Source organism: Heloderma suspectum, chromosome 6 (assembly GCF_057233095.1).
Source record: "Heloderma suspectum isolate Gila_16-S chromosome 6, 16-S_ref, whole genome shotgun sequence".
NCBI lineage: Eukaryota > Metazoa > Chordata > Lepidosauria > Squamata > Helodermatidae > Heloderma > Heloderma suspectum.
Window position 1 is genome coordinate 73,761,554 of NC_139463.1, and position 114,919 is coordinate 73,876,472.

The 114,919-nt window shown below is 46.4% G+C and overlaps 1 protein-coding gene across 1 annotated transcript; it reads right to left on the bottom strand.

The window, feature by feature from the left end:
* Positions 1-7,023: 7,023 nt before the first annotated feature.
* On the bottom strand, positions 7,024-98,517 carry MPP3 (MAGUK p55 scaffold protein 3). Its single transcript, XM_084808290.1, has 18 exons — positions 98,319-98,517; positions 96,427-96,548; positions 91,062-91,180; positions 83,534-83,611; positions 78,214-78,294; positions 71,175-71,312; positions 69,964-70,045; positions 69,486-69,571; positions 59,917-59,991; positions 54,148-54,344; positions 46,048-46,112; positions 38,234-38,272; positions 36,484-36,648; positions 32,486-32,566; positions 19,848-19,941; positions 13,947-14,055; positions 8,773-8,895; positions 7,024-7,652 (listed from the first exon to the last, which is right to left on the bottom strand). The coding sequence occupies exons 2-18, from the start codon at positions 96,449-96,451 to the stop codon at positions 7,473-7,475; spliced, it is 1,737 nt and encodes a 578-aa protein (XP_084664416.1). The 5' UTR covers positions 96,452-96,548; positions 98,319-98,517; the 3' UTR covers positions 7,024-7,472.
* Between the last annotated feature and the right edge of the window lie 16,402 nt (positions 98,518-114,919).

Genomic DNA, 114,919 nt, shown 5'->3' on the forward strand with positions numbered 1-114,919 from the left:
CCCTAAGCAAGATGCCTCCACGGAAATCCACATTTCCCATGTGAAAACCCCGATTTGGCTGCGAAGTGGCGACTGCATCGTATGTCCTGAAGGTCCTTGGACCACAGCAGCCCCAAAGTAAATGGCTCACGTAGATCCCAGGTCCCAGGTGAGACTGTGGGGGGGATGGGCTGTAGCTTGGCCACAGTAATGGACTGGATGAGGGCTAAGAAACTGAAGTTCAGTCCAGATGAGACAGAGGCACTGCTAATGGCTGGTTCCTTGACTGGATGAGTGGGATTCAACGTGTTCTAGAAGGGGTTGCACTCCCCCTGAAAGTTCAGGTGCATAGTTTGGAGGTACTCCTGGATCCAGCACTGTCATTCAAGGCTCAAGTGGTCTCTGTGGTTCGGAGCACCTTTTACGAGCTTCAACTGGTATCCCAACTATGACCCTATGAAGAGGTGGAGAGCTTAGCAATTCATGCCCTGGTAACCTCCCATTTGGATTACTGTAATCTGTTGTATGTGGGGCTGCCTTTGAAGACAGTCTGGAAACTTCAGCTAATGCAAAATATGGCTGTGAGAATTCTAACTGGGACCCGGTGCTATGGTCATATTTAACTGGTCATCTCTCGTCTGCACTGGCTCCCAATTAATTTCCAGGCCTAACTGGAAGTGCTGGTTTTGACTTATAAAGCAATACATAGCTTGGGACCCCACTACCTGATGGAATGCCTCCTCCCATATGTACCTGCCCATATTTTAGGGTCATCCACAGAAGTCCTCTTTCAAATGCCCCCTCATTCTGAGGCTCAAGAGGGTGGGAACAAAAGAAGACTTTTTCGGTGGTGGCCTCCCAGATCTGGAATGCTCTCCCAAAAGAACCTCACCTGGCATCCACACTGCTCTTTTTGGCTCCAAGCTAAGACTTTCCTGTTCTCCCAGACTTTTAAAATCTTTGATGCTGTTTAGGCTGCAATCCTATGCGCACTTTCCTGGATTTAAGCCCCACTGAACACAATGGGGCTTACTTCTGAGTAGACATGCATAGGATTACACCGTTCAATGTTTTACAACATTTTTTTCGTATTTTTGTGTTATTATCCTAGTTCCTGCAATCTGGATTTACCTCGTATACCTGATATTGTATTTTTTGCTGTGTTCGTTTTATATTGTTGATTTTATCTGTAGTATTAATATTATTGTAAAATACCTAGGGACATTTATTTTTATGCGGCATTTAATAAATCTGAAAATGGCCTGTGAGCATAACAGTCACACAGGCCAAAGTCATGTGGTCAATCCTCTGCAAAAAAAAAATCCAGAAACTGACCATGCGATATTGGGGAATGCATGTTCAATTTTATGTGCAGAGCACACCCTGCATGCATGTGCTAGGAAGACAGAGATGTGGGGCAGGCGTGCCAGGGTAGGTGACTAAAGTGTAAGAGGCAAAAGACTCATGCGGAGTCTGACCAAACATGACCTAGAGCCTTTTTGATGCCATGGCATTGGTGGTAGTGAACCCTGTTTTTCTTCTCCAGCATTGTATCCAAATATCATCAAGCCCAGGAGTAGGCAACTAGTGGCCCTCCAGATATTTGGGCCTACAACTGCCATCAGCCCTAGCCAGCATAGCCAATGGTGAGGGATGATGAGAGTTGTAGGCCAAAACATCTGGACACCATAAGTTGCCCACCCCTGATATAGCTGAATTATTTTAAGTTATTGGAGAGCTTCTGCAAGGTTCTGCTCAACTTGGGATGAGAATTCTGCAGTTTGCTGTCGTGCATTTGCCAGATTCTTTGCATAAAATTATTCCTATCCAGCCTGAATTGGATGCCACAGCTGCAATGGTCTAGGTCAGAAATGGCCTTCCCACCCTCTTAACCAGCCTTCCCCAATGTGGTGTCTTCCAGATGTGCTAGACTGCAACTCCTATCAACGCCAGACAGCATAAACTTACTGAAATATGGAACAAGGATGGAAGAAGGATGTCATTTCACTGTACAGAGTGTGGGTGGGTGGGGTGGGGAAGAGGATGATATTAAAGTGAAGCAAGCCAAGATGGCTCAAGCAAAATGAGCTTTACTGGTGGTATTTCAGAGAAGAAAAAAACATGCACACAAGCTCATTGCTAGCAGCCAGCAAAATTGCCTTAGGATGCAATCTTATACACACTTATCTGAGAGGAAGCTCATTGAATTCAGTGGGACTTGCTGCCAAGTAGACACATACAGGGTTACACTGCACTTATTAAAGCAGTTCAGCACAGCAACTGGAAAGTATAAGGTTTGTTCCTTGCTCTCCACAGACTGCATTAGGGCAGTGTGAACTGTGGACATGTTCATGTTCCACTTAAGGCCCAGACCCTAGTTTTCTCACAGAAAATGTGCCAATTCTCCTTTCCATTACATTGCACCATGGGTAAGAACTGAAAGCACAGAACTTTACACAAATGTTTATATGACCATCTGTCTGCATACCGGGTAGCTCAATAATCATTTGTGTTTTAAGCATATATGGCTGAATATGGCACATTCCCCATGTTGGAATAGTCCTTTTTCACTGTTAAATCCTTCACAGGTTGTTCTGCCTTCTTCTCCAGTGGCAGCCCTCTTTGCCTAAAGCATGCACAGTCTGGTCTCGGAGAACACTCCTACTACGGAGAAATAAAGAGTGAGTGTTTTCACAGAAGGCAGCCAATGTGCACGAGGAAGCGAATACTGAAAGAGCTCCCACTATATAGCAGCACCTACCAAGCGATGGAACACAAGCAGGTCAACAAACACCAACCAAAGGAATGGGGGAAGCATTCATGGGTACTAAACCAGAGAGAAACAGGAACTGAAATATGGAGCAACAGTTGGGAAAGGATTGTCAGAAAGGACGCATAAATATAGCTCTGCAGCTCTCATCCAGATAGTCTGCCACAGAAAAACAACCATATACATTGAGAGCATAAACTCAAATAGACGCTATGTATTGCTCCATTTATATCACAAAGCAAATCATTCACGAAAGGAATACAGCAGTGATTTAATTTTCCAGCTTTCTGCCTTCAAAGAGCCTTTTCTGGATCAATTTGTCTATTGAGTAACACCTTGAGCCCCTGCTGTAAAATCCCTATGTGCTTCCAAGGACCTTTGGACACATTCTAAGGGCCAAACTACACATTCACTTGATATGCAGCATGCAGTTACATATCTTGTTTTCCCTCAATGAATTACAACAGGGGTTTGGGGTGAATTTTACTTGCAATACAGCACAAGGCGAAGGGAGACTTATCTCTTCCCTCCCTGGCCCAATCAAAATGACACCCACCCACCCACCCCCTGCACGTGGCTAGAATGCGTAGATCAGCCTTCCCCAAAATGGAGCCCTTCAGATGTTTTGGATGACAATTTCCATCAGGCCCAGCCAGCAGGGCTGATGCTCAGTAATAATGGGAGTTGTAGCTCAAAACATCTGGTGGGCACCAGGTTGGAGAAGACTAGCTCACATTAGAAAGTCATCATTGGTGCCAATGGGGACTTTTTATCTAAGTCAGGCGTGGGCAACTTGTTGCCCTCCAGATGTTGCTGAACTGCACCTCCCATCAGTCACAGCCAGTCAGTCAAATTTATTTGCTAAAAAACACTGGTCATCACAATCATACAACATAATCAAATTGAAAGATACATTTTAAGACAGAGGAGTCCCACCATATCGAACCCCATTTTGTATAATGAATTTGAATCTAATCTGTTGGGTTGCAAAGACAGAGACCTCAGACGTAATAATTTATCCCTGTCACCCAAGAAAGAACAAATCTTCTCCCTACTGTTTAAAAAAGGAATTCTCACAAGAATCCCCTTCAGAAACCTATTCCTAGGGGAATTATACTGATCAGAATACAATACATAATGGACATTGTCTGTCACCTCTTTCTGGCCACAAATACATGCACAGCAGCTTAGCTGGCACAGCCAGTACTGAGGGATGATGGGAGTTGCAATCCAACAACATCTGGAGAGCCACACGTTGCCCACCCTTGATCTAAGCAGTGGGAGAGTTCACTCCAATCAAGCAGGGTAAAGAAGTCTTCCCCCATCATGTGCCTGTAATTAATGCAGGGAAAACAAGATACATTGTTTGTATGTAGCTACAACGTAGCTACAAGCTACATTATCAAGCGACTAACTAATTTGGCCCTAAGACACACCCTCAATTTATGCAGGGTTCTGGCCAGGCCTGTCAGGCTTCACCATCTGCCCCCATCAAGAGAGAGCATATCCTACAACACAGCCCAATCTCCCCTGCTGAAGATTGGCAAAGGTGGGCTTTCAGGAAGGCTTGTCTGCTATTATCGACCTTCTCACTGAGGAGCCCCTGATAAACTTCAAGTGGAGCCCAGAGTTCCCCCAAACACAATTTTAAAACCACTGGACTAAATAACAAGAACACGAAGAGCTCCAGTTTTAAAATGGCAGGGTTGCGATCTAGGCTTTGGCTGAGACACCTAACAGCCCCAGGAAGACTTGGTGTAAAGTCTTCCTCAGTGGGAATTATTTTTAAAGAGAAATACACACAGAAAAATATTAACATTGGAACATAAAATTAGTGTGGATTTTCTAGGAGGAAAACAACCACAAACAGGGTACGTGCAGGGCTGCGTGTCCTCACATGACCCACACTCCCAGCAACCACCACCCCCAACCATCCCCAAAGCAACTTTGACCAGGTTCACACAACCCAACAACACAGAGTACGGGCCGAGTATGGGTTGTCACTGAATTGTGGCTTGTTGTTGAATTGTGGCTTGTTGTTATTGTGTGAAGCCAACCATCCTAACAACCCAAGACTTGTTAAACATGAACAACCCAGCATTCACTACCTAACAATAAACCATGGGTTCTCTTCTGTGCCAACCCCTCCCCAACCCCACATTCTGCAATGACAATTAGGCAAATCCAGATAATTCGCTTGTATATGTTTATGTTACATACATTAGTTTGCTTCTAGGATCCTTTTTTTTTTTTAAAAAAAAGTGGAATTACAATGATGCTGGTTACTAGTTCCCAGGTTCCTTATTTGCGTGAAACTCTCCTGAATCTCTGTGTCTGTACGATTTAGGGTGGCCCAAAACTCAGTTTGTGGTGCACAGGACCAGGTCCTGCTTTTTTTTCTACTTGTTTTGGCTATTATTGGCACGGTGTGCCATGCATGACAGTATCCTGCACATACAGAAAGCTTTGGGCTGGACTGAATTCAACACCATATTGTATAGGACATTCTGCTGGACATGTGGGTGTATGATTTGGGGTGGCTTAAAGCTTAATTTGGGGTGCAAAGGACCTTATTTGTCATCGTCACCTGAGGTCAACACACATTAATGTGTTTTGCATAAAAATGACTGGTTTGATTTGAGAGAATTGTTGTTTATCTTCAAGGGGAAAATCCTCCGGTCATGGAGATACAGGATATGAAAGAGCCCTAAGCTTATTTTGGGGTGCAAGAACATTGACATTTTAGGTCCTTATTCAGTTTACTGATTGAGCTTTCTTTCAAAGTTTTGCACAATTTAAAAGCTGGAAACTAGTAACCAAGTTCAGCGTCATGGAATTACATGGCAAACACTGGAGATATAGAAAGACTGGGAAGAGTATGGAGATTGGTAATAGGTTGATTGTAGAGCTCAGGGGCTGTGGGATTTCAGATGCACCCTCTCCTCAATCTCTAGAATAGCCATGTGCACTTTTAACTTGATCTACCCAGGCCAGGGGTAGGCAGCTAGTGGCCCACCAGATGTTTTGGCCTACAGCTCCCATCAGCCCTAGCCAGCATCGCCAGTGGTGAGGGATGATGAGGGTTGTAGGCCAAACCATCTGGAGGGCCACTAGCTGCCCACCCTTGACCCATTCCAACCCAAAAGTCCCAAATATTTTCTATAACCCTAAGAACTAGAAACTTGTTTGTATTTTCGTTTTTTAAATTAAAGGCTATGAATTTCCAGATCCTGAACTCTGTACCTAATTCTACGTTGCATAGTAAATTCATGGATGTGCCAGATGGCCAAAGGCCTGGATGCTGGATTTGTGCTCCCTACTGCCAAGAGATCTTTTCTGCAAAACCCACAGCTAATGCAGTCACACTTGAGCTGGGTTTTCTTGTCAATTCCCTCTCAGTATCCCTCATGTCAAGTCCCCCTAACCACTTCTAAAAATTCAGACCAATTACCTAAACAGAAATCGACCTGGAGTGGGTAATTGTCCTTCACAAACATCTCAAATGTTTTGGCCTTGTTCAAATCTTGTGCAAACAAAATAGAAAGAGCAGAGAATTGTAACAGATGCCTCCTGACCAGTGGAGGCTGGTGGCTCTGATTTTGGTGGGGCTGTGAATCTATTCTGGGTTTCAGTCAGAACCAGCCAGAACTCTAAAGGAGCTAAGGTGCTAAACTCATTTTGGGGATAGGGTTCAGCACTCTGGATGTTCCTTTGGAGTTCTGGCTGGTTTTGACTGAAACCCAAAATGGATTCATAGGCCCACCAAAATCAGAGCTACTAGCCTTCACTGCTCCTGGCCATTTGCTTATTTGACATTTGTGGCTTGGGGGGGTAGAATGAGGGAAAGTTTCCAATGCCTTGAGCACATGATTCAGCACATTATTTAGGGCAGCTTTCCCCAACCAGGCACCATCCAGATGTGTTGGACTACAACATCCCACCACCCATACTGGTTGGGGATAATGGGAGTTGAAGTGCAACACTTCTGGAGGGCACCAGGTTGGGGAAGGCAGATTTAGGGCAACTTGCAGATACAATAGGGCGGAAATTCCCGAAAGATCTTTGAAGACTCAAAATGTAGTTTGCTATATTTGTGGCTACACTGTGATTAACGTTCAGACGGAAAGTTAAAAGTCTTGCTGATTTGCCCCGAAAAGCTTCCCTTTTGCAAAAGTATGAACTATCACCATCTATATAAGGCTTCCCCTGATTCTGTCTGACCAACTAGTTAAAAAAAAAGAGTTTATTTTTCAACTTGGAAGTATAACTATGTACGTAACTAAATTTATCTTTCATTTATTGTTGATCGCTGGAATCTTGGAATTAGCGCATTTTGGTTATGCCATAAAGTTTGTGACATTTCCCCAAGTGCCTAGTCTTTGTCTGGATCATCACATTTTGAGCCTAAATTGCAAATTTCAAAAAAAGCTAAAGGCTTCCATCCAGATACCTGAATTCTGACATAAAACTATCGTCCAACGGCACATATGCCTCTGGATTGTATCCTGCATTGATTTTTCATTCCGCTGCAATGCTTTTCACTCCTGAGGAGGGAAATGGTTACATCAGAACATGTTCCCAGATGGAAAAACATTCTCTTTTCTGCTTTCCAAGCAACCTGGCTATTTCAGTGGAAATTTGTTCCCTTTTAACCGTCCATTCTATTTACAGCATATTATCAAACAGGTATACCCTCTCTCTCTCTTTGGCACAGCATAGCTGACTACAACCTGACCCAAGAGACTGGCACCCAAAAGGAGTCTGTATTCAGTTTCTCCAGTATGGTTCTCAACTGGTTGCAGGCACTATGGAGATCTCCCTTCACCAGCACAGTGTCAATCAGGTGGCCATATTCTTCTTCAATGAAGGCAGCGGAGTTAACCATTTCTTGCTGCTCCTCATCCTGCAAGAAAAAAGAGAGAGTGAAGGCAACACTCTGGGCCTGACTGTGCTCTTCTTAACAAAAAGGAGTTCCATTGGGGTGCAGTACCACTTGGCACTGGCCAAGAAAGAAAACCCCCCGGTTGGGGATTTCATTACTTATATGGTAAACCTGCAGATGACTCCAAATAAGGGAGCTGTGGTCATATCAACTACTCAAGTCACCTTTCCTGCCAATATATTTGTTTGCCAGTCACCTTAGAGTTCACCCTTCTTTACCAGTCACCTAAGAGTGCACAGCATGGGCTGGATCCCAGACCCAGTCATGCTTAGAAGAGACCCACTGAAATCAATGAGACATGTAAGACATGACCAACTCAAGTCCCATTGGTTTCAGTGGGTCTACTCAATGCATGCTTACACCTGGATCCAACCTCATGTGTTGGGGGTGATGGGAGCTGTAGTCCAAAACCATCTGGAGTGCACCGGGTTGCCTCCCTCTACATAGTGCAACAGGATTTTTTTTGTAGTTTGAAGGTTAAACTACAGAGTCACCTATTGCATTATGGCAGATGGAGGCAACCTGGTTTTGGACTACAACTCCCATCAGCCCCAGCCAGCATAGCCAATGGTCTGGGATTATGGGAGTTGTCATCCAAAACATCTAGGGAGCACCATGCCTCCTGTCCCTACCTATGGTTTAAATAACCTTGCGGAAAACAGCAATGTCGGATACTACAAGAACAAGGGTCTAAACAGACGATCCAAGGCAAAGGCAGCAGAAGCAATATCAGCCTGTCACAGCCCCATCCGCTGGGCCAATTGCCATTAATTTCATTAACAGAGCTTGAATCCGGGCAATCTTAGTCATGACTAACTTAAGCCCGATTCATTTCAATTGGACGAAAGCATGATTACCTTAGCCTGGATCCATCCCAATGGACTCTTGCATAGAGATGGCATAGAGCTTGTGACTGTGTCAGGGGTTTTATTGTATTTTATTATATATTTCTGAATTTAGTCTTGATTTTAACATGGCTTATATGTGTCATATAGTTTGTTAACAGTCCTGGGCTCTTTGTGCGAGTCCCGTTAGGGTGAGTCTCCCTTGTGTGAACCAGTGTTTAATGTGAAATACTTACAAGCGGGAGAAAGATGTCTTCTGTCAATAGAGATGCCGGAGCATTCTTTTTCTTTTCTAAGACGAGAGGCTTCACAAACACAACGAATGGCTTGAACTCCGCCGTCCTCAAGTGCTTCACGGCCTGCATATAGAAATTATAAAACGAGAAGCCTATTCACCAAGCTGTAACATGACACAGAGAGACATCTCATCAAAAAGTAGAGCCGGTATTGTTTCTCCCCATTTTGGCATTCACGTGATTTGGGGGTGGGGAGCGGAACTTTGAGTGAATGCCGAAATAGGGAGAACGGGGCAGCACAAATCACTTTGCATGTTTTGGGGAGGGAACTTAAAATGGTGGTTTACTACCCTTTTCATTTTCTTAAAAAAAAAACTTATAGTCCAGCTCTGCCAATGGATTTAGCAGCAGCACAGCTATGGGTTCCTCCACCACCTTCCTTCCCAGAAGCACTCTGGAAGGGAAGGATGGCAGGAGCGGCCAGAACTGCACTGCTACTATTGCACCACTACGCCAAAGCCTCTGGTAGAGCTGGTGGCTTTTAGATAGGGATTTGCAAACTCACCCCCGTCCAGGTTCTCTGTACGCCTGCCCAGCCCCTGCTTGCCGGTCCCTGGACTTCACTTGAACTCCTTCCACACTCAGTGAGCAGCCCGCACTCACCCCAGCGGCCTCGTCGAGCTCTGTGGTCACCAATTTTTTTGAAAAATAAAATGGCGATCACAAAAATGTGCATGTCTTTGAATGCGCAAAAATGTGCATTTTGTGAATGTTTATATTCTCATGTGTGAAATGCGCATTTTTGTGAAGGTGCATATTTGTGTCTGTGCAAAAATGCTCATTTTTTGAAAAAATGTGCTTTTTCGCACATCCGCAAATATCCGCATTTGCAAAAATGTGAGTGCAGGCCATTTGCCGAGTGCAGGCAAGGGGCGAGCAGGCGGGGCTCGGAGATGCGGGCAGGGATGGTTCCACTGGATTCCTGGACTGAATTGGGCGCCCGCACCATCCCTACTTTTAGAAGTTTTTTTTAAACAGGAAGAGAAAAGGATCAGAAGCCCCTCCACCATTGTAAGCCCCCTCCCTCATGAAACCATTTCAGAGATCAAATTCTTATGTTCTTTTGTGCCCATCCTGCTGGATCCATCTAGTCCAGCATTTTGTTCACACAGCAGCCAACCAGCTGCTCACAGGAAACCCACAAGCAGGACATGAGTGCAACAGCACCCTCCTGCCCATGTTCCCCAGCAACTGGTGTACATAGGCGTACTGCTTCTGATACTGGAGGTAGCACATAGTCATCAGGACTAGTAGCCACCAATAGCCTTATCCTCCATGAATTTGTCGAATCCCCTTTTAAAGCCATCCAAATTGGTGGCCATCACTATGTCTTGTGGTAGTGATGCCACAGTTTAACTATGTGCTGTGTGAAGAAGTACAGCCTCCCCCATCTTGCCACCTGCAAGTGGGGTGGCAAATTGGAGGCGGCCGTTGCAATCCACCCCTAAAAACTGAGCTGTCACCTGATCAAAGAAAGCTTAGCTGATTCATCATAGGAGTTTTAGTTGATTATTTATCAATTCACTGATCAAATTTTCATATTAGCAAAAACCACAGTACTGAAGCAAAATTTTAAAAAGCAAATCGCCTTGGCTTTTGGACAATGTCAGAGCAAAGCTCCATTGTAGAACAAACCCTCCCTTCTGTATGAAAGAGAAAGGGGGGGGGGATGCCACCTCTTAGATGATGCTTGCAGCTTTTTAAATATGTCCTTGTCTTAAAAATAACAATCTTATTAATTGCCAGTGATTAAAATTGGGGACTTTTTTATATATCAGAAGTGGTTTTTTAATTGATTAATCTAACCAACGGATTGATTAAACATTGCGGCTTGGATCCAGTCTGGTGCGAGAAGAAAAGCACCTTCTCTGGCACAAGGCAGGCCTGCCAAATTCCTCCGATTTCCCCATCCTGCTGCCATCTTGGTGTGCCTCACCCCATGCCATTCCAGAAGGCCCCGTGATGCTTTGGCTTGGGGGAGGGTCTGCAGGGGGCTGCAGTAGCAGGGGGTGTGGAGGAGCCAGGAAAGCCTTGCAGCGCGAGAGGGTAGGGGTGGGCAACTGGCAATGTTCGACCTCGTCAAGGTACTCCGAACATCAGCATGCTGCTTGTCTCTCCTTGATTTGCACTTGCTGATCGTTTTGCATAAATGGAAACACAGTGGAAATGAACAGCTATCAAACGTGAAGTTGTGCAAACAATTCCCCAATTGGCGCATATTTCCAGAATTGCGCAAATTTCCTCCATAGACCTAAGCGTGAATGATTTAAAATGTGTGCATTTTGAGATGTTATACATTTTGAGAACATTGCAAATTTTGAGAAAGTTGCAAATTTTGAAGAACACATTTTGCAAACATTAAGGCAATTTTCGGAATCTGCAAACATTTTAGAAGAAAATGCACTCCTGCTTGTGTCTGGGATTGCAAACAGGGCATTTCCGAGTGATTTGTGAACTGAAACGAAATTCTCATATATCCCTACAAGTAGCATTCCACTTGATTTTCTCAGGATCCAACCTGCATTCCTAATCAAATCCAAAAATTGTTAAAAGTGAAATAAGATCAACAGGGAAAGGGAGACAGAATTCAACCATGCCAGCTGAGCCTAGAAGAGAGTAACTCTTTATTATGGGCTTCTGAACATGTGTAGAGTGCAACTCAATATGCCACAGTTGTTATATTCATTATGTATATGATTCCAAGGCATATCAAGGAGTGGCATAACTTGTTTGAAAATGTATGTCTCTGCTGTCGCTGTAGTGTTGCTTTGTTTTGCACTGATAATTTCTTCCTAAATGGCCATGCATTGCCTTGAGTATTTTTAATAGAAAAAGAAATTAATATATTTTAAGATAAGTAAGAACTATGAACAATCAGAAGGTAAAAACTGATTAATAACATTGTGGAACAGCCCATCTGAAGTACAAGTAGGGATGGACAAGAAGATATCCAAGGAAGAGGAAAATAAAGACAACTTTATCTTCAACCCTATGTGTGTATATGTGGGAGAAGCAAACTGATGGGGAATTTAATTTGGACTGTGAATAGAGAGTTCCTTATGTTAGAAGAAAGGTGCAGTACTGGGTAGGCAATGTTGTATACTTTTTAGGAACAGCACAGCAGGCATCTTTTCTCCTTTTTTTGCACAACTCCTGATTTATTGCTAAACCGTGTTCAATGTGTTCTCTGCAGAAACAGCGCCCAAAGCGATGTACACAGCCATAAAACCCATCCATAAAACCATCGTAAAACAAACAAAACAGCAATCCTTTTAAAATGAAATCTGACCATCAATAAAATGCTAAAGCAAAAATTCAACAGCAAAATCCATTAGAAAATCACCATCCCAGTAGCAGCAGGGGCAAAGTTCAATAATGCAGCAGCCCACAAAATGGACTTCCTTAATACAAGATCTAGACAGAAAAGCAGAGATGTGGTCAGGCAGGGTTACCTAGAGCAGCCTTCCCCAATGTGGCACCCTTCAGATGTGTTGGACTACAACTCCTATAATCCCTAGCCAGCTCAGCTGATGGTGGGAGTTGTAGTCCAACGTGTCTGGAGGGTGCCAGGTTAGTGAAGGCTGCCCTTACAAAGCATGCAACCATTAGTCATGACTAACTTAAGTCCCACTAATTTCAATGGGTCCACTCTAAACATGACTAAGCCTGGATCCAAGCCACTGATTTCAAAGTGTAGGTACCGCTACAAAAAAGGCCCTGCCCAATGCCCTTAGTAGATCATCACCAAACAATCCAGAGCAGGGCCACTCCCTCTGAATAAAGTGACTGGGGAAGCACGTATTCTGAGAGATATGCAGGAGCCAGCCCATTTAGGGCAAGCGCAGGGCTGGGGAACCTTTTTCAGTACAAGAGCCGAATTCCAATCTGGGATATGTCCTGGGTGGGGGGAGGGACATTCCACATGTGGGTGTGGCCAAAGGCTAGGAAGGTGGGGCCAAATGGTGATTCTTACTGATTTTAAGCCTGTGCAGGACAAGCCTCACAAGTAAGCAGGGCTGAATCACTCAGCAGTTTCTTCCCCCAGTACCACCTCTCTCCTGTGCATGGAAAAGTTCTTATCTCTGATCAGTAGCTGATCAGATATAAGTGCAGCTCCCTGTTGAGCTCTGCTGGGAAAAGCTTCCCGCAGCCACATAAATAAAACCAGCAAAAACACTGGGCAAAATGGTTGTGGGGGAGGGAAGGACAGAAGGGCGCAGCTTTTTTTAAAGGAGGCATGCATATGCCCCGGCCATGGGCTGCTAAGGTTTGGAGGTGCCGAGACAGGGTTAAGCCAGATCCAGGTTTGCTTACAAGGAGACTTTACTGAGCACTTACAGTGCACAGGCGTACCCAATGGTTGGATCAAGCAGCTTCTCTGAACACAGAGCCAAGGGGTACAATGGGTCTTATACCATACATGTTAGCAGGGAGGCAGCATGACAGCAGCAAGCATTAATTAGCATTCATCTGCAACTTTCTCAACATTGGCTAACAGCCCCACATCAGAGGGGAGACAATCAGAACTTTCCCAGCACAGACACCTGTAAACACAGCATAAACAGAGCCTCACTTCTCAGGCACATCCTAGGCTCTGATAAGATAAACGGTAGCTCATTAGCATGGAATGTGCTGAGGTGGCGATATCAACCTTTGACTCATCTCACAAGCTCAAAGGCCCACTAGCAAGGAAATTGCACTTAATAATGAACCGAAGCAAAGCATTATGGATCTCTAGGCCCCTCTAAAACTACAGGCGAGTTGGTTACAGGCGTGGGGCCATTACAGCATGTCCACTGGCAAAGGTTTTAAGGGTCAAACTACCACCACACAGACACACAAATTACCAATGAAGAGGCCCAATCTAGCTTGAGGCCCTAGCATGGGGAGACAGGGGGACTCTATCCTTTTGCCCCCATTGCAGGCCTGATTTGGATTGGGGGCGGCGGAGAGAACATGACTTGCTTGTAATTTGCACTGCAAAAAAAAGAGACCCCATTCATTTAAAAGGGACCTTTTTTTACAATGGAAATTGTAGGTGCTGGCCCCCTGAACAGCAAATCTAGAAGAGAGATTTTTTTCTTCTTCAAAGAAATAAAAACTTGACAATTTACCTCAGGCACGACATCCACAAGGCAAATTTTATTTTTGGACATGACAGACTGTATTGCCTCCAGGCTTGTCCCGTAGAGATTCTCCTTGTACTCCCCATGTTCTACAAACCTGAAAACATTAAGGGAATTAACTGAAGAAGAAAAAAACAGCCACCTCATAACAGATAGCAGAAATGCACCAAATGCTTATTACAGTATACTACTGTTTCCATTTTTTTTTTTAAAGGTTGGCTACAAACAACATGATTAAAAGGGAGTACATTTTGGAAACCAGAGGAGAATAAAATGTTAGAAATTTGAACCCCTTCCAGAAAGAGACCCTGTTTGCACATCACAGTTGTTAATTAACCTACAATTTGCCAGGTCATGTGATGCACACGAGCTGCTACCGCTTTCCATAAGCAACCTCTGATCGGCCTGATCAGAAGTTGCTGTTTCACATGCAAACCCAGATGCTAAGGGTTATTCATAGGTTAAAGAACCCAAAGTTAACCTAAGAACTAACTGTAGGTTAACTTTGGGTTCTTTAACCCATGAATAACCCATCACGCCCAGGTTTGTATGTCATGCAACAACCTCCAATCAGGCCAATGGGAGATTGATTAAGGAAAGTAGCAGCGGCTCACACACAGCACACAACCCAGCAAATCATACGTTAATTAACCCACAATTTGCTGGCATGACATGCGAATGGGTCAAAGACATCAACCCAGCCTCAGAAAAGGACAGACACTTATTTTTGAGGTGGTAAAGTCACCATGGTGGCAAAGTTTCATGAAAACTTGAAATAAAGAAATCCTACCATGTCAGCAAGAACCCTTTAATATTCTCTCTCTCATGGTAAAGATTTGTCTTTCATGTGACCACTGTTTTACAGAAATGGGAGTATGTTAGGACCAGTTGTGAGGAAAAACATACAACCACGGTTCTGTATATGTGGGCGACGTAATAGAAAAAGCAGACGTTTACGCATTGCAACATATTGGATACAAGATAGTAAAAAGAGATAATTTGGTGAAAGCTATCTATAACAAGACATGCTGCTGAAATTGACAAAAGAAAAAGAATTAAGGGTCAAATATTACAATTGGAATAAATCTCATTGTTCAGCAAATCTGACGGCCATACAAAATCTGCCGTGCCTTCAGCAAATTCTTTCCATGTTCATCTTGAACTGGGCATATTTCACTGTTTCATGTTTATATCACATGCAATATTAAGTATTCTCAAAATAACTACATTCTTGGGTTGTTGATGTTAATTTCTATTAACAATGACAAATAAACAACAAATCAAATTTAAATCTAAGTGTTGACAGAGGGTAATACATTTAATGTTTCCCCCGTTTACTTTACAGACAAGAATAGATGCGGAATCCATTGGCTGCTTGGAGGTTTTCATTATGGTTCATAATAAAAATATATATTTAGGGCGCAATCCTATCGAGATAGACATCAGCCTTCAAACTCTGAGGCTGACGCCTATCCAATGCAGATCAGGTAAAGCACGGAGGGGATCCTCTCCTCTGCGCTCTATTGGCCCTGCATTCTTGGTTAGATGCACGTTTTTGTGTGTCAAGCTGCGGCTCTGGAGAGGGAAAGGGACCTGGAGACCTGATAGGAAGCTGTCTAAAGCAGCTTCCACGGTCTCCTCCCCTCCCTGCCCCCAGGACCACCTCCTTCTCACCCTCTCCATGCTCCATTTATGAGCACGGAGACGGTGGTGGAGCAGAAAGAACCACAACAGCTACGAGGGGGAAGGGGAGGGGTGCGGTTTCTGGAAACCAAGGTGGGACGACCTCGGTTTCCAGAAACCAAAACATCCTATGGCCATCCAGACAATGTCTAGTGGCCACAGGATTGTTGTCCTCATCTCTTTTCTATAATCTGAGGAAAGGCTTTGACTAATATTGCTGTGTATGTGATACAATAAAATCATGCCCTATTTTATAAAAATCAGATCCTTTGACTTTGCCTTTAGCTAATTTCAGTTGGTAAATCATTCTTCTCCCATGAAACAGGCATGCCACGGCTCCATGTACCAAGCTTTTAGCTATTAGCCTGCAAACTGCCATCAGCATGAACAAAATTAGTTCCTTAGATGTCCCTTTTGAATTTTGTTCTTCCTATATAGTTAATAGAGTGTATGCTGATGTAAGGAATATAGATTGATGTGTGATATTTGCCATTTCTGAGAATATCATGTTCCGAAACTGTCACACGACAGAACATGACCACCGCATGTGAAAATATAAACCTTGCTGGTTACAATTTTTCCAGTATTTCGTATTGTTTATGTTTGCCATTCTTGCCTGACACACTAGAGTAATACACCATCAGTGTAAAAATTTTAATGAATTCTCCTTAAGGATTATTGATACAGTTTTCTATGATTAAGTCATCCATAATTTATCCCACAGATTTTGCTCCATTTTTATCCCAATATCATCTTCCCATGTTATTTTCAATCCTTCTGACATATTTGTGTCTATTTCAATAAGAGGTTAATAAATTTTAGAGACTAATCCTGTTGTATTGACCATATGTTCCAATAATATCCCTTCAAATTTTGTCATACTTCTATTACTACTTTGTCTTACTAGAAGATTCATAATAAGATAATATATTTGCATTCCCTGAACCTTTTCTTCTAATTTTGCTGCAGTGAGAGGGGTTTTGTTTTCATAAAAAGCACTCAGTCTATAAAACTTTTGTTTCCACTTGGCATATTGCTCTTTTTTATCAACATGAGCAAAATCTGGATGTAACAAGGGATATTTCCGGGATTAATTTATTTTTCCATTTCTTCCACATTTTTTATGTGGTCTATAAAAAGGGATTATTTACCCATTTAAAATCTCGTATTTCCCCCCTTCCAAATAAATTTGTTCAGTTAGTAGTGAATCTTTCGCTATCGCTTCCATACCTACCCACAGCTTCTATGATGCTCCCTCCAAATATTCTGCTACTGATCTTAATTGATTTGCTTTGTAACATTTATTGATGCTTGGCTCTCCCAAGCCCACTTGATCCAATCACTTTTGCCTCAAGTTTTTTGCAAGCCTTGGTCTTTTCGCTTGATGAATAAAATGTACAAATACTCTTTGCCACTGGGCCAGATCTTTCAAATCAATTATTATGGGACGTTTTGGGGGGAAATAACTTAATTTTGGCAGTGCTACCATTTGTATAACACTAATCCTACCCATAATTGTTAAATGAACCTGACACCATCTTTTAATATCCTTTTTTATTTGCCTGATTACTGGATGTAGATTTAACTTCTGGAGTTTATTCAGACTTTTTGAAATAATTGCTCCTACGTCAGCCTTCCCCAACCTGGTGCCTTCCAGATGTTTTGGACTTCAACAGGAAGTCAAAGGGAAGCCCAAGCGTGCATAGATAATGATCAGGAATTCTGGGAATTGTAGTCCAAAAGATGTCCAACAAGTGCAACATGTGCTAATAGTTAACTTACCAATTGCTGCCAGAATTATTCTGGCCAGAGAATAGAAGAAAGAACACGTACCTTCCATTGATGATTGGATCAACAAATATGGCTTATGGTGGAAATGAATACAATGAACATCTATAAATCATTGCATAAACAATAAAAGAAATGTTCATGCTGCATGGATTTCATGTATCACTTACAGGAATAATATTTGGGATGTATACTCTGCATCCAACACACAGAGATGCAAGAATTCTGCTGCTGTTGTCCCCAAAGGTGCAGATATCTAGCCAGAATCCAGTGCCCTCAATGGGAAGCCAAACCACAGGGATGGGAACAATAGGTATAACTCAGCCTTCCCCAAACTGGTGTGCTCCAAATGTTTTGGACTATAATTCCCACCAAGGCTGTTATAACAGCTGGAATTGCAGAAATGGCTCAAACTATTAACAGAGCCTTCTCCAGGCTGGTGCCTTCCAGATGTGCTAGACTACAACTTCCATCATCCCCATGGGAGTTGTAGCCAACACATCTGGGCAGCACCAAGCTAGGGAAGCCTGCATGAACATCACCAGCTTGTAGCGGTGCTCAGACTAGACCACAGGTGTTAGACTCATAGAATAGTAGGGTTGGAGGGGGCCTACAAGGCCATCGAGTCCAACCCCCTGCTCAATGCAGGAATCCAAGTCAGAGCATCCCTGACAGATGGCTGTCCAGCCTCATCTTGAACGCCCCCAGTGTAGGAGAGCCAACAACCTCCCTAGGTAATTGGTTCCATTGTCGTATTGCTGATTTTCCTGATGTTTTTCCTGATGTTCAGCCGGAATCTGGCTTCCTGTAACTTGAGCCCATGATTCCATGTCCTGCACTCAGGGATGATCAAGAAGAGATCTCCTTCCTCTCTGTGACAACCTTTCAAGTCCTTGAAGAGCGCTATCATATCTCCCCTCAGTCTTCTCTTCTCAAGGCTAAACATGCCCAGTTCTTTCAGTCTCTCTTCACAGGGCTTTGTTTCCAGTCCCCTGATCATCTCTGTTGCCCTCCTCTGAACCTCTCTAGTTTGTCTGCATCCTTCATAAAATGTGGTGCCCAGAACTGGACACAGTACTCCAGATGAGGCCTAAACAGTGCTGAGTAGAGGGGAACTAGTACTTCCTAGGATTTAGAAGCTATGCTTCTATTAATGCAGCCCAAAATAGCATTTGCCTTTTTTGCAGCTACATCACATTGTTGGCTCATATTCAGCTTGTGATCTACAACAATTCCAAGAACCTTCCCGCTTGTAGTGCTGTTGAGCCACGTATCCACCATCTTGTAACTGTGCATTTGGTTTCTTTTTCCTAGGTGCAGAACTTGGCATTTATCCCTATTAAATTTCATTCTGTTGTTTTCTGCCCAGTGCGCCAGTCTATCAAGATCACTTTGAATTTTGTTTCTGTCTTCCAAAGCATTAGCTATCCCACCCAGGGAAAGAGGTCGAACCTCTTTCAGCCCAGGGCCAAATTCAATTTTGGAGAAGCTCTCAGGGGTCACATTCCAGTGGCGGGAGGGGCCCAAGGCCAAACAAGGTGGGGTCAAGATATCAAAAATATCCACATATTGCCTGTAACTAAGGCTTAGATGGGGCATTTCAACTTTTTAGAATGGAGGAAAAGCCATGCAAAAGTCAGGAAATGACCAAATGATTGGGGAAAGGGTGTGTGGCCATTTGGGGAACCCCAGAGGATCAGACAGGGACCCAGTAAGGCCAGATTTAGCCCACAGGCCTGAGGTTCCACGCCCCTGCTCTAAACCCAGGTCTAGCAGGGGCCACCTTTGGCTCCATCTTGAGATCTGAATGTCAGGAAAACAAACCTTTAGAGACACAGGTTTCCCTCTCAGCACAGCTCCATAGCAAGGAAGTATGCACCTGTCCATTTTGGGGGGGCCATTTGTTAACAGCACAGAAAAAAACCCATCAGCAAAGGATACAGCAGTTCTTCGGGAAGGACTAAAATGAGCTCAGATTTCTAAGAATCCGACCTAAGGAATCCACTGCAGAGCGAGCCCCTCAGGCCACGCTGAGTCCAGGGGCTTTTGGATTTTTTTTTTTTACTTCCGTGGAATTTATGCATATTTCTTTGTAGGAAAATACGCAAGTTTCAGCTGAGGAAAAGTGGAATGGGATGGGGGACAATACACTAAATGTTACATACAAAGGTAAGTTATGTAAATTTTTATGAAACCTCTTACATAATTATTTGCACATTTTCCTGCAAGACAAAAAAAAAATCGAATCCGTCTGTGAGTAGTCGACAGAACAAAAGGCACCTGACAATCCACAAAACACAGACGGGGTGAATTTTACACAGTCCATCCATCCCTAAAGGCATGTGACACGGTTCAGGCCTTTTCACCAGAAGAGACCTGACTTTCATTTCCTGCCACACACACCAAAGCAAACCCTACTTGTTATGCTGCACATCGGTCTCGAACGACTGCTTTGAAACGAAGTTGTACTCTACGCCCTCCTTTTCGTGGCTCTTCTTGGACCGTGTGGTATCTAGAGAAGGGACAGTAAGCTGAGATCAGACAACGCTCAACATACCACATATGGCGGCCTTCCCCAACCTGGCACCCTCCAGATGGTTTGGACTGCAACCCCCATCTGCCCCAGCCAGTATGGGAGTTGTTATCCAAAACATCTGGAAGGGTCCCAGGTTGAGGAAAGCTGAAATAAGGCCCCACTCTTTGCAAAGGAGCATTTGCTTTGGACGGCAGAGGAAGGAGCAGTCAGGGCCAGTTGCAGCACAGCTGAGAGAAAGGGGTGAATCGGAGCAGCGGCTCTGAAAGGATGAGGTCAGCCTCTCATGAAGAATATGGGTAGTTGTCAGACAGGTTTCTCCAGTCCTGCCCAATGTGTGTCTTGCCTGAGATGTGCCTCCCCTCAAGTAGCTACACAGCAATGGTGGGAGTTACAGTGTGTACCTTGGCAGAGGATGCTCAATTACAATGTGTACAGACACACACAAAAACAGGGCCCAGCAAGGGGGGGGGGGTGGCCCTACAGGATGAGCCCAGGTTCCCTATGCCTTTGCTATTTAAATGGACATATATATCTGCCTCCACGGTGATTACCAATTCCCTCATCAGTTTTGCTCTCCCCCAATCTCTCGACTGGCAGGCTATCTGCTTTGGTTGGTTGGTTGGTTGAAAGCACCATTTGTACACTTACACATTTAAAACAATCAACTGATTCTGGATAATTATTATTTTTTAAACCCAGCCCTCTGTTTTCAAGCTGAAAAACTGCTCCGGAGAGAAAGGGAAAGGTGTTCTGTGATGTCACAGAAGCTCAGCTAATCAGAGCTCCGCATGGGTGCTTCTGCTTCAAACTGGCCAAACCTGTTCCTTCCGGCGCTTGATCCTCTAAAGAAGAATGTACATGTGTAAACAATATAGAAAGGGTTTCCATGGCACAGCAGCTCCTGCATGTGCTTGTGTACACCAAGGCTCCTTTAGGTATAGCCATGTCACAATGATTGTCATGTTTCGATTAATTTACTGTGCTTCAATTGAGTTTGTGAGCTGCTTTGGGGACCTTTGGGCCAAAAAGCAGCATACAAATGCCAAAAGAAATAACTGCTGACCTCTGTGTGTCCTCCCAAAACCGCTGATTGGTGCCAGTGTAATTTTCTAACAAGGGGGGGGGGGTGCGTGTCCAGCAGCTAGATCAAAACTTTATAATGAAAACAAAATACTCAAAATCAACAACGCAACATCCATTGAAAATCAGACTTAACTCAGCCCACCGGCAGCACTTCAGAGGCTATAAGAGGCCTTTTCCGTGGTGGCGCCCCCATCTGTAAAATTCGCTCCCATGAGAGGTTCACCTGGTGCCTATGTTATGGTATTTTTGGCCCAAGGAAAATACCTTTTCATTCTCCTAGACATTTCAAGAACTTTTCAGTTCTTTTTGATCTTTGCAATGTTTTATTTTGCTGCTGGCTTTCCTTTGGTTTTACATGTTGCATTGTCTTTATCCTTATGGTGGTTTCATTATATGTTGTTTTTATCATGTTTTATATGTTATTTACTGTTGTGTAAGAAATAAGTTAAAAAAATTTACAATTTGCCAGTAAAAGACAGACAAGGATGGAGCACATACATTGCTCAGAATATCACATTATATTTAACTTCAGGAAGGGAAACTTCACAAGAATGAGTAAAGTTGATGGAAAATTGAAGGGGATGTTCAGGAGGGTTAAATCTCTTCATGAAGGTTGAAGATTACTTGAAGCCACCGTTAAAGAGCATTTAGTTTGAATGACTGGATTCTCATAAAATACTTGGTTGAACTATAAAATAAACATCAGTGATTTGGAGGGAGGATTAACTTGTGTTTTTTCTTCAAAACATTGAAACAACAATTAAACTGAAGGTCTAATTCAAAAATATCATTTGAAAAGAAAGGATCTTCTGACAAATGAAGGTATATGCTGGACACAAATTAAATTGACTGTGTATTGTAATAATATAGAGAATAGCTTGAAACACTCAAAAAGAGATGAAAGCAGATTAAAACCATTACATGGATGAAAGGAGCCTAGAAAAGAAAATAAGGACAGGAAAAACTATTGTATTATTTTAAAAAAGTATAGCACACTGGAAGTACAAAGAAATAGAATATAAATATAAATATGAAAGAGGGCCAGCCCAAGATATTTTGCTGCCTGAGGCGAGGGACGAGATGGTGCCTCCCTTTTCCACATACAGAAATCAACTGGACTGGCAGCTGACTTTTACTTTTACACGTTCCACTGCACCTGAGGGCAACTGACTAGCTAAGGGGGCACAGGGCAGGTTATGTGGCAGCCACCGCTCTGTTCTCCAACACCTCCCCACCACTTTGTTGTAAAAAGGGGCAATATATATTTTACAAATAACAATAAAATGAACATCGGTAACCCAGCATGCCCGGCCAGCCGCCCTCTGATAATAAAATATTTTTAAAGTTAAGTGATATTTTGTCGACCAGCATCAGCCCAGGTGCTGACACCAGGCTTGTTTGCTCATCGCCTGCTGCTCTCCAGGGGGTCATTTGGAGGGCCCCTGGGCTGCATGGCCCTGAACTTCAGTCCTGAAGTCCAGCCTGTAGCTGCACCATGGCTGGGAACAGATGACAGGAGAAGGCTGTTGCCTTCCCGGGCTTCTTGTTGCTTCTCAGATGCACTTGGCTGGCCTTGGAAACAGGATGCTAGGCTTAATGGACCTTGCTCTTCTCCAACAATGTAATGATTCTGTTCTAAAGCTATAACTCAGGGACAGAGAACTTTGTAGCTCTCCAAATGTGGTTGGGGTACAACTCCCATCACCCCAGACCACTGGCCATGCTGGATGGAGCTGATGGGAGTCAGCAACACCCGAAAGGCCACGGGTTCACCACTCCTGCTATAATAAACCCATACCTCCCAACCTTTGAATGACTGTAGGCTCTTTCCGCAGATCAAGTCTTCAGCACCCTTAGCCCTGCAACTTCACCCATAATAAAAGCAAAGACAACCACATATAATAAATGGTTGCATTAATCCAGTATGTAGTCCTAAATGTATTGGGGGGGGGGGGGAGACATTTAAGATGCTTCTTACTGCCAGGCTCCAAAGCTGCGTTTTTATCGCTCAGATTTAGTTACCTTAATTAACTTGCAAATGAGGTGCAAAGAGGAGTTGAGCTGGGTGACAACCACTTTGCTTCCATCTAGCAAGCTCAGCTGAACTTCTGGGGCAGAACTGACAAGAACATCGCTTAGGAAACTGCAAGGAAGGTGCAAGTACTAGAAGAACACAGCCAAAGTTAGGAAATCAATTTTCAAAGCAGGAGGGAGGGAAGCAGGTCAGCCTGAAAAACTGGCCGTCTCCAGCCCAAAGTGAGAAAATTGGCGGGTCAGTGACTTGTTCATTGGAACTCTGCCCAGAGGACACAGAGTTAATGAAGGGCGTGTGCTCGCCCCACCCTCCCATCCCCAACTCTCAGAGTCACTGAAATCCTTCAAACGTTGCATGTGAAGAGAACTCGGTCTTCAGAATCAAAGCCTACTCCATTTCGGACCACTAAACTTTCCTAATGCTACACTAATGGCTACCCTCATTCTCTGAGCACTGATCCAAAACCGCACCATCCATGCACAAGAGGGAGGTATTGGAAGGCTTGGGGAAACCCCAAAGATTGCAAAGGACACACACACACACACACACACACACACAAATCCCTAAGGAAAAAAGACACCCTAGAGAGTGGGACAAAGGAGCCCAATAATGACTGAGCAAGTTAAGCAGCCACAGACTGTGGAATGTCTGTTGTGGCAGATGAAATGGAGTATTCTGCCAAAGGGCACAAGTGGCTGGCTGGTACCCTGGACAGGAGCAATCGACGCTGCAACAATTTGTTGTAGGCCCTATTTGTTCTTCCTCTGTTTACCCTCGCTTCCATCTTCCTCCCATCCCTCTGTTGTTTCCCCATATCAACTTCCAGGTTGTCAGCTTCCTGGGGCAGAGGACTGCTACTGCTTTTATTGTTGTTGTTACTCTGTAACAAGTATGGTGTTTGCTACATAAACAACAAACCCGCAGCAGCAATGTCATGAGTTCCTTGTCTCTCTCCTGGTTTTGTCCTGCCTTTGTTCTTGTGCTACACTTTTGCAGAGCAGACGTGCAAAAATTGCAGAAGGACAGGAGAGAGACACACAGAGGGACCGATATAATGTAACTGACCAAGTGTTCCTGCTACGTTCTGGGGCAGCCTCTCCCAACCCGGTGCCCTTCAGATGTGTTGGACTACAACTCCCACTATCCCCAGCCAGAAGTGGTGGGGCTTCCTTCGCAGGAAGTATTTAACTGGGCAGTCATCTATCAGGGATGCTGAAGTTGCATCCTGCATCGTAGATCCTGAATTGAGCAGAACGCTGGATAAGCTCCAAAATATGACTCTACAACCCTGCAATTCTGCAACTCCTGCCTTGCTTGCCTAAGGCAGAACATATTCCTTCTGGCTGGGGAGAACATTATTTTGGCGCACTGCAGAGGAGGCTGGTGGCTCCAATGTCAATGGGGCAGTGAATCCGCTCTGGGTTTCAGTCAGAACCAGTCACAACTTTTTAGAGTTCCACTGGTGTGCTGTACAGCATCTGACACACTGATGGCACTGAATGACCATTAAATCTGTTCTGTAGTAACAAAAACTCTGTGAAAATATATGCACAACATTTTGACCCACTTCCCCCTGATGCTGACCTCTCTGAGGATGGCCTCAAGTCAGGGTCATTTGCTGACGGGTGGGAAGGTGTTTCACACACTCCAAATCTACCGAATGCAGGTTTGACACCAAAGATCACACTGTTGCATTCACATGTGGGGAGGAAGGGAGAAATCTGACTTCCCCCATTGTCCAGCCCGCCATCAAAAGGTGTTCTGGAGCCAGTTTTGGGAGGGACACAGAAGTGGTACATCTGTGAACACAAACACCCACACCCACAACTGAAAGTGCCTTCTGTCCGTGCACCTGACCTTTGGATCTAAGGCTCAGAACTGGTGTGTGGGGAGCTGCTTCCCAGAGGGTCGCTTCAGCACTGTAGTGGTAAATTCTGAAGAGCAGGCGCTCGTCATGACAGTCCCCACAGACACACCCCCAAGGAGAGTCCAAACAATCAGGCAGCGGTGTTGATCCATATCAATAAAACCAGTTCCATGGTTTTTCACCTCCACCGGGAGCAGGGCTTTGGTAGAGCTAGTGGGTCTTAATTGCCCATGCAAGACCAAGGCACCCCAAAATACTTGGCATTGCAACAGGGATCGCTCAGCACAATATACTGTTGTTGAAAAAAGAATCTATTTCCCAACCAGCTACTGCGAGGATTGCAGCAAAGCTCAGAGGGTACAGGGGAACGTCCAAGGAGGTTGGCAGATGCCATCATTGTCCCTGCTAATCATAAAGTCCTGGTGCATCGACCCCATGAGCCCTGGTTCCGCTACCCCACTGAGTTTCGGTGTTAGCACAAATGCGCAATAGATCCGGGGTACAGCATCAGACCTTGCTTGTGGCCTTTTGTCAGGTCAATTCCAGCTGCCCCTGGAAGCTGCCCCATGTCCTGCAGTGCCCTTGCCCCAATCAGCTCCATTAGCTATTTCTTGCTGATGCCATGTGTCACCATTTGCTTTCTGCTCCAGGTCAGTTGCCCCAGACCATGCCCAGAAATCCATGGATTCCCTCCTGGAATGGGACATAATCACGGCCTTTAGCCTTCCGTTGGCTGAGTATATCACGTCTTGCTGCAGAATTTCGATTTTCATTGGACAGTATACACACAGCTCTTTCCTCCCCCCATCATCCCCGAAACGCTTAACTCATTTAAGGCTATAATCTATGTTCTGGCCTTCAGCAACCATGTGTGTGTGTTCCCCCCTGCACCCTTTACTGATGCCAAAATGATATCCTACATCTGGCTCGACACCACAAGCATTTATATAATCTCCTCCTTAGCTCCCCAAACCAGTTTTCCCTTTCTGTAGACAAAGCTCCGCATTTTACAAAGGTTTCCATTATTCAATGGCAACAGTTTCTTCGCGCATTCTTGGTCTTTCTTATTCAATGCCAGCAATTCAAAAATTGTATTATGGAGTTCACATTGCCACCACCCTTATTCTCAGACCACTGCTGAAAACCAGATTTCGGTCCCCCTCCCCTCCTAATGCATTTAGGATCAAATCAAGCCATTCCACTCCACACACTCTGAGAAACTGTTTTGTTGATTTCATTTTTACTCCACCATCTCCCCAGCATTTTCTTTTTTCCGATCCTTTCTAAAGGTGGGGCTGATATAAAATGAAGAAAAACTTCCAAAGAGCAGATGCCCGGAAGGCAATAGATGGTGGGAAGGGGAAAAGTAATGGGGAAGAAGCAAAAATTAACAAGGGGAAGAACAGCTCCTCTCCCAGTCTCCAAACTCTTCTGCAGGCCAAGCTAGACACAACGTTAAATATGGGATGCATTTAATGTAGGAGGGGAGCAATTAGGTTCAGGACCACACACATACACACCTCTGTTTAAACCTCCCCTCCCTCTCCTCAGAGATCTAGAGATCAGTGGGGGTTGGGAGAGGCTTTCGCCCCCCATCTCCCAGTGATCTCCACCGAGATAGTTGTTTCTCTGCCACTTCTAGCAATGGGAAAACAGCAGATCTTAGACGCAGGATTGCTGAGGCTTAGGAAAGAAGCGGCAGTGGCAGAAGAGGGGTCATGGCTCCCATGGGGTCACGTGCAGCCTGTGGGCTGTGCACCCCTGGTTTAACTGTTTCCTTCCATGCCACAGTCCCAGAAAAAGAAAGAAAAATATCGTCACTACGCCAGCTGCTATGTGACAGTAGCAGGGTGGAGGAAGCTGCCATTGGCAAAGCAAACAGCAGCTTTGGGAGCAAAAGCAGGAGAGGGCAACTGCCCTTGTCTCCTGCTTGTGGGCTTCCCACTGGGGCAAGTGGCTTGCCGCTGTGGGAAACAGGATACTGGGCTAGATAAGCCTTGGGCCCGATCCAGCAGGGATGTTCTTATACTCAGCAGGACGACAGGGTGAAGCAAACACCTCCACCACCATGCCTGCCCATGGTCCTGATCCTGATCAGGGGGGTCTGCAATGGTTATTTCAGATAGTTTTAGAAGGCATATTAAATATATTTATGCATTTATATCATGCAGCCTTCCAGACACAATCCCCTCCTGTTCCCAATGCCTGCCCCATCTTCCCTCCCGCTCTGGAACACACCTGGACTCCTGCTCATTACAGCAATTAGGAGAGGAGAGCAGACATGTGTGGGTGGGCAGGGGAGGGGGGAGTGAACAAGTAGATTTCACACACAGATATATACACACACATAGGGTCTGACTTGCTAGGCTCTTAAAAGATTTGGGGCTAAGGCTCATAGGACACCAATCTGTATACGCTAATTTATATCTATATGTAAATTTAAAGTTTCTAAATTTAGAAACAATTACTTGGATTGATTTAAATTTCACGGAAGGCAAAGCCAGCCAATTAATTTCCCATCCAAATCACACCAAATAAAATAAATATTTTAATTTGCACCCCAATCCCAGATCACCCTAAATGAATCATTCCTCTTCGATTGAAATTAATTTACAGTGGCTGTAAAACATGCACGAAAAAGAGTGGCTAGTACGTTTTTTCATGAGCCCACAGACACACACACAATCATGCAACTGAGCTTAGGAAAAACACTTGCATTGGCATCAATGGACACTCAGAGCTCTGGGGAAAAGATTCGGGGCCCAGCTTAGCAATGCCCCTACTGTCTGATCCTCATGTCTGGAGGGAATTCTCCCCTAAACCACACTGGCTAGGACCCCTGGAGCTGCCATTCCTAGCACGGCTCACTTGCTTGAGTCTTTCAGATCTATTTTGCTCTGCCCTCGGCACTGTGCCTGGCAACAATCAGGGTGATGGAAAGTGATCTGTAGCCTACTTGTGAGTAGGGGAATCTGACTCTAAGAGCAGGGACAGAGCTAGATGGCCTTCTGCTAACTTTCAACTCCAATGGTCCCGATGGGAAAAGCAAGGCCCGCTGAGACAGCTGCCTGCCAACACTACCTTGTTTAAAAAGCCCTGGGGACCAGGGGAACTCTGATAAGTATGCCAAGAGCCATAGCAAACAGGCCAAATAGAATCCCATGGGCAGGCCTTTCCCGCACACTCTGCACACACAGACACACACTTGGCACAGGAGGTCCACTCAGCTCAGGTGTGTCAACAAGGTAGATGGCAGTATCTGCATGGATCATCCCGAAGGAGGAAAGGCCCATCTGCGGAGATCTCAAATCATCAGAAATGGACAGGGGACCGCGCTGGGAGACACATGGCTGCACACACAGCAGTTATCGAAGGCGCGCTGGGGCAATTATTTCTGCCGCATGCCACGGATGGGCAGCTTGTGAAGTCATCCATCATCCAAAGGCAGCAGCTCCTCTGGAGCGGTTTCAGGCTCCTGTCTCACAACCTGTGCAGCGAGTGGCCTGCAAACGCAATCAGCACAGCAGCAACAGAGGCTTCAAACTATCCATTTTTGCATCTGAAGAGCTTGTCGCTTGCTGCTTTCCCCAAATCTTGCCGCTTTTACAGTCCCACACCTCTCCTTAATGACTGGCTGTGGCTGTGCGGATAATCCATCCTCCTATTCTTTCAGAAACACACGAAGAGCTATCCAGCGGTGTAGCAGAGCCAGGCCTTGCGGGGACGCGGCGCTGACACTTTCTCATTAGCAGGGACTCTAATGTCATCTGCCAGCCCCCTCAGACTTCCCTGTTCCCTCTGAGCTTAGCTGCAGTCCTCAGAGTCGCTGGGCAGAAATGAATTTTCCCAGCAACACCATATTGTTCCCTGTTGCAATGCAGAGTGTTTTACTGTGGCTTCAGGCATCTCTACACCAGCCTAAAATCCTGCATTTAAAACGGGGCCTTCTGCTTCCATTTTAAATGCAGGATCACAATGCAGGATCACAAAGCACGTTTTCACGTGCTTCCTTTTCCCCCTCCCCTTTCCCCCTCCTTCTCCCCATACCTGAGTCTTCCATTATCTTTCACGGATCTCGCTCCTTGCCGCTTTTCCTCTTTTCACAGAGGAAACTGAAGCGGAACACAACAAGGTACTTTGATAGCTCATTATCTGCGATCTATTTAAAAATGGAACAAAGGGCATTTAGTGCAGGAGACGCCTTGGAGGGTCACGGCATCATGTAAAGAGCCCGCAAACTTCCGTGAAGGAGCCATCTCAACTGCAGGATAAAAGCTCAGTGTGAAGGAGGCCTTTCTCTTGAATGGGCAACTAAGGCCCATTCTCTTGACAAAAGACCTGCTCCTGATGGAGTTGACAACTGCTAGCAGGGGTTTGTTGATAAGGGTCAACACCACTGTCTGCATTTTTGGACTCTGTTTGGGGGTGTGACTATGGGAACTATCATGGAGAGCACCTGTACTTCAAAACGTAGCGTTACACTACTGGAGCTAACTGGAACATTTGTCCAGTTTCATACACTTTATTTTTTTTTAAGTAAAGCGGGAGGTATTTACAGGGCTTCATTGAGTCAGGGCTCAGACGCAACACTTGCTTTCAACACCAGAGCTGGGTTTGGGAATTTTGTAATTATACAGCAGCGGCAGCAAAGACAAGCAGTGACGGGGATACTGACTCTTACCAGCATGTCTTCCCACTAGGAAACACTTCCTCAGACATATTCAGTTGGGTATGAGCTGTGTGTGTGTGTGTGTGTGTGTGTGTGCACGTACATGCGCAACTTGAACCCACTGTTCCACTCAAAGGCTTTGGGAAGCAACAATTTGAGAACTGTTCTGAGTACCAGAACTGAAGGGAGTTCACAGTCCTTCCGTGCAAAAATCCTCACTCCTGGTTACCCCAAGCTTCCTTTATTTCAGCAGTATAATTTCTATTGTTATATTTTATGGTTTTATTATTTTTCTTAATCACTTTGATAGTTCACTGAAAAGCAGTATATATGTAACAAACAAACGAATAATAAATTTAGAGCTGGGGGGGTGTCATTTTGTTGTTGCTATTGTTAAACAATTGGGAGTTCGAAATCTTTGCTGATCTTCTACAAATCACCTAGAGATGTATCAGTAGATCTGGAATATTCTCCAAGAGTAGATCCTCATGTATCCAAATGAGCAGTATTCACACATAAGAGGACGGTTTACGGTATTAGCAGGCTTGGGGGAATCCCAAGTTTGCAGAAGTACAAAAAATATTTAGGCAAAGAAAACTTAAGAGGGACAGACCCAAAACTTCGCAATGAAAACTTCGCATGCTCAGTGGGCACAGAATGCTGACTGACTGGGGGGGGGGGGGGGATGAAAACCAGTAGGGATGGGGATTGAAATGGAGTATCCTGGGAAAGAGCATGGCTGGTTGGCTGGCACCTCAAATAGGGGCACTCCACACTGCAACATTTTGTTACAGATCCCACTTTTGTTACATATGATTATTATTTATTATCATTTAAGATGTTTTATGGTCTTTTTAAAAAAACCTCTCAATGCAGTTTAAAAAAATAACAAAAACATAGATAGATAGACAGACAGACAGACAGACACACACACACACACACACACACACACACACACACATTTATAAACTTCAGCCGTGGACCTTTAAACCCACAAAGGGCCATCTCTCCCCATATAAGCCCACTTGCCAGCTGAGATCTAGTCAACAGACATTACTGCCCACGCCACCTTTGCAGCAGGTTCAGTTCAGGACTGAAAAAATTCAGGACTGTACAGCAATTGCCCCATTATTTGTGAAACCTCCTTTCTAATGAGGTGAGAAAAGCCACCTCTGTTGATTGTTTTTTGGGAAGCGTTCAAAATATGGTTTTCTGTGGCTGTTGCTATGTTATTATAATGTTGGCTTTAAATGTATTTAAGACATAATCCTATGGCTGCTAGACAGTGGCTAGATGACCATAGAATCTTTTGGTTCATGGAAACCAACCCCAGAGCCAGCACTCTGAGGTCGGTTCTCAGAAAAGTGCTTCCCTGCCCCCACCACCTCGTAAGAGGTGCGGTTCGTCCCTGGCTCCACGCTCGTAAGAACAGCATGGAATTGGGGGAAAGGGGGCATTCCTGGGGTCGGGGAGGGGCAGGGGTGGCTGAAGTGTCATTATGACGCTTTCTAAGCGCCATCCGGCCTCCCCGCCACTGCTCTGCCCTGCCCCAGCTAGACAGCCAAAGTCGGCCATCTACCTGCTTATGCAGGGCGGCTGGGGTGCGGAGGAGAAGATCCCTCCACACTCGACCCGCCCTGCATTGGATAGTCGGTCACCTCTGACTTTGGAGGCAGCCGACTATCCCCATTGGATTGCGGCCTCCCTTATTTCATTTAAATCCTGCCTTTCCTCTAAGGCTTGTGCGCAGAACCTCTTTCAGCCTGAGGGCCAAATTCAATTTTGGAGCTCTTGGGGGCTGCATTCCAGTGATGGGTGGGGCCAAAGGCAAAACGGGAAGAGTCAAACTACAAACAACCCCAGCATATTTTAGCTTAACACTCTTACTACCCACAAGCGCCTCTCCCCAGTCGGTGGAAATGAAAATACCATGACAACAAATAAAATAACCTACTAGGATGACTGGGTACATTTTGTCCTTTCGCCCTAAAATAATGCTATTAGAGCTCTTTGAATCTCAGATCTCAAAAATTCACCAACCAATGAGATCTGCTTTGCTAACGGCAGTAAAAATAATTATTGCTACAAAGTGGAAAAATACAAAATCAATTACAGGTTCACTAAAATTTGGCAGTTACTGAAAATCAGTGAGGCGGTTAGACTGAGAGATGGTAGATATTAGGATCCAAAATTTATGGAGGAATAGAAATCCTATATTGAATATCGAAGAAATAATTATGGTATATACATTATTTATTTATTTATTTATATTCATATACCACGTATTTCTGCTTCACTATTTCCTAAATTATTGGTGTAAAGGCAAGTATTATTTTATGCTTTGTGCTATTTTGTACTTAATTAAATGATACATTTATAGATGTAGAGTTACGTTGATCCTCTTTTTGTTGTTGTATAGCTCCTATGGCTTATACAGTTTGTTATGAGAGATTGATAGTAATTTACTGTCTATCTCATTTGTAGATAATGTTTCACCTATATGATATGGATTGAATAAATACACGGAAAAAAAGTAAATAGCATTTTTCTGCTCTTTCATGACATCCAAAATGTGGCGCCTGAAGCATAGGAACGTAGGAAGCTGTCTTATACCGAGTCAGACCCTGGGTCCATCTAGCGCTGTATTGTCAACACTGACTGGCAGCAGCTTTCCAGGGTTTCAGGCAGGATTCTCTCCCAGCCCTTCCTGAAAAAGCCAGGGATCGAACCTGGGGCTTTCTGCATGCATAGCTGGTGCTCCACCACACTGAGCCACAGCCCCTTGACTAAAGTGAGCCACCTCCCTCTGCCAAAGGGTAGACGGATGGCGTGAGGTGAGAACTTGTTTTGCTCAAATGTTACTTACGTGGCACGGCGACCCCATACTCCTGTGGGTTCTCTGCCACCACCTTCTGCTTAAGTTCATTTAACCGGGACCCCAAAGAACCTGAGAGGTCAGAGGAAGAAGGTGTGTGAGCAGGCAGAACACAAGGCAGGTAGCTGCCCTAAGAAGAAACTTCAACAAAACAAAACAAGAAAGGGGGGGGGGGAACAGCCCAAGAATAGGTCTGTCCCAGCAGATCGCCTTGTTATACTCCAACCAGCCTTCTCCAACCCATTACCCTCCAGCTGTGTTGGACTACAATTACCAGCATGGCCAAGCCAGCATGGCTGTGTTGGACTACAATTACCAGCATGGCCAAGCCAGCGTGGCTGTGTTGGACTACAACTCCCAGCATGCTGGCTGGGGCATGCTGGGAGTTGTAGTCCAACACAACTGGAGGGCACCAGGTTGGGGAAGGAGCAAACTAGACAAGGTGCCATTCAACGCATTAGTGATTGTGTCAATGGCTTTTTAAAAGGAAAGTGCAGGCGCAAGCCCCCCACCCCCCGATCTGGATCAGGACCTTGTTGCAAGAGGGCAGTTCAGAGGACTTTAGCCCTTTGCCCCCTGCTGGGGTCCAGATCCAGGTGGGGGGGGCACTATTTGCATTGCGGGGGAAGGCTCCCACTCACACCAGTGGGAGTATGTTTCTCACTGCAAGCAAGAGGCACAGGGAGCCCGACGGGGCCACAGCATAGAGCAAAGGGTTTTAAAAAGCCCTTACAGCCTCCCCATGCCATGGTTGTGATCCAGATCCCACCATCACCACCACCACCACCACCACCACCTGTAATTTTCTTTTTAAAAAGCCACTGGCACTACATTTACTTGCAGGGGGTTAGGCAATCACATGCCCAAGGTGGAAAGACAGCCCCCTTGCAGGGCCAATCCAGCAAACCCCATGCCTCCCCTCTGGGCAACAAGAAGGTGCCAAATGCAGGAAAGGAAGGGTTGGGGGGCTTCAGATGCACAGAATTATGCTTACTGAGCCCCATGCATTCTGAATATATTGCATTTTTAAAAATCTATTTGTTACATTTGTATCTCACCTTTCCTCAAAGGAGTTCATGGCCCCTCTCCCCTTCATTTTATCCTCACAACAACCCTACAAGGTAGGAAACGCTGGCAGTTGGTGACAGGCCCAAAGTTACCCAAGGCACTTAATGGCTGAGCATGGACTGGAACCTGTGCCTCCCCAGCAGCAGTCCAATACTCTAACCACTACATCACACCAGCTGTCACATATTTGGAATATAAACTCTTCTTCAGGCAAAACTAGAGTCTTTGGTCTCAACCCCTGCTGCAAACACATCCGCTCTTCTGTGCATCAGGAAGTTTCCTCCCTTCCAAAGCCGGCATGCTCTCGAACACTGCTTCCTGCAGGGAAGGGTGGCAGGGGGATTCCTCCAGTGCCCCTCGGCAGGGGAACGGCAGGGGCAGAAACTTGGGGTAATATCCAATGTTAGTAGACCCACTGAAATGAATGGGACTTAACTTAGTTGCAATGGGTCTACTCTATGTAGGACTAACATTGGCTACTACCCTTGCAGACCACCGGTTTTGGCTACCAAAAACTGTGGACCTCTGGACATGACAGAAATGCATGCTGGGGGGAACAAGGAGCACACGGATGAACATAAGAACAGCCACGCTGGATCAGACCAAGGGTCCATCTCGTCCAGCGTTCTGTTCACACAGCGGCCACCCAGATGCTCCAATGAGAAAGCCACAAGTAGGACCTGAGGGCAGCAGCACCCTCTCCCGCCCATGTTCCCCAGCTACCGGTGTACACAGGCACACTGCCTCTGATGCTGGAGGAAGGAGGCCCCTTCTTCCTGTCTCTTCTCATGTCTCTCCTGGGGGTGGGGAGAGATGTGAATCTCACCATGCAAAGAGCATGTGCCCCTCTGCTCAGTTCTGTTTGGGAGTGGCAGAGGATCTCGAAGATAGGAAGCACGCATGGGTGCTCGTGTTTCTTAGGCTTCCTGCTCCTCCAGCACGGCATGCAAAGCCGCGTAGAGGTTTCAAGTCCAAGAGCATGGTGATATTACACTATTAATCATTTCTAAACCAGGTGTGCTGGTCTGCAAAGCAATGTAATTGCCAACGTAGATCATAGACCATAGAATCACAGGGTTGGAGAGGCCTACAAGACCATCGAGTCCAACCCCCTGCTCAATGCAGGAAGCCTGATTCCCAGGCGCTCTTCCGTCCAAGTACGAACCAGGGCTGACCCTGCTTAGCTTCCAAGATCAGACAAGATCGGGTGCATCCAGCCCTTTGCTCGACCTCATAGAATCACAGGGTTGGAGGGGCCTACAAGACCATCGAGTCCAACCCCCTGCTCAATGCAGGAAGCCTGATTCCCAGGCGCTCTTCCGTCCAAGTACGAACCAGGGCTGACCCTGCTTAGCTTCCAAGATCAGACAAGATCGGGTGCATCCAGCCCTTTGCTCGACCTCATAGAATCACAGGGTTGGAGAGGCCTACAAGACCATCGAGTCCAACCCCCTGCTCAATGCAGGAAGCCTGATTCCCAGGCAGCCTCCCGTCCAAGTACGAACCAGGGCTGGCCCTTAACAATACCACAGAGAAGTCTTGTCAGCAGAGTCAGGGGAGCAAAGCCATCACAGAAGAGTAGCCTTTCCCAACCTGATGCCCTCCAGGTGGGTTGGACTACAATCCCCATCATCCCATGGCTATGGGGATGATGGGAATTCCAGTCCAACCCATCTGGAGGGTGCCCAGTTGGGGAAGGCTGGCCTACAGGAACAAGAAAATGTTTCTCCAGGCCAGGCTAAAAGTCTCATATAAAACCTCAGTCCCAGTGAGGTGCTAGAGCTGAAAAAAAGGCCCCCATGGCTTTCAACTCGTGAAACTACGGAATTCAATTCCATGGGATGTGGCGGCAGCCACCAACTTGGATGGCTTTAAAAGGGGATAGACAAATTGATGATGGACAACTCTGTCAAGGGCTACTAGCCATGATGGCTCTATATGACCGCCAGTATCAGGCGCAGCAGTATGTCTCTGGTTGCCAGTTGCTTGGGAACACGAGCAGGAGGGTGTGATTGCCCTCATGTCCTTCTTGTGGGCTTCCCACGGGATTCTGGTTGGTTACTGTGGGAAACAGGACTAGAGAGGCCTAGAGAGGCCTTTGGTCTGATCCAGCAGGGCCTGTCTTGTGTTCTGGACTACAGAGGCCTTTGGACTAGAGAGGCCTGGACTAGAGAGGCCTTTGGACTAGGGAGGCCTGCCCTAGAGAGGCCTTTGGACCTGGACTAGAGAGGCCTTTGGTCTGATCCAGCAGGGCCCTTCTTGTGTTCTTAAAGTGTGGGCCTGGACCATGCTCCAACGGGACACCACATAGAACTCCATTTATACTTCTCCAAATGTCTTCACACAAGCGCAAAATGCAAACCCTATAAAATACACTGCTAACTGTGGAGAATGAAGGCTGAGAGAAAAATTACTAGCTCATAATCATCCAGCCTAAATACGACAGTCTGACACACACAATCCTCACCCAACACTTCAGCCACTGTTTCTCTGTCCAGTAGAAAACACGCTTGTTTGAAACAACCTGGACTCCAACGAAGGCTGATCCAAAATTCAGCCATCTTTGCACGCACTTCTCGAGACCGATCACAAAACCAGGCTTGTTTTGAGTGAATCTCCCACTATAATGCAACCTTCCCTGGTCTGGTGCCCTCCAGATGTTTTGAACAACTCCCAGCATTCCTGACACAGGCCATGCTGCCTGGGGCTGATAGGAGTTGAAGTCCAAAACAGCTTGAGAGCACCACATCGGAGAAGGCTGCTGTGGCACCTCACGCCTTGACAAGAAGTCAAGAAACCTGGGCATTTATCCTGTACTTCACAGAGGTTTGGAAAGGGTCGAGCTTGAGCTCCAGCGCCTCTTATGACAGAAATTGGCCCCTGGCAAAGCCACTGGGCCCTTTTTGCATGGAACAACTCACCAATTAGAACTACCAGCCTCTTTCTCTCTCCTGGATGCTGCTGGTATTTGGTGACTTCTTCATATGTGAGGAGTTCCAAGCTGTGGGTTTGTTCAACTGGCTTGGCTTCATTCTGGCCGTTCTGCTTCTCTTTTCGGCTGAGCCGGAAGCTCCGTCTCAAGCCGGCTACAAGGTCAAACACACAACATTATCGTGACCCAAGGAATAGGTCAGGAGGACAGATCCTTTTTCTGGTGGGAAGCTGGATTGCCACTGCCCCCTCCCCCCCCCCAGCCATGGGCTAGATGACCAATGGCCCATTTGCTCCCCAGTCAAGCAAGAAAATGGTAGCAGGTATGAGAAAGAGGGCAAGGAGCAACAGCAGCGGGGGGCAATGGCAGTGAGAATCATAGAATCACAGGGTTGGAAGGGACCTACAAGACCATCGAGTCCAACCCCCTGCTCAGTGCAGAAAGCCTGATTCCTAGGCGGTCTCCCACCCAAGTACTAACCAGGGCTGACCCTGCTTAGCTTCCAAGATCAGACGAGATCAGGCGGATCCAGCCCTCATCCTTGGTGGACTCACTGAGGGAGGGGCCCATTACCCGACAACTCCCCAAAATCTGTGCACCCAACTCCATACACACAACCCCACAAGGCTCTTGTACACACTTGCTCCCCGCCCCAATCTCTTCTTACCCATCCTAACAGAGCTGTCTGCTTCCAGGGCTTGTGAGCCCATTTTATGTCTTTTCAATGATCCACCTGGGGTTAAGCTCCAGGGTCACACTTATGATTCCATCGGGGTTGTAACCTACACTTGGAAGGCTTGAAGAAGGTAAAATGGGACAGCCGTTTGCCACGGGGCATGTTATTGCAGTGGGCAAAGAACCATGTTTGGAGGTGGTTGGTCACCAGACTGTAGTATCTGTCCATCTGATGGGAAGTTTTACCACACATCAGAACCCAATTAGAAATTTGAGGAAGCAGGAAAGTAACAACATGCATTTTTAAAAAACTCTGCTCTTCCTCTAAGGAAGGTGCATGGTCAATCCCCCCTTCTAGCCTCACAACAATCCTATGAGGTGAGTTAGGGTGAGGGATAGAGACTGGTCCGAGGTCACCCAGTGAGCTTCCTGCTTAGCAGGGTCTTGAAACTAGGCCACCCGACTAGCAGCAGGGAAACTGCGATCTGGATCAGGATCACTGGAGGAGGGGAAGATGTTTTACTCTCTCCCCCTGCCCCATGATCCTGCTTGCAGGGCTTACTGGGAGGGGGCAAGTTTAAAGCCTCTTTCCCCACCAATGACACTGAACAGGATCCGGGGGGGAGAACAGGCTTTAACTAACCTCATCCCAGCAATCATGATTGTTGCTTCCCTGCTGCCAGACAGTGATTTGCTCCCCATAGCCCAGCTGATGGCTGCAAGAAATAGGGGGCGGGGCTTTGCGAGCAGCAAAGGCTGCAAGTGGCCCATGGACCGGCCACATGTGCATTATTTTATTTCTCCATTCATTCCATTTCTGTACCGTTCAACAGTCGAAGCTCTGTGGGCAGCTCACAACAATTAAATTAGAATTATAGCGATCTGCAAATTCCCGACATGTGTGATTTACATGGGTTGCAGAATTCAGCTTTGCCAGGGTGGAATCTTGGAGTGATTTTTGAAGATCAGAATATGTACCTCCCCATTCCTATGTAAGCAGCAGATATTTAAGGGCAATACCCACAACCAAGACCGGAGTGGGTTCAAACGCACCAGTCTCTCACCTATATACTGTCCATTGAAGTACCCCTCGCAGTCACAGTCTTCTGTTTAAAAAGAAAAGAGAGCGGGGGTGGAAGGTAGTTTAGAAGGCAGGAGTTGTGTGACATATATATTGAAGGAGAAAGAGTTTCATACAGCATCTCTGGTACTTTAACATGAAACGGGGGTGGGGAGAGAACAACAACAAAAAGCAGGTACCCATGTGTTGCATGTAGTTGCAACAAGGGCATGAAAGAGGTTGGGAAGCACTGAAGCTGTCGTGTAGCACTAGGGATGTACGAAAGTCACTTACCTTTTCGCAGGGGTGATCTGCAGTGGGGGGGAGGCGCTTCGCTTCTCCCCCCGAAGTTCAGGCGAGGGGGGGGAGGCGTCCCGCCTCGCCCGGCCGAAATTCAGGCCGGGGGGGGAGGCGCCCCGCCTCGCCCGGCTGAAATTCAGGCCGGGGAGAAGCACCCCGTCTCCCCGGCTGCAAAAGAAAAAGTAAAAAAAACACAAAAACCCGTGATAGGCTACGTAACGATTAACGTAGCCTATCACGGCTAGATTTCCAAAGTGAGCCGTGATAGGCTACGTAAATCGTCACGTAGCCTATCACGGGTGACTTGGGGGGGGGAAAGCGCTTACGCAAATGGCAGCGCCCATGGGCCGCCACCATTTGCGTATGCGCTTTTTTTTTTCAAAAGTCACCCGTGATAGGCTATGTGACAATTTACGTAGCCTATCACGGCTGACTTTGGGAATCTAGCCGTGATAGGCTACGTTAATCGTCACATAGCCTATCACGGGTGTGTGTTTTTGGTTTTTTTTTTACTTTTTTATTTTGTAATGGTGGTGGCAGCCGGTCGGGAGACTGGCCGCCGCCCCCGCCCCCACCGGAACGCTGCCGGGACCCGCCGCCGAGAGGGACATTCGCTGAAGGTAAGTCCCACCCCGGGGGGGGGCAGGGAGCCGGCGGAGAATTTCCCCAACACTTTCAGGGGGCTGAATGCCTCGGCGCTCGGCCTCCCGAAGATTCGTGGAGAAATTCTCTGCCATCCCTATGTAGCACGCATGTCTTGCCTGCAGAAAGTCCCAGTTTCAATCCCTGGCATATCCAGGCAAAACTGGGAAAGACTACCGTCTGAAACCCCGGAGAGCTGCTGTGAGCAGACCAGGCGTGTTGAAACTCAGGCCCACAGGCCAAATCTGGCCCTCCACGCCTCCCTCTCCTGGGGCCACCCCTTTCCCCCAGCCACTGATTGTTCAGTGGTCTCCTAGCTTTTGTGCAGTTCCCCTCCCCCCCCACAAATCGAAAAGGTTATTTTGCCTTCAGCCCCACCCAGCCCTGGATGCGGCCCCCCCAACAGCTTCTCCAAAATGGAATTTGGTGGAAAGAGGTTCAGTACCCCTGGCGTAGAGTACTGAGCTCCATAGACCAAGAGCCTGACTTGTTATAAAGCAGTTTCCTTGTGTCTTCAAAATAACGAACAGTGATGAAAGACTGAACTGAGAGAAATGATGGTCTCCCGTTCAACATAACTCCTGGAATTGACTGGCAGAAAACACAGGGCAAACAAACAGAAAGTCTTTCTACACGTAAAGGATAATTAACTGACGGAATTTAGGGCCGGAAGATGTGGTGACAGCCATTAGCCAACAGGCAATTATTCAAAGCAGCAGAAACAGCACGCAGAGCAGTCCTTCGTGAGAGCCATATGACTGCTTGAATGCTACCCCAAGTTTAAAAAAAAACAACCCAAAATAAATTTGCAGCATATCGAAATCCGGTATTTCAAGGGAAAGGATTTTATTGAAGCCTTCACACATGAGGGTATGTTTTACTCAGGGAGCATTCCAAGATGTAAACTGCAACTAGGGATTTAGGAATCAGCAAAACTTCAGCTCTCTGAAGTTCTCTGAATTCCATCCCAAAACTTGTTCTGACTCAAGTCAGTATCAGCTTGTGCGTTTTTTCTTTTTGAATGAAAATTCATCCATATTTTCATGCATATTTTCCAAATGTATGCATCAACTGTGCACATCTTTGAAATGTATGCATTCTTCTCCCATTGATTAAGATGTATTTGTGCACATTTTTCGAAAGTATGTATTTTTCATGCACATTTCTACGTATGCTGCTGAATGCATTTTTCCTGGTCCATGAATCACATTGCAAGCTCAGAAATCAACAGACTTCAACTGCAGATTGTGTTGGACTCTGTGTTTGGGCCAAAAGGTATGAACTGGGTAAACCCTGATCAAAAATGACTGAAACTAATTTCTCATACATCCCTAACTCCAACCTCCAATCTGAGGGCAGAATGATACATTAGAAAGAAAACAATGCAGAATCCCAAACCCCATATTTGGATTGTAAAACAAATGCAGGAGATGCTAGAGGGGGAGGGGAGACTTACAGGTATGAATCAGGATGGGAATGTGGATACTTAACTCTTTCCTTGTCAATTCTGCCCCTTCAAACTGTTTCCCCCTCTTCCCCATACTCTTATTTTACATCATTTTTCCCCACAGGGGTACAAACTCAGGAGCCCTACAGGAGGGTTGGCTTGGGGCAGGGGGGGGGGGGCAAGTATCCTTCCCTCCTCTGCATCCACTTGATCTCAGCAAACATTGGTTGAAGCAGGGGACGCGTTTCCTGAGATAACATGGGCTTCTGTCCTGAGATGGTACAGGCCAGGAAGCACTGTGCCATGTGCTACTTCTGCAAATGTTAGTCAGCCAGCCAGAAGCTTTCAAAAGGGCCAAATGTACAGGAAGCAGGTCAGCCACTTTTTGTTATACCTTACTTAAAATGAAGCCTCTTTATCACAAGACAGTATACCTTGGATTGCCAAGAGAGTACAAACAACAGAGTGGAGTAACTTCCATTGGGCTTTACTTGCGTACCTCCCAGAGGCTTCTAACACTGCTGGAGACTGAGTGCTGGACTATGTGGAATTTCTGTCTTCTCCATCAAGGCAGTTCTGATATTTTCAGGGATGCTGTGCAATATTCTTCCAGGGAATATCAGGGGGTTAGAACAGATGGCAAGCAGCTTGCAGGGATCACATATGCTACACCTGAGGCATCTCAGAAAGCAAACCATCCCCAAACTCCAATTTTCGCCACAACCCCCCATCTTGCAAATGCTCAAATTTAGGACTGGACTGTGGGCTATGCAGTACCTTTCCAGGTGAAGGCAGCAGAGGGACGGCCAAAGGAGTGGAGACAGCCTGCCCCATTCTGTTGAGGGAGATTATACAGGACAGAAGCATGGAGCTAGCTGAGATGCAACACCTCCTGTTCAAACTGATCATCTTTCTACTCATCCCTGTCTCTGTCTCATTCACCCGTCTGAAAGTTTTATTTATTTATTTAAAGTTTTTTTCCCCATCTTTTAGCATTTAAATAAAACTCCCAGAGCAGCTTACATTCAATCAGTAAAAGAAGGGCATTCCAGTCCGCAGGCTTACCACGTAAAAAAGACGCAACACACACGGAAAAAGTGAAGGGGAGGGAAGAGGGGGAAAAATTAAGAGGCCTTTCAGCAGGGCTGCCTCCCCGCTCGTCTCCTTCTGTGGAATGGCTGCTGGTGAAGTTATCCCTAGGAGCATAGGAAATTGCCTTACACCGAGTCAGACCATTGATACATCGAACTCAGTGTTGTCTACATCAGAATAGGGACTGCAACCCCCATCATCCCTAGCCAAAATAACCAATGGCGATGGATGATGGGAGCTGGAGTACAACGACATCTGGAGGACCACATTTTCCCCACCCCTGATCTACATTGACTGACAGCAGCTCTCTGGGATTTCAGGGAGGGGCCTTTCCCAGTCCGACTGGAGATGCTGGGGATTGAACCTGGGACCTTCTGAATGCAAAGGATCTCCTTACCACTTGTTGAGCTGCTGTGATGTCACAGAATGTTAATGGATGTTACTGCTAGAAAACAAAAACAAAGAGTCTTGTGGCGCCTTGAAGACGATCAAATCTATTACAGCAGAAGCTTTCGTAGACTCATGTCCACTTCATCAGATGCATGAAGTGTAATCCTGAGCTGCAGGTGCGTGTGTGCAGATACACACACACATACATATTGTGTACACACATGTTGTGGAGGGAGGAGTAAACTGCCAGGTCAGAGGAAAATGAAATCCAGAAAGTCTAAGAAGTGACACTTACATCATTAAGGGTGGCCATTCGCAACACAATTGTTGCTGATAACAACATCCTGGCATTGCTAAGCTAATTAACATATGGGAGTGGGGATTAAAAAAATCCTTGATCCTGATTTAAGCTGCAGGAGATAGAATTTAGCCTCTTGGTGAGCAGTAAATCGAAAGTTCCTTGTTCTAATCTTCCTCTGAAGTTCCTTTGCACACGACTGGCCACTTTAGGGTCAGTAACAGAGTGTCCTGGGCAGCTAAAATGTTTCCCCACTGTTTTTTTAATGTTGCTATTTCCGCTGTCAGTTTTATGTCCATTTATTCTTTTGTGTAGAGACTGGCCTGCTTGTCCTATGCAGAAGGGCACTCCTGGCCAATAATGGCATATATCACATTGGAAGATGAGCAGGAGAATGATCTCACTAGCAACAATGGCCACATAACAACGAAGATACAAACATAGGAACCAGACCCGGCAACAAACCCAGATGCCAACTCTGTACCCATATTGACTCTGGAAACACTATTACAGGACCTGATGATGTCATCCAGAACTCCGGGGCTTCATCACCTACTCTTCTTCCAATGCACGATACGATATCAGATTGGAAGATGAGCGAGTGAATCACCTAACCGGGATTTCTACCCAGATCTTCCTGCCCCAGTCCAGCACTACACCTCTGGACCTCACACTGGAGAAATGTGCAGAGCCAAGCCCATTTAAGTTGATTTGGAAAGTGCAGTGTTTACTGCTGCAATCAAAGCTATTTCCTTCCCCCTCTCCCGACTGGAGTCGAGCTTTCTTCCTTAATGAGAGCCATGCCGGTAGCCACATGGAGACAGAAAGCAAGCTACACCATGAGCTAAACCCATGGAAATAAAATTTAACCTCCGAGCTCATAATAAAGTTATTGTTATTAATAACTTTATTATTATCATCAACAACAAAAATAATGGAATGCATTTATAAATCACCCCAAATGCTCAATGCTGTACAGTCGTTTTGTTAAAAAATAAAACACCCTGCCCTGTAGGCTGATAATCTAAAGGATTTTCTTGAAGGAGCAAGCCCAAATCAGAAAGTGGGGGAAGCAACACACTGTGGTTCAACAGGAAGTTACCTGCTGCGTTAACAAAAGCTTCAAGGAGCAGCACAATTGCTTTTAAGAAACAGCAGGTGCTTAATCCATGTGATTAGCACACAAAAAATTACATGGTAAAAAACCCAGAGCAAATTAATAGCTAAGGAAAATTAAACAAGATTGACGCACGAGGCCCCGAGGGTAAGAGAAAATGCAAAAATTCTCCCCTCTCATAGTGCTGTACAGGGGCAGATGGTGCTGCAGACGGAGGAAACCCAGTTCAGTGTAACGACTGCAAGTGAGTTGGATGGAGATACAAACGCATCCAGACATAGGCTGGAGCAGGTAAACAAAGTGAATGAGATTTAGGAGCAAATCGAACGAATCATTTAGCATGCTAGAGACATTATTCCCAAGATACGTTCCGAATCCAGCCCCTGTAGATAGGCTGTGTGCAGTTAGATTAGAATTTGCAGAGTCCCCACACCAAGCACAGACCTTGAACTTGCCTCTCTGTCACCCTCTCTCCTCTCCTCCAACTTGCTATTCTAGATCCAGTTCCTCTGCAGGCCCTCTCTTGCTTCTCTTCTCCCACACCTCCATTTCAGCTTGACTGAACTCAACCCCATCCATGTTAAGCGCCCAGCAATCCATCCTGCTCATCTACTCTACAATGGTGCTCTCCAGGTATTTTGGCCTACAACTCCTACAAGCCCCAGCCAGCATGGCCAATGGAGAAGAATTGTGGGAACTGTAGCTCTGACCCCTCCACATTGCATCTATGTGTTCTGTTTGCACTTTCAGCACTTAGAGGGTAAAAATAGAAGCAGTAACATCTGGAAGTGTGAGCATCTCAAGCGTACTCATTTGCGCATATTCTTTTTCCAACACAGAAACTTAAGTATGCACAGAATGCCTTACCTGGAAGCAAGCCCCACTTAATACCATGGAGCTTACCACTGAGTAGGTTTGTGTGGGATTAAACTGCAAAGCACCATATGAAACAAAGTAACATGTGAAGAAGCCCTTGGTTGTTTTCCTTTTATTAAAAAAAAAGTTGCTAGTCCTCATGGTTGCAACAGAACTCTGAAACATCTCCTGGCCCATCCTTTCCATAGCTGTCACCTCCTTCCTTTTCAAAATGTGACTAAGTTATGTGAAAAACCGGGATCATGGAAGCAAAATCAATTATAGAGAACTATGCAAATAAATGCACTGTATATTATTCTGATTCCTGACTTAAGAATCTGGATTTGCTTCACTTTGGTTTTGAACCAAGGGAACACATTTTATTTGGCAAGCTGCTTATGCACTGGGAAAAGACACTGCTTGTTCACTCCAGAATCAATGGAGAACCTACCTTTCTCAGAAGACTGATCATCTGCGGTTAGCATAAAAAGACAGAGGCAACATTGTTAAAAGGAGGCCAAGAAAACTGTGCCAAGGGGTTGGGGGCATCTGCTCAGATTCTGGCTCTCAATCTACAAGGATGGCATCCCCAATTATTTAGCAACTCGGATGGTTGCAAGGGGCAGTATAAGCCATTTTCTGAGCCTGCCCCCCCCCCCATTCTCTCCTGCCTTAGCCCTAATGGGTGAGAAGTTATGTACATGCAAAGACCAACATGGGCTGAATATAGCAAGAATATAGCTGGGGGGGGCACAGATTTGTTTGTTTTAAATTAATATCCCACCTTTCCACCAAAATGGTGCTCAAGATGGCCAGCTACTGTAAAACATGAAGTAAAATATGAAACAATAATGTTTCCTGAATTCAAAAATCAATAATTAAAATATGAAAATAATTGGCTGCTCAAATTAATCGGAGGTACTTTTTCTTTTACTTGATCAAAAGGTTTTAAGTATCTATTCGCCTAATCAATTAATAGATTAAAACAGCCTTCCTCAATCTGGTGCCCTCCAGATGTATTGCTGGCTGGGGTTGATGAGAGTTGTAGTCTGACACACTGGGCTGGAGAGGCCTGGACTGTAACACCGCAACCCTAACTGTAATGTTTATTTCCTTATGTGTGGTCTGCCATGCACCTGAGGTTAGGAATTAATTTACTGCTTATGTCAACCTTCCTCAACCTGATGCCCTCCAGATGTTTTGGAATACAATTCCCATCACCCATGACCACTGGCCATGCTGGATTGGACTGATGGGAGTTGTAGTCCAATACATCTGGAAGGTGCCATATTGGGGAAAGCTGGTTTACATGCTTAGCGGCCATTTCGAGGCCTTCCTTCCCGGGTTCCTCTCTCGCTATCCCTGGTTGCATGACCAATAACCAGTTTTATTACCTTACATTTGTACTCAGGCTGGACACAAAATGATTTCTTCACTGCAGAGCTACCATGCCTGAATTACTCCCACCTTCCCAGAATGTTATAAGGGCCTTGACGACCTGCTGTCAACTCCGAATGGCAGGACGCAGCAAACTGGCTGCAGGGTTTTTGTGGCCTTAGGATTACATCCCTCAAGGGGACACGTTAAAAACGACACACATGAAGCTGATGGAGAACCAGATGCAGTGAAAATGCAAGTGCCTCGGAAGAAATGAGACAAAGAGTTGCGGTGACTCACACAGTGGTTTTGTGACACTTCTGGAGTTGTGCAGAGCGCCAATTGTCCTTCTGTACATCAAGCGCCTAGATGCAAAAACAAGAGTTATAGTTGAGAAGCGGGGAAGGGGGAGAGGTAAGGAGAAACTGAGAGCCTTCAAACAAAAGACAATGGATTGGATCAAGATTAGGTGTTGAAGTCATATACTGTATTTATGCAGTGGAGGCTGGTGGCTCCGAGTCAGTGGGATGGTGCATCTGCTCTGGGTTTCAGTCAGAGCCAGCCAGAACTCCACAGGAGCTATCCAAGCTGCTGATGCACCTTGGATGGCTCCTTTAGGGTTCTGGCTGGTTCTGACTGAAACCCAGAGCGGATTCACCACCCCACTGACATCGGAGCCACCTATGATCACCTCCACCACCACCACCACCACCACAGTTTTTATTCCACCCTTCCTCCAAGGAGATCAGGATGGGATACATGGTTTCTCATGTCCCATGTCATCCTCACAACAACCCTGTGAGTTACGTCATGCTGAGAAGCACAGATAGTGACTGGCCCAAGGTCACCCAGTGAGCTTCATGGCTAACTGGGGATTTAAACCTGCATCTCCCTAGTCATAGGGGAGACACCACACGGACTCAGTTATCTTTACCTTTTGTTTCCTTCTTCTAGTTTTGTTTCCTTCCCTCCCTCCATAGAGCCAACCCTCAAGTCCAACTCCCACCATCTGTTGAAACGAGGCCCTTTGACCAGCCTCCCTTCTTCCCCCTGCCTTTTTTTCCCCTTAAGCAACTAGAGGAAGTTTGATTTGAGTCTTCTGTTTGCTGTTTTCCCTGGAAGATGCCCCTGTGTACCTTTGCAAGTGATGGTCACATAAGAAAAGTAGCATGCTGGCCAAGTAATCAATAGCTTTGATTCTCATTCCAATAAAATCATCTCGATGGTCATTGAAATGATGTTGTTCTAATCCTGCTCACAAAGAGTCCAGTAGCTCATTTATAAAAGGGGGTAACATAAATCTGGCATCCAGCTATATACTTCTTCGCAGAGAGAATATAAAGAGCAGTGGTCAAGCCTGCAGGGTCTCGTTTGTTTTTTTACGAGAACCTTGAGATGTACCAACCAGAGCCTGGTTCAGAAGACAGAATGAAAGAATTCTGAGCCCAGCAATTTGTTCTGAGAGTTTCCCTGAGTGGGCAGAGGTAAAACCCCTGATCTGCCTGCAGCCAATTTAAACCCTCAGCGGGCTCCAGGCATTTGCCAGAGCAACATCAAAGCCAGAAGCTGCCCTTGCATGCCTGTATCTAGCCCAAGAACCTGCTCAGCCCGGTTTGCAGCTGTCCATGGTCCTGATTTCCTCCCTGAACTCTTGCCTGCCTTCCCGGTCTTCCTTAAGGACTCCATCGTGAACATGAGCCGGTCCAGAAATTTAGATATGAGATCCAAATGGGCTGGAATTGAGTCATGAACACCCTGAGCATTCATGGGTCTGCAAGTCAGAGTTAAGGCAAGGGTTCTTCTTTGGAAGAAGACTTCCCACAGCCTCATCCAGAAGGAGATGGGGAAAGAATGTGTGGCTTCCTTTTCCTCTCCTCGTTTTTGCTACACCCCTCTGTATAGCATGCACAAAACAGAAGAAATTTCAAAGCCCTCTGCAGCACTGCAAAATGCTTTGCTCCTGGCTCTCCAGAGTTTTATTACTCCTATGTTGCTACAGGCCGAGGGAAGGAGGAGCTGTCCAAAGACAAATATTCAAAGGAAATGCCGTGATTAAAGGCGAAAGGCAGCCAGTTTACAACATGCATAACGTTTGTTTCTATTACCATCGATTTGTTCCCTCCTTTATTCTAAAAATCAATTATTAAGGAAAGAAAAATTCACAGTGGCAAGTTGCCTCTTGCCTTTTGCAGGAGATGAATTCTGTTGTCGGTGCGGTTGCAAAGGATTAAAACAGGGAAAAAATAATTGGTCCCAATGATAAAGAGTGTTAAGTTTGCCAGGGGCAGTGAGAAGATCACGCTCATCTGAGGTGGCTTCAACAGACCACATAAACCTATTTGCTTATATACAGGCACGGGATTTAGCACTTTGACTTACTTCCTTACAAGAAATTAAAACAAGGGTATTGGACTGCCCTTCATGGATCACTGCCTTGTTGTGGTGAAGGGGCTTGCGTAACTCAGTGAAGCCATAAGCTATGCCGTGCAGGGCCACCCAAGACGGACAGGTCATGGCAGAGAGTTCTGACAAAATGTGGTCCACTGGAGAAGGAAAGGGCAACCCACTCCAGTATTCTTGCCAAGAAAACCCCATGGAACGTATCACAAGGCTAAAAGAGATGACGCCGGAAGATGAGCCCCTCAGGTCGGAAGGTGTCCAATATACTACCGGGGAAGAGCAGAGGGTATTTCCAAGTAGCGCCAGAAAGAGTGAAGCGGCTGGGCCAAAGCCGAAAGGACACTCAGCTGTGGATGTGTCTGGCGGTGAAAAGAAAATCCGATGCTGTAAAGAACAATATTGTTTAGGAACCTGGAATGTCAGATCAATGAATCAAGGGAAGCTGGAGGTGGTCAAACATGAGATGGCAAGATTGAACATCGACATCTTGGGAATCAGCGAACTAAAATGGACAGGCATGGGCGAATTTAATTTAGGTGACCATCATATCTACTACTGTGGGCAAGAATCCCTTAGAAGAAATGGAGTAGCACTCATAGTCAACAAAAGGGTGGGAAAAGCAGTACTGGGGTACAATCTTAAAAACGATAGAATGATCTCAGTACAAATCCAAGGCAAACCATTCAACATCACAGTAATTCAAGTCTATGCCCCAACCACTGATGCCGAAGAAGCTGAGGTTGATCGGTTCTATGAAGACCTACAACACCTTCTAGAATTAACACCAAAAAAAGATGTCCTCTTCATCATAGGGGATTGGAATGCTAAAGTAAGAAGTCAAGAAATCACCGGGATAACAGGCAGGCATGGCCTTGGTGTACAAAATGAAGCAGGACAAAAGCTAATAGAGTTTTGCCAAGAGAACACGCTGATCATAGCAAACACGCTTTTCCAAAAGCACAAGAGGCGACTCTACACGCGGACATCACCAGATGGTCAATATCGAAATCAGATTGATTATGTACTTTGCAGCCAAAGATGGAGAAGCTCTATACAGTCAGTAAAAACAAGACCTGGAGCTGAGGAAGTGGAAATAGATTTCTATTCCTCACAGGAAGACCTGTGAGGAATAGAAATCTATTCCTCACAATGGAGGTGAGGAATAGATTTCAGGGATTAGACCTGATAGACAGAGTGCCTGAGGAACTATGGACGGAGGTCCGTAACACTGTTCAGGAGGCAGCAACTCAATCCATCCCAAAGAAAAAGAAATGCAAGAAAGCCAAGTGGCTGTCTGATGAGGCTTTACAAGTAGCTCACGAAAGAAGGGAAGCAAAAAGCAAGGGAGAAAGGGGAAGATATATCCAACTGAATGCAGAGTTCCAGAGAACAGCAAGGAGAGACAAGAAGGCCTTCTTAAATGAACAATGCAAAGAAATTGAGGAAAACAACAGAATGGGAAAGACTAGAGATCTTTTCAAGAAAATCGGAGATCTCAAGGGAACATTTTGTGCAAAGACGGGCATGATAAAGGACAAAGAAGACAAGGACCTAACAGAAGCAGATGAGATTAAGAAGAGGTGGAAAGAATACACAGAAGAACTATACAGGAAAGATCTGAACGTCCCTGATAGCCATGATAGCGCGGTCACTGAACCTGAGCTGGACATCCTCGAGAGTGAAGTCAAGTGGGCCTTAGGAAGCATTAGTAACAACAAAGCTAGCGGAGATGACAGTATTCCAGCTGAGCTATTTAAAATCCTAAAAGATGATGCTGTTAAAGTGCTGCATTCAATATGCCAACAAATCTGGAACACTCAACAGTGGCCACAAGACCGGAAAAGGTCAGTTTACATTCCAATTCCAAAGAAGGGCAACGCCAAAGAGTGTTCAAACTACTGCACAATTGTGCTCATTTCACATGCCAGCAAGGTGATGCTCAAAATCCTACAAGCTAGGCTTCAGCAGTATGCGAACTGAGAATTACCGGAAGTACAAGCTGGGTTTCAAAGAGGCAGAGGAACTAGAGATCAAATCGCCAACGTTCGCTGGATCATGGAGAAAGCAAGAGAATTCCAGAAAAACGTCTATTTCTGTTTCATTGACTATGCTAAAGCCTTTGATTGTGTGGATCACAACAAACTCTGGCAAATTCTGAAAGAGATGGGAGTACCAGACCACTTACCTGTCTCCTGAGAAACCTGTACCAGGGTCAAGAAGCAACAGTAAGAACCAGACATGGAACAACCGAGTGGTTCAAAACTGGGAAAGGAGTACGACAAGGCTGCATATTGTCACCCTGCTTATTTAACTTATATGCAGAGGATAACGCTGGGTTGGATGAATCACAGGTTGGAATTATGATTGCCGGGAGAATTATCAACAACCTCAGATATGCAGATGATACCACCCTAATGGCAGAAAGCGAAGAGGATCTAAAGAGCCTCTTGTTGAGGGTGAAAGAGGAGAGTGCAAAAGCTGGTTTGAAACTCAACATTAAAAAAACTAAGATCATGGCATCTGGCCCCATCACTTCCTGGCATATAGAAGGGGAAGAAATGGAAGCAGTGACAGATTTTATTTTCTTGGGCTCCAAGATCACCGCAGACGGTGACTGTAGCCATGAAATTAAAAGACGCTTGCTCCTTGGGAGGAAAGCTATGGCACACCTAGACAGCATCATAAGAAGCAGAGACATCACCTTGCCGACAAAGGTCCGTCTAATCAAAGCTATGGTTTTCCCAGTAGTAATGTATGGCTGTGAGAGCTGGACTATAAGGAAGGCTGAGCGCCGAAGAATTGATGCTTTCAAACTGTGGTGCTGGAGAAGACTCTTACGAGTCCCCTGGACTGCAAGGAGGTCAAATCAGTCCATCCTAAAGGAAATCAACCCTGAGTGCTCATTGGAAGGACAGATACTGAAGCTCAAATATTTTGGCCACCTAATGCGAAGAGAAAACTCTCTGGAAAAGACCCTGATGCTGGGAAAGACTGAAGGCAAACGGAGAAGGGGATGGCAGAGGATGAGATGGCTAGATAGCATCACCGATACAATGAATATGAACTTGAGCGCACTCCGGGAGAGAGTGCAGGACAGGAAGGCCTGGCGTGCTATGGTCCATGGGGTCACGAAGAGTCGGACACGACTGAACAATTGGACTGCCACAATATGAAAGAGCAGTACATAAGCAGTCAGTGGAATTAAAACAAACACAACGCAACATAGAAGCAATGTACAGAGGATTAAAAAGGTCTGGGGAAAATTTAAAAAACCCTTTACCTGGTGCCAAAATGACACCAAGGTAGGTTCCAGGTGAACCGCCCTGGAGAGAGCATTCCAGTGTCATGGTGCCACTACAACCAAGTAGGCCCTTTTTCAGATAGCCACCTGCCACACATCACATGGCAGGTGAGCCCAAAACAGGGCTCTGTTGAAGATCTCAGAGTGGGGGAAGCAACCTGGTGCCCTCCAGATGTTTTAGACTATGGGTCCCATCATCCCCGACTACAGGTCATGCTGGCTGGGGCTTATGGGGGTTGTGAGCCGCAAACATCTGGAGGGTACCAAGTGTCCTATCCCTGTCTTGGAGCAGGAGTGGGGAGATGGTAGATCTACTGGTAAATCAGTCTCTGGGTGATACGCCATAGATCAGCAAGGATTTCTGATTACCAGTTGTTTAGCAACAGTAGCAACAAAATGAATCCCCTCCCATCCTCAATTATACTCCTGAAATGAAGAAAGCTTGGGGTAGCTGGGGGAGGGGGGGAGTTGTATGCTATGACTGTGAGCTCTCTTCTGTTCTGCTCTCAAAACAAATTTCTGGGCTCAGAATTCTGAAACCCGTGTGAATTTTGCACCAGTCTTCAGTGAGATCTTGGGGTTCTAGTAAAAAAGAAAGCAGATCCCACAGGCCTCAAAACTGCCCACCTCTGTCTTAGAGCAGGTTCATGTAAAGATAAATGTTTCCAAGCCATGAAAGGCTTTTAATCAGGGGTGGGCAACATGTAGCCCCTGCAGCCTCACAGTGTGGCCCCCACCACCCCTGAGATTCAGGGGTACCCCCAAAACCCCTTTAAAAACAGGGTTTTGCAAACAAATGGCATCCGTAGCTGCTACAGATGGCCAAAAGCGTCAAAATTAGCTTTTTTGCAAGCTAATTTTGAGCCTCTTGGGGTTCTGTAGTAACTTTGGATGCCGTTTTGGTGCTATTTTTTTTCAATTCCCCTGCCACGTTTTCAGCACCCGGTGCCAAGGGAGTGAAAATAGCCCCCGGACCCCCCAAAGTTGCCCACCCCTGCTGTAAATAGCCAAAATCAGCACCTTGAATTGAGCCTGGAAATGAACGTGAAGGCAGCGTGGTTGGCGCAGCCAGTGGCAGCTGGTGACTACAGTTCTGAAGGGGCTGTGGTTCCATCCAGGATTTTAGTTATCACCAGCCAAAGCTCTAACAGTGCTACCCAAAGGTGCTGAAAGGCGCTAGCGAAGGCGCTCCAGAACTGAAGGTGCTCCAGAACTTTTAATACGTTAATGCAACTAGTTATAGATCTTAACTATGTTAAAGCAATTCAGGTAACATGGATATACTCCTATTAAGAGAAAATATTGTTGGCTAAATTACTGCCCATATAAAACATGCTGCAGACTGCAGTACAATTCATAAAATGCCAAGTATAACTTGTGACTAAAGTTGCTTAAAGGACCAGAGGGGTAAAAGTCTTGCCAGTCTTGCCCTTGTGCCTTTAGCAGCAGCCTGAAGTACAGAAGTCGGCAGGTGAAATGTTTCATAGCATGAAGGCAAGCATTATCAATTGATAATGTCTGTGGATGAAGTGGCTGTGAAAGGTATAGCTACAGAGGCTACTTTAAAAGTAGTACCCCACTCAAAGCACTGAAATTCCACTCTCAAAAATAGTCCCCTGGTGCTTTAGTAGTCTTTTCTATGGTAACATCCTGGCATTGCCCTAGCGGTCAGTTCTTCTCCAGTCCCAGACCAGTCAGTTGCAACACATCCTTGGTTGTGAAACCCAGAAGTGAGTTTAAGAGGGAAGCAAAGTGAATGCGAATTCTGAGAGTACTTATTTATGAATGGCCTCATCAAATACTATAGGAAGTGCTTGTTCTAAGTAATTTCAGGATCAAAGATTTCATAGAAGGCCACAGGGAAACATGGATTAAAATTAAATTAAATTTAGTTTCAGAAGTTTTGCTGATATTTGGTCCCAGGAAATAAGAGAGGTTCTGGGTGCACCTACTGGGTGCCACTCGAGCATAAAGAGGTGACCATCGCACTTGCTGGCCTTTGAAGGGTGTTTGGAAACTTCAGCTGGTTCAGCAAACTGCAGCCAGACTGTTGAAATTATAAAGAATATGTGTCTCCTCTTCTGCAGCAACTTCACTAGCTGCCGCTTTGTTTCTGGGCACAATTCAAAGCGCTGGTAATGATCTATAAAACTGTCAAGACCAAAGGACCCAGGTGCCTGAAGGCCCACATTCTGCCATACGAACCTGCCTCTCAGAGAGGCCCTTCACTCAATCCTGCCAGTAGGGAAAGTCAAGCTTAATCCAGAGCAAGTGTCAGCACATGTGGGCCCTTGGCAGCTGCTCAAAAATGCCACACAGGGGGAGCAGATTAGACATTTCCATTTCTAGGATGTGGCAAACCATCACTTGCAGCTTTATCCCAATGTGACAAGGCATAGTTTGTCCTCAAACCAGGGTCCCGAATCCTGGTTTGAGGACAAACTAAGGTGTGTGCAAACCATAGTTTACCACATTTGGAAGAAACAGCCAACTATGGCTTGCCACAAACTAGAAGAAGGAGCTTCTACACTCCTGCCCTCTCAGTTGAGCGGAAAGAAGTACAGGAGCCTGAGGCTCACTACCACTTGTTCTCATAACAGGTAGCCACAGTTTGATGTTGCATTGGAACTGAGCCACAGCCTTGTTCACATTCCTAGCCCAGGCCCGAGTACGACACCACTGCTCTCTCCCCAACTAACCTTTCTTGGAATTGCTTAGAAGGAATCAGCCCTGCCCGAAGGTTCGTGTCTCCCACTCGTTTGGCCTGCCACCATGTTGGGTCATCCTGGCTCACCACCTCCAAGACGTGCCTTCTCTGAAACGGCAGCCCAGCCTCCTGGCATGGGATAGCTTTATCCTCTTTCGGGTTGTAGGAGAAGAGGGCCCTCATGAACACCTGCAGTTGGGAAAGGAAGACAATTATGGCCCATGTGGTGGGTTTCCCGTGATTACATGCAAGTGCAGAAAGGTCATAGAATGCTATACAGACCACATTCTGAATTTCACAATAGCCTGAGCTTTACCTTAGGGATATGAATAAGCAAATGAAATAAAGTCAACAGCTGTCAAAATGGCAGGACAGTGTGTGTGTGTGTGTGTGTGTGAGTGTGTGTGGGAGAGAGAGAGAGAGAGAGAGAGGCCTGTGTCAGACACAGTTACGCCTGCTAACTGTACTTTGGTTTAGGCTTTATTTTTCATCCCTGCCACTCAAGGCACTTCTACCGAAGAGCTGGAGAATGGACTGCTGAGCAACACTAATGTGGCGGAGACCTCTTGGTAGAGTCCATATACATGAATGAAAAAATTAAAAAATTAAAAAAGACACACGCCTAGGACAAAACCCCCACATGCAAAGTCACCACCCTCACACACGCACAGTGAATCTGAGGGGCCATTTCAATTATTTTGAGCGGTGAGGGCTGAAACAGAGTGGTTTTAGCGAGACAGGGCCCTTACCAAGGCTGATGATGGAGGCTAACTCTTTTTTCTTTTCACATTAAAAAACAACAACACAGCAGTCATTAAGTTTTTAAAATAATTTAAATGCTGCCACATATAATTACTAACTAACATACTGCTGCCGTCATTTCAGGTGCATTGTTGGGGGGGGCATGGCAGCTGGAGCTCTGCTGACATTTATATGCAGTTAAAAAAAAAAGATGCCACCCACCAGCAGCAGCATTGTTTTAAACTGTAAAAGGAAAGGAAAAAAAAACAGCAGAAGAAACCCTCACCACCACCATGGTAATCACCTTCTTCCGACCCTCACCCCCCAAACCATTCAAACCATTTTGGCCTGTGCACTGCCTGAAACGGTGCCCCTGTTTTGAGAGAGACTAAATGCCCTCCCAATTGAACAAACCATCCATTTCAGGGTGGGGGTGGGGTGTCACAGCAGCCCTATTGCAAACACGGACACCCACACACCATGGTTTATATACCTACCCATCCCTGCAAAGACTGAAATACAACTGGAACAAGCTTTTACTGAATCTTTGAATAAGCCCTTGGCAAAGACGGTGGTATTACAAGGAACCCTTGTCTAATTCTAATTATCGGATTTGTATGATTTCCCTTAGGAAAGGGCAGACGCACTTTGCAACTGCAGCGGAAAAATGCATTTTCTGGGCAGGAACAAGAGCACGCCCCATCACCCCTGCCCACATTCAGTGAATGTGTGAGAGGGATAATGAGTGAACAGGGCTTCTGCTTTGACATAAATTAAGTCAACCACCTCGTCCTCCAGCTCCCTCCTCCTCTCTCCTCTCCATCATCAAAATCTACCATCATCAAAAATCAAACACATTTGTGCTTGAAATGAAAACTGGGTGCGGACCAGCCCAACTGACATGGCTTCCTCCTGGAAACTCCAGTTCTCTGAGGTGGACTAAGGATTTAAAAACAAAACAAAACCATAATTCTCAGTCCCCGCACAAAGCTCCAGATTTTAGATTTCCTTGAAAGAACGCCATAACAGTTAAAACTATCTGAGATCAGTTAATACTTATAGTGTAAATGGAGCCCTGAATGGAGAGCCAAGGGTATTCTCCACAGAGCCAACGGGCATATCGCAGTATTTTTACCAAGCCTGAAGCACTATCCAAACTTTTTTCTAAACATGCATCACCGGCTCACCCCCCACCCCCATGTAGGGATGCTGGAGAAATCTGCCACAGACTCAAATGAGGCTGGATTCCAAAGAATCTGATCTCCAGAGTCCACAGTGGACCGGCCACATTTACCTCCAGCTCCAGAGGAGTTCCCACAGGGCGGCTCTCTAGCTTCCTTAAAAATGCAATATGCTAATGGCGGCTGCAATTAGCTCATCGTAGGAAAGTTACAGCTGTAAACGGCATAGTGTACGTCATTTGTGGCTGTAAAGCACTTGTTGTTCAGTCGTTCAGTCGTGTCCGACTCTTCATGACCCCATGGACCATAGCACGCCAGGCCTTCCTGTCCTCCGCTGTCTCCCGGAGTGTGCTCAAGTTCATATTCATTGCATCGGTGATGCTATCTAGCCATCTCATCCTCTGTCGTCCCCTTCTCCTTTTGCCTTCAGTCTTTCCCAGCATCAGGGTCTTTTCCAGAGATTTTCTCTTCACATTAGGTGGCCAAAATATTTGAGCTTCAGCTTCAGTATCTGTCATTCCAATGAGCAGTCACGGTTGATTTCCTTTAGGATGGACTGATTTGACCTCCTTGCAGTCCAGGGGACTCGTAAGAGTCTTCTCCAGCACCACAGTTCGAAAGCATCAATTCTTCGGCGCTCAGCCTTCCTTATAGTCCAGCTCTCACAGCCATACATTACTACTGGGAAAACCATAGCTTTGATTAGACGGACCTTTGTCGGCAAGGTGATGTCTCTGCTTCTTACGATGCTGTCTAGGTTTGCCATAGCTTTCCTCCCAAGGAGCAAGCGTCTTTTAATTTCATGGCTACAGTCACCGTCTGCGGTGATCTTGGAGCCCAAGAAAGTAAAATCTGTCACTGCTTCCATTTCTTCCCCTTCTATATGCCAGGAAGTGATGGGGCCAGATGCCATGATCTTAGTTTTTTTAATGTTGAGTTTCAAACCAGCTTTTGCACTCTCCTCTTTCACCCTCAACAAGAGGCTCTTTAGATTCTCTTCGCTTTCTGCCATTAGGGTGGTATCGTCTGCATATCGGAGGTTGTTGATAATTCTCCCGGCAATCTTAATTCCGACCTGTGATTCATCCAACCCAGCGTTTCTCATGATGTACTCTGCATATAAGTTAAATAAGCAGGGTGACAATATGCAGCCTTGTCGTACTCCTTTCCCAATTTTGAACCACTCGGTTGTTCCATGCCCGGTTCTTACTGTTGCTTCTTGACCCTGGTGCAGGTTTCTCAGGAGACAGGTAAGGTGCTCTGGTACTCCCATCTCTTTCAGAATTTGCCAGAGTTTGTTGTGATCCACACAATCAAAGGCTTTAGCGTAGTCAATGAAGCAGAAATAGACGTTTTTCTGGAATTCTCTTGCTTTCTCCATGATCCAGCGAACATTGGCGATTTGATCTCTAGTTCCTCTGCCTCTTCGAAACCCAGCTTGTACTTCTGGTAGTTCTCGGTTTGCATACTGCTGAAGCCTAGCTTGTAGGATTTTGAGCATTACCTCGCTGGCATGTGAAATGAGCGCAATTGTGCGGTAGTTTGAACACTCTTTGGCGTTGCCCTTACTTTTACCTAAATACAGCCGTAAACAGCTGCAATTAATGTAAAAGTAAGTGCTTTACGACCACAAAAGGCGTAAAATACATCATCTACAGCTGTAACTTTCCCGTAATAGGCTAATGGCAGTTGCCATTAGCGTATCACATTTTTTGGAATGCTGGAGAGCCGCTCCACCAGCTCCAGCAGACGCGGCAGGGCTCTGAAGGACTTTGTGGGGCCCTAAGCAGCCCAAATTGCCCCACAGTGGGCCCTTCCTGGACCAAGTAGTGGGGTTCGTACATCTCTACCCCCATGTGCATTTGGCAGAAGGTCTGCAAGAGCCTCCACACGTACAACCCATCCACAGAACTGTGGATCTGGCCTGTTCGAGGGTCTGCAATTGCACTGACTGAATAGTTTGCATGTGCAGAGGCTCTTTCAGAACCTCCATCAAATATGCATGCAAGGGGTGGGGCCAGCAGCCACAATCCCACTCCCCCTTGCACACACATTCAGAACATAAGAAGAGCCCTGTGGGGTCAGACCCAAGGCCAATCTAGTCCACTATTCTGTTTCCACAGCTGCCAATCAGATGCTTCTGAGAAGCCCACGAGCAGGACAAGAGGTCGCTCTCGCTCGTGTTCCCCAGCAACTGGCGTACATGGGCATACTGCCTCCAATACTGGAGGGAGCATATAGCCATCAGCACTAGTCGCCATTGATAGCCTGCTCCTCCAGGAATTTCTCTAACCCTCTTTTCAAGCCATCCAAAATGGTGGCCGTAATGTAAGCCTATGATATTAATGTTTGTGTTTGCATTGTTAAATTTGACACGGGTAACATAGGGTTAATAGAGTTAGGGGTTAGAATCATAGAACAGTAGGGTTGGAAGGGGCCTACAAGACTATGAGGTCCAACCCCCTGCTCAATGCAGGAATCCAAGTCAGAGCATCCCTGACAGGTGGCTGTCTAGCTTTGTCTTGAATGCCTCCAGCATGGGAGAGCCCACCACCTCCCAAGGTAATTGGCTCCATTGTCATATTGCTCTAACAATCAGGAAGTTTTTCCTGATGTCCAGCCGGAATCTGGCTTCCTGTAACTTCAGCCCATTATTCCATATCCTGCACTCTGGGATGAGCGAGAAGAGATCCTAGCCTTCCTCTCTGTGACAACCTTTCAAGTACTTGAAGAGCGCTATCCTATCTCCCCTCAGTCTTCTCTTCTCAAGGCGAAACATGCCCAGTTCTTTCAGTCTTTCCTCATAGGGCTTTGTTTCCAGCCCCCTGATCATCTTTGTTGTGGTTGAGTGAAAGGTGGGAGGGGCTTGTATATGTGCGAGGATTCTGGAGTTATAAAAGGAATGAACTGACAGAAGTCAGACAGGGCCTTAGGGATTGAGGAAGCAACATCTAGTTAGTAAGGGAGGTTGTGTATCAGATTTTAGAAGGGGTAACGTGGGTAGGGAAGTTAGGACCAAGCATTAATGAACAAAGCATCTAACTTTTCTTGTGTTAAATAATTTGTTTTTAAATACAGACTTCCATGCGTTGATTGAATTGTTACACTACCATTATTAAATCTATTTCCTTATTTAAAAAGGTAAAGGTGTCCCCAACCAGTCGTGTCCGACTCTAGGGTGTGGTGCTCATCTCCATTTCTAAGCCGAAGAGCCAGAGCTGTCCGAAGACGCTTCCGTGGTTATGTGGCCGGCATGACTGAACACTGAGGTGCACAGAACGCTGTTACCTTTCCCGCCGAAGCGGTACCTATTTATCTACTTGCAATTTCTTGCTTTCGAACTGCTAGGTTGGCAGGAGCTGGGACTGAAGACGGGAGCTCACTCCGTCACACGGCACTCGGGTCTCGAACTGCTGTCCTGCCGACCTTCCGGTCTGCAGTTCAGCGTCTTAACCACTAAGCCACCACGGCCCCATATTTCCTTATTACTTCTCTCATAATGGGTTGAGAGAACCAATGGAGCATACTGAGTTTCTCTGGAACCCAGACAGAGTAAAAGGGCTGAAGCTTGGGTGTCAGTGGGAACAACTGATCCAGGTGAAAGCGGGCATTTCTGAGGGGTTTGTTTCTCAGTTTCAGAGGGAGAAGCTGGGGAAAAAGTGGAACCCAGGCAGGAACGTCACAGTGGCCATCACCACTTCGTATAGTAGCAAATTCCATGGCTTAACTATGTGCTGTGTGAAGAAGTCCTTCCTGTTATCTGTCCTGAATCTCCCACCACTCATCTTCAGTGTCTGAAGAGAGCCAGAACATTTGCATAAGCCAGCATGGTCTCTTACCTTGCTGTCCTTCAGGCGATCTTCTTCTTTGACGGCTGGAATTATTTTCAGCATTATCGATCCCTGGGACTGAGCCTAGGAGAAAAGAACTTTGTGTTGTTCTTTTTATGGGAAACCAGCCTGCATCCACAAAAACCATTTAGGTCAGTTTGACTCTCAATAGCGACATAGGAAGCTGCCTTATACCAAATCAGTATTTACTGCACCAGGATGAGGAATGTGTAGCCCTCTGGATGTTGTTGGACTGCAAGTCCCATCAGCCCTATCAACCTTAGCCAACGTCTACAGTGACTGGCAGAGAAGTTCAAGAGAGGGGCCCATTTTCCCAATCCTATGTGGAGATGCTGGGGATTGAACCTGGGACATTCTGAATGCAAAGCAAGTGCTCTACCATGGAGCCATAGCCCTCCCTGCAGGAAGCATTATATTCTTGCATTTCTAGATCTCATATGGTTGTGCTCAGTGGAGTGAAGAAAACAGAAGATGAGTCAGAGGCATACCTCTCTCCAGGAATCTTTAGTAAAAGCCAAAAGATTTGTGTAAGAGCTGATTACTCTGGGTACCAAGTATAGCCATCATTTTTAAGCTGGGGGCAAGACAAAATTATTATTTTTTACACACATAGTGAGTAGCATGCTGGAAATGGACGAGAGAATCCTGGGTTCAAATTCCTCGCTCAGCCACAAAGCTAATAATGGGCCAGTCACTCCCAAGCCAGCTAGCTGTCTTAGGGCTGTCAAAGGGATAGATCCATGATATGACACCTTGAGCTCCCTTGGAGGAAAAGTGGGGTACTAAATCTGATCAATAATTTACATAACATTTGTCCAGCCTTCCGCAACCTGGTGCCCTCCAAATGTTTTGGACTTCAGCTCCCATCAGCTCCAGACAGCATAGCCAATGGTCAGGAAAGCCAGGAATTGTAGTCCAAAACATCCGGAGTGCAATAGGTTGCATTTGTCTCAACATTCCACAGCTGAAAAAGGTGGAGCTTTGGTCTTGGAATTGCAACAACAGGTTTTCTAACCACTCAGTAATGTCCTCCGATTTGATTTCAATTGATTCTTTCCCTCGCATGCTTTCAAAGTCAATCTCCACCTTTGCCAGTATGATGATTATGAATACATTTGGGCTTTGGGGGGAGGGGGTCATCCGCCGCTTAATGTGAGATTCAAATGCTACTCTGTGTGTTACCCTGCAATTTGATTCTGCATTTTGTATTCTGAATTTTTCCTCTTTGGGGGAAGGCCATAGCTTCGCACACCGTTTGCATGCAAAAGGTCCCTCGTTCAATCTCTGACATCTCCAGCAAGAGTCCTGGGAAAAGACCCCCGTCTGACTCCCTGAAGAGCCACTGCCAGTCTGTGCAGAACAGCCCTCTCCAACCAGGTGCCCTCCAGACATTTTGGACTTCAGCTCCCATCAACCCCAGCCAGGATGGCCACCAGTCAGGGATTATGGGAGTTGTAGCCCAAAACATCTGCTCCAGGTTGGGGAAAGCTGGTGTAGTAGAGAATACTTAGCTAGATGGACCAATGATGTGCAGAATTAGGAAGCTGTCACAAACTCAGAATTTGGAACTGGGTGCAGAAAATAGCACCTTAAGAATCCCAGCTTTACATTTTTGTTTGCTTAAGACTGCAGTCCTATGCACACTCACCTGGGAATAAATTCCACTGAAGAGAGTGGGACCTACATCTGAGTAAACACATGCACAAGACTGCCGTACGCAGCACACTTCAAGGTCTTCATTTGACTTCAAAACATGTGCTGGTGTAACTGTGGACAGGGGCAGGGAGACTAAACAGAACATTTCAAGTGAGCAGAGCTCACTCACTGAGCCTCCTTATCACTAGCAAATGCAAGGGGGGATACACAAAATAATCCAACGTATGTTGTTTTCCTTAATTTGCATCCTGCATGCGGGATGCAGAAACCAGCTCTTCTGTGCGCAGAAGTTGGTGTTTTAAGCTCAGATACACATCCGTGGTCCTCCTTCGCGGGAGGTATTTAAGCAGAGGCTGGATGGCCATCTGTCAGGGATGCTATAGTTGCATCCTGTACTACTGATGCTGCATTGAGCAGGGGGTTGGACTACATGACCTCTAAGGTCCCCTCCAACTAAGAGTCTAAATGGCATTGGTGTTTTCAGACTTGTCTCACTTGCGGTTGTTCCACTCCAAAAGGGAACCACTATTTTGGGGGGGGGGGTCACTGCTCTCGTCCCTGGAGGGGCTTTTTCCTGTTCAGTCTTAAAAGTATTCAAGTACAAATTGCATCTTGCGTGCACCATACTGCCAGAGAGCCTACTAAACTATTTCAGTGTGCTACCAGCATTAAAGTCGAGAACCACAGAAGGGCCTCTTTGTAACCTGACTTCTCCACACCGATACTTAAATTATTTTTCAAGTGCCTAGATGGGAATCCTGACAGCTCTGGGTTCTTTTGTTGTGGAAGCTGCCATGACTAGTGGAAGAAAAAAGACACCCTCCTGCCCTTGCTCTGAACAAGGGTTCGGAATAATGGGGAACTTATGCCTTCAACACTTTAAACATTAATTGACCCATTCAAAGGGATTACTCCCCTTGCTTTCTTGTTCCCAAGCTAGGCAGTGAAAGATGAAAGGATGTTCCCCTCCCAATGAGGCACTTAGCTCATTTTCACTATTCACTAAGTGATGAACATTCAGAGGACCTATTTATGGCACTTTGCAAAGCATCAGATACATTATTGATGCAATATGAATAAATAACACATATAGATTTAGAGCATGCCACATTACAGAGTAATAACAATAATAATGAATGAGGGGTGCAACACTGAAGTGATCGATCACTTAATAATTTAAACAAAAAACCTTTTACACTGCAATCCTATACTCAGAAGTAAGCGCCACTGAATTTAATGGAACTTCCTCCCAGATAACTGTGTATAGCAAGAGTTGGGAGCATTTTTTTTTATGTTGGGGGCTACACTATCTCGGGGGTAATCAAGTCACAAGTGAATGGGGCCAAAGCCAGGTGTCGATGGGGCTACCTCTTCCTTTCTTTCTTTCTTTCTTTCTTTCTTTCTTTCTTTCTCTCTTTCTCTCTCTCTCTCTCTCTCTCTTTCTTTCTTTCTGCCAGCCCCTTTTCTTCCACCCCCTCACCTCCCTTCTCTTTCTCCCCTTCTCCCTCACTCATTGCTCTGAGCAAACCATTCGCCTTTACTGCAACAGCTGCTAAATCATGGGCCGGCAACCTCCGGCCTACAGAGGCTGCCTATGCAGCACCTGGAGGCTTGGGTTCCCTCCGCTGGGCCCCACTTGCTACCGTCCCCACTCCCCACTCCCCCGGCTCACAAGGCTACCAGGGTCTTTGGGGAAAGACAAAGAGTAAAATCCCCTTGTTATCTCCAATTACAGGTCCTTTGGGAGCAGGAGCACCATGCCAGGGAATGCCCTTGTTATCTCCAAACACAGATCAGAGATAACAAAGGGTTTCCCCTGGGGGAGTGGAAGTTGCACACTCGTCCAGTGGTGGCTGTGCACTCATCCCCTGGGGCGCGGTGGCTGCACACTCAGGCAAACGTGCCCTTGCCTTTCGCTAGTGGGGAAGGTGAACAACCAGTGAAGCCAGGCGACGCACTCATCAAGCACTTGTAGGAACTCCTGAAAGTGCCGGATGTCTGGATGTCACTTGTCCTAAAATCCATTCCTTCTGTTTTGTGGATTGTCATGCACCTTTCATTCTGCATTCTGCCCATCGCCAGAATCAGATTTTGTTTAGTTCCCAAATTTGGGCAAATGCACATTTGCACGAATTCACGCTTGCAAAAATGCACGAAGTCCCCCAAAATGTGCATTTTCATGCTTTAGCCTATGGGGAAATGTGCATTTTTGGCCATTTTGGCGTATTTTTCAATGACGAAATTCATGCAAAATCGGGAAAGTTAGAAAAACATTCCTCAGGTAAGCAGAACCCGCCGAACAGGAGAAAAGCCAGTCTGCTGAGGAATCCACCAGTCGCATTCATCAAAATCCAAACTCATTTGGTTTCGTTGTGGATTTCTCTGACATCCTTACACACAGGGAAGGCAAAAGACAAGCAAAGCTGGGCTGAGCAGCTTCACCTGCCCCATGTCCGCTCCCCAGTGGGAGAAGGCTTGGGGCAGGCAAAGTGGCTTCACCAAGCGCAGGGCTTCTCAAATGGGATGAGCTCCACATCCTGGAAGGCTGGTTCCTGGCAGACGCGCCGGGTGGAACACCTGCCTGATGCACCTGCTGGAGACCAAATGACGTCAGGGGTGAGGCCATGCCCCTTGAGTGTCACTGGGCTTGTGGAGAGCTGGATGGGGGTCATCTGGCCCCCCACCCGATCCTACTTGCCCACCCCCGTGGACCTTTCCCTTTCCAAATGGACCTTTCTGTGTTTTTTTTGACATTGTTGTCATTTCCCCTCCCCTTCATTTAAAAGGCACAGAAAACACTACAGAATATCCCAAGGACACCTTTGAAACTTATTTGTTGGACAGGAACAGGAAAATGAAAAGGCATGCCTTGGTTTTCCAGCTGTGTAGAACTGCAGCCTTAATAGACAGACAGCACACTCCTATACATGTCCACACGAAGTAAGGGCCACTATATTCAATGGGACTTATGCCAGCTAAGTATGTATAGGATTGCAGCCTCATGGTACATCTTATTCTTGTCTGTTCAGAAGTAAGTTCCATTGTTTTCAGTGCAGATGATTCCCAATTAGGGATGCTCAAGAATTTTGTTTGGTCCAATGTTTGAAGCAAACCAGCTTGATCACGCCTCCCAAACTAATGTCCTGATCGGACTCATTTATCCTTCTGATTTTGTACTACTCCAGATTTTGCAATACAGTGTTCAGCTTTAAAATGTTGCATTAAACATGTTTAAAATGTTTTATAAAATAATTATACAAATGTGTATCTTACACTAAAATGCATATAACATGTGTGTGCATTTCTGTGCAGATTTTTTCCAAAATAAACACAGATTATTGTGGACATGGGACCGAACAGATTTCTGAATAAACACATACAAAACTGACACATCCCTACTCCCAAATGCATACATATATATATAGGACTGCAGCCTTAAAAGGTACCCCCAATTAATTGGGCAACAGATTCTTCTAAGAAATATTTTAAGAACAAAAATGAAAACCTGTATAAAAACAAAGCATGCCTCTTGTTCCAGAAGTATAATTTTTATCCACATGCAAATTTAATTGATTCCATTAATCCATGGACTAAAACCCGTACAACTAATCAACTAAGGACACAATTCTATGCATGTTTAGACAGAAAAAAAGTCCTAGTTTTTCCATGCTAGGTGGGAAAAGCTGGAAGCTGTAGGACATTTTTCTGTCTAAACATGCATAGGATTGCACCCTAAGATTTCTTTAAATTAAGTAACAACCCTAATTTAATATGTTATTTCTTAAATCCTATGGCAAGCTATCAGTTCAGTATTTTCTATTTAGAACATCATTTTAGTTCCAATTATTAAATGATTTCTCTTACGTCACTGTTTGCCTCCATTGACCTTGTCCATTACACTTCTTTTATCAGTCAATCAGTAAATCCAACAGTGAATGGGAGGCTGGGAGAAGGAGGAGTTCAACCTATCTTGCAGCATGTGGCTTGGCTTCTTTGCTCAAATCGTGCAGAACCACTTGCTCCAAAGACTCCTCTCTGAAGTGCACCTCACCTCTGGCATTTATAGCTCGATTTGCTGGCTCAGAGGGTCAGTATTTCAACCTTTTAGAATGGGGGAAAAACTGCACAAATGCCAGGAAACTACCGAAAGAGGAGGGAGAAGGGGGTGGAGGAACCCCAGAAGCCAGATTGGGATCCCAGGTGGGAGAAGGGGGTGGGAGCCGGGGGGAGGAACCCCAGAGACCAGATTGGGATCCCAGGTGGGCCTGAGATTCTGCACACCTGCCTTAAAGCCTTACCTGGCTGGTCAGCGATGGCAGCAGCAGTAGCAGTGTGCACAAAGAGAGGGAGGACTCTCAGCATCCTGGAAATCCCCCAACTCAGCATCCTCGAAATCTGGGGCATGCCGATACACAATGCAGCCAGGACAGGCTGTGATCCACAGGAGATGGAGATCTCACAGGAACATAGGAAGCTGCCTTATACTGAGTCAGACCGTGGGCCCATCTAGCCCAGTACTGTTGACACTGACTAGCAGCAGCTCTCCAGGGTTTCAGGCAGGAATTCTTCCTAGCCCTAGCTGGAGAAGCTGGGGACTGAACTGGGGACTTCTGCATGCAAAACAGATGCTCTACCGTTAAGCCTCTCGAGGGCAATGACAATTGCTGCTTCTGTTGGCACCCAGCCAGGTTTAAGCCTTAAGGGGAAGGGGAGGAGGGTACTTTGGTGACTGGGAAGAGAAGTCAAGAATTCTCCTCTAGCTCAGATTTTAATCTGAAATATGGGGGGGGGGGTGTTCAAAGCTTTGGGGCTTTCAAAGCTTTGTGGTGTGCTTTGAAGAGCTCCCGAAATTCATTTCCAAGCCCAGCTCAGGAGAACATTGCTGGCGTCTTTATTCTTAGCCTCTACCGTGAAGCTGCCTGATACTGAATCAAGCCACCTTGCCCAGTGCTGTCTATCCTGACTGGCCATGGCTCTCAGGCAGAGGTCGTTCCCAGCCCTCTGACTGGAAAACGTGGAGGTTTCAATCAGTTTTCACTGGGGATGCCAGTACTAAAGCTGGAGCCTTCTGCAGGCAAAGCCTCTACCGTGAAGCTAATGGTCCTCCCTTCATTCTTCCCACAGATTATGGGCTCCTTCACATGGAGCTTTTATCGGGCAATTGAGATTGCTCACTCATAGAAGTTTATGGGCCTTTTAGATGACATCATGAACCTCCAGGGGGTCTCCTGCACTATGACCTTTATTCGCTTTTTAAATAGATCAGAGATAATGAGCTATCAAATTACTCTGCCTGTGTTCCACTTGAACTCCCTCTGTGAAAAAGGAAAAGTCGCAAGAAGAGGATCTAGATCAAGGAAACATATGGAAGACTCAGATAAGGGGGAGAAGGAGAGAGGGAAAAGGAAGCAAGTGTAAAGGGAGTCTGTTGCGATCCTGCATTTAAAATGGAAGAAGAAAGCCCTGTTTTAAATGTGGGATTTTAGGCTGGTGTAGAAATGCCCTATGACACAGTAGTGTCCTGGCCCCAACCTGCACGCACGCACACACACACCCATTCATTGAGAAGCACTGGCCAAAGGAATAAATCCCATTATGATGCTCCCTAGAACATCCTGCTTTGGGGGAAAGAGGGGTTGGTGGTTACTGGTATTTCCTTCTTCCCTGCCCCCCCCGCCCATTTCTTTTAAAAGAAATGAAGACATTACTGATGATTCAGGTGTCCTTGGCTACTGTGCCATCTTGCTAGGCCAACTTGGGAAGCGCCAGCTTAGTTCTGAAGAGACATCTGCGAATTCAGTGGTAATTACAGCAGTGTCGAGTATCACGTTCAGGATGAGGGTTGCTCCCCCCACATGCATGCACACACGTCCTCATTCCCCTGCGTGGGAGTTGCCAGCACGTCCTCTCCTCTTTGATGCGGAAGAGGGGCTCCTCGTGGCTCTATAATTAAACACTGTGCCAAAGTTGGCATGTTAAGTGGGTCTCTGCATCACTAGCAATGACAGGAGAGTCACGTTCCCAACTAAAAGACTCTTTTGGGAGACCAGGAGAAGCTTCTTTTAAATAACAATGTTTGGCAGGACAGGGACAGATGATGGGCCCTTTGGAAGTTTGCCCTTCATCCTACGGCTGGCCTTACCATCTGTGTAACACAGAAGGTAATAAGCGGGACGCTGTACTGACCACAGCAGCGCCAACAGTCCAGCCTTTCCCCAACCTTAGACCCCCATATGTTGCGTGACTCTGGCTCCCATCATCCCCAGCCAAAGATGAGGGATGACGAGAGTTGTAGTCTGATAACATCTGGGGACCCAAACAACATGGTGTGGACTACATGGTTTGGACTCAACAGCCACCCCTCAGGGAGAGGGAACTGATCAATTAATTGTGTTGTGGGCGAAGATTTCGGTGGCAATGGAGGAGGGAGGAACAGCCACCCCTCAGAGAGAGGGAACTGATCAATTAATCATGTTGTGGGCGAAGATTTCGGTGGCAATGGAAGAGGGAGGAACAGAACAGGGGTGTCTTAAACTAGGTCTAACTAACTGTCCACCTAGCCCAGTATTTTCTACTCTGACTAGCAGCAGCTCTCTGGGGACTCAGTCAAATAAAGTTCTTCCCCATCACCTACTACCTGAGATCTTTTTAGCTAGCGATGAGAGCAGGGATTGAACCTGGAGCCTTCTGGATGCAAGGCAGGTGCTCCGCCACTGAGCTACGGGCCCTACCTAATGGAAGAAATCACCCACGCCCATCCAAGCAGTTGCTTGCTTCTGACCCAAGAAAAAGGAATTGCGATAGCTAATCATGGATCTGCCACGGCATGTCTACTTTGGCCCACTCACAGAGTGGTCTGGAATATATTAGAGCAAGGGTGCCGAACCTCTTTCAGCCGGAGGGCCAAATTCAATTTCAGAGAAGCTCTCGGGGGCCGCATTCCAGTGGTGGGAGGGAACAAAGGCAAAAGGGCAGGGCTATAGGCAAAAGGCGTGGGTCAAAATACCAGCTTAAAGGCCTTGTTCAAAGTAACTAAGCCTGAGGGGAGGCATTTCCACCTTTTAGAATGGGGGAAAAACTGCACAAATGCCAACAACCACCCAATGATTAATGGTTGGCGGTGGGGCCAGGGGAAAGAGGCATAGCCTTCTGGGGCACCCCGGAGGGCTGGATTTGGCCCCTGGGCCTGAGGTTCAACATTCCTGTGTTAGACTGGTGCTGGGGAGGACACCACACCTGAAGGACCCATCCTACTTTTGAGGAAGGAAATTAGTCCAGCCCTGTAATTTACCAGGAATAAGTCAGAACAAGGACAGAAACCCTGCCAGGTTATTCCTGCATTCAGAAAGCACATCTGAATGCTCTTTTAGTACCATCTGAAAGAAAATTAAACCTCTCCCTCTTTTTTGTGTGTGGTAATCCTGACAGTAAATAGTAAGACTGCAACTTGATTAAAGAAATGCTAATCGATGAATCGTACGAGTTTTTAGCCAACTAATCTACCGATTAAATTCGCATGTGGTTTAAAAACAACATTTCTGAAGGAAGAAGCACAGTTCCTGTGTTTTAGATGATTCATATGTGTCCTTGCAGCAGGCATCGTCTTAGAGGAAGCATTCTCTCCTAAGAGAGAGACAGAAAAAGGGAACGGGTGCCTTTTTTAAGATGGATCTTGTCCGTTGTAACTTTTTTAAGATGGATCTTGTCCATTGTAACTTTTATAAGCATTGGTATGAAAAAATACAAAACCTGCCCTAGTTTGCAATCCAATGGCCATTTACGTGGGAGCAAACACCATTGAACTCAATGGGGCTTACTTCTGACTAAACAAGCAAAGGAGCGCACTGTAAATACTGCAACCCCAAAACTTGGTACCAAAGTGTGGAAAATGCAAAACAAACCAAAATCTGGCTAATTTCCTCTGGCCGTTTGTGAAGCACAGCAACCCCATTGACTTCCCGCAGTTCATCTCCCACATGGACAAGACCTAGGAAGAAGAGGGAGGAAAATATTAACAGGTAACTCTACCTTTTTTAGACTGGAAAGCCTTCACACATTGCCTGTAAAACACCGAACGGCTCAAAGCCGGGAACAAAGTGGGCCCCGAGCAGGTCAACGCATGAATGCCACCAATTCCTATTACTGAGCCTATGACCAGAATGAGCAGAAAACTAAAACGAAATCTTCCACATTCTCACAAATTCAACTGGAAGTACAACTTTAGGTGTCCCCACTCAGCCGTAAGGCTCAATGGACAAAGCCGGGTCAGCTTGCTTTTTGTTTTGTTTTTCAGGGAAACTGGAAATCCTGAGCGAGTTCAAGCAAGGCCCTCTCTCATTTGAATGCAGAAAAGAAACTCTGTTTTTTGAAGAAACCTACCGCTACGGTCAGCTGCCCCTCCTCTCATGATGCGTGCCACAATCACAGCGCCTGTGTGCTCATCCCGCCTGATTGTCGCCCCCTAGAATGGAAAGCAGATGCCCATCAACGCCCAGCTTTTGCCTGATACCTGAGACCAGATTAAACCTCATGAAGACCACCTAATGCAGCCCGTGGTTTCACACAGTGGCCAAAGCGCATGGTTCTCGGAATCCCATAGGCAAGGCATGAAAACAACTCGCCCCTTTGCACATGCACACCCTGTAACTAGTATTCAGTGATGTTCTGCCTCTGCAAGCACCATTTAGCTATCATAGCCACTGATGGACATATCTTCTATTAATACATCTGATCCCCCTGAAGCCAGCAGCCATCGCCATATGTTGTATCCAATCTTAGTCATACTTAGAGTAGACCCACTGAAATGAATGGGACTTAAGTTAGACTAACACTGAATATCTTCCATTTTTTGTAGAACTCAATTCCATGAATGATGTGTAGCATGAAAAAAGTGCTTTGTTGGGTCTGTCCTGCTGAATCTATTGCCAATCCAGCTGACCCTGAATAGCAACAGCAGTTTGTTATTATTTAATCGTTGTGAGCTACCCAGAGACCTCTGGCTACTAGGCAGTATAGAAATGTTATAAATAAAGAAATACAATATACTTTAAAATACCAACTAAATAATCAAACTATAAACACTACCAAAAAATCCAGTATATTCCACAGCCTTCCCCAACCTGGTGCCCTCCAAATGTGTGGGGCTACAACTCCCATCAGCCCCCAGTCAGCATTGCCCTTAGCAGCTTGGGACCAGATTATCTGAAAGACTCCCTTCATGCTGGCTGGAGATGATGGGAATTGTTGCCCAACACATCTAGAGGGTGTCTAACTGAGGAAGGCTGAATTAGACAAACTCAAGGAGTTTGGGTCTACTAATGACTCTTAGCCATGGTGGCTAAATAGAACCTCCATGTTCAGAAGCAGTATGGCTGCAGGTATCCAGTTGCTGGGAGACAACGGCCAGGGAGAGCTATTGGCATCATGCCATGTCTGTGGGCTTCCCAGAGGTGTCTACTTGGCCACTGTGAGAAGCAAGATGATGGCCAAGATCAACCATTTTGTCAGGTCAAGAACAGCGCTTCTTATGTTCTTCCAAGTCCTCACCCTTTCGCTGTAGGCAACACAGTCTGCACGTTCCACATACATACCAAAGGTTCTTTATTCTTCACCAGACGAACTATTTTCACCGATTCCTCATCAAAATCGTCATCGATATTGTCTGGCAAAGGAGGGAGGACGGGATCAAAATTCTTCTGGGCGACAGTGTCATGTACAACTAGCATTGCCTTGAGGTCATGGGGGAAGAGAGAGAGAGAGAGAGAGAGAAACACAGCAAGTGAAAATGGGAACGGATTAGGGCAGCCTTCCCAAACCTGATGCCTTCCAGGTGTGTTGGATTGCAGCTCACATCATCCACCAGCTGATGGGGATTGTAGTCCAGCCCAACTGAAGGGTACCAGGTTGAGGAATGCTGTAGTAGGGCTTCCTTTACTGCCAATGCCCGAGCAAGGTGACTCAGTTAACCAAAGCCTGAGACAAAACCCACATGGCTACTCTCTCTGCTTGAAAAGCTTCTCCCATCCTTGACCCCACTTCTAGCAACTAGAGGGCAAAACAGGAGCTTTATTTCAATTTCACAGAATCATAGAATAGTAGGGCTGGAAGGGGCCTACAAGGCCATCGAGTCCAACTCCCTGCTCAATGCAGGTATCCAAGTCAAAGCATCCCTGACAGATGGCTGTCCAGCCTCATCTTGAATGCCTCCAGCGTGGGAGAGCCCATCACCTCCCTAGGTAATGGGTTCCATTGTCGTATTGCGCTAACAGTCAGGAAGTTTTTCCTGATGTTCAGCCGGAATCTGGCTTCCTGTAACTTGAGCCCATGATTCCGTGTCCTGCACTCTGGGATCATCGAGAAAAGATTAGTTTGTTTTATGTTTTCAAAATTTTCTCTACCATAACTTGTGGCCAAGCAGGCCTACCATGCTGCTATCACAATAAAACCACGAAAACCCAACTGAAAACAATCCAACCTCATAATCAAACTACAAAACAGCAGCAGCAAAGAGGAAAATTATTTCAAACATCCAAGCAGCTGCACTAACGTCAAACAATTCAAAGAAACGTGTCATCCTGTCATCCCCTTTCGAAACACAATTTAAAAAAAAAAAAATCTGCTTCAATTGCAAAACCTAAATGCTAATTTATAACTAAAAGGGAAAAGAAAGCAAACTTATAACCTAGAGGAAAAATATAGAAGTTTGGATCTTATCCTGGAATTTATCATTCCAGAGAATGAGTTTATTTTTCTATGAAAATCTGTTTTCTAAAATAACTCCTGGGCAAGTCGGTTAACTTGGCCATCAACCCAATATTCCAAAATTGTTAAATCCAATTGTAAACTGGCAGTACTGAAGATGGTTCCAAAATGCTGCTCCAGGAATTTTTACTATGGGTTATAGATTAATGACCCTATATCCAAATTCCGATTCATGTGCCACTGCTTATATAGGCAAAACTGCACCACCAATGCATAAGAGGGAGGTATCCCCTTGGGGTAACCCCAAGGTTTGCAGAAGCACAGAAAAAAAATCTTTAAGGAAAAAAAAACACTTTGAGGGAGATGCAATGTGTGAAGTAGCCCTTCAGCAAGCCTCTCTCGCTCTCTCTAAATTGTGGATCCTGATCCAGAATAGCACTAGAGCTGCAAAAGGCTGCCCAGACATAATGTGAAACCATAGCTTCCAGGCATTCAACAAGCAAACCACGGTTTAGAGCTGCTTGTCTGCATTTGGGCATCTCTACACAAGCCTAAAATCCTGAATTTAAAAAGGGGCTTTCTGCTTCCGTTTTAAATGCAGGATCACGACTCCCTTTTTCACCCGCTTCCTTTCCCCCAGCTCCTTCCCCCCTCCTTCTCCCCATATCTGAGTCTTCCATTATCTTTCATTGATCTCACTCCTCTTCTCGCTGCTTTTCCTCTTTTCATGGAGGGAACTCAAGCAGAACACAACAGGGTAATTTGATAGCTCATTATCTGTGATCTATTTAAAAACGAAACAAAGGGCATTTAGTGCAGGAGACGCCCTGGAGGTTCATGGCGTCATGTAAAGAGCCTGCCAATCCATCTCAATCACAGGATAAAAGCTTTGTGTGAAGAAAGCCTTTGTTTCATCATCTGTAAATACATCAGTTCACTCCTGTCTCCAGGCTGCAGCAGCCTCTTCAGACAGAGCAATGGCCGTAACCGCAGTTTGACAACAGTCTGTGAATTCAGATGTAAGGGCAAACTAGTAAGCCCAAGATGACCAGCTTCAAACCATGATTTCAGATCCTGCTTAGTCAGTCCCACACAAACCACAGTTTGTGGGTGTTCTCACATTCAGACATAACACAAAAACATAGTTTGTTTAGCTACTGATTTCTACTGAATTTGTTTAGCTTTTGCTTGAATTTGTTTTGCTGCGTTGTATAAACTGTTATTTATCTGTGTTACTATTCTCCCCATTTGTTTAATTATTTGTTTTTTGTTGATGATGAATGGTTTTATTGTGTTTTATTGGCTACACCCAATTTCAGGATTATTTTATAATCCAAAACAGGCAATACATTTCATAAATAAATAAAATAAATCAACCATGGTTTTTTGTTACGTGAACTCAGCATGCCTACAGATAAAAGAGTATTTTTAATTTTAATTTGTTGATTTTTACTTTTTTAAGCTTTAATTTTTGTGACCTGACCAGAAAGCTACTGGGCAGTATAGAAATGCAATTAATTAATTAATTCTGCATTGCAAGTGTCCAGGTGGGTGATCCAAGAGGGTACATATGCCTCATCCCATTTCTGAATGCAATCCATCGTCCTTGTCACATAAGGATTTACCACACTTGATTCAGCAGAATCACACATGGAAATCTGCTTCCATGTAGAGATTGTAGAACCCAAGGCAATCTCTAGTCCAAACCCACTAACTCCCTGTAAACATCAGCAACAGAAGACAACACATATTTTTGTGATCATATGTGCAACCACATCTTGGAGGGCTCATCTTCCTGGTGCACATGAAGCATGCGCACGTGTGTGTGAGAGAGACAGAGACAGAGCACAACTGTGAGAGAGAAAACTTATTTGGACTCCAATTCTCTCTTCATTTCCCCTTAAAATGGTCTTTCCCTGCTGTACTTGCATGTTTTATTAGGTTGGAGATAAATCTAAAAAGAACACAATCCCTGCGCTTGCCTCGTATCATTAAATATTTCATACAATGGATCTGAGCTGGCAGCAAGCCACAAAGCTGCAGCAGAGTCTATAGAGGAAGTATTTTTCCACAGTTCAGGGAAGAAGCTGACTTCTGAACAAAGTAAATTTACACTGATTGGTGGTGGCGGGGGAGAAATGGCTAGGCAACAGCAATGCAGATGTATGTGCACACAATTTTTTAAAATCCTCAAATGTAGGTATTAGAAGTCAATCATAAACAAAATCTTTGCCAAGAGCTTGACGCTCAGGCATCAAAGATCAATGCCCTTTTAGGTGCTATTAACAGAAAGAGAGACTCAAAGCCTGAGCGACCAGATACAGCACTACAAAGACCCTTTTAGAGACCTGTGATCAATTCAGCTCTTAACAATTATTTACAATGTGCCATCAACATACAGAGAAAGCAGAAGAGACAGGTCCCCACCCCAAAGACCTTACAACCTACATTTCAACAGTGCTGGGGGATGATGGAGCATTGTGAACCGCCCAGAGTGCTTCAGCTATTGGGCAGTATAGAAATGAAATGAAATAAATAAGCAAGCAAGCAAGCTGCCTTATACTGAGCCAGACCAATGGTCCATCTAGCCCAGTATTGTCGACACTGACTGGCAGCAGCGGCTCTCCAGGGTTTCAGGCAGGATTCTTTTCTAGCCCTATCTGAAGATGCTGTGGATTGAACTTGGGAACTTCTGCTTACAAAGCAGGTGCAGTTCCGCTGAGCTGTGACCCCCTCCCCGAACGGAAAGCCATGGGCAACGATGACAACTAGGAATGGCTTGTGAGCAAATAGACTACACAGACACAGGCCAGCCTTCCCCAACCTGGGGCCCTCGAGACGTTTTGGAATGCAATTCCATAACCCACAACCATCAGCCATGCTGGCTGGGGCTGATGGGAGTTAGAGTTCAAAAAATCTGGAGGGCACCAGGTTGGGGAAGGCCAATACCAGTGTTGCTTTACACCACGCTCAGCTGCATGCAGCAGTAGCTCACTGGCCATTTGAGAACAGGAAAACTCACTTCCAGGGGAGGTGATACCGAGTGCAGATGAAGGAAGGGGAGGGTGCATAACTGCTTCCCACTACTCTGTTTCTCCATTCCAAACTGCACCTCCCCAAGCAGCTCTCTCCCCGGAAATCAATGTGTGCTTGTGAAGGTAAAAGCACGCACACGATATATTTCAGACATTATATGAATGTTATACAAACACACACTTATTATACTTTAGATATAAAAATAGATTATATCATTACATACACTTATAGGCACACACACTTTCATCCACTCCCCCATCCCTCCCACTCCCGGCCAGATGGAGAAGACCTCATTGCCTTTATTAGGTATAATCTATCTTAATTTCTATTTCTATTGCAAATGATCTTGTCTTTGAACCAGTCGATAAAAACAACTTAGTTCTCTGCACTACCTGAATTCCTGCCTTATTCTGAATCTATTATAGACCTCTGCAATTTGAGCTCATTTGAAAATCATTGTCTTCCTATCTTACAGCACTCAGTAAAAGTTATTAAAACCCAGTGCTGAAAAACCCTGTTTATTATCCGCCTATTCAAACCTAAAAGGAAGGAGAGCAAAGAGTTCCCTCCCAGTGTGGGAGAATAAAGGTCTCATGCTAACAAGGGGGAGAAACACTTTATATCATGCACTGAGTGAGAAAGGAAAAGAAGCAATGGATTTAAATGATCAGGTAGGTTTGGTTAAACATCGCAGCTCAGCAAGGGACTAAGCTAAAGCTTGGCTGGATTCAACGCCTTATGCCGCCAACACCAAATAAAAACAATGAGATGTCCTCTGAATATGTGCAGAGTGCTTCTCATGCTTACCCAATACCCACAACCATCCTCCCACATTCACATGCAGAATTAGGGATAAATCATTAAAAACCTATCTATCCCACATTTCTACCATACAAGATACTCAAAGCACTTAATAAAACCGAAGAAAAACCCACAGTAAAACAGATATCGCTGAACACATCCTAAAATTACCAATAAACCTCAAGCGTCAAAAGCATACAGAGAAAACCAGCAAAATGTTTTTTAAAAAAACAACAACTGCAAGTCAGAGCAGATTGACTGTATATGCAGCAGTAGCAGCAAGAAACAGGCAGCCTGGGTAACATATTTCCATATGCTTTTTGGAATAGTCTTGCCCTCTACTCCAGGGGTGGGGAAAAGGTAGATCTCCACTTGCTTCGGACTTCAACCCCCAGAAGCTCCTGCCAGCATGGTCAGTGGTCAGGAATGCTGAGAATTGAAGTCTAAAACATCTGGAATCTATTTTCTGCCCACTCCTACTCTACTCCACTGGAAAATCAGCAGGGAGGAAGACAAACGGGCTTGCTGGGGGAGAGGATCCCAGGGCCTGGGAGCAGCTGCTGACAAGGCATTCAACTGCATTGCCACCTACCCCATCTCAGAGGTGCAGGGGGACATGGTCCAGCCCCTCCAGGGATGATCTGACTGATCAAGAATGCTCATATCATAGGAGACAAGCGACTGGGAGAGTGCCTTCTCACTTGCAATGCCACACCTCTTGAACACCCTTCCCAGGGAGGTTTGCTTAGGAACCAACTCTGAGGTCTTTCTTGTGCCAGGCAATGACCGTTTTATTTTCCCAGCACAGGCCTTCTGTTGTCTCATAACCCCTGTGAAGTTTCTCCCCAACCCCTCCTAGTCCCTTTTGTTCTTAAGTATGTGCCCTCACACTTTTCCTCAGGAAATTTCCTCACATATTTTAAGCACCAACAGAACTGAGGGGGGGAAGCCATTTTGAAGCCGGGTAACAGTGGTTAAGCATCCCCTCCACCCCACCTCTCTGTTCCCAACTGCACCTACCAGAAGCAATCTTTCCAGTACAGAATAGGCCTCTGGCTTACCTCACAAACACACACCTGTCCACAGAGCATGCAGTGACCCAGTTCACCAATAATGGCAGCAAATCATGGAATAGTTAACCCACAATTTGCCAAAACACACATGCTGTTGACATTTTGAATATGCAACCTTCAATCAGATTTATTCATGGGAGACAGAGCCTACTCTGAATTTAAATCATCTCAAATTTAAATCAACTCAATTGAATATCAATTTAAATAATCTCAAATACAGTAAGTTCTTCAATTAATTTGCGCCCTGACCCAGATAGAAATAGGGTTTTTTTCTAAGCTAAATTGCCATGCAGGCAGAGGTTGGGCGGGGGGCGCGTGCTGCAGTATGTGGGAACAGGAGAGTTATCGCTTCTCTCCCCAGCTACAATCCCCCCTGAAAATTACCCCCTGCATAGCAATTAAGCTAAGAAAAAAAACTGGACATCCAGTGCTCTGCGGAATAGATCCAGGGGCCTGGGAAATAAGATTCAAGTCCCGGAACCCAGGCCTAGCAATGCCCTTGATCCCAGCCAAACTGTTAACTTCTCTTAGGCTGCAATCTTATGCAAGTTTAGACAAAAAAAGTTCTACAACTCCCAGCATTCCCCAGCCGGCACCTTTAGGGCACAATCCTATGCATGTTTAGACAGAAAAAAGTCCTACAACTCCCTGTATTCCCCGGCCAGGCTGGCTGGCCAGGGAATGCTGGGAACTGTAGGACTTTTTCTGTCTAAACATGCATAGGATTGCATCCTTTGAGAGGCCGTGATTTGTAAACATTCTGCTACTTACACATTCACACCGAACAGGTATGGCAGTTCCATGCCCTACCACAAGGCCTCAGCAAGTAGAGGGGAAGGAGTGCTCTTGTAGACATGCAACACGAAGAGGTTTGAGGCTATTACATGTGCTTAAGCAATAGCAAAAGACAAGCTGACAAGGGAATTACTAAGAGCATGGTTCCCACCCGCTCCACCCAGAGGATCACAATGCTGCACCACCACCCCTTTCTCGAGCTACAGAAGAGAGAGTCTTTTACCCTGAGATGAGGAGTTGAAAGCAACTGGAGCAGCTCTTTTTCATCACTATTCATTGGGGCAGTCTGCAATTCTTCCATCACCTTAAAGAAACAGAGAGAAATCTATCCATGCGCAAGACAGGTGAGACAGCATATCATTTCCTAGTCACCGACTGGCTAATCTTGGTATCACACTCCAGAGAGACAGTTCAAAGGCAGCCTCTCAGAGCAGAGGAGCACTCTGCAAGGGACACGGGACTGGAAAGTAGCTTAGGAAGCTGCCTCATGTGGAGACAAACCACTGGTCTGGTCCCTTTAGCTCAGTACTGACTACTGCATTGACTGACGGTGGCTCTCCAGGGTCCCAGGCAGGAGCCTTTCCCAGTCCTTCCTGGCAATGCCAGGAGCTGAACCTGGGACCTTCTGCAAGCAAAGCACTCTAGTGCAGAGATGCAGAACCTCAGACCCAGGGCAGGGGCCAGATCCAGCCCTCTGGGGTTCTCCACATGTCTACACCCTCTCCCATCCACCAACCGGTTGGATAATAGGAACAACTCCACATGCTTCCAAACACTAGAGGGCACTACAGAATGTCCTGTAGCTTGATCAGTTCCTATTTCCTGCTCCCTCCCCTTCCTCTTCCTTCTTCCTCTGCCTCTGCAGCAAGCGCCATGTGCTCTGGGATGATGTGTATAAAAGCAGTAATAAAGTAAGCTGACTTGAACTTCTTTTAAACTAGCTCTAGCCTCCGTTTATTGCCTCCAATACTAAATGCTGTCTTGCCACACTTTCTCTCTATAAAGCAACTCTGCTCTAAGTCACCCCAAACTTTTCCAACACAACCAATCATTGGATGGTTTCCCGGCTTTTGTGCAGTTTTCTCCCATTCTAAAAGCTTGAAATACCTCTCCTAAGGCTTAGCTACTAGCAGTAAAAAAAAAAATTAAGCTAAAATATGCTTGTATTTTTGGTATTTGTCCAGAATCTTTGGCCCTTGGCTCCACCTACTGCTGGAATGTGGCCCCTGAGAGCTACTCCAAAATAGAATTCAGCCCTCGTGCTGTAGGAGATTCAACACTCCTGCTCTATCAGTCAGCTCTGTTCCCTCCCTGAAGGGACAGCCAAGGGTTAAGAGAAAGGCAAAGTAAACAACTGAGTTCATCCTGTGAGCAAATGCAGGTACATCAGCATCAGCATAAACACATGTGATGGCCCACTGGCCATTTTAGAACTGGAAAACCCACTTTCAGTGGAGACAATCGGGAGCAGAGAAGAAACAGGAATGGATCTTCTCTGCTTCAAATTGCCCCCCAGAAACTTTCTTCCCCCCTCCCCACCAAAAAAGAATCAAGGAGAAGGGCTCATGCCTAGACCCTTCTCCCCAACACTTTATTTTGGATGTGCAGAGAATTCATGCAGGATTTCATCCTGTGAGCCCCCCACCCCCACCCCTGCACTTGCACTCTGAAGTGGTACAATCCAGAAACAGGTTTATAACCCCAGTGACAACTAGACCTATGCATGTGCGCGCGCATGTATGTTTGAGTTAAGGATTGACAATAAACATGGACATGAGGGAGAGATGGGAGGGGAGAGAAAGAAATATATATAAGGGAAATTAACACATAATAAAGACATTTAAAAGAGGGACAAGGCATATGGGTGTTTTATATGCACGTGCTAGAAGCCTCAAAGCCAAGATGGGTAAATTACAATGTGTGATATTAAACGAGAATATAGACTACCGGGGGGGGGGGGGGCGGTATTAGAAGCTGGGTGGAACAATGATAATAAATGGAATTCAGTTTCCTCTGGATATAAAATCTATAGAAAGAAAAGAGTAGGCCGTACTGGGGGTGGTGTTGCTCTGTTATGCCAAAGACAGCAGAGAGTCCAATAAATTAGAAATCACAAAAGAAGCAAACTTATCCTCACAATCTGTCGGGATAGAAATATATACCAGAAGTAAAAAGAAAAAAACGAAAAAAAAAAACAGCAGAGCTTTATCTACAGTACCAACAAATCGCAGGAAAAAGGGGTGCAAGTCAGACGAAAGGTTTGGCTTTGTGGGTGGTGACAGATTTCAATGCAGTTGGAAAGAGTCACGCGTTTAAAAGGAAATGTGTCCTATTATCACAAGATCCGTAACAAGAACATAACTTTTAGATCTAGAAATAAAAGCAGAAACCATTCGTAACTCCCTACTTATGTGCTTCATCGCGATTCTAACAGACATTTTCCTTAGCATAGATTACTTGCACTCTAGAGGTCCTTAGCCATTTCATGAGCTACAGAAGCAGGGGTGCAGAACCGCTTTCAGCCTGAGGGCCGATTAGCAGTTAGGAGAAGCTGGGGGGGGGGCTGCATTCAGGGGGGGGGGTACGGTCAAAGGCAAAGGGGTGGGGCCAAAAAGCCAAACGTGCCAGCCTCTTGTAGCTTAAAGCTCTTCCGGCCAGTTACTAAGCCTTGGGAGAGGCATTCCAACCTTTTAGAATGAGGAAGAAACTGCCAGGAAATCACCAAATGACGGGTAGTTGAGGGAAAGAGGGTGAGGCCAAGGGAATGGGCATGGCTTGCTGGAGAACCACAGAGAGCCAGATCGGGACCCCCAGAGGGCCAGATTTGGCTCCCGGGCCTGAGATTCTGCACCCCTGCACTAAGGGATTACTGAAAGATACTATACAGCAGGAGTGGGAAACCTTTTATTGCCAAGAGCCACATTCCCTCAACAAAAATCTGGTGGGGGCCACACTCTGAACAGATCTAGAGTGGGCAGTGCCAGAGCAAGCAATGGGCAGGGCCAGTCCTCCGTGCATCTGTGCACACATAGCCCACCCCTCATGGACCTGTTCACACATAGCAGCACGGACACACATATCCCTTTACATCGTTGTTGTTGTTCAGTCGTTAAGTCGTGTCCGACTCTTCGTGACCCCATGGACCATAGCACGCCAGGCCTTCCTGTCCTGCGCTCTCTCCCAGAGTGTGCTCAAGTCCATATTCATTGCATCGGTGATGCTATCTAGCCATCTCATCCTGTGCCGTCCTCTTCTCCTTTTGCCTTCAATCTTTCCCAGCATCAGGGTCTTTTCCAGGGACTTTTCTCTTCGCATTAGGTGGCCAAAATATTTGAGCTTCAGCTTCAGGATCTGTCCTTCCAATGAGCACTCAGGGTTGATTTCCTTTAAGATGGACTGATTTGACCTCCTTGCAGTCCAGGGGACTCGTAACAGTCTTCTCCAGCACCACAGTTCGAAAGCATCAATTCTTCGGCGCTCAGCCTTCCTTATAGTCCAGCTCTCACAGCCATACGTTGCTACTGGGAAAGCCATAGCTTTGATTATAGGAACCTTTGTCGGCAAGGTGATGTCTCTGCTTCTTACTATGCTGTCTAGGTGTGCCATAGCTTTCCTCCCAAGGAGCAAGCGCCTTTTAATTTCATGGCTACAGTCACAGTCTGCGGTGATCTTGGAGCCCAAGAAAGTAAAATCTGTCACCAGCTTTTGCACTCCCCACTTTCACCCTCAACAAGAGGCTCTTTAGATCCTCTTCACTTTCTGCCATTAGGGTGGTATCGTCTGCGTATCTGAGGTTGTTGATAATTCTCTCGGCAATCTTAATTCCGACCTGTGATTCATCCAACCCGGCGTTTCTCATTATGTACTCTGCATATAAGTTAAATAAGCAGGGCGACAATATGCAGCCTTGTCATACTCCTTTCCCAGTTTTGAACCAATTGGTTGTTCCATGTCTGGTTCTTACGGTTGCTTCTTGACCCTCGTACAGGTTTCTCAGGAGACAGGTAAGGTGCTCTGGTACTCCCATCTCTTTCAGAATTTGCCAGAGTTTGTTGTGATCCACACAATCAAAGGCTTTAGCGTAGTCAATGAAGCAGAAATAGACGTTTTTCTGGAATTCTCTTGCTTTCTCCATGATCCAGAGAATGTTGGTGATTTGATCTCCAGTTCCTCTGCCTCTTACACCTATTTGTTCATTCTCTCCGCCACAACATTCAGTCAGCACTCTGTGCCCAATGAGCATGCTCAGTCTACACTGGACCATTTTTGGAATCTCCCCTTAGGCTATTTCTTCCTAAATATTGTTTTGTCCTTTTGCAGACCTTGGGATTGCTCCAAGCCTGCATGATACCTCCTTCTCCTGCGTGGGTGGTGCTGTTTTGATTACATAAGGATCCTCATGCAGAAAATGTGTTCGCTCATAGCATATATAGGATTACTGGCATATTACTAGCAAAATACCATTCTCCGGGAAGTGGAGGAATTGAAGACAGAATTAAGATGGATACATTGCACCCTCTCCATAGAACCTCAGGAATTCACTATCTCATTCTGCGGCATGCATAGATTAGGCTTCAATCATACCAGAGCAGGGCTGTTGAACCTCTTTCAGCCAGAGGTCCAAATTCAATTTCAGAGAAGCTCATGGGGGCTGCATTGCAGTGGTGGGCAGGAACAAAGGCAAAAGGGGCAGGACTAACAATACAAAAAATACCAGCACATTTTAGCTTAAAAAGCTTTTTGCTGGTAACTAAGACTTAGGAGAGGCATTTCAACCTTTAGAATGGGGGGAAAATACGGGTGCAAAAGGCAGGAAACTACCAAATGATTGGCGGTCAGAGGAAAGGGTGGGGCCTGGGGAACCCCAAAAGGCCAGACTGGGAACCCAGATGGGTTAGGTTTGGTCCACAGGCCTGAGATTCAACACCGCTGTACTAGAGTACCTAAACTGTGTCCCATTCCTAGTGATTGAAAATCAAGCTTGCTCTTTTTGGCCTCTTCATCTGCCTAGCCTCACTCTGGATTCCATTTCTTGGTCACATTGGCGCACACCAGAACACGACGATGAGGAAGCGGTTTTTCAAGCTTATATATACAGCTTAATATAGCACTCCCAGTACATCTTCAGAAATGGACTGATCATGCTGAAGCCTTTGCCAATTTTACAGGAGAAAGGATTACAAAAGTTTAATGCAATCAGGTTGGGGGGGGGGGAGCCCTTAGGTAAGACGCTGTCAGTGGGCTCATCTCCTTGAGTGAGCCTACCTCCTCCTCTCCACTGTTGCTGGTGCTGTCCCATTTGCTTACATCTCTGGCCCATCTCCCAGAGACAGAGAGGACAAGGCATGTATACGTTACTGGTCCTTTTTCTTCCTCTCATAGCTTGCTTACTCGGAGAGGGCAAGAGAACAAGCAGCAATAGCAAGGAAGAGAAGCAGCAGGCCCAAGAGGGGTGTGGACCTCGGGAGGTGCCTGGCAATCCCAACCCCTGGCACCAACACACTGTACACACATGTTCATAAGACGGTACTACTGGCACTTACATCTTCAGCTAGAGCTGAGGCACTGTGCAGGACTGGGACCGGGCTCTGCCGTTCATAATGGCACAGCTTTTCATGAATCTGAAACAGAAGACAAGACACACACACAAAATAAAATGTCCAAAGACTGGAGCAATCTTGACATGTCGCTCCTTCCTACTGCTGACATAAGGAAGGAGCCACAGGCAAATTTGTTCATTTCTCTCATGAATGTACAGCATTTTGCGATCTGGAAAAGAAAGTCTTGCTTCATTTTAATTTATTTATATTAGGGTTAAACTGAAAATGATTCCCAAATTTGCTACCCCATTCTCAGGCACTGTAAAATGGGAGACATTTTATTTTATTATTTATTTCATTTATATCCCGCCTTTTTTCCTCCTTAAGGAACCCCAGGTGGTGTACACAATCCTCCTCATTTTATCCTCACAACAACAACCCTGTGAGGTGGGTTGGGCTGAGAGTCTGTGACTGGCCCAAAGTCACCCAGTGAGCTTCCATGGCCGAGTGGGGACTAGAACCCGGATCTCCCAGCTCCCAGTCCAACACTCTAGCCACTACACCGCACTGGCTCTCGATTTTGGCTACTGAAAAGAGGGAGCTCACCTCTGAAGCAGCAGCAACACATTTCTTTATGTGGCAGCAGCAGAGATTCTCTCGCCAGCTGTCTAATTACTGCCACCATTTTCCCCCCAGAACGCCCTGGACACAGAGTCATTGCAGGGCATTCAAGGGAGAGGGGAAAATGGTGGCTGGCACAAAAAATGGCCGTTGCTACTTTCCCCTAAAACGTTCCAGAACAATACATCAGGGACATTCGTGGAGGGGGGTGGCAGACGCCAGGAAGCAACCAGCAAGAGGACCTATGCTAATGCTGCCACCTGATCTTAAAAAGAAAAAGTGCCACTGCTGCCGCTAAGAGAAACCCACCTCTAAAAAAGTTTTTTCAAAGACCTACCCCTTTCTCGCAAAAAATAAATAAATCACCATTTAAAATGCCACAGTTCCCAGCTTTTAAATCAATATCTAACCTTACTTCAGTGTAGAGTAGTGAGAACATAGGACCATTTGGCCAAACATTTTGGTAGTGGCACCCTCCTCCTCCACCTTTCTTCAGACATACATTTACTACCCACCTCTCTCTCTCTAACTACATATATTACGTGCTAATGTATACAACAGAGCTTTAGTGCAGTTTTTAAAAGAACTAAGCAGTTTCTCAGCTCCAAATACATACACAGGCATGTGCAAAACCAGGCCCTGTTTATCTATGAACAGAAAGAAGAGTTTCCCAGGCTAATACAAAGCATTCCAAGTTGACTTGAGCCTGTCTACGTTTTTCATACATCAAAGCTGCCCACAGGTCTCCGCAAACGTCCAAAATTTAGCCGTTTGAGCAATGGACAGACCCTTGTCTGTGGCAGATATGAGCACCCCTTTGGTCAAACTCACCGTGTCTTAGGAGAGGGCCTTTCCTTGCTTATAGGATTCACGCAAACACATCGTTCCCTTTAAGGCGCTACTCTGAGTCACTCTCTGAAACAGCTTCAGGCTTCTTCCTTTTAAAGCTCTCTACCTCAACTTCACCCCACATGAACCTTCCTGGACCTTTTTTCCACCACAGAAGCCTAGCCAACAGAAGGCCTATTTTACTACAACACTCAAGCTGTGGAGCAATTTCCCAGGAGAAGTATGCCTGGCCCCCTCACTCAGTGGTGCACCTAGGACTGGACCTCGGGGCTGAAATCCACACACCCACACCACAGCCCAGGCCACACACACATCCCAAATTACCACCCAGAGAGCAACAGGTGATGGGAGCAGTGGCAAACAGCACCTGGGCTGACACAAGCAAAGCCGACACTGCTCACTGAGGCATCCGGAGCAGCTGACTGGGCATATACATAGTTACAGATGCTCATTTTATTCTTGTTTCTTTAAAAAATATACTGTCCTGTTCTACAACAAAATTATGCTTATCCCCAAATAAATGTATTTAGGATCAGGCCAGCAGAAGCAGACCCCATTTTATTCCTGTAGCCACGATAGTGCTATGAATTAAGTGAGTTTAAAATACAAACCTGCACACGCTCAGACTATCGCTATATTTATCACGGTTGGCAAAAAAATATGTTGTTTTTTGCTCTAATATAAAGGCTGCAGAACCACTTGTGAAACACAGAATGGCGGAGAGCGGAGAAGAGAAATATTAGTTGTGTACTTCACAACTAAGGTAATACACATGGCCACCTAAAAAGTTTCCAGTCCAGGGTCTAAAATTACCTAGCAGCAGCACCACTGTCTGCTTTCAGGAAGCCAGTGAAGACAATTTTATTTAGGCGGGCTTTTGGGGGCTCCTGATTTATTGTCTGCTGCTGTTTTTAACTGCTGCTTTAATTGCTGCTGTTCTATATCTTCTCTTTTAGGGTGCTTCCAGAAGAGGTCTCCTACCGCTACCAGTTAGAAAGCATCATACAGTTATTCCATCTTTTTCTCTTTACAGGACTTACTGCGGTAAGAAAAAAGACAAAAGAAACAAGTGGAAGATAGCATCATCTGGACTCCCGCCCTCAATTCCATGAATGAGGCAAGGTGATGGCCCCATAAGAGACTCATCTGGAAGCAACGCTTAGGCTGCTCTTTAGTGTATTTTGTGTTATTTTTATTTCATGTAAGCAGCCTTGTGAAGGCTGTTAAAAAAAGGTGGGATATAAATAAATAATATTGACAGATTATTAAGATTTATACCCCACCCTTCAAGCACATGATCAGGGCTGTTTACAAGAAGATAATTAACACACTATAAAATAGCTGATCTATTAAAAAAAATAAGCTAAAAGAAACCAGCCAATCTATAAAAGCAGCATAAACAACTAATCGCAGAATACAACAGATGGACAAAAGCTAAAAAGCCTGGGAAAATAAAAAGGTCCTCACCTGGCGCCGGAAAGATATTGGAGGGAGCATCAGGCAAGGCTCTCTGAGGACAGTGTTCCAAAGCTGGGGCGCCACCACTGAAAAGGCCCTCTCCCTTGTAGCCATCTGCCACACCTCAGACAACAAAGGAACCCAGAGAAGGGCCTCTGATGATGATCTCAAAGTACGTCCAGACACAGGTGGAGACAGGCCCATAATCATTATAATCTCCCTCTTTCCTTGTACCCCTTCTCAATCCTCTGATCTGCATTAGCTCATCTGCCAGTGGTCCCTCTGTCCCTCTTCCCCTTCTGCCATGCCACTCTGCATGGCTCAACACCCTCTCCTTTTCTGCTTATGAAGCCAACTTTTCGGGCTTCTTCACATGGAGCTTTTATCCTGGTATTGAGATTGCTCTCTCATGGAAGTTTGCGGGCTCTTTACATGACGCGGTGAACCTCCAGGACATTTCCTGCACTAAATGCCCTTTGTTCCGTTTTTAAATAGATCGCAGATAATGAGCTATCAAATTACCCTGTTGTGTTCCGCTTGAGTTCCCTCCGTGAAAAGAGGAAAAGCGGCAAGAAGAGGAGAAGAGGAACAAGATCAATGAAAGGTAATGGAAGACTCAGGTACAGGGGAAGGAGGGGGAAAGGGGAGGGTGAAAAGGAAGTGCGTGAAAAAGGGATTTGTTGTGATCATGCATTTAAAACAGAAGCAGAAAGCCCTGTTTTAAATGCAGGATTTTAAGTTGGTGTAGAGATGCCCTTCATCTTCCCCTTTTTCAATAAACTCTTTTCTGAACCGATTCACTTGTATCTCCTCTCTTGTCCAGTTCTCCCCTCTTATCCTTCCCACAATACTCAAAGTCAATCTCTCTCCCACACATAAATACAGACACAACGCGAGCACTTTATCCACCTCATGTCAGGGCCAAAACAGACATTATATTAAATGTGTGTCTAGTAGCTATGTGTGGGTTGTTGTTGTTTTCATTTTTACTCTACAGTAGGTCCAGAGGGCCCAACCCAGATCTTAAAAGCCTCCCCTACTCCCCACACTAGGGTCCCAATATGGATCAGGGCCCCTGAACCTATTCTGGAGTAAGGGGGCAGGGAGACACAGCTGCTAGACACACATTTAAAGTAATGTCTGTTTTGGACCTCAGTTAAAAGGTTCTTGGGCAGGGGCTGTGTCACTTCTGTACAGCTCCGAGAACACTGTTGGCGTTCTATAAACAGCACTGTGGGGATGGATGCCACACAAAAGTTAGCAGCTGCTACTAGTTCTAGCAGAATTCGTTCCATCTCAATCAATGCCTACTTTTTTGTTAACATGTAGAACTTTTAAAAGGCAGGGCAAACATTTCTTTCAAACTGTCAGTTCCTTCCAAAAGTAGTTTTGTTAATTGTTTTGGTATTAAGTGAAGACAGGGTTTATCAGCTCTGTAAACAGCTCTGCAGACCGTACTAGCAAAAATAGCAATAATAGTGCTATTAAAATTCATCAGTGCAAATGTATGCATATTCAACTGTTTCTGCTTCCTTGGAAGATCTGAGCCAAGAACCTTGTAAGGTTCTGCACAGGCATGACTATTAAGTTTATTTCAAGAGGGTAGTTTTGTATTCATTGTATTCATTGCTCCATGCCCCAAATTGCATTTTTAATCATTCCCCCGCCGTGGATTCAATGTGTAGTATCCATTGTTAGTTCTACTTAGAGTAGACCCATTGAAATGAATGGGACTTCAGTCTGTTGTGACTAACTTAAGTCTCATTCATTTCAGTCGGTTTACTCTATGTAGGCCTAACATTGGATACTACCCAATTCTAACACCCAGTTTTAGGGCCTAAACAATGCTTTCTGGTCTCAGAAGTGCTGTCTCTCCAAATCCAGATTGTGGGACCTGGCTGTGGTTATTTAGCCCCAGTGCATACATTTGCCAAGAGCTGGCATAGGAACATAGGAAGCTGCCTTATACTAATCCAGACCCCTGGTCCATCTAGTCCAGTATTGTCAACACTGACTGGCAGCAGCTCTCCAGGGTTTCAGGCAGGGTTTTTTCCAAGCTCTACCTGGAGATGCCGGGGATTGAACCTGGGACTTTCTGAATGCAAGACGGATGTTCTACCACTGAGCTACAGCCCCTCCCCTAAAACATGGTGGTGAAGCACTGTAATAGCATGACAGAAGAGCAGCAAAATCTCCTCCTCTCCATTTCCTGCGTCAACGAGATCTCCTAGTGAATGTGTACTCACAAGGAAGCTCCCTTGACATGACATCTCAACCTTCCCTTTAATTTGAAGGGGATCGATTACACAAAAGAGTTTCCACACAACCAAAAGTATGGGGAGTGCAAGAAAAGTTTCTTTTCTCCATTCTTTAAAAATGTTCATTCGTTCGAACTGCATTTGTTTTGTTTTTCATTCATTTGTAGTTCATTTGTTTTCAAGATACCAAGTTCCACTGATTTCAACTGGAGACTGAACTAACCTTCTACTGCCTGTAACTTCAGTGTCTTCCATCCAAGCGGCATGATGTTTTCAGCCGTTCCACCACATGCACATGCATACACATACATTCCACCATGACCAGGTATTTATTTATTTTATTACATTTTTAAACTACCCAATTGAAGTTCTCTAGGAGGTGTACAAATTAGAAACATAAAATACAAAGTAACAATAAACATAAAATTCAAAGTAACAACAAAACAAGTCAGATAAAAACAGGATACAAACAGCAGCAACACATAATAAAATCAAAAGTAAAAGTAGCAGCAGGGATAAAACAAGATCTAAAAGTGCTAAAAACTATTCCTAAAAAATCGGGAAAAATACAAAGGCAAAGAAGGCCATAATGTAGTCGCCAGGCAAGCCTCCCTGGCAAAGACAATCCACAGACAGGACACCACCACTGAAAAGACTCTGACCGGGTTAGCGCAATCACAGAGGGGGAAATAATCCCCTGTGGCACGCTGCACGTGCCAGTCACATCCAGGTGAATTTGCATAACTCCTCTCACCAGTGCAGCTTGCTGTGTCATGGGAACCCAAGGAGGGTGGCTTGTTGCTGTGGTTAACAAGCCACCCAGAACCCATGGGCTGTTGTAGGGTCCTCTCTTATAGCCACCCGCCTCGCCTCATTTGGCAGGGGAACCTGGAGAAGGGCCTCCAATGATAATATCAAGTTCCAGGTAGGTATATATCGGAGGAGGAGCCAGTCCTTCAGGGAAGCTGGCCCTAGGCCATTTGGGGCTTAAAAGGTCAATACCAGCACTTTGAATTGGGCCCAGAAATGGACTGGAAGCCTGTGAAGATGACAAAGTACCGACATAAGGTGATCATATCAGCCAGTCCCCATGAACAATCTAGGCCCTTTGTTTCAGACTAGCAGAAGTTTAAAGACCATTTTCCAAAGCATGTCTTTGACAAATTTCAAACAAAGTGGACAAAGGATCCTCCTTTCATAAAAAAAATTAAAAGGCGCAGAGACAGCTAAACCAAACAGATCTTTCCAATCTATTGATTTCTCTGCTCTCTCTCTCTCTCTTCCCCCATTCCTGTAAGCTTTCTGTGACCTGTACAGGTAGTTCCAGAGCCTTTCTATTTCTCATTAGAATTTTTTTCCATTTGCTTTAATTCCCATTCATTTTCATCATAAAAACGAATGAAACAAATGGGTCTCATTCACTTCATTTCCCAGTCATTACTAAAATAAATTCACATACCCCTAATCAGGTGCTCACATAGAGGCCCCAGCTCAGACAGGAAATGATATGTGATGGACGGGAGGGCTTCCCCCTCCTCTGCCACTGTATTCCAGCCCCGGGTCATGAAGAATGTTTAAGCCCGGGCTATGGCGGGACAGAACAGCCACAAAAACGGTTAGATGGAACCTGATATAGTTACATCTCCACAGCTAAGCAGGCCTGGCTGGCCCAGTGCCTGGGTGAAACCTCCACATACGCCAACTGAAGTGCCTTGCAGGAAGTGTGGAATGCAAATTAGGGAGCAATCCTATGTCCCCTAGACAGCATCTGGGGGACCTAGGATTTTGGGTTTCTGGGCTCCGAGGTCAGAACCAGGGCTCTGACTGTGGCACTCAGAAACCACGCTCCCTGCCCCTCCCCCTCATAGTCAGTGCGGTTCTCTCCATGCTGGCTATGTCTCCATGCTCGGAAATGGAGCGCGGAGATGGGGAAAGGGGGGCAGTCCCAAGGTCAGGGAGGAGACTGCGGAAGCTGCATTACACAGCTTCCTACGTGCCGTGCCGCCTCCCCCCCCCCCCCCGCTGCTCCAAAGCTCCCCAGCTAGACAGGCAAAATTGCCTATCTAGCCAAAAATACAGGGCAGCCGAAGCACAGAGGCAAGGATCACCTCCATACTCTGGCCGCCCTGCATTGGATCCGAGTTCAGAGGCTGATGACTATCTCCATAGGATTGCACCCTTAAGAACTCTGCATGTTTTTAAAAGCACTCCATTTTACTTGCACATCACAATGTCCAGTCTTACATTCTGCGATCAAAAAGAGGTTCCTGGGCTGAGTGCTAGGCAAAGAGGAAAACCATAAGGATAGAAGCCAGGAAGAGTTTTCTCAAAACAAATGTATTTACCTTCATTAAATAGCTGAGACTTCTCTCACTGAAGATGTCTCTCAGGAACACCATTTCCTCCTTGTGATTTGAGTCAGGTCTCAGCTGTGATGTCAAGAGTGCAAGGGTCTCGTGCAAACCTACAGGAGAAATACGGAAGAGACTCACTGGAATCCGATTATAAACAGTACTACAAAAGCTTTAGGCCAAATCCCAGTGCCAGCTTTCATCACAGCTGCAGCACAAAACCAGAGCAGAGGAGGAGAGATACTTCAAAGAAAGTGTACTAACTACATGAGGGATTTGAGCTACGATGCCTACTTTTGAACTTTGTCCCCAGTGCTGATCAGCACAGTCCCCGTATGACGTGCCCATATTGGGGTACACCAAATCAGTGTGTGTGAGCTTTCTTCTGGAAATATCCTTTGAATTTGTGATCCCACTTTTCACTGCTATTGGGGGCTCTTTTCTCCATCCATATGTGAAATCAGGTAAGAACACCCTGCCAAGAGACAGGGTGTTCTTGTGGTGGCACCATGACTGTATAACTCCTGATGGCGATTCGCCAGACTCCTTCTCTTCCCGTCAAAACATTAATTAAAAGCTAGTCTAAATAACAATGCCAGGGCCCAGTGTCAGCAGTACTGTGGGCCTGAAAGGTTATAGCCAGATGTGATTAGAAGTAGCCTGGAAGGGCTTGGGCATGAGCTTATCTCTGTCAGTGTTCTCAGAGCAGAGCCAGGGGGAGTCACCCAACTCCCTGTCCGCCTGCTGGTCTGGCCTTGGCAGGCAGGGAGGCTGGACAGGGAGTCGGGTGACTCCCCCTGGCTCTGCTCTGAGAACACTGACAGAGATAAGCGCACACAGACTCTGACATTCCAGAGGCTGAATAGGCCCAAGCCCTTTCAGGCTACTTCTAATCAAATCTTAGCTATAACCGACAAGGCATGCCGCAGTGGTGAAGCTGGGCCCTGACCAATAATCTGCTGTTTTACGATGCTCTCAATAAAGGTTTAGGACTGCTGCCTTTTGATGCATTACCACTGATGTCTTATATACTTCTCGTTTAATGATGCATTCTTTTATTGATGCACAAAACCCAAAGGTAGCCTTTTTGGATTTCAAAATATGTATTAGGGCAATACGTTTATTAGGCCAAACCAAAGGTCGCAAAATAGTGTGCAAGCTTTCGGGTTCCCCAGAACTCTTCATCAGGCTATGTATTAAACACAGCAAAAAGGTTGGTGAAGAGGAAGGGAAAAAAGCAGGTTGATGGTGAAGCGATGGGGAAGTATGCATTTAGTCACAGTCTTAAGAGGGAATGTGGGAGGAGGTTGCAGACATTCAAATTAGGCTCTACCAAGTGCTGTGATAGCTTCAGCTTGCACCTTGGACTCTTGGGATGTATTAACAAATGGTTGATCCCCCATTTTTGAAAATATAATATCCAGCTGTTGCCCAAGTCTCTCTCCATCCTTTGATGAAACACACAACCCTACTGCAAGAAGATCAAACCAGTCCATCCTCCAGGAAATAAAGCCAGACTGTCCACTTGAGGGAATGATATTAAAGGCAAAACTGAAGTACTTTGGCCACATAATGAGAAGACAGGATACCCTGGAGAAGATGCTGATGCTAAGGAAAGTGGAAGGCAAAAGGAAGAGGGGCTGGCCAAGGGCAAAGTGGATGGATGATATTCTGGAGGTGACGGGCTCGACCTTGGGGGAGCTGGGGGTGGCGACGGCTGACAGAAAGCTCTGGCATGGGCTGGTCCAGGAAGTCACGAAGAGTTGGAAGCGACTGACCGAATAAACAACAGCAACAAATACTGGTCTATCTTAGCTGTGGTAAGTGATCTTAGCTGGATCACTTAGCTGTGATCACTGAGACAACTTGCTTTGAACACTCATAAGCCCCACACAAATATTCAAGTCCTGTTATTCAAAATGTGATCTGGCCAAAAGCGTTTTGAAGGCCTGATCACGAGCAGCAACACTGCCGATTTAACATTATTCTCTAAAGTGCCCTCCATTGTTCTTCTGGAGAGAATTTCAGCACCGAATAATAGCATTTCATAATAAGATGCTTTGTGCCCCCTCATCTCCGCTTTTATTTTTAAATGATTTTTATTTTTTAAATGGAACCCAGGGTTTCTAGACACACACACATGCATATACATATTTCTGGGGTTGTTTTTCTCTAAGCCCTCACATTTCTAGCCAGAAAAGAAAAAAGGCCTTGATCAAGGAAAGGAAAGGAAAGGAAAGGAAAGGAAAGGAAAGGAAAGGAAAGGAAAGGAAAGGAAAGGAAAGATTCCTCCTGTGCAAGCACCGAGTCATTGCTGACTCCTAGAGGAATGCCGCTTGCGCTGGCGTTTTCATGGCAGACTAGCCACCATCTTGGCTATTGGTGAACCTTATTTGACAAGGTATGATCATACATAGATGCTTCTCTTCTACTGGGAGCAGCCACATTCTTCTCAGCATACAACCAGAATCATAGCAAGTGCCTTGGGGGAAGACAGCATCTGTCTTGATCAGCAGATTCCTGAAGTACGTCCAGACAGAAGTGGTTGTGGGGAACATAAGCGTAAACAGTGGAACATGGGACTCTACTCCCAGTATTTAGAGCAGGGCTACACAACCTCTCTCCCCCTCCCCATATCGCAGCTCCCATGAGTGCTCCAATCCCTGCCACCGCCACTGAATTCTGATAAAGATCGCTCTTTCCTCACTGGTAGCAGCAGCTATATCAGAATCCTTAGGGGAGGGGATGGAAAGGCTTTCCTCCCCAACCCACAGAGTTTCTGATACAGATTGCTCTTTTCCCACTCCTGCCAGAAGTAGGGAAAAAGGAAAGGTTCCTCCTGTGCAAGCACCGGGTCATTACTGACCCCTAGAGGGATGCTGCTTTCGCTGGAGTTTTCATGGCAGCTGGAGTTTTCATGGCGGGGTGGTTTGCCATTGCCTTCCCCAGTCGTGACTACCTTTCCTCCAGCAAGCTGGGTACTCATTTTACTGACCTCGGAAGGATGGAAGGCTGAGTTGACCTGAGCTGGCTACCCGAGACCCGGCTTCCACTGGGATCGAACTCAGGTCGTGGGGAGAGTTTCGGTTGCAATACTGCCGCCTACCACTCTGTGCCACACGAGGCAAATTCTGGTCGGTGTTAACCTATTACAACTCTCTCTCTTGCGCGCGCGCACACCCACACACAGTCGTATGGTCCCTTTAAGATGAACAGATTTATTGGGGCATAAAATGTCACGGACTACAGCCACTTCATTGGATACGTAAAGCGTAATCCTCATCTGGCAGACCTATAGAGAAAAAACCATGGTAAACAGAGAAGTGTCTGCCAACTGAGGATAACCATACATCTGATGAAGTGGGCCCCAGTCCACAAAATCAAAGAGACCACCTTTCACAACCCAAGCCTTCCTGATCCTTCTGTTTCCCTGCTCTCCCCCCTGTCATCTAAAGTTAAGCAGGTGGGGCCTGGAGAGAGGGCTTTCTCAATCATGATGCCTCACCTGTGCAATGCCCTCCCCAGGGAGGCCTGCTTGGGACCAACTGCAATGTCATTTTGGTTCCAGGGAAATTGGGGGGGGGGGCGCAATTGTGTGTGTTTATTTAAATCATAGTGAAAGCCGCCTGTGGGTTTTGTTTCATGTCACCCATTCTGAATTGTACAGTTGCTGTTTTTTGACCGCCCCTCTCTGCCTTTTTATCTACCTGGTTATCGTCATTTTATATCAATCCCTCTAACAGCAAACTCAGTGCCCTTGGGCCGACAGGACTGGAGACAAAATGGGAGCCACTGAGAACAGGGAGGCATCAGCATGCTCCAGTGAATGCTGATGTATGCAGAGGTTAAAAAAAAAACACACACCAAAGGGAGCAACGCACCCACCCACCCCCTGCAAAAACAAAAACAAAAAGCCCAATGGGGGCTGAGCATGCTCAGTGACCTCCAGGTGCCATGGCAACCCCAGAAAAACAGGTTGGCCAGAAAAGAGTAGAATGGCCTGCTTTTGTTGCAAGTCCCATTATTTATTGTCATTGGGTCTCTTGGTTTCTTAAAAAATAGTATATGATTTTATCCTACTGGCAAACAGACCTGGCATTGCACGGGTGAGAACTGCCCTTCGTTTGACACAGCAAAGCCTTCAAGCAAACTTACCCAGCTGTCGGAGTTGGCCACATTATGGCCACCCCGTCTGAGTGAAGCCATGCCCGTTGGCACCCTAGGCACGGGCCCTGCCATGATGCACCCCTATGGCCCCCTGAGGGAGGGGTCTGTGCACTCCACTGTCCTGAGGGAAGCTGCCCACAGTGGGGGGCGGGCATGTAACTTTGTCCCTCAGCCTACTAATCTCCGCTGGCTTCTAATTGTATGGGATGCAAACCTATGTGCTGGTTATGGAAGTCTGCCCCTACTGGCTGAAGATGCTCCTGCATGCTTGCACCATGTATTTTAAAAACAAAATAATCCTGAGGTGCACAATCCCAGGGTCCCTTTAGCATGTATGCCAAGTTTCAGGTGTCTAGGTTTCACGCTCTTGGCACCATGCTCTGATGGCCAGACAGACAAACATTCTCTTTTATTATTATAGATTGTAAGCAGCCTGTGGGATATCTACTGGAGAACAGGATTAAAATATTTTAAATAAATAAATAATCTCATGTCACTATAAAACAGGGGTGGGCAACTTGTGGTGCTCCAGATGTTTTGGCCTACAACTCCCATGAGCCCTTACTATTGGCAATGCTGGTTGACACTTAACATGCCATGGTACCTGGAGATCACTGAGCATGCTCAGTCCTCATCAGGCTGTTTTTGGGAGGTGGAATTGTTTCCTTTGGTTATTTTTTCTTTAGACTTCTGCATACATCAGGATTCACCTGAGCATGCGGATGCCTCCCTGATGTTTCTCAGTGGCCCCATTTTGTTTCCAAACCTATCGGCCCGGGGGCGCTGAGTTTGCTATTAGAGGGACTGATATAAAATGACAATAATCAGGTAGATAAAACAGCAAAGAGAAGCAGCTAAAAAACAACTGTACAATAGTAAGCTGCCGGTGGGATATCTGGTGGGGAACAGCATTAAAATATTTGAAATCAATAATCTCATGTCACTATAAAACATGGGTGGGCAACTTGTGGCCCTCCAGATGTTTTGGCCTACAATTCCCATCAGCCCTAGCCAGCATAGCCAATGGTAAGGGTTGATGGGAGTCATAGGCCAAAACATCTGGAGAGCCACAGGTTGCTCTTTGGTGATTCTGAGCCTGGTTTTTGATCAAACACGGCCCTAATATAGTAGCCAACTTTTAAAAACACAGACATTATTCAGGAACACGCTAAGGCAGCAGAAAGTTCCATACCTGAATCTTCAGAAAGGACAGGCATGGCTTGTTCCTCCCTCACTTCTTAAAGATGAGAATGAGCTTTCAGCCAAATGACTGATCCACCTAGGAGGGCTGGGGCTTCCCCGCGAGCAGAATGCCTGGGGTCAGAAAAATAACTAGATGAGAATTGATTTTACATACCTTTAAAAAAATAAAGAATAAGTGAACAAAGGACGGAGTTGTGCCTTGCATAAATATTGCTGCACATCTTTCTTTCCCAACCATGCCAGCTGCGCCATTTGGAAAAAAAGATCTGTTGCTTGAGCGGAGTGGGGCAAACTGATAAATCCAGGAAGAGAGGATAGGAATCAGCAGAAAGTCCTCAAGTCAAACTTTGCCGGGAGATTTGTACAGAAGACTCCTTCCAGCAATCCAGGGAGGAACGTGAATGTAATGTTTGTGTGGCAACCAAAAACCAGGGGTTCACTGCCCAATTTGCCCCAAATATAGAGCCGCCTCTGCCCGCAAGGGAGGGCATCCTCCAGCCCACAGGCCTAATCTGGCCGGCAGAGGTTACCCATCCAATCCGCCGCCTTCCGGGATTCCTCCAGGGGGAGAGCTCTGATGTCATGCGGCCCACGGAGGACTGGATGTGGGGGTTATGCAGCACCACTTTTGACTGCTCTCCCCTGATGAAGGGGGGGGTAGGATGATCTGAGAGGAGGAGGAGGAGGAGATGGAGAGGATGGGAGAAAGCACAGCAGGGGGTTGGGAGGGAGAGATGGAGGAAGAGAGTGAGGGTGGCAATAGATGGAGTGGGGCAGAACAAGGTGGAGAACATGGAGGGCAAGAGGTAAAGGATGGCAGGGGGTGGAAGAGGGAGATAAATGAGGAAGCACGATGACATTCTAAATGGCTTCTTCGAATGCACACTCCTCCCTAAATGCGCTGCGTGTTCATGTCAGTCCACGCACGTGCACACAAACATGTCCCTCTCTGAGGGGGAAGGGACACCTCAGGCCACAACTGCACTGTCGGTAGTTCATGCATGTGAGAAAGGAGCATGGGGGAGAGGAAATGGCAAAGAGAAGAAAATCTCCTTTTTCTTTCTGCTCCAGCCAGTTGCCCTCAACTTCTCAGGTGGGTCTCTGCTTGGTTCAGCATTTTCAACAGTGGGGAGGAGGGAAACTGTGAAACAAGCACCATGCATGTCCAGGGCTTACTTTCGAGCCTCAAAACCTGTCAAGGCACTTCCCGAGAACACTCTGGGCATCTACAGAGTGCCTTCCCCTCCTTGGTGAACAACCACAACCAAACCCACACGGAGCGTGCAGCCTACAGGCAAGGCCTGAGACCGACCACCTTTCACCTTCGAACTTAAGCGCTGCTTTTAGGATTTGAACGCACGCACGCTGCGGCCGAGGCCCGAAGGCGGGACGCTGATCCGAGCTTGGGGCCCGCCGCCGTTCGGCCTGGGCACGGGCGGCCCAGCGAGAGGGGCGCGCCCGGTCGGGGCGCCATCGCGCAAAGAAACGCGTCGTGAGAAAGCATCGCCGGGGCGCTCTTCCGCCACGCCGAGGGCGAGGAATGGGGAGCCCGACGCGGCCCCTCCTCGCCCCTCAGCTCCCGGAATGAAACTCTGCCGGGGGAGAGAGGGAGGGTCGAAGAGGCGACTCTCTGGGGGCCGGGGAGGGGACCGGGGGACAGCAGGGGCTTGGGAGCCTCCGTGGGTGCCGCAGGAGGGAGCCCGAGGGAGGAGGAGGGTCCGCGGGAGCTCAGGCAGGAGCTCAGGCAGGTGCGCACGCGCCCCCGCACCAACCCAGGCTGGGCTTGGCCTGCTCCGGCCTCCCCATCGCTTCTATCGCCGCCGCGCCCGGCCGCCTGCCCGCACGTCCCTCTCCCGCACCGATCTTCCGCGCCAGCGTTACCCGCGGCAGCGGGAGCGGCGATCCTCGCCCGCTCGGACCTCGGTCCCTTCCTTCGCGCCGCGCCCGTCGCTGGCGTCCGGCAGCTGCGCGCGCGCGCTCTGCTCGCAGGGCGCGCCTCGCTCATGCGCTTCGGGACCGGCGGGGAGCGGAGCGGAGCCGAGCCCGCCCTCGCCCGCTCAGCCCCGGCGCACCTTTCCTCTCGCCTTCGTGCGGCGCCGGGAAGAGAGCGCCGGCGACGCTTCCCCGGATGGCGCCGCCCCTCCCCGGGAGCTGCGCCTCCGTGGCGCAAAGCGAGCCGCCGCCGGCGCCCCGCGCCAGCCCGAGCGCCTCCCGCCGGCGAGGCTGGCTGGGACTGTGCTTCGGCTGCAACCCCACGCGCGCTTACCCGGGAGTGAACTGCACTGACCGCAGGGGGATTGACTTCGGAGTAAACGTGCCTAGGCTTTGCGCTGCAAGGGGCCGGGCTTGTTCCGCGATAGGTCGGTTGCCTTCGGCTTTCCTGCTGCTTTGTTCCCTCCTTCGTCCCGTTCGGTTATTATTACTACTGAACCGGTTCCGGTCGCTCGCTCGTGTGTTTTTATTCCCACCCTGCAAGGCTGGCGGATGGCCCGGGACAAGGAGCGGGGCGCGCGGGGCCTCCCCACTGGGTCTCCCGTACCCAACAGGGAGGGGGCGGGAAAGGGCCAGGCTGCCAGTCAACTGGGGGATTCCCGCGCAGCAACCCCCTCGTGCGTCAGAAGTGGAGCCGTGGGGGATCGGCTCCACCCACCGCTCCGCCCTCCCTGGCTCAAAGCCGGCGAACGTTTACATCAGCCTTTCCCCCATCCAGGCGCCCCCCAGATGTGCCGGACTACAGCGCCCATCATCCCCAGCCAGTGTGGGATGATGGGTGCTGTAGTCCGGCACATCTGGGGGACGCCTGGATGGGGGAAAGGCTTGTTTAAATAAATGACCGAGGTTGTGCTTCCCATCTTTCCGTTTTTATTATGTTGATTTTAATTCTGACGTTTGATTGGGTTGTGTGTGGCGCGCATTTTTTTTTTTGCTTTCAGCTTTTCCCCTTTATTGCTTCGTTTTTTTTTTCTACCCCCGCCTTTTTATCTTTAGGTGTTTACTGCCGAGTGGCCTTTACCGTTTCCTCCCTTCTGCTAGTAACAGTAGTCACAATCCATAGAGAGCCTTTAGGGCGCACAAGAGCTGCATCGGAAAATCCGGCGTCAAGCAGCAGCGCTCTCTGGGCTGCTGGGAGAAGTAATACTCTGGAGGTTCCAAAGAGACACCAACCAGCAAAGTGGGATCTGTATCTGGTGAGTGGTTGTGACAACCACACAACATGCTAAGTCCTCTGATTTTGTTCTAGCTACTCTTTATTGTGCTTGGCTTGTGGCGGTGAAGCCTCTGGCACCAATTGGCTGAGTTGGTTGTGATGTCACAGAACGTTGCCACAAAGCTGTCGGAATGTTTGCAGTCCAGATCCTCTGAGGAAAGGGAAGCACAGCGGCTGGGCTTAAAACCTAATGAAAGCTGCACAGAAGGGGAATCCTGCCTGTTGTAGCTTCTACTCTTGCTGCAGCTTTGAGATCTGGAGATCCTAAGGAAGAAAACAAGAGCTAAGAAGCAGGGAGGCTTGGGATGGATTTTATACATTGATGCGAGTTAGCCAGCCATTTATTTGACTGCAGGCTTCTAGTTAATATTTATCTTGCCTTTCGGCTCTCTAGGACTCCACACAGACATGTGGAATAGGCCTGATTAAAAATATAGCTTGCACCTGCTGATTCCCTTATAGACCTGCATGCATACATCGTCCCCCTATTGCTCTGGAGAGGGGGGTATAATCAAGGGATCCCCCTCCCACTAATCATGTGTTTGGTGTGGAGGGAGGGATCAGGGCAAAATATATGTGTGCGCCCTCCCAAGTGACTTTATTTGACCCTTGGCATCCTTACCAAATTTTAATCTAAGTGTAGTGTAGAGGTTTTTTAAAAAAATAATGCCTGCAGCTTCACTCATAAAGGAAGGGAAACATTTTCAAGTTGTAAAGAACACAGACATTCCACATACACACTTCAGTGTTAATTTCTCTTTTTGATATTGTTTGATGCACAGACATACATGCATGTCATGCTATGCCAGAGCTCATGTGCTCCATGCTTATAAGCTATGTGCTCCTCAGAGAAGCTGGACTGCAGACATTCTGACAGCTTTGTTCCATGAGCTGTTGGAATATTCATGAACGTTCTGTGGCATCATGACCAACTCAGCCAATAACAGGATGTAGTGATAGCCACCAATTTGGATGGCTTTAAAAGGGGGTTGGACAAATTCATGGAGGAGAAGGCTATCAGTGGCTACTAGTCCTGATGGCTATGTGCTACCTCCAGTATCAGAGGAGGCAAGCCTATATACACCAGTTGCTGGGGAACATGGGTGGGAAGGTGCTGTTGTGCTAATGCCCTCCTTGTGGGTTCCCAGTTGACAGCTGGTTGGCCACTGTGTGAACAGAATGCTGGACTAGATGGACCTTTGGAATGATCCAGCATGGCTCTTCTTATGTTTTTAACCATCAAGCCTTTACTGTAGGTGCCCACTTTATTATGGAGTTTGACTACTTCTGGCCCCCAAATCGCTGCATAGAGAACAGAGAAGCTTGTGAGAGCAGAGAATTTGAACATCCCTGATGTGGGTGGGATGTCCTATCTCAACATATATGTGCCAGTTCACAAAATTCAATCACATTCTTGCATGACCAATGATAGAATCTTTCTCCTTATAAGGAAATGTTTGCTATTCATTTCTATGGGGAAAGGAAAGCATTGCATTAAATGGTCACAAAAAATCCCCCATCCCTGACATTTGGTGGCCCAACCTTATCTGAACCCCTCATGCTGGTGTGTGTGTGTGGGAAAGAAATGTGTCTCTCTGCAGAGAACACATGCTTTGACCCCCTGAGGAGACCTTACAGTATACAACCCTTCCCTCCATGTGCACTCTGCCAGGGATAAAATGGGCATTGTTTGCTAGTTGAGAAAGCCAGTGTGTGACATAGTGGTTAGAGCAGCCTTCCCCATCCTGGCATCCTCTTGACATGCCAGACTACAATTCCCACCACCCACCACTGGCTGGGTGAGGATGATGGGAGTTGTAGTCCAACACATCGGGGAGGGCGGGTTGGTTAGTGAGCATCATTCTTAGACCAGGGAGATCCATCTTGAAATCCCCACACAAGAGCTCTAAACCTAACTGGACGACCTTAGGCCTAGCTTACCTACCTCACAAGGCAGTTGTTGTGAGGGTAATGAGGTATACCACTTTCAGCTCCTGGGAGAAAGATCCGGATTTTTTTTTTAAATGTCAGTAATAATTCATATTAATTTTTGCATTCCTAAGCTTCTGGCATAAAGGGTGCTTTACCGTATTTACCTTATCTTCTCCCCCCCCCCACATCCCTACCATTGGTTTTTTCCAGCTGGCTGGTGGGCTAAGAGCGCTGGGAGTAAATATGCCACCAGCAGCTGCCCTCCCTCCATCCCTGACAACCTTAGAATACGTTGTGCAAAGCTTCTTCCTGGATGTATGAACTTTCCCAGCTTGTTATGTAACCAGTTCTTGCTCCCCCACCCCCACCAATGCTAATGAAGTCGCATCAAGATGTGATCCTCTTTGGGATGGGAGAGTAGAATAAAAAATTTTAAATCTTTATTTTTATTTTTTTGCCATATGTCTCTGTGTGTTTGTGTGTGTGTTGTGCAGCAGAAGGAAGGAAGGAAGATTCTACAGCAAGAAAATCCAAATTATAATCTGTTTTGTACAATGTATTCTGCTTCCAAGCTGACGGTTGTTTTTTAAATGTGGAATTAGGCATCAAATGCCGGTACATGGTCAGCATTGTGCAAGTCGCATGAAGACCACAATTTATGGTGATTTAATGGCCTTCTTCAGAGCTTCTTAATTTTGCGGCAACATGGTTAATTTCTCAAAGAGAGCAAAAGCATCCATCGAGAAACCGGGGAATGACATTGCAGCAGCAACAGCACGCATCCTTGTGTGCATGTGTGTGTGTCCATCTTTCTGTCCAGCGTGCAAAGGAATGCATTGTGGATGCTTTCTGGGAGGAGGGGGTTGCTGCTGCAGAGGGGTGGGTGGGATTCACTGTTTCCTTTCTTACACTACATTCTTTAAATACCTAAAAAGATTATTTACTGGAGAGCTGCAAATCCAAGCCACACACACATAGCTAGCAGGAAATGGGCAGTGAGTTGCCCCCTATTTTGAAGGGGGGTCTTTGGGAACTGAAGCATCTCTGCTTACCTTTCCTGGCAACTGAAGGAAAGGGAAAATAACAAAATAAGGGTTGTGTGGTGTCATCAAACCCCTTCAAGGGTTTCCTGTCCTTTTAATGCTTGCAGTTGTTAAAGCCTAAACACCCTTATCAATGTTAAGGGAAGGTAAACCACTCTCTCAAGAACAAATGCACAGCCTGGGCATTCTTGTTAGATCAGTCTTCCCCAACCTGGTGCCTCCAGATGTGTCCAGTAGTGCAGCTCGGTAATTTTAGACCCTAGACTTTATGGTCTTGTTGGGGGGCCCTTTAGACAACCACATATATTATTTCACTTGTGAAGCACACAATTTCTCTCTTCCCCCATCCCACCCCCACCATTCCATGCTTTACAACTGATTTTCCATTTCTGATACGTTAGAACAACATCACACAAAGCTGTTTGCCAGCCCTGCTTTAAAAAGCATAAATACTCTCAAGTATGTGCAGTTTTGCATTTTAAACTCATTTAAATCATAGCACCATCATGACTACAGGAATAAAATGGGATTCGCTTCTGAGGCCCCCATTATCAGCCACTCTCTGGGTGGGGTGGGGAGGCTGGTGCCAAGGGTCAGCATCAGCAGGCACCTGCCCAGGGCCCACACCTCATCAGGGGGCCCACTGACAAGAGCCCCCTTGACCTGCTCCTCTTCAGCATTGCAGCCTGCTTGTTCGCCCACCTTTCACTCTGGCAAGATGGACTAGTGGTAACTACCACTGCCTGCTTGCTCACTGGCTGTCTGCTTGGCAAGCAAGGGGAAATGAGGAGGACGAACAGCAGCAACTAGAGACCCTGCCTATGAGGGAGTATGCTGACTGAGGGGGGCCTGTTGGGGCTGCCTTGCCCAAGGGCCCCCCAAAACCTGAAGCCAGCAGTGCCAGGTGGTCATTGTGGGGAGGGGGCCCTCTGGGCTACACTTCCCTGGACTTTGACCCCAAGCTCCAACCCTAGGTGCACCACTGAGTTCAACACCACTTGAGCGCACCAGGTTGGGGAAGGCTGCTTTATATAGCTATCGACCAGGTGATATTGGGCTTATTATCCATGCTGAGGAGCTCATCTGGATTGGTCTGGAATTACCTGGCCCTTGTGAGTTCATCATAGCCCAGAACATCCTCCATCCCTGCCTTTCCACCTTGCTGTGTGTGTGCGCGCGCACGCATGCGTGCACGCACACCTCTGAACAGATAAGACCAGAAAATGCCTCTTGGTCTTTTTATTTGAATGTCAAACTTGATCCTCCCAGTGTCTGTGATCAAACTTGGTCTCCCAGCTGCTTCCTAAAGAATTGGTGAGATTTGACTCTTGATGTCTGAAAGAAGCAGAGGCTAAGGCCAATACTACACATGAGTGGCCACTCATGTCCTGTCTGTGAACACCCAGCCTTCGTAGAATGGTAGGGTTGGAAGGGGCCTATCCGACCATTGAGTCCAACACCAGCCTTTGCTCCTCCACTGCAAAGGAGCATTGGGAAAGGATCTTAATTTTCAAGCTCCCCCAACCCTGGCAGTATTCAGTTACTAAACTGATGAGAAAGGAAGTCAGGCCTTGATGATTTATGGGGATTTTCCACTTTCCTCCCATAGACCCTGATCTGCTTGAAATGGGAGGAACTCAACAGGGAAAGATCAGAAAGCCACAGATTGGGGGGTCTTCAGCTTCTCTGGTAATGCAAACACTGGCCACTTTATGTGGTACGTCACATCTAGACAAACCAGCCAACCCACCTAAACATAGCGATGAAGCAGGTTTGTCAGACTTAAAAGAGCAGAGCAAAGGCCTTGATTTTTCAAGAGGGCCAAGTGATGAAAACACCTTGATTGAAAAGCACCTCTGTTCTTGGGAAAGGATAGTTTGCGGGAAAAAGTAGGAGGAAGGGGTGTTCATCCTTCCCCTGCCCACCATTTTCCCCCTGTAACTCCCTCCCCCAGCTGTTCCCCCCACCCCACCCCAGCCAGGGTACCAGACCCATACTTGTGATGTAACATGACGCACCAGGCCTCCCACCAGGGCCAACATCAAGGGCAGGCATGACTGGTCAGTCACCTGCCCAGGGCCCACACCCCAGCAGGGGCCCATTGACAAGAGCCCCCTGAAGTTCCTTCTTGTCATCTTTGCAACCTGCTTGTTCTTGTGCCTCTCAGTCTGGCCCAGACAATAGTGGTGGTGAAGAGGAGGCACAGCAGATGCCACAGCCTCCTTGCTCCCTGGCTCTCTGCCTGCCCAGCAAGCAAGCGGTGGCAATGATGAGAAAGAGGATGAGGAGCAATAGCGGCTGGTGACAGTGGTGGTGAGAAGGTAGATGCAATGAGGGAGGGGGCCCATTGAGGGTGTCTTGCCCAAGGGCCCTCCAAAACCTGGAGCTGGCACTGCCCCCCAACCCATCCCCTGCTGCATGGGCATGTAAGTTCCACTTTAACTGGAAACCAGTGCCTGCATCACAGTATAACCCATCTCGCTTAGAGCATTAACAGGGCCGGCCCTACCTTTAGGCAGAGTGAGGTGGCTGTTACAGGCAGCAGCTGCTGGCCACTGGGGCAAAGGTGGCAGTCAACATACTACCACCGCCGCCACCACCATGCCCACTGAGGCCCCGAAAAGACCCTGCCTTGTGCCCCCTAAGTTAGTATGTTGCCCTCAAACGTGATAGACAATGCTCTCTTATCACCAGGGTGCCACCTTATCTTTTGCCTCAGGCAGCAAAGTGTCTTGGACCAGCCCTGGGTGTTACAGATTATAGCTGTCATGACCCCGACCCAGAGAAGCAGCCAGCATCTGACACAGAAGGGGGAGGAATCAGCAAGGTCAGGAAGACCAGAGGGGTAAGCCACAGAGGGGCTGAATCCAGACACAGGCCATGGCATCAAGACGGAAGCAGTCAGCCAGGAGCCCCTGGAGACCTCCAAACTGGGATTCCCTCAACCAGATTCCCCTTGACCCCAAGGGAGTAATGATCCCCAGCACCTGCAAGGCTGATCACGGAGTTCTGAGCTCTGAGCTGGAGGCCTACGCCTTTAAGGAACTCTAGGGAAAGGGCGGAGCCTTGTTGGCCCAGGAGATAAAAGGCCTCAGCCCAGAACCTTGAGCTGGTTGGAGCAAGTTTTCAGCTTGGAGCTATCCAAGGTGCTGCAACTCCAGCCTGACTTCTCTACTACCTGATTGATTAAAAGTGAAGGTAGTTGTGTTGGCAGAAGAAAAATTAAAATCCATATTGGAGTAATACCTTCATTAGGCCAACTCATAGGTCACAAAACATTGTGCAAGCTTTCAAGTTATCCAGGACTCTTCAGCACACAAGATGGTTTCAGGTTGGACCTGGGACTCTCCCAAGGGCTACTGGGAAGAGGAAACAACCTGAAACCATTTGAATACCTGGTAGATCCTAAGTTGAATCTCAGTCTGCTCCCATTCTCTGCCTTAAGATTGCAACCAGCAACCAAATGCAGATAGGGCCACTTTTGCTTTCCTGCCCCTTCCCCCTTGCTTGATCTTCATCTTGCCTGATGAAGAGTTCTGGAGAGCTGGAGAGCTTGCACAGTTTGTTGTTGTTGTTGTTGTTGTTGTTGTTGTTGTTTTTGAGTTGCCCTAACAAAGATATTACTGTAATACTGATTGACTAAGGGTGCAGTCCTATGTATGTTTAGTCAGAAAGACATCCTACACCTCCCAGCATGCCCCAGCCAGCAGTGCTGACTGGGGCATGCTGGGAGTTGTAGGGCTTTTTTTTCTGTCTAAACATGCATAGGATTGTCCTTTGTCACTTTTAGGCTTCAGTCATATGAGTGAGCCTCCATCATGGTCAGGACATTACTTTGTGTGATATTCTGAGCCACCTTGTGGGCTCTATGAGGGTCTAAAAGGCAGGATGTAAGTCAATGAAATGAAGCTGTGTTGTGCACATTTGCCTAGAGGGAGGTGCTTTTCAATCAAGGTGTTCTAATCACTTGGCCCTCTTGAAAAATCAAGGCCTTTGCTCTGCTCTGTTAAGTCTGACAAACCTGCTTCATCGCTATGTTTAGGTGGGTTGGCTGGTTTGTCTAGATGTGACATACCACATAAAGAGGGCAGTGTTTGCATTACCAGAGAAGCTGAAGACCCCTCAGTCTGTGGCTTTCTGATCTTTCCCTGTTGAGTTTCTCCCATTTCAAGCAGATCAGGGTCTATGAGAGGAAAGTGGAAAATCCCCATAAATCATCAAGGCCTGACTTCCTTTCTCATGAGTTTAGTAACTGAATACTGCCAGGTGTCAATACAGAGTTAATATTCAATCACTATTAGATCCCTGACAGCTTCCCGGTAGAATGCCTGATGCACATTTCTAGTGCATTCTTCAGAAAGCACCGATGAATCCCTCCCTCTCAAAGCAACTGAGAAACAAGAAGGAGGCATCTGGGAAAACCCAACTTTGCAGACATAGAGAAAATTATGGGGGAAAGCCTAGCTGGGAACAGACAAAAGAGAAAGAGCCCAAAACACCGCAATGGGAACTGAGGATGCTCAGTGGGTGGACAATGTTGAGAGTCTGTTGTGGGGAGCAGAAAACCAGGGGGGATGGAGTTATGTATCCTTGAAGTGATATACATGGCTGGCTGGAACTCTGAACTTATAAATTTTACTCTGCTCATAAATACGACTACCTTGGCTGGTGATGGGTTGATGTGCCAGGCCTGGTTCTGCAGACTTCCTCCATCTCCCACTCCAAGGCTGTTCCATGTGGGCTCATGTTTTTAATGACAAAAGCATATTTTTAATGCTCATGTTTTTAATGACAATTTCAGCATATTTTAATGCACATTTTAAACATTATATGCATTTTTATACACATTGACTAAAGCATGTTTGAGTTCCTTGTTGAAAGTATGCTTTCTTTTTTTCTTTTCTTTTTTGCACACATTTCAAATCTGCGCTTTTCATCGGATTGGGGTTTTCTGTTCTGCGGAATGCATCACAAATGCAGAAATGTATGGATTTCCAAACATAATATGCATCTGGTCCACATATATTTCTGAGAGATACAAATTGGAGAAATCCTTTTTAAAAAATGCAATGGAGCAGATTTCTCAGACGTCCATAGTCCTGGCTACTTTCATTCATGATGTGGTGAGCTCCAGATGGGAGTGCTGTAATGTGTCCTGCATAGGGCTGCCCTTGGAAACACTCAGTTAGAACAGCATGCCACTGCCTCTTTGTTAACAGGTGTGAGCTGGCGAGAACATATTACACCAGTTCCGAAATGTCAGCACTGGACTGGTTTGTTTGCTTCTTGACTGAGTTCGAGGCACTGCTTTTGACCCTTAACATCCACATCACCTGGGGCCTCTCGGTCTTGGGAAATGCCTTCTCCTACATGAGCCCCCACCCCCATGGTTTTAACACCCAGCAACAATGTTCTACCCCAAGCACCATTGTCCAGGGAGCTGAGATTACCATCTGCCACTAGCAGAGCCTTTTTGGTTGCCACTCCACAGCTCTGGAATACATCCCTCATGAGGTCCATCTAATGTTATTTCTTGATCTGGATTTAGAGACAAGTGAAAACCCCTTTTGATTTTGTAAAATGTATTTATTTACTAAATTTGTATAGCCACCTGCTAACACAGGTTCTCGAGCAGCTTGCAAAACAAATGCATCAATTAAAACACAGTATTATTGTGAATAATATGCCATTTTGTTTTATTTCACCAAGCATTAGGGATATAACTGAAAGTGCACTTTTTATTGCTTTAAAGTTAAAAAAATATTTTGATATGTATTTAAAATTGTTTTTATGTGATGTACATTGCCTTTGGGACATTTTATGTTCAAAGCCAGTACAGAAATGGGGTCAATAAATGAATGCATTTATTTTTGGTTTTTGACTGAGACAGGTTGTTTCCAGATAGGAGGGGAAGAAATTGTGTCCAAACAAAGGGACTCTTCCTGGACCAGAAAGCTGCTAGTACTAAGGAGCACTAGAGACTGAAGTGGTGGAAGGTATTGGCTTTGTAAAGAAATGGACAGCTTCTGTTTAAACTTTGATGGAGCAGACTTATTCTCTGTTGCTGCAGCGAGCAGGACTAGAACCAATGGGTGGAGAAGGCAGGGAAGGAGATTTCAGTTAAACATTAGGAGAAATTTCCTGATGGTAAGACTTGTTTGCCAGCTCGAGAACAGACAGCCTCGGGAGGTGGTGGGCTCTCCGTCACTGGGTTATTTTAACAGAGACTGGATGGTCATCTGTTAAGGAAGCTGTAGTTCAGACCAGTGGAGGGTGGTGGCTCTGATTTTGGTGCGGCTCTGCATCCATTCTGGGTTTCAGTCAGAACCAGCCAGAACTCTGAAGGAACTATCCAAGGTGCTGAATGTATTTGGGGGTAGGGTTCAGCACCTTGGATTGCTGCTTTAGAGTTCTGGCTGGTTCTGGATGAAACCCAAAATGGATTCACAGACCCACTGAAATTGGAGCCACCAGCCTCCACTGGTTTAGACTACTCCAGTATGACAAGTGGCCATGCTGGCTGGGGATGATGGGAGTTGTACATCAAAACATCTGGAGGACACCAGGTTGGGGAAGGCTGCTGTAACTGGTTCTTCCATTGTGGAAGGGGCTGAACTATATGACCTCCAAGGTCCCTTCCAACTTTGTTGTAACCCTAAGGTAGGAGAGAGAGATGAACTGCCCATGAAGACTGAAACAGAGCGCCAGTGTGCTAGAGTGTTGGACTGGGACTCTGGAGAACCCAGTTCTAGTCCCCACTAGGCCATGAAGCTCACTGTGTGATTTTGGGCCAGTCACTGACTCTCAGCCTAACCTACCTCACAGCGTTGTTGTGAGGATAAAATGGAGAGGAGAAAGACCATGTAAGCTGCCTTGGTTTTTTCCTTGCAAGAGGGAAAAATGGCAGGATATAAATGTAATAATAAATATCCCATATTGCAAGGCTAGAGAGACTGCAGTCCTCCAGATTTTATTGGACTATACCTCCCATCATCCCTGACCATTGGCCATGCTGATGCTGATGGGAGTTGGACTTCAGTTACATCTGGAGGGCCATCCCTGCCATATCAGCTTCTGTATATTCCCCAGTTTTAATCTGATACTGCCTGTGTTCACCCGCCTGCACCATCTGCATCTTAATTCACTTTCTTGAGACATCTGGAATGTTATTTATGACATCAATATCCTACCTTTCTCCTATGATACTCAAGGGAGCATGCACAGGGTTCCCCAGGCGGTGTCCCATCGAAATACAGACCAGATCCGGATTGGCTTTGTTTCACTGTTTCCCCCCGAAATTGAAACTGTGGATTGCGGGGAGGTGGTTAAATTTTCAGAGGGGAGAGAGCTGATGGGTGAGACCCTTTGTCCTCAGTGAATGTGGAGGTTTGGGCTTTATGGCCCTATAATAAACAATGAAAAATGGTTTACAGTCATGAACATTTCATTAGGTTTAACTGAAGTTTTAATTAAAGTTAGCTATATTTCCATCCCTCTCATCATCTCCTTGTAATGTCATGCAGCTCTGTTAATGAATTTCTCAAATGCAGTGTGTTCATTTTCAGGCACTTCTTATGCATCCCGTTGCCCCAGTCCTTCAGTTGACATACTTATCCATTCATTCCTGTGATCAGGCAGAAGGCGACGTCTTTCAGAATATAAAACTCCATTGTGTTTGCGCTTGCTAAACTGTAGTTGTGCTTGGAAGTAGCTAGAGATTAATTTCTGCTTCATACATTCCAGAAAACATCACACAAAGATTGGGTCAACATGACATTATTTAAAGAGCCCTGCTGGATCAGACCACGGGTCCATCTAGGCCAACATTCTGTTTGCACAGCGGCCAACCAGCTGCCCATGGGAAACCCATAAGCAGGACACGAGTGCATCAGCACCCTCCTGCCCATGTTCCCCAGCAGCTATGAAATGACAACACTAAATATGGCAAGTTGATTTGTGTGTGTGCGGGGAGGGGGGGAGTGTTCAAACAATTCAAAGGGGATGCAAGGAATTCCCTGATGTGAATTGTGTAGATGGAGCCTGCTAGCTCTTTGCGCAGGAATCTGGACTAGATGGCCTCTTGGTCCCTTTCATCTCAAATATCCTACAATTCTTGAGATCAGACATGACCACTGCAATATTCAAACACCAGTAGCAGAATCCATCAGCTTCCCAGGACATGCTATTACCGACCATTGTGGAGCAAAGGAACTTCTGAGGGAGACTAGCATGAGGGACTAGGAAGTTAAATTCATGAACAGGTTTAATTCCATTGCCAGAGGCTTGAATCGGGATAAGGGATTTTTTATCACACTACATGTGTTAGTTCACTTACCTGGTGCCAGGATGGCTGCATTATCCGCAACAACTGCACTGTGGATGTCCACAGTTAATAATGCGATTGTCACAGTACTTCCTGAACTGAATTTCCTTCTGACTTCACTGTTTACAATGCTTCCCACCATCACCAAGACCACATGTACTGTAAATAAACCTGAAAAAGGTAAAGGTAAAGGTGTCCCCAACCAGTCGTGTCCGACTCTAGGGTGTGGTGCTCATCTCCATTTCTAAGCCGAAGTGCCAGCGCTGTCCGAAGACGCTTCCGTGGTCATGTGGCCGGCATGACTGAACACCGAGGTGCATGGAACGCTGTCACATTTCCCGTCGAAGTGGGACCTATTTATCTACTTGCAATTTCTTGCTTTCGAACTGCTAGGTTGGCAGGAGCTGGGACTGAAGACGGGAGCTCACTCCATCACGCGGCAGTCGGGTCTCGAACTGCTGTCCTGCCGACCTTCCAGTCTGCAGTTCAGCGTCTTACCCACTAAGCCACTGCAGCCCTTTTAAAAATAAACCTGAACCCCTCCATAAAACTCCATGCATCTGATGAAGTGGGCAATAGTCCACAAAAGCTTATGCCAGAATAAGGGTGCAAACCAATGCATGTTTAGACAGAGAAAAGGCTTACAACTCCCAGCATTCCCCAGCCAGCCTTGCTGGCTGGGGAATGCTGGAAGTTGTAGGCCTTTTCTCTTGTCTAAACATGCATCGGATTGCGCTCTAAATGTGTTAGTCTTTAAGGCACCACAAGTCTCTTTGCTGGGTTTGGTGCAATAGCCTGATATGGCTACCCTCAAGAAATTGCTCAGTTTATAGTTTTGGGGGCTGTAAATTCCACATGGAGAAAGTTCTCCAACCGTGTTCCACCCCCCTCCTTCATCATCATTCATTCTGATTTAGATGGGCAGCACGTTCACTTGGAGAGAAGGGGAACATTTTCTGTTCAGCAGCTCGGGGCTTGACAAGCGACAGTTCAGAGATAAAGCGAGCGGAGCCCTGCCAACCCTCAGCCATGAGATTCTGTTGCTGCATGCTAACCACTGGCTCCTAGACCAAACCCCACTCCTGTGCCCAGTGCTCAAGGCTTCCTTACAAAATCAGAGGTTGCTGACTTGTTTGTTTTCCTGATGTGAACTTGCATGCCAGAGATAACAGCCAAGTTACCGATTACATGAAGGGATGGAGAATGTTCTGAAGTGGAATGGAGTATCAACAGCTCAAATCCCCGACTGGGGGAAATAGCCAAGCCGGGGGGGGGGGGGATCACAGAAGGACTTCAAAGCAACTGTTTCAGATTGTACCAAATTCCCCTTGCAGTCTACCACTTGGACTTTCATGTTCTCTCCAGACACCATCCATATACATAACACAGGGCTGGGAAGCCTCTTGCAGCACAATTCTATTTTGGAGAAGCTCTCCGGGGCCACATTCCAGTGGTCGTCAGGCCCAAGGGCAAAGGGAGGCGGATATTGGCAAAAGGGGTGGTGTCAAAACAAGAAAACATATCCCAAATGTCAGCATATTGTAACCTAAAGCTCTAACTGCCAGTAACCAAGCCTTAGGAGAGGCATTTCAACCTTTTAGAACGGGGAGCGGGAGAGAGAACTGGACAAAAAGCAAGGAAACCACCAAATGATTTATGCTTGGGAGAAAGGGGTGTGGAAAGGGGCATGGCCTCCTGGAGAGCCCCAGAGGATTGATTGGAACCACAGGGGGTGGATTTGGCCACCCAGCCAGATGTTCCCCACCCTTGATATAACAGATGTAAAGCAGACACATGGTGCCAAAGTCTGGACATATGGGAACCCTCACCAGCATGGAGGGATCATCTGCAAAGGGCCCTCTGGTGGGGCCCCTCCTACCTCAGTGGGCCTCCTGATGGCAGTGGCAGCACCCTGGTCAGTGCTGAGCAGCAAACCATTTAAATTTCTCACGAGGCAGCCCTCTGCAGCATTGCCCTGAGACACTGTAAGAAATTAAAATGGTGGCTCCCAAAGCCAGCCAGCCCCTGCTAGGGGCTGCCATTTTAATTACCCACAATGCCCCAGAGTACATCACATGATGCCATTCATCACAGAACCTGGGGAAGGGGTCAGCTGCCTAAGAACACTGTCTGCTGGCACCAGGCCTGCACACATCACCAGTTTTAGAACAACTACATTGCTCCATTTCCCACTGTATTTCCAATCCAGGGCTGGTTCAAGGTGCTGGTTGTTAACGCTGATGCCCCAAGTGGCTTGGGAACAGACTGTGTCAGGGCCACTTCCTCCCACATAGGAAACTGCCTTGAATCAGACCTGTGGCCCATCTAGCCCAGTATTGTCGACACTCACTGGCAGCAACTCGCCAGGGTTCCAGGCAGGAATTTTTTCAACCCTGCCTGGAGATGCCGGGGATCAAACCTGGGACCTGCACTAGACACAGGCCTGGTTGGCAAGTAACAACCCAGAGTATAGGTTGGGGATGGGTTGTCATTGAATTGTGGGTTGTTCCTGAATCATGGGTTGTCATTACATGCCAGCCCTGCACTATGGTTTAACTATGGGTTGTTAACCATGAACAACCCAGAGTTCACAACCCCACAACAAACCATGTGTTCCCTTCCACGTTTCCAACACAGTGATTCCAATGTGCTCTCTTGATGCCTGCCAAACTTCCTGCCCCTATTTATTTAATTTTTAAAAAAAATATTTTAAGTGCAAGGCTGGCGTGCTGCCAAGTGAAGTGCCATCTTGATTTGGGTTGAAAAGACTAGCTTCGTGCTTTGGTGCTCAGGCCCTCTCCTTTATACTTAAGATTTTGGACAAGTAGCTTTACCTTTAGTCCCACTGTCTGGAAAATGAGTGCTGTAACTGGCCATGCCCACCATGGCGGCCATTTTATGAATGGGCAAGCCCGCCTCCATGGCAGTCATTCCCACCAACTCCAAAAGGTTGAGGACCCCTGGGCAGAAGAAAGTTTGCGGGTCAGCAGTTTTCTAGAAACTACAGTGCGAAAATACTGATGCAAACCAGAACAGAAATTCAAAGGGGCAGATAAGCAATAGGTGATGGTGGGGAAGGAAAATACTACCTTCAGAGTAAGAAGGTAGTAGTGGGGAAATGGGGGTGGAGGTGAGGAACAAGCCTTTGCGCATGCTGCCAGCACCTAACCCATTATTTTTGTTGAAGTGGAAACCGACAGACTTTGGGGCAAGGTAATTGAGCACACAGAACACAAAGGACCTTGTAGGTGGGACCCATAGTGCAATTTTCTTCCAACGCTATGTGCATCTCCTTTGTCTGACTTCTGTACCGCACAGATTCCGCTGGCACTCCAGTTCGAATTAAGCACTCTACAAAGGTACGTGAGCCCCAGAACAGCAAGGCAGTTTCAGACAGCTGACAGGAGAAAGCCTTGGATCTCGGCATGCGCAAGTTGGCAACACTCATCTGATCCTTTGCTGTTCACGTTTCCTCTAGAGGAAGTTGCTTGATTTGCAAAATTAGATTGAAAACAAGTCATTGGGAATCTTGGCTCATTCTACACTCTAGGGACCCCCCTGCTGGCAAGCAAGAAAATAATACATTTTGGAGGAAAGTAGAAATGGGGGGGTGTATTGAATGTTATTAATTCAGATGAGATTTTACAGGTTTGGATGGAGAAATTGCCTTTTTTCAGAGAAATAACTAAAGACACAGCAAAGCAGAGTTTTGAAACGATCGCTCAATTTTGAGCAGAGGTATTTCACATGCTTGGTGGCTGTAGCTGTGGAGGTCACAGACACCATTTATAGCCTCCCCCCCCCCCCGTGTGTGTGTGCGTGCACGTGCGCACACACACACACAATGTAGGGTTCAGTAGTTAATGGCACAAAAACTTGTCCACACTGGCTGTGGCATAAGGGACATTGATGGGGTAATAAAAGCAGACATGGCAGAGTGCACCTATTGTTCAGTTAGCCATAACATTTGTGAGCC

Coding starts and splice junctions, on each gene's coding strand:
- MPP3 (XM_084808290.1), bottom strand. CDS start 96,451: ATGCCTGTCCTTTCTGAAGATTCAG. Junction 46,113..54,147: donor TCTAAGCAATTCCAAGAAAG/GTTAGTTGGGGA, acceptor TTTTGCATCTAG/GCGCTTGATGTACAGAAGGA. Junction 32,567..36,483: donor GAGGCTGGTAGTTCTAATTG/GTGAGTTGTTCC, acceptor CTGACCTCTCAG/GTTCTTTGGGGTCCCGGTTA.